The sequence below is a fragment of the Hemicordylus capensis genome, chromosome 2 (assembly GCF_027244095.1).
Source record: "Hemicordylus capensis ecotype Gifberg chromosome 2, rHemCap1.1.pri, whole genome shotgun sequence".
Taxonomy (NCBI): domain Eukaryota; kingdom Metazoa; phylum Chordata; class Lepidosauria; order Squamata; family Cordylidae; genus Hemicordylus; species Hemicordylus capensis.
The window spans coordinates 155,032,133-155,163,721 of NC_069658.1; the positions used below are offsets into that span (position 1 = coordinate 155,032,133).

At 45.8% G+C, this 131,589-nt stretch overlaps 2 protein-coding genes across 19 annotated transcripts; one reads left to right on the forward strand and one right to left on the reverse strand.

Moving 5' to 3' along the window:
* Positions 1–30,786: 30,786 nt before the first annotated feature.
* Positions 30,787–84,062, reverse strand: KEL (Kell metallo-endopeptidase (Kell blood group)). 18 transcript variants are annotated; one of them, XM_053301236.1, is made up of 21 exons: positions 83,754–84,062; positions 77,050–77,353; positions 75,380–75,472; positions 70,561–70,696; positions 68,575–68,778; positions 67,849–67,973; positions 62,543–62,689; positions 61,393–61,458; positions 60,539–60,727; positions 53,540–53,685; positions 52,225–52,354; positions 49,096–49,210; positions 45,473–45,516; positions 42,707–42,805; positions 41,810–41,887; positions 40,787–40,890; positions 39,400–39,510; positions 38,791–38,858; positions 35,074–35,243; positions 33,476–33,571; positions 30,787–31,710 (listed from the first exon to the last, which is right to left on the reverse strand). In XM_053301236.1, the coding sequence occupies exons 3-21, from the start codon at positions 75,425–75,427 to the stop codon at positions 31,534–31,536; spliced, it is 2,253 nt and encodes a 750-aa protein (XP_053157211.1). In that variant the 5' UTR covers positions 75,428–75,472; positions 77,050–77,353; positions 83,754–84,062; the 3' UTR covers positions 30,787–31,533. The 18 variants fall into 18 exon arrangements, with proteins under 18 accessions (XP_053157211.1, XP_053157205.1, XP_053157212.1 ...); XM_053301230.1 differs by having other exon boundaries at positions 75,377–75,472; XM_053301237.1 differs by lacking the exon at positions 77,050–77,353.
* A 32,676-nt stretch (positions 84,063–116,738) lies between these two features.
* LOC128343683 (olfactory receptor 6M1-like) lies at positions 116,739–117,731 on the forward strand. The gene has a single exon (XM_053293117.1). It carries the CDS (start codon positions 116,739–116,741, stop codon positions 117,729–117,731), a length of 993 nt encoding a protein of 330 aa, XP_053149092.1.
* Positions 117,732–131,589: the final 13,858 nt, after the last annotated feature.

Here is a 131,589-nt window from a genome sequence, read left to right on the forward strand (position 1 = left end):
ACAAAACGTCCCTGTTTCGGCTACAAAACCTTTTGTTGTTTCAGACCTCCATTTTGTGGTGATCTCTGAGTCAGTCTCCATTTTGTGTTTGACATCTCTCTGAATTTCCCACCCTTCCAGCCTTCTGATCAGTGACCTAAATCATGGGCTGACCTGCTGACAATTCCCTCCTTGTTCCCCATTGGCTCTTTTGCTTCTTGCCACTCTTTACTGACTCCACATTGGCCAGGGGAAGGGTTGCTAACCCATGGGGTGCTGGGTTCTGCTGTTTCTGTGGTGTTCTGAGTGTAGATTATCTGGTAGCATATGAGAGTGGATTCTTGTTTTTCATTGAAAATCTCATATGCTACCAGAGAATCTACAATGAACACCTCAGAAACAACAAAACCCAGTACCCCACAGGCTTGTGGGTGTGGGGGTGGTTGGCACCCTATGTGCACTACACAACCCCTCGCTCTGGGCAACCCCAGTGCCCTCCAAGTGGAATTATGGAGCTGCTGAAACCTCCATTATTCCCCATGGGAGAAATCTTAAAGACACATAAACTTCAACAAATCACAAAAGATCAGCCCTTTGCCCAATTCCTTTGAAATAATTCCGGAAGTTTCCTTGCCCCCATTGGGCACTACCACCCACCACACTCTGCTCTGGGTCATCCCTTTCCCCTTGATTTGAAGTGATACATTTGCTGGAATCCCCATTATTCCCTATGGGAAAATTCTTAAAGATGTGTAAACTTAAAAAAAATTCACCAAAAAAATCAGCCCTTTGCCTAATTCCTTTGACATTTGGGTGGTAGCTTCCACCCATTGGACACTACCACCACCACCCACTCTTTTTGCCCTGGGACCCTTTTTAAAAATCCAAATCGATTCGGATTTGGATCCGGAAAATTTGGCTACAAAACAAAACAGGGCTGATTTGGATTCAGAAAATTTGGGTACAAAACAAAACGGGGATGTTTCGATTCAGATACAAATCGAAACAAGAAAATTCAAAAATGCACACCCCTAATGTAAACCACTGTGATATCTTTTTTTGTTGAAAAGTGAAGGTGAAAAACATGAATACGAGGAGGAGGAGGAAGAGGAGGTGAAGAAGAAGAAGAAGAAGAAGAAGAAGAAGAAGAAGAAGAAGAAGAAGAAGAAGAAGAAGAAGAAGAAGAAGAAGAAGAAGAAGAATTAAGAGTTTCTGGGGGTACACTCTTGCTTTATAAATGTTCGGTACAACATATTGATTATACAGAGGTTTTAGTAAATGGAGGAAACGAATAGACCATGCAAGACTGAAGTCAATCTACTTCCAGCCTGGAGGAAAGGGAACAGAAAACATGAATAAATCTCATCACTGTGCACCTGCCAAGGAAGAATGCTTTTATGTCAGGGTATACAGTTTAAGAGAAGGTGAGGTATTTTGATGCTATCTGTGTTTAAAAAGATAGAGACATGCTTAGAGACTGGTGGTTGTTTTCTTGTTTTTTTTGCAGAAATACGGAGTTGTGCTTTTTATGGCAGGTACTAATTATTAAGATTGTTTATATACAACTTTTCAAAAAAAAAAAGTTCACATAGCAGTTTACATAGTATAAAGAATGAAAAATAAGAAGATGGTTCTTGTCCCAAAGGGGCTAACAGTTTAAAAAGAAACACAAGAGTGATACCAGCAATAGCCACTGGGAGGATGTGATGCCACCTCCTACAGCTGAGAAACAAAGTGCCCTACACACACAGGCCTTAGACACCCCTTCCATCAGAGGTCAGAGGCATCCATCCGCAGGGTACTTTGTTCCTAAGATGGAGGAAGAGGAGGTGGCAGCCATGGTGTCTGAGCAACCTGAGCAGGCCTACCCTACTTTAAAGCATCACAGAAGACAGAATATCTTGCTGCTGCCAACTGAGCAAAGAGGCACCTTTTAAACGTGGTGATTTTCTTTATTTAGCAAGGGGAGAGCAACTGCCCTATCCGCCCCCAGCACAGCATCCCTCTAGTGGCTGTTGCTGGTGTCAACCTTATGTTTCTTTTTTAGATTGTGAGCCCTTTGGGGACAGGGATCCATCTTACTTACTTACTGAGGAACATAGGAAGCTGCCATATACTGAGTCAGACCATTGGTCTATCTAGCTCAGTATTGTCTTCATAGACTGGCAGTGACTTCTCCAAGGTTGCAGGCAGGAATCTCTCTCAGCCCTATCTTGGAGATGCTGCCAGGGAGGGAACTTGGAACCTTCTGCTTTTCCCAGAGCAGTGCCATCCCCTGAGGAGTATATCTTGCAGTGCTCACTCTTCTGGCCTCCCATTCATATGCAACCAGGGCAGACCCTGCTTAGCTAAGGGGACAAGTCATGGTTGCTACCACAAGACCAGCTCTCCTCTCCACTTACTTATTTATTATTTCTCTATGTAAACTGTTTTGGAAACTTTTGTTGAACAGTGGTATATAAATACCACTAAATATAAAGTGGTATAAATACCACTTCTTCTTGTTGTTGTTGTAATAATATCTAATAAAGATTTTTGAAGCCCTAGTAGCCTCATGAAGGTCTAAGTGGACAGTTGTGATTAAAATCTGTAGATAAGGATCATTTTCAGGAAAGAAAGGCCTGTTCTTCAACTATAATGTCATAGAGTTTAGGCGAAGTTGCTGTGTTAAGTGATAGAAAGGTCTGCGGCCAAGAGTGCATTAGGTGCCAAGAACTGGAACTGGATAAACTCTGCCTCTTCAGCGAGCCTTCACTTCTTTGATCTTGTAATCTTTGGAATGAAGGAGCAGCAAAATAACCAGCCCAAATGATTTTACTTCTTGGGGCCAGGCTCTCAGGCAAACGAACTCCACAAGAAACTGAAGCATTGTTGTGATGAGTGCCTGAGTGACAAATAGGCCAGATCAGATGAGATAGTGGCGGTAGGCCACACATCCCAAAGCACTCAATGGTTAGCAGGCACATCACACAACAGGTCTTCCTGTGTGTATGATGAATATTTATTGCATCCCCTGGTATGTCGAACTTACCCCATTGCCACACTGGGACAGGAATGGCTAAGTTCTCTATACTTGGAGACCATTGTATTCTCTGCAGACTGATCAGGCCCGGTCAGAGGTGTTCAGGATTGAATGAAACTTAGAATCACCTACCAGGAAGGTCTTCAGGATGTGGGGGTGCTGAGGGATACGCAATGTGCTTCTTGAAAGACCCTTTCTAGCAATAGATTGGCTGCGCTCCTTTTGCCTTTCCAAAGCGTGCGTGAAATAAGAGGGCAGCACTTAAAAAAAAAAAAAAACAGAACTAAAACCAGGTTGCCATCATGGAGAAGATAAATGTTGGTGGTTGGGTGGTTCCGCTGAGATGGGCAGCTGCACCGGACCATTTCTACGAAGCGTTCAGGGCTTCTCCAAAGTGCTCTTCTTCAGCACTGAAGGCAGGCTCTCAGCCATGTTGCTGACCAAGCCATCACAGGAAAGCAGAGCTGATGGAGTCTCCATTGTCAAGCTGATGGGGGCTCCCTCACAAGACTCCCAGCTGCATTAAGGGTGTCTGTTTCCAGGGAGGAGTTGAACCTGCAAACAGGTCTCTGTTGGGATGCTGGGCTCATGAGGGTGATAGGGAATCAAGTGTCAGAACTTCCCTGCTCCCTTTATCCTATGTTGAAACACTACATCCAGAGCATTGCATGATACATCCAGAGCCTTGGATGCCTTCTCTTGAGCACAGCCATAATTTATTTATTTTATTTATTTATTAACATATTTTTATACCACCCAAAACTTTACATCAAAATAAAAACAGAAAGTAAAACATTAGTTAAAACAAAAAAGAAAAGTTTAAACATTACAACAATTTAGAATTTTTAAAAGAACATTTTAAAACTGCATTAAAACCTTTAAAACAATTTTAATTAATAAAAAATAATAATAGTAATAATTAATCGCTGATTACCTACCACATTTCTAGTGCTCAACCATAACCCCCTTCTCATCTATTATTAATTGTTATTATTATTATTACATTTATATCTCACTCTTCCTCCGAGGAGCCCAGAGCGGTGTACATGGTTATGTTTACCCTCCCAACAACCCAGTGAGTTAGGTGAGGCTGAGAGATATGTGACTGGCCCAGAGTCACCCAGTGAGTTTCATGGCCAAATAGGGATTTGAAGTCAGGTCTCCCTAGTCCTAGTCCAACACTCTAACCATTACACCACGCTGGCTCTCATCTAGTCCGAAACCATCTGGAATCAGATGCATGTAGAGGTATCCCTAGCCTAGACCTCCATGCTTTGATTGGTTCTGTGTTCACACATGCAACTTGAACAGGCAGAGATTCTGCACCTACGATTATCTGGGACCCTGCAAATGCTAGGAAGGGAGCCCATGCACATACGGTTGGGACACAAGTAGCTTCTGCACACACGGAGCTGAACAATCCATGCAGGTCAGGGAGCACGGGCACAGCAGGCCTGGTTGTAGGCCATTCCATATAGTTTCCATCCATGCAAAAAACATTATGTAGATAGTAGTCCTTGCCACTGACAAGCAGCCCTTGTTGTGGTGTTGTCCGCATATTGCAGAAGGGGATTGAGGTAGACAGAGTGGCTTGCCTAAGTGAGTCGATCAGTAGAGGTTGGATGGATGGATGGATGGATGGATGGATGGATGGATGGTTTTATAGCAATCATTGATCAGACGTACATACAAACCAATAATACTACATTCAGATAAGAATTCGGTCATACAAAGTACACCGACATAGAAACCTTTTGAGTTGGCATCTAACAAGTAGAGTCAGCAGTTAGCTGTTGATAGATCTTGACAACAGCCACACAAAATCTGGCAACATTGTGAGGGATAGAATCTTATCTGCAGGAAGAAGTGTGGCATAAAATTCAGTAATACGGCCGGGAAAGTGTGATAAGAGGGGAATAATAAGATTACACCAACTATCATTATAAAAAGAGCAAAACAAGAGCACACGGTGGACAGATTCATCCTCACGTGATAGATAGAGATAAAGTTTATTATGGTCATAGACCAGTTAATCTTTACATTTTACAAAATATTGGATTAAGTAATGCAGGCTTTACGTGAGCCACAAGGGCAATTCTGACCGGCCAAAGGGATTTTAAAAAACCTTCCAGATAAAACTGATGATGATAGGTCATCATATCTTGCTCTGAGAAACACTCTGTGATGTCTCGGAAGAGAAAGTGACAATAGCTAGCTAGCAGGTTCCCGGCTGAAGTCACCACCAAGGCACCCTCTTGTGGTCTCCAAAATGGAGCTTAAATCACTCTGGTGTGCAATGTCCAAGACCCTCTGTTTGAGGATCTCCTTGTCTTGATTGTAGCCTAATCATGACAAATATTCAATAGAAAAGTCAAGTGATGACAGTTTGCCCAACACTGCTTGTGTCCAGGTGGATTGAAACCTGCCGGCCAGTACAAGGGGGCATGGTAGAACTGGGTCAATGCGGCTCCTTGCTGTCACTCCTACTCGCTCCAGTATACCAGCATGCCAACTAAACGCTGCCCTGCGCATGCTTTGTCAGAGGCACTGAGTCCAATGGGGCTTACTCACAAGCAAGCTTGTGTAGGATTGCAGCTAGCAAGTCTGAGAGCCATGATACCCCTCACCCTTGGTTTCTTGCATGCTGTGTCCCCCAGGCACCTAATAAGCCCCAGCATTCCCTGGCCATGAATCAGCCAAGCATTTGTTAAAGCCTGCAAGGAGATTCCATCAGTGACTCACACGGGTGCTTTATCAAGCAAATCGCTGAATGCCACCCTCCCTTCTGGAAAAGGCCCCACAGAGATTGAAGGAGTCACAGGCCGAGCGGACTGTTTACTTTGGCTTTGAACATATTTGAGGAAGAAGTTGTTTGCCTGGGGTGCGATGAACAGGAGGAACTGCCTGTGCACCTGCTGACCCCCTTGAAGCCCTGCGGCCCTGACCAGCCATGATCTTTGCCCTCTCGCTGTCCACCAGTATGCGGAGGGAGAACTAACTGTGTGTTGTCTGGGTGCTGCACCCACTGCTCATCTCGTACCTTTGCATATCATCACATCTGGCGAGTTTAACCTCCCCCACCCCCCCGTACCAGTTAGCAATAGCAATAGCACTTACATTTATATACCGCTCTATAGCTGGAAGCTCTCTAAGCGGTTTACAATGGTTTAGCATATTGCCCCCAATATTCTGGGTACTCATTTTACCGACCTCGGAAGGATGGAAGGCTGAGTCAACCTTGAGCCCCTGGTCAGGATCGAACTTGTAACCTTCTGGTGACAGGGCGGCAGTTTTAGCACTGCGCCACCAGGGGCACAGTTAATCAATGCAAATTGGCTAATGGCAGCTCCGGGGTGGTGATTAGGATGGGGGCTGCAGTGCAAGAGAGGGGTTGGATCCTCTCCACCCATGCTGCATTCCTGATCCAAATCACCCCCCTCCCAGGGCTATATAACAATGACACCATGTTGTCCTTGATACCATGTTGCCCTTAGGGCTGAACTACTGTACGAGTAGCAGCAGCAGGCTGTGTTCAGACACAAATATTCCACCAATAGCCTATGAAGATGCAGAATAGGGTTCAAGTAAAAGTGTAGCATAGATAAGTGGGAACTGAACCCTCTGGTTGCATTCCACACCCACGATGACTTTTGAACCCCTTTTTCTCCCAGCAGGGTTCCAAGACCAGAAGTTGTCGCATGATTTAAAACAAGGGGCTTGTGGGTCGATAATCACAAGCAGGGGCAGGATTCACTTTCATCTCCTTGCCACCTGCCAGGCTGCATTTTAGTTCAGGGTTTCTTAACCTTGGGCCCCCAGATGTTGTTGGACTACAACTCCCATCATCCCCAGACATGGCCTTCGTGGTTGAGGATAATGGGAGATGTAGTCCAACAACATCTGGGGGCCCAAGGTTAAGAAACCCTGCTTTAGTTTGTTCTCACTCCACTCACACATTCCAGGGAATGGACAGGACTCATCCTGGGTCATGCCTACATCACACTGAAGTTGCTCCATTAGTCACTTGCCTAAGGCTCCCAGTGAGTTCATAGCTGCCTGAGGCAACATGGGACCCAGGGACTAGGGATGTGCATGGAACTGCTGGGCCTCCAAACTGGTTCGAAGGACCAACAGTTCCACCAGTTTGAAGGCAGGGTGCTGACTCTAAGGACAGGGGAGGTTGCACTTACCCCTCCCTTCACTTCCCTCCCACACCAGTGCTCAATTAGCAAAGGGTCCATTGGGGCAGCAGCGTATCTCCCTGCCACCCCATTGCCTGACTGGACCCTATGTCACCGGAAGTACCCAATGCGCATGCGCATGTCAGCATGTGCACATGCATGTCACACTCGTGAGAGTGTGCATTGGGCACGTGAGCATGACATGTGTGTGTAAGCACCGGCACACACAGGTGTGTCGGGTACCTTCGGTGATGTAGGGCCGACGAGGAAACGGTGGCAGGGAGGTACGCTGCCACCCTGACTGACCCTTTATGAATGGAGCACCGGCGGGAGAAAAGCAGAGGGAGGGGTAAGTGCACCCTCCCCAACCCTTAAAGTCAACCCCACCACCTCCAGACTTCCGCCTCCCAGTTCTGTGCACATCCCTGCCAGGGACTTTCCAACTCATAGCAGACTCCCTTAACCAACTGATACAAAGCGGTAAGAAGGGTGGGTGACATGTTCTGAGAATCCAGAAAGAAAGACCAATGGATCCCAGACATGGCTCATTTACTGGAAAGGGGGCAACAAGAAGGGAGGGCAGTTCCCACCGGGTGGCTGACATCGTTTGGACGATAAAGGGCCAGAATATGGGCCAGGATCTCAGCAGTCTGTGCAGAAAGAAAGGGCTGGTGTGCCACACACTGCAGAGGCAGTAGTACGAGTCGTAGCAGAAGGTGGCAGGAGTTGGCAGGGGCTTGGAAGAGGAAGGGGGTCCTGCCAAGGCTGAGTTGACCCACTGGCAAGCCTCCTTTAAGATTGCCCCGCTAGAGAATAAAGACAAGATGGGCTAAAAGGCATGATATAAATTAGAAAAAAGAAGAAAAGAAACAGTCTTGCAGGATAAAATTACACATCCACAGTTGGAACTGGGGTTGGGTATTGTGGCTCTGGCCATTGTGAATCCGGCTTTGAAAATTCTGACGGCCATGCCTAAGATCTGCCTTTAAAACAAAATCCAAAATCAGATCCAGGTTCATCCCAGGCCATGACATTTCCATGGCTGTGACACTTGCATTAGTGCCCATCATTATCAGGAAGGAAGCTCATTTGTTCCTCACTCCTTTGCCTCTTCTCCTGAAGAAGCTTCTCCGATTGTTAAGAACCCTTATTTGATCTCTCTTCCAACCCATGCACTGTCCTCCATCACTTACCCAGGAGAGACATCAGTTCCTCACCCAACTCAACAACTGCCTGAATTGGCATCTACATCTTCTATGACTACTTCCCTCATAAATACAAAGTCATCTTGTGTAGATTTAACTAAGAGTTTATTCAGCAGCAACTCCATTTTCTTTTTCTCCCTTCCTGCCCTTTTCCTTTCTGACTGCACTCCCCACACTCTCTACAGGATCCCCACTGGGACAAACTTCTCAACAACAAAACATAAAAGATTACTAGATAGAATACTCTCAAGTGAGGCTGGAAGTTTCACAAAATCTGGATGGCCAGCGGGCAGTCCGAAGGCCACATCTGGTCTTGAAGCAATTTCACCTGGTCCCTGGTTTCTGGGGGGCAATCGGAGGTGCTCTTACCCCTGGACTTTGGGGCCAAAGTCCAGGGCCTCTAGAGCCCCTGCCCCCACAAATCCTCTTTAGTCTGTCCCAGGTGGTGTGGTAGCCAGGTGGAGCATGATTTTATTTATTTGTTTGTTTGATTGATTTCTATACCGCCCTTCCAAAAATGGCTCAGGACGGTTTACACAGAGAAATAACATATAAATAAGATGGATCCCTGTCCTCAAAGGGCTCACAATCTAAAAAGAAACATCAGATAGACACCAGCAACAGTCACTGGAGGTACTGTGCTGGGGGTGGATAGGGCCAGTTACTCTCTCCCTGCTAAATAAAGAGAATCACCATGTTAAAAGGTGCCTCTTTGCCAAGTTAGCATGGGTTTGATGATGCTTAATATTCAGGAGAGGTGGAGGGCCTCCAAAGGTCTTTAGGTCCAGGCTCCAAAATTACCTAGGTGCACCTCTGGGGGTGATACCCAATTTTAATTAAATGTTTGTTCACATTTTAACTCATAAGGAAAACAATGTTTCTGACATGGAGAAACAGAGATATCCCCGACTTTAATGGTACACTGTTAGTTTGGATTTTATATGTGTTGCCCTACCTGAACTCATGGGCTCCATAATTGTGAAGCCCTTTACTGCTAGATGGCTCCAGCGTAATTGATGGAGTTTGGAGAACAGAGTTGTCCCTGAGAATATGGAAGCTGGATAGCCCTGGATTATAACACAAGGAAGCCTGCCAACTAAACCGCTGTTTCAACCTTCTCTCAAAAGAATATTAACGTTGTAATGGCCTGGAGGAAGCTAAGCTCTCTGCTCAAGACAGTCATTAAGAATAGATTCTGGCAATAAAATGTGTGTAACACCTTGATAATCAGCAAGATGCAGAAAGGTGAAGGAGTGCCTGCCTCAGGAGGAATGACCACAGAGACCTTACAATGCACTCCGTGACATGGGAGCAGCTGTAGTGCTGCAGGGCTGTACCTACCGTTGCTTGTAATTTGTTTGTTCGGTACTCACTTGTGACGGCTTGGTGGCCATTGCCAAGAAAGCCCCAATCCAGCTCCACCATAGGTTGACACTTTCAGCTCTCTGTGCCCGTTCCCCCTTCCCCACCCCACCTCACCCCACCCTGTTCCCACAGCCCGGTCAGACAGTGAGCCCAGACTCTGCCCTTTTTAATACCAGTGCTAATATTTTCCATATGTTTGCAGGAACTACTTTTAAAAAACAAACAAACTTGCAAACTGGCTGACTGGCTAGGAACACTCCTCTTAACATCTGCACCTTCCTTTACTATTGAGAAAGTACAACAAATCCCCTCACATCAAGGATTAGGGCCATTGCCTCTCTACAGCCAGAGGGCACAACTTCCAGGCTGTGGGGAACAACTTCCAGCCTGAGGGCACAACTTCTAGCCCATGTGTGCACAAAACATTGTCCACCATTTTGTTATTACCCTTCAGGTTGCCTCATTTCTCCTTCCATGCCATCGTTATGCCTTTATCCTTCAGTTCTGCTTGCAGTGCCATTGCTGGCTTCCCCTCTCTGCTTCTGCCAATTCCCCCATTTTGTGTTTGTTCTGGTTTATTGGAGGGAAATAACGATTAACCAACCATGTATCTACCTTATAAAAGGGGGACATTACAGGGGGATAGCTAAGCTCATTTTAGAGGTAGGCTTAACAACACCTCACTCTGCGTGGTGTAGTAGTTAGAGTGCTGGACTAGGACCGGGGAGACCTGAGTTCAAATCCCCATTCAGCCACGATACTAGCTGGGTGACTTTGGGCCAGTCACATCTCTCTCAGCCTAACCTACTTCACAGGGTTGTTGTGAGGAGAAACTCAAGTATGTAGTACACCGCTCTGGGCTCCTTGGAGGAAGAGCGAGCTATAAATGTAAGAATAAATAAATAAAAATATTTAACTCATTTATTCAAAGGCAATTATCCTGTGAGGACAAGGAGATGGCATCATTTAGACTAGGCCATGTATATTTTTGCCTTGGGTGTGTACAGAACACACATCAACAACCCTCTGCCTAAAGGCTTAACATATGTATGTGATCTACAGATTGACATTTCACAATATCTACATACATTGTGATGTTGATTGCGCATAGAAATTACTTAATGAATATTTATTGGAACTTCATTCTGGTGCTACTTACGTATGTTAATAAACATTGTTAAGAGGTTATGTGTGTGATTGTGAGAGTGAGTTTTTTCTCTCTTGGGTGCATCTTTTCGCATAACACTAGAACCAGGGGTCATCCTGTGAAAGTGATTGCCAAGAAATTTAGGATTGACAAAACAAAGTATTTTTTCACACAATGCATAATCAAGTTATGGAATTCCCTGCCACAAGATGTGGTGACAGCCAACAGCCTGGATGGCTTGGAGGGGTTTAGATAAATTATCTAAACCCCTGGAGGGGTTTAGATAAATTAATAGAAGACAGGTCTATCAATGGCTACTATTCTGAGGGCTATAGGCCACCTCCAGCCTCCGAGGCAAGATGCCTCAAAATACCAGTTGCAGCGGAGCAACAGCAAGAGGAAGGGTGTGCCCTTAGTTCTTGCCTGTGGGCTTCCCAGAGGCATCTGGTGGGCCACTGTGTGAAAGAGGATGCTGGACTAGATAGGCTTTAGGCCTGATCCAGCAGGGCTGTTCTTATGAGTCGCTCCCATGAAGGAACACCTTTGCTGCCATATTTAAAAGAATATTGTAATTCAAGCCACCATTCCCCCCCCCCACCCAGTTCCACTGTGATTGAAGGGGAATCTGGAACTGGGGACAACTGATAGAAGATGACTTGCTTCTTTAGACACCTTGGCTATTTGCCTTAGAGATTTGGGCAGAGTGGTAACATTTCTGAAACCATACAAACAGGCAGCCTCACCAAAAGATGTTCAATAGTTTTTGGCATCAGGTGAAAACTGTTACATTTACAGTGCATGTGGCGACTGTGCTGATTTTCACGGTGAATGTGGTCACGGTGTTGATTTTAATAGATCATTTTGACATTTTGCAGTGTTCATTCTGCAATTGTCTATTGCCTTGGGTACAATCAGTTGAAAGGCAATTTATAAATGTGAGGAACAAATCAATTTTTCTGAGAGTCCAATGGGAGGGATGGAGAGGGTGTATCTCCCCTGGCAGATCATTCCACAGCCTTGGAGCAACTTGCGAAAGAGATTTCTGCTCCTCTGCTCCAGCTATTCTAATTCTTTTCACTGCGGGGATTCTAAGCAGGCTCCTATCATCAGGCCTCAAGAAACAAATGAGGCGTATGTGAGGAAAGGCACTCTGTGACATGCACACTATTGTGGCTGACACCAGTTCCTTTCTGAGCTCAGCTCCCTGTATTGAGCTGAGGTGGCACAGCAAAAGCATGGTGAAGCAGTCACCAGCAATATTTATATACCACTTTTCAACAAAAGTTCCCAGAGCAGTTTACATAGATGTAAATAAGTAATTAAGATGGATCCCTGTCCCCGAAGGGCTCACAATCTAAAAAAGAAACATAAGACAGACACCAGCAACAGCCTTTGGTGGGATGCTGTGCTGGGGATGGATAGGGCCAGTTGCTCTCCCCCTGCTAAGCGAAGAGAATCACTACTTTGAAAAGATGCCTCTTTGCTCAGTTAGCAGGGGAGCATGGCAAAAGCGTGGTGAAGCAGTGATATGAGCACCACAAGAGCAAATGATCATGGGCAGGATGACTATGGGCCAATGTGGAAGATACTTTTCCTCCACCAGCCCAGCCCCACACTATGAAGAAGGGGGCGCCCATCCTGCTGTCCTTCCTGCATGACATCACGTGATGCCTTCCCAGGATTTCCCTTTATTACTTGGGGAGGAAGTTCATCCAAACCTCCACTTTGCATGTGTGACAGAAGTACCAGCAAACCACTGGAAGGCACCTGCATTTTGGAGAGGAGGGGGCTAGTGCTATTCACTCCTCCCCACCACCACCACCACCACCACACACACACTGCTGATATATCCACACAGTGGGCCCTGTTTCCTCAGGGAGGCCCATGCCTGCCTGCTTGGCAATTCCTAATGCTCCGGCCCAGCCTTTCCATAACTAGGAAAGCTTTGCTGGTGACCTTCACAATTCCTTCCATGCCAGTGCTGTCCTTCCTTTTGACCTTCGTCCTCAGCATTGCCTGTGTCCTGCTCAGCCTCTCCGAGACAGGTGGAAAAAGCCCTTTCTCGATCCATTTCTCTCCTGCTCGGTGAGAAGCCATGTCCTGAACACAGAAAGCAAGCTGATAATGATCTTTCATTCCAATTCTTCCCTTCACTGGCTCCTTCTTGCCTAGGGGTCTTCACGCCCCCTTCTTGAGAGCGAGCGTGTGCCTACCTGCCTGTCCCTCTCCACCCGCTATTAATGAGCTTGATACTAATGAGCTTATCAGCAGTATGATATGGAAGATGATAACCTCTTTTATGCTGCTGATGGCTTTGTGCTCCATTGGACCAGGGAGGCATTAACCCTTCTATCCTAGTATGAACTCCCCTCCAGTCTGATTTTATCATTCAAATAAATCGAGTCATGAAATCCAGGGTGGATGTAAGAGGGCACAAGATTTCACACAGGTTCCCTGTTGAGTACCCAGGTGTAAAGTTGGACAGGACCCCTGTATCTCTAAATGGTTTAACAGAAGAGGGAATTTCACTTGAAGCAGTTTGTCCTGCAGGAGTGGAAATTCTCTCTTCTCGACAGCTATTAAAGCTACAAGGGTCTTGCCCTCCTTTACAGCTGGTCACTCAGGTCCCCTGCGGTTCTTCGGCTTCCCTCAAAATGGCCAGATTAACATTTTGGAGATACTAATCTGGTGAGGATGCCCGTATCATCTATCTGAGATTTCTGACTTCCTGTGTGATTTAGTGACAACTATATTGTTGAATCACCAGGAGGCTTTACAGACAGGGCTTCTACCCGGAATCGCCTTCGGAAAAGAGTGTGTGCGTCCACACACTAGCCAAACGCATCCCGAAGTCCCTTTGAGATCCTCCACACACAAATTGGGCTTTGTCCTGAGAATTCTAGCTTCTCTCAAGGTCTTTCCGGGTTTTTAAAATGCTGACTTTAGGCTACTTTTTCTGAAAATGTCGGCGCAAATAGGGAGAGGCCCTGATGTAGAATCATTAGCATGATAAGGGGGGATACTCTCTTCAGAAATGCAAATGTAGCTCTTCAGTACACTCTCCCTCTCCCCCCACCATCCCACCATTGGCTAGAAGGAAAACATGAAGAAAAAAATGTGAACTTGCATCAAAAGCAAAACCCAGAGCAGAGGGGAGGGGCTGCTTCCCTCAATGCTGCGAGTGTAGTTGGAAGTGGCTTGGCTCAACATTTACCCTGCAGCATGAAGCCCTGTCCAAATCACTCCCTGGCTTAATTTATCCTATGAGTTTCAAATAAGTACGTATTGTGGTACCCATCTCCTCGCTTCCTTATCTCATGCATTACAAAAGTTCACCACTATCTCTGCCTGCCTGCCTCTCAGGTGCCTGCAAGCACAGATAATGCTTCTTCGGAATGTGTATTGGTCGTGTTTTTCTTGGCAATACATGGAAGTCTGGCAGAGCCAGCAAAGATGTTTTTCTCTTCCACTCCCCACCCCCATTTTGCTTTACGGATATAAACTGTTGGTACACTAATGTGATGTAGTAGCTAATTTTCAAATCATAGAATTTCAGAGCTGGAGAAGAGCTTGAAGGACTTCTATGCCCAACCCATTCTTGGTGCAGGAAATGGCTACAACCTCCCTGGCAGATGGCTGTTGAGACTAGAGAAGGAGAGCCCACCCCAAGAGCTGCCTTGCACCCCAAGGTTGCCAGGAAGTTTCCCACAACCAGCTTTTAGCCCGCATCTCCTCCATATCGGGCAGATTTACCCCAAAGTCCATGCGAGCTCTCAAGGAGTACTTCACATTCACACACGATTTGGGTTTTTCACTGCTTATTAGAGTGCAACTCAATTTATATCCGGGGTAAAAAAAAAAATCCACTTTTTGCATTGGGGTTTTTGGATAGCATTGAGTTTGCCGTAAAGCCTCACAGAAAATTCACGGTAAAGGCTGCTGGGTGCAGAACCAAGGCAGAGGCGCTCTTACCCCAGGACTTCCAGGATGAAGTTCAGGGCCTCCACAGCCCATGGGCCGCCCCCTCCACAAATCCTCTTTAATCTGTCCCAAGTGGTGCAGCCACCTGGCGAAGCATGATGATGCTTAATTTGCAGGGAAGGGGGGCCACCAAAGGCCTTTAGGTCCAGGCTCCAAAATGACCTGGGTGTACCTCTGCTCCCAGGCAATTCTTGTGGTGAAGTGCTCAAATCCTGGGCCACCTGACACCCCTCCTGAGGCCATGCCCCATCACAGCTGACTTAGGGAATTTGTCTAATACTGGCAACAGCAGGTTGCCATCAATTGCTCCACAGCACGGCATCCCAAGGGCCATTTCCGCCGACGCTGCAACCAACTTTTCTCATAGTAATAATATCCAGTTCGTGTCAAGGTAGATCATGGCAATCTGCCAAAAAAGAACACCCCTGTAGTATATAGCCCTTCTCACTCTGACCACGAAGCTAAGCAAGCCGGACCCAATCATACTCCGGCCTGTTTCACTGGCTCACTTTCTCATTTTACAGAACTAACCTATCTACGAATACTATGATAATAACCTATGTCAAAGCACCATCTGGAGGCCACTTTAGATAATACAGATTTATTTTAAAACAAGCGAATGGAGGCAATGGTAAACCCCTCCTATCAAAGACAACCACAGGGCTCTGTGGTTGCCAGGAGTTGACACCGACTCAACGGCATGCTTTACTCTAATGGACACAATCCACCTGACATTCCCACGACAAGTTCCATTGGAATGAATAGGTACTGCTGTCCACTCAGATACTGTGGTATTTCAAGAGCTGGCAGCTCGACAGTGGCCAGTTTAACAACTGGTGACCTGTCTCCAGTGGTGGTGGCCTGTTCCTGAACCCTTTCCCCCTGGGGTTCCTGCCCACAGAAAAGACGTAGAACAGAGTGTGAAGTCTGTCATATGTCACAAAGGCCTGGTGATGTCATGAACCTACTCCAGGAGTGAGAAATCTGGTGCAGTCCTTCATTAACTCACATGGGGCCATGAGGAGGGGTGTCTCCTGTTGAATGGTGGGGGTGGAGAAGGGGTGACCTCGTCCCAATGGTTTCCCCGGGGCACATCCTCTGCCTCCTGGGCATACTCTTCACAACCCACTTCCTTGTTTTCTCCAATGGCTTCATCAGCCACACAGTCATTACCACAATCCATGACAAAAAGCAAGAAGGAGGTAAGAGATGGGATGTACAGGGTGGGGCGGCCTAAGAAATTCAAGAGGTGAGTGATGGGGGAAATGCACACCCACCAGTGTAGGCAGGCTGGCGGCGGCCCATGGGTGGTCGGCCCCACGGCCCCCTGGCCCCACCCACCCCCGTGTCTGACATCAGACGCAGGGGCCCAACTAGCCCTCCCCCCACATCTGATGTCAGAGGCGAGGGAGTGGTCTCCCTCACAAACAGGGCCGCGTGGCCCGGTTTGGAAGGGTGATCAGCCCGTGCTGTGTTGGGCAGAGTGGGCTAAAGCATCTCTCCCTTCCTTAAAGGCAGGGAGAGCCATTCCGGCTGTGCTGCCAATGCAGTGCGGGCCAATCTCTCTCCTAAATGGAGCTGTGCGGCCCCGTTTGGGAGGGAGATTGATCGTCCCCGCTGCGTTGGCAGTGAGACCAGGAGCGGCTTCTCCCTGCCTTTAAGGCAGGGAGAGTCGCTTCGGCCACGCTGCAATTTCAGTGCAGTCCGATTTCAGCTCCAAACAGGGCCACACGGCCCCATTTTGGACCGAAATAATGCCCCCCGTGTCTGACATCTGATGTAGGGGGGGTTGTCTGGAGCTGCACCCATGGCCTCTGACTGGTGGCAGCCCAGGTTCGTTGAACCCGTTCGCCCAATAGTGGCTCCGCCCCTGTGTACCCATCAAACAGCCCATGCAGCCGGAAGAGAGCAGCAGAGAGAGGGGAGAAGCAAGCAGTACACCCTGCAGTGCTCCCCAGCTGGAGACAGGGACTCGCTGGTCCCCTTTTCTCACCCTGAGGAGCATTGCCTGAGCATTGCCCGCCCCACTGCTATTGCACATTGCTGAAGGCTCTTCTCCACCTGACATTACACTCACTTTGCAATAGCTTGTCCTGCACTGGCTTCAAGTGTTAACAGAGGTGCACCTAGGTAATTTTGGAGCCTGGACCTAAAGGCCTTTGGAGCACCACCCCCACCACCCACTGCAAGTTAAGCATCATCCCCCCCTCCACACACACACACTGTGACACATGCAGTATCTTTAACACACAGGTTCTTGAGGGCACAAACAGCAACTGAACTCACAAGAATGTAAGAATATACATTTATGCAAATATGCATTAGCAGAAACATTTCAACACACCACTTCACATATCCCCACCCCACATATTTCTTTCTCCACTCCCCGCTCTGTCTCTAAAGCAGACAGGTTCCACCGCCCAGCGTAGGTCACAGTCACACTTGGCCTCCCGGCACAGCAGAAGCCAGCGGCGTGGTGATCTGACTACCTGGGACAGAGTCAAGAGGATTTGGGGGCCCCCAGGAGGTGTGGAGGCCCTGGACCTCCCCCCAGAAGTCCAAGGGGAAGAGCACCTTGGGGGGTTCATAGGTAAAGCGGCTGATAAGTGGACCAGTTCAGACCACACAAGCGACTGGCCCCGCTCAGAAAGTGAAGTAGGAGGCACACATCCTGCTCTCCCAATGCACACCACAATTGTGTATGCACAGGGTGATGGATTGACCCAACCTGCCTGCCACACTGTTATGAGGCTGCTGCTGGGCAGCCAGTCAGGAGGGAAAGCAGGACTTGCATGCTCATATTCTGCATTGTAGGATGGGCAGGTCGGAGGTGGTGTTTGACCTGAGCCGGAAATACTTTTAAGTTTTTTTAAAAAATAATTCTTAATGGAAAGTTTAATCTCATCATGAATGGGGCTGCACTTATTCTAGAAGAGCTGCAACTCAAGCACATCCGCCACACTTGCTGCTGCTTGAGAAGGCAGTTTGGGGAGGTAGGGATGGCGGGGAACCTCAGGCACCCTACTGTGTCTCTCTGGTTTCTAAAATACAGCCCCAAATTTTCCCCAGAGGCCCCACACAGGAACAAAATGGGAGCAGGGATTTATCAGGGTCAGATGCCAGAATATAGTAGGACTGAGGCCAAATGCTCCCCATTTGCAGGCAATGGAAATGGGGGGCACCGCCGTGATACTTCAGAAGGTGGAGTGACTTTGGGGCAAATCCTGCCCCAGGCCAAACTGCCCCAGACAATAGCAACAGCAGTGGCATTCGTTCCAGCTTTTGCTAGTGGCTACTCTTCTGATCCTGGCCACCACAGAAACCCATCTGGGTGATGCTGCAACGTGACATATCATCATGCAGAGGGCGTTTCTGGGGGCGGATGGCAGTCTCCACCATTGCCTGCCAGGTTTTCCCAAGAAACCCAACCCTTGAATGAGATGGCATGATGTAACATTGCCCAGAGGGACTTCCAAGCGGAGAATGGCAGGTCTAGCCAGTGACTGCCCAAAGGAGCACAGCTGCTGCTGCTGCTGCCACCACAAGAGCAAAGCAGAAATGCACCAGTCCTTTCATCAACCCTTCCACTCCCAAGCCACCACCCTGAACTCAAGCTGAAAGCAACCATGGAAAATAGGGACTGTTGAGGGAGGTAAGTGGGGGCTGGCACCCATATGGTGAGTTTCCTACTGCTGCTGCTCCCATCCATATTATTTAATCCCATGTGAGTTTACCCGTTTCACAACTCAGGACATGATGGGATGGCCCCAAGTCACGTGGTCAATTGTACCAAGTGACATAACTAGGGGACTGAGGGGGGCAGACTGGAAACTCACTGTGAGGATGCGGGTCCCCATGGCAAGTGTGACAGATAAACTGGCTCAGAGTCATGGCTAGGCAGAAAGTATGGACTAAGGCACAGAAATTGGTTTGATCCAATACACCAGCAGCAAGGATGTAAAATCCTTTATAGAGCAACCACTATTATTATTATTATTATTATTATTATTACATTTATATCCCGCTCTTCCCCCAAGGAGCCCAGAGCAGTGTACTACATACTTAAGTTTCTCCTCACAACAACTCTGTGAAATAGGTTAGGCTGAGAGAGAAGTGACTGGCCCAGAGTCACCCAGCAAGTATCATGGCTGAATGGGGATTGGAACTCGGGTCTCCCCGGTCCTAGTCCAGCACTCTAACCACTACACCACGCTGGCTCCTCTACCACTAAGCATCAGCTTTAAACAGTCCAAAAATTATTATTGCTCGATTCAGTATACACGGTCTTCATATATTCACAGGACACAAGGATTTATTGGCACTCCTATGCACATCGGCAAAAAGAAAGGTTGTGTTGGTTGGTTAGTTTTTAAAATCAAGTCTGAGAAAAATTCCATTGCTGAAAGAATGTGGCACAGAATGTGGGAGTTCGTCTTCAAGGAGAAGCTCTCATGTCCTAAAGATTGAAGCTATTCACACGATGGGGCGAAATCGGGCTATCAGAGGCTAGCCCGATTTTGCCCCATCATGTGAATCACCAGGCTCGGCTGCGAGCCCGGTGGTTCCTAGGCGGGTAGCCCACCCAGATACCCCCGCCCTAAAACCAGGTTTGCGGAGCGAGCACTCCGCAAACCTGGTTTTGAAGATCGTAGCCCGGTGCGGCTCTGCGCTGCATCTACTCATGAGGAGACCCCCCAGAGGGGAGGAGCTTCCAGGACCGATTGGCCTCTGCTCCCCCCAGCCCCCGCCAGCTCCGTCACGGAGCCGGAAATCGTGTGGGCAGCCAATCCGGCCGCCCAGGGCTCCCTCCGTGATCGTCTGCTCCCTCCGTTAGCCTGCTCTCCCCACTTAGCTGCAAAAACTGGGTCTCATGGATCGTTAAACCCGTCTCAACTTCTTCCAACATGGAAGTCTTCTAATGTTGTCTAATCTGTGCAGGGGTTAAACAAAGCACTTATTGGCTGTACCAGACCTGCTGTTTGGAGACACCCCCCCCCCAAAAAAATGAGCCCTGGGTGGGTCCAGTCATGACCCTTCCAAAGGAGACCCAGGAATTTCCCCAGGGTTCTGGTTCCGTAGAGTTAAAGGCTTTGCCTAGTTAATGGGATGGTTGTACAATGGTGAGTTACCGAGTTGGAAAGGGGCAAAAGGCCCTCTAGCAGAAGCCCTTCATGCAGACAGGACCAGAATTCCCTGAGAACAACCAACTGAATCCAGACGTCAATGGGCTACTCTCAGTAGAACCTCAAGACCTCAGCGTCATGCTTGAAGCAGGATGCCAAATGCTGCCCCTCCCACCCCCATGCAATTTCTTTTTTGTTTCTGATGGAAACAACTGCTGCTGCTGCTACTTCCCTAGGTGTGTGCATGAACACACATGAACCCCCCCTCCTCCTCCATGACAGTGTGACCTGGCATTGCTCCATTGCCTGGCGCAGCACACACCCTTGGGTGCTACTCCCAGGCCACTAATGAAAAGGCGAAGGACATGGCAGAGGGAAGTATGAAAGGGCAGCAGAGTGCAGCAGCTGCTGTGTGGTAGAGCAGCACCAGTGTTTAAGGGGGTAGGAGAGTGTATGCAGGGGCATATCTAGGGGTAGGGCAGGCAGGGCACGTGCCCTGGGCGCCACTTGAAAGGGGGCGCCATTTTGTAAAATTAATTTTTTTTAAAAAAATGGCTGCCAAAAACAAAATGGACACCGTGCATGCTCAAATGGCCTCTGTGAGGCCCTAGGTCATGCCAGGCCTTGCAGAGGCCATTTGAGCATGCGTGGTGGTCATTTTGTTTTCAGTGGCCATTTTAAAAAAAAGATTTTGCGAGGCCCTAGAGGCCAGTGGGGGGAGGAGGAACCTTTGAAAAAACCCCAGCCTTTAGGAAGCCCCCCGAAGGGGCTACAGGTAAATATATATATATATATATATATATATATATATATATATATATATATATATATATGTCACTGTACACATATTCGGATTGGCACTATGTACAGAGAATCAGGGATTGTGAATACTGAGCTGATGCTTATGAGCTAGGATTGTATTCATTTGCTCTTACTTTGCTTCTTGTGATAAGTGAGTTAAATGTGATGTCTTGCTAATATGGCTATTAATGGTGAGTTTGTCTTTGAATCAGTGTGAAATCCTTAATATTAAGGCCCACTGGGAGTTTCTTGCTCTCTTTCTCTCATTTTAACTGTCTTTCTGAAAGACTAGAATATATTCTAAGCAGTGACACAGTTTACTCTGCATATCCTTTAATTATTTACAGAGTATCTGGGAAAAGTCAAATTCTCCATTTATTTTTAAAACTTATGTAATAGTGATGCTACAATGCATAGTAGAGAATTAGACAGGCACTTCTGTTTAGTTTTCCAAGTACACATTCACATAGTATTTGGGTATTTCATGAGCCCCAGCATACTGAAATTTGCAGTTTTCCAGCATTTTTTGATCTGGCTAAGTCCACTGCTAAAATAGTTTTTGAAATATTAAAAGATTAACGAGCCTGACTTGTATTTTTCAGCTGATATTATGGTAAAGTTATCTTAAAGATGGGTGTCAGATGCTTGGACAGGGGGCGCAATTTCAGTGTTTGCCCTAGGCGCTATTTTCCCTAGATACGCCTCTGAGTATATGCTGAGCCTGGTGGTGGCATTGCTTCTGCAAAGGAGGAGGAGGAATAGGACCGGTGGATGGGTGGGGAGTCAAGGGAGGCAGGTGAGGTAGCAGAGGGGAGGGGTGTCTCCCCACTCTGCTGATGCCCAATCATCTGCAATTTAAGACAGCCACCTTGCCTTCTGAAAAGACCGCCCCCAGTGGCCACATCAGGGCTTGTTCAAAAAGATAGCTGCAGAGCAAATAGCTTCACTTGGGAGGAGAGCTGGTCTTGTGGTAGCAAGCAGGATTTGTCCCCTTTACTAAGTAGTGTCTGCCATGGTTTACATTTGAATGGGAGACGATATGTGTGAGCACTGTAAGATATTCCCCTTAGGGGATTGGGCCACTCTAGGAAGCTTCTTGGTTTCAAGTTCCCTCCCTGGCTTCTCCAAGATAGGGCTGAGAGAGATTCCTGCCTGCAACCTTGGAGAAGACACTGCCAGTCTGTGTAGACAATACTGAGCTAGATGGATCAATGGTCTGACTCGGTATAAGGCAGCTTCCTATTATTCCAATAAACCCCAGATCTTTCTTGCTGTAGTCTCTAAACTCTTCCAGCTGTCTTATCAAGAAGCCAGATTGAATCACCCTAGCAAGCATACCAATAGGACAGTAATTCTCTAGAATTCAAAATGAGAACTGCAAGTTGCTGGCAACCTGCAGTCCTTGGACCTAGCATATATCACAGTCTTCCTTCTGGTGAAGGGGGGCCATTCTGGTGAAGGCCCCCCACCCTTCTTTCTGGTGAAGGTGTCACAGGTGCCTAGTGGCTGGTGGCAGGGACATGGGATATAAGGCCACACAAGCTTCTCTCCGGTGTACTTTTGCAAATGTTGATCACTGCATCCCTGGGGAACTTCTGCAGAGAAATGAAATCTCAAGAAAATTCAACGTAGCACTAAGAAGGGACTGTCTAAAAAAAGGCTCTGGGGAAGGGACAGAGCAGAATGGGGTGTCAGTAGGTGGGCTGGGTGGTAGTCATAGTGCAAGTTGTGGAAAAGAGTTTTTTTTTACTCCACCTTTGTGTTTAAGGCTGGGGGAAGATGGAAGAAAAATTTGTGGCTTCATCAACAGGGGAAGGCATGGAGATGATCAACATGGCCCAGAGCGGGGATTATGAACAGCTGGGGAACGCAGCAGTGAAAGACGTCTTGCTCGACTTAGCAATCTCTCTGAACACAGCCAGCGTCATGCTCTTTTTTTTATGCGTGACATAGAGCCAGAAGTCTTAGCCATGGTAATGGATGAAGACAACCTGAACATCTATTTGGGCTTCATGATTGCCTACTGAGAGAGAGCACCCCAGCTCCATCACTCCTGCCCAGGGAATCTTGGGACTTCACCAGACAACAGGGACTTCTGTACCAGCTAGACACAATTCTTGTGGCCCCCAAGAAGACCAATAAACCCCCCTGATCAAAGCTTGTGGAGTCGGTTCTAAGCTACAACCTTCCCCTTAGATCTTCATCTCCTAGACGGAATCTGGATGTTCTTGGACTTTAGACGCTTTCTAGAAAAAATTGCTCAGCATGCAGTAAAACTGTCCCTGGACTGTACCACTTCAGACAACCGATAGGGGATTTCCTCACACACAGAAAACTAGATGTCAGAGAAAAGAGTACCAGCCAGCTTAATCTTCTCACTGATATCCTTGCTTTTCATGTGTATATTCATTAAAAAAAAAAAAAGTTTGGCAAATTCAGTCATGCAATCTCCACTTATAATCAGAAATGTTACAGTTCAAGAAGGGTTTTATTGTATGGTGAAGTGGTTGTCCAAAGAGATATAATACTCATCACCACATAAAAAAGCAGCCCAGCTGTGCAGGATCCTGAAGGCTGCCTCCTAACTGTCAAGGAAAACTCACTGGGAAGGCAAAAGGTGCCCGCCTTCATGGGATGCTTGGAAAGGGCAGGCTGGCTCTCTGTATCCCTAATCCAGGCATGGCTGTGCCCTCCATGGTTCCTCCCATACCAGTCAGGGTCCATGTGAACTAGGATATTTCTAACATGCCCCACAAACACGGCTGGGTGTTACCCTGTGTGGTTTGCTCCCTAGTTGGACCCAAATCAGCAGGGGAGCAGCCATGGAGGAGGTGCCATCTGCACTGCTCCCCATATCTGCTTCGGGGTCCTTCTTCCATGCCTGGCGAAACATGAGTTCCACGTCTGGGGCCCTGGGCCAAGGGCAGATTCTCCTCTGCTGCTCCTCTGACACCCCAAACTCAGACTTGCATTCTCCTTTAAAGCCAGTCAGCACGTGTCTTTGTTTGGGTTAGGCCTGCTGTTTGCACGTCTGCCATCATAGCAAGCTGTGAAACTAGCTGATGTTATTGACACTGCTATTCGCAACATCGTAAAGGCTGTATCGATGAACTCCATCCATTACCGTCCAATAGTGTGCCCTTTCCAGGAGTCTAATCAGAGTAGAATTGTTTCTTTCGTTAAGCTGGGGAAAACCTTTCATTGCCCAAGTTAGGGTCCCGTTTGCAAAGGTATAATGGCAAGCAACATGGGATGTGTTGTGTGATCTCACTGCAGTTGTTTTATGTAATCTCATTTCAACAGGCAGGCAGGAGCTGCTTAAAAGCACAGTGGGACCCTCACACAGCTCCTGTTTGTTTCAGGAGAATTTGCACAGGAGAACTTCCTGGTGGGTTGTGCCCATAACATGTAAAAGACACATTTGGGATTGGAGAGTGATGAGGATAATTAATGTTCCACCTGGCTGTGCTTTGGGGCAAAGGGTGCATATTCCAGGGTGACCTACGTCTTGATGAACTAATGAAGGTTACAACTCATATCCCCCTTTCTCCAGAAAAGCCTCATTGGGTCATATCTCTGAGCTGTACTGAGCTGTGTTTGATGCTTAGCATTAAGATTAAGATGCAGATGCAGAACTGGAAAAAAACTGAGCTTGGTAGTTTTTGTATTTCCTAGTTAAAGCCTTTGGTCTAATAAAGATACTACTGGGCAATTTGTCTCTCCTCCCGAAACTGTAATGGAGATAATTAAATAGGGGTAGGGCAAGGGAGATGCAAGTCTAAATTGCCATAGGCTTTGGATGGAGGAGGTTATCAGAATCCCTCAGACCCTGGGCTCTCAAACTTTGAATCAGAACTCTCTGGGAAGGCATTTGTTGGAAGTCATAAATCAGGGGTATTGCTACCAATGAGATGGGGAGGCAAATATCCAGGGCCCACAGTGTTCAGAGGCCACCAGTTGCCTCCTCTACCCTACAATTACTGCTGCTGCTACTACTACTACTACTACTAAGGTACTACTACTACTACTACTAAGGTAAAGTTGTGTCGTCAAATCGATTTTGAGTCCTGGTGCCCACAGAGCCCTGTGGTTGTCTTTGGTAGAATACAGGAGGGGTTTACCATTGCCTCCTCCCGTGCAGTATGAGATGATGCTTTTCAGCATCTTCCTATATTGCTGCTGCCCGATATAGTACCAGTGGGGATTTGAACCGGTAACTTTCTGCTTGTTAGTCAAGCATTTCCCCGCTACTCCACTTAAGGGGACTCGCTACTATTACTACTACTTATATACCGTTTTTCAACAAAAATTTGCGAAGTGGTTTACATAGAAACATAAATAATAATTAAGATGATTCCCTGTCCTAAGTCTCACAATCTAAACAGGAACATAAGGTAGACACCAACAACAGCCGCTGGAGGGATGCTGTGCTGGGGCTGGAAAGGGCCAGTTGCTCCCCACCTGGAAAATAGAGTAAATTTCAAACAGAAGCTCAAGTCCAGAGTTTGAGAGAAGGCTAAAGAGATACAGACAGGAGATATAGAAGAGCTCAGAGTGTCTTGAGCCATTTTCCAGACATGCCTTCAAACCTGACCAGACCAGTGAATCAAATATCAAATATAAAGAACATTCACTGTTTGGCCCGATTCCCTGCTGTCTCCATCCATTGCTCCCACTGCCTCCACCTTGAAGATTGCAAAGCGCCTCATCACCGGAGGTGGAGAAACAATGGTAGTGAGTGAAGGAGCCGCAGGGAGAGGATTGGGAGGCTTCAGCTGCTGTTCAGTTCGCTGATACTACTGAACATTCAGATCTTTCTGAACTTTTATAAAGAGATTTTAAGTAAATCTCTTAATGTCTTTTTTTGGTTTCCCATCTAATGACCCTCTCCTCTCATCTTTGGGACTCTTCTGTTCTTTCTTCAGAAAAGGTTTGAGCCTTTCTTCTCATGATCAGATCACTCTCCCCATTTACTTACTCCAAAATGGGACATAAGTTCTTCTTATCGGTAAGAGGCCAGCCCCAAGTCTCAGGGTCTGAGCTTCAAGAGACTCAACAATCCTAAGAGACAAGAAGGCAACCACACAATCATGGCTAATACCCAGCACATTACCAAGGTAGTAATCATGGATAATGACTGGATAATCATTACTATAATGGATAATGAAGACTACCTTGGTATTCGTTCAGTGAATCATGGATAATACCCTGCACGTTACTAAGATAGGAGAAAATTCCTTTAGGACCTGTGAGCATCTCCCAGGCTCCCACACAATCACTTTTCCCTTCTCTGACCTAGCTTTTAATTCACATATGGACAAAAATCAGGAGTGTGCACAACTTCCGAAGCTGGATCGGATGCTTCTCCTACCCAGTTTGTGATCATGGGAACAGCCTGAAGCTCTCTCATAAAGCTGGCATCAGAATAACAGTAAAGCTTTTTACAGGTACAGTAAAAATTAAGCCTGAAAGGCTGCCTTGAGAAGCAGATTAGCAGTGGCCCCATCCCATCCCATTCATTTTTATTTATTATTTTTATTGTATTTTTTTTAATTTATATACCACCCTTCAAAAAATGGCACATTCTTTTGTCTAGAATGTGAATGAATTAGCAATGCAATTGCACTTACATGAAATGTATAGGGAGACTCTTTTTTCTTTTTTTTTTAAACACACTTGGATTAAAAATGGAATATGGCCTCAAGGGATCAGGTAAGGTCACTCTGGGGTAAGGATGTGTGCAGACCGTTTTTGAATGGTTCGGTCTGAATATTAAACTAATTCACAGGGATCGCAGTCTACAAACTGGTTTGGTGAACTGGCTCCAACTAGTTCATCAGTTTGGGCAGCTCTTGTAAAGTTAGGAATAGCATAACGCTTAGGGCAGGCAGGTGGTTCTGGGGCAGGGGGGGGCGGCAGCAAGAGGCACCTTTAGAAGTAAAGGAGAAGGTGCTGTTAGTGCTTACCAGCACTTACTGCAGTGGCACTCCCTCGCCCCCAGCAGGCTGCGGTGCACGGCAATGGTGCAGAGTCCCGGTTCTAGGCCAGACCATCATTCAACTCTGTGCATGCAGAGCCGGGAGCCGGGACTCCATGCTGCCACCACACCAACACCTGCCAGGGACTGCTGGGGCAAGTGCCTTCCTGGTGCCACCTGCCCGCCCTCACCATGGCCGCCCTAAGTTTTATCCTATGCCTAACTTTACAATACCTTTATCCTAACTTCATTGACTGTGGGGCAGCTAGTGGTGGGGAATAGAAGAAGAAATGTTGGCAGGTCAACAGGCCGTTCCTGGGGAAGGGAAGTCAGAAATTTAATAGCTTTCTTCCCCTCCAGCTGTCCTGCCAGCTCTTGACCTCGGGAAGCACGGCCAACACTGCACATAGCCTCGCTTTGCTCCTTTGTAATGCCAGGTCAGTCCAGAATAAACCTGAACTCACCCATGATTTGATTGTGGATGAAGGGACCAACCTGGTGTGCATCATGGGGTCTTGGCTGGGGGAGGCTAGTGGCCCAGTCTGTCTTCTACCTCCAGGGTATTCTGTAGAGGAGCAGGTGAGGGGACGTGGGCAGGGAGGTGGAGTGGCTGTGGTCTATAAGGATAACATCTCCCTTACCAGGATCCCTGTTGGGGTATCTGACCATATTGAATGTGTGTACTTAAGTTTGGGGACAAGGGATAGATTGGGACTTCTGTTGGTGTACTGATCACCCCGCTGCCCAACAGAATCCCTTACTGAGCTCATGGACTTGGTCATAGAACTCGTGTTGGAGTCTCTCAGACTTTTGGTGCTGGGGGATTTCAATGTTCATTTTGGGACCAACTTGTCTGGGGCAGCTCAGGAGTTACTAGCAGCCATGACAACTATGGGCCTATCCCAAGTGGTCTTTGAACCGACATACGTTGCAGATCGCATGCTTGATTTGGTCTTTTACTCTGATCAGGGTGGTGTTCCATGGGTGGGGACGCCTGTGATTTCCTCATTGTCATGGACGGACTACCATCTGGTTAAGGTTAGGCTTACAACCACTTCCCACCTCCGCAGGGGTGAAGGGCCTATTAGAATAATAACCTGCCTGAAGAGGTTATTGGATCCAATAGGATTCCAAAAAGCCTTAGAGGGATTTACTGTTGGCTCTGCTGGTGATCCTGTTGATTCCCTGGTGGAGAACAGGAACAAGCTCACAAGGGCAGTAGACATGATTGCTCCTAAGTGGCCCCTCTGACCCACTTCAAAATTGGCCCCTTGGTATACGGAAGATTTATGGGGGCAGAAGCAGCAAGGTAGGCGACTGGAGCACAAGTGGAGAAAGACTCAACTCGAATCCAACATATTACGACATAGAGCACATCTAAAGATCTATGCTCAGGCAATAAGTGTGGCAAAGTAGTGGTTCTTTTCTGCCCGTATTGCATCTGTGAGCTCACGTCCAGCGGAGTTGTTCAGGGTTGTGAGGGGGCTAGTATGTGCTCCCTCCTTCCTTGGATCAGAATTTGGAGCCATCAGCTACCCTCTGCGATGTTTTTAATGAGTTCTTTTCAGACAAAATATCTCGTAATTTGGGCCAACTTAAACTCCACAATTATTGCAGTGCCTGGAAGTGTCAGCAACTCCTCTTATATGGTTCAGCTGGATCAGTTTCAGTTTGTGACTCCTGAGGATGTGGAAAAGCTGCTTGGAGTGATGAGACCTACCACTTGTTCCCTTGACCCTTGTCCAACATGGCTTGTTCGATCTAGCAGGGAGGCTGTTGTAGAAGACCTGGTAGAAATAATAAATGCTTCTCCGAGGGAGGGCAGGATGCCTCCTTGTCTTAAAGAGGCAATTATTAGATCTATTCTAAAGAAGCTTGCATTAGATCCCTCACAGTTGAGCAACTATAGGCCTGTCTCCAGCCTCCCATAGCTGGGCAAGGTAATTGAGAGGCTAGTGGCCTCTCAACTCAAGACGGTCTTGGAGAAAACTGATTATCTAGACCCATTTCAAACTGGCTTTCGGCCGGGCTATGGGGTGGAGACTGCCTTGGTTGGCCTGATGGATGATCTCCAATTGGGAATTGACAGAGGAAGTGTGACTCTGTTGGTCCTTTTGGATCTCTTGGAGGCTTTCGATACTATCGACCACAGTATCCTTCTGGAACGTCTGAGAGTGTTAGGGGTGTTAGCACTGTCTTACAGTGGTTCTACTCCTAACTCTCGGACAGATTCCAGATGGTACTGATTGGAGACTGTTGCTTTTTTAAATCTGAGCTTATGCGTGGCGTCCCTCAGGGCTCCATGCTGTCTCCAATGCTCTTTAACATCTACATGAAAGCGCTGGGAGAGATCATCAGGGGATTTGGTGCAGGGTGTTATCAGTATGCTGATGACACCCAGTTCTACTTCTCCATGTCAACATCATCAGGAGATGGCATAACCTCCCTAAATGCCTGCCTGGAAGCAGTAATGGGCTAGATGAGGGAGAATAAACAGAGAGTGAATCCAGATAAGATGGAGGTACTTATTGTGTGTGGTCAGAATTCCAGAGATGATTTTGATCTGCCTGTTTTAGATGGGGTCACACTTCCCCAAAAGGAACAGGTACACAGTCTGGGAGTGCTTCTGAATACACAACTCTCCCTGGTATCTCAGGTTGAGGTGGTGGCCAGAGGGGCTTTCTATCAGCTTCGGCTGATACATCAGCTGCATCCGTTTCTTGACATGAACATCCTCAAAACAGTGGTATATATGTTGGTAACCTCCAGACTTGACTTCTGCAATGCACTCTATATGGGGCTGCCTTTGTATGTAGTCCAGAAACTCCAGTTGGTACAGAATGCAGCAGCCAGGTTGGTCTCTGGGTCACCTTGGAGAGACCACATCACCCCTTTGTTGATAGAACTACACTGGCTGCTAATAGGTTTCCGGGTTGGTTATAATCTATAAAGCCCTTTTTTTAAAAAGCCCCATAAAGCTCCACAAAGTGCTGGTTATAACCTATAAAGCCCTAAATGGTGTAGGCCTTGGGTATTTAAGAGAACGTCTTCTTCATTATGAGCCCCACCGCCCACTGAGGTCGTCTAGAGAGGTCCGTCTCCAGTTGCCGCCAGCTTGGCTCGTGGCCACATGGGGACGGGCCTCTTTAGTTGCTGCCCTGAGATTGTGGAATGTGCTCCCTACTGAAATACAATCCTCTCCATCTCTGACAATTTCTAAAAAGCACTTGAAAACCCAATTCTTCATCCAAGCTTTTCAGCTTTTAAAATTTTTAGGTTTTAATCAGTGTTTGATATTTAGATTGCCTGAATTGTTTTAAGATTTTTGTGTAGGTTTTAACTTGTTTTATGCTGTTGTTAAGCGGCAGAGACAAAAGTTTGGGGCGATGTACAAATCTGAGATTTAAATAAATAAAATAATTTTACAAACTGGTGAACTGATCTGGTTCAATCTTGGACCTGATCCAGTTCAATCTCAGACTGGCCTCTCTCTTTCCTGAAGGCCAGTCCAGTTGGTGATCAACTTGTTGAACCAGCCTGGTTCATGGCAGACCAGTTCACCATTGAACTGTTTCTGCACACCCTTACTCTGGGGGTTTGATCAGGCCCAGAAGCTGCCACTTAGCTACCCATATGTTGGTTAGGTCCCCAGGAGTTTTCCCCAAAAGCAGGCTTTACTGTGGGTTTACTGTGAGGCTTTACTGTGAGTTCAAAGTTTCCCAAAAAACGCGAAGCAAACAGTGGATTATTTTACTCCAGATATAAATCAGGCTACACTCTAATGCATGCTGAAAAACCCAAATTGTGTGTGCTCCCTGATAGCTCACAAGGACTTCAGGGTAAATTTGGCCAATATGTTAACGCACACCTCCATTCCAGAGGAGATGAGAACTAAAAGCCCTGTGTGAAAAACTTCCAGAAGAAAGAATGAGGAGGGGAATGCTCCTTTTGACTTGGAGTTTTAGAGCACACAAACCAAATTTTAGGATTATCACACAAATAGTGTGAAATAAAAAACAGCACATTTAATAAACAATGTAGATTCACTTACATGTAGCACAAATATCACACCAAACCATAGCTTAAATATAGCTGGATGTGATGTCTGAATTGGCAAATCACAGCAACAAGCCTGAATTTAGTTGTTGAACTAGCCTGTCAGAGATAAGACTAGTGAGAACTCTTCTCCATCTCATCTAGTTTCCTACTTTAAGGGCATTTTCTGTATAGAAGAGCTTTCAGCTATAAGAGCCACCCCACTTGAAGTCTGAAGTGGAAAAGTCTAGAAACAGATTTATCACCTCAATGAGAATTAGGTGATGGTTCTGGTTCTAAACTACAATTAGCACAAACCATTGTTTGGCATGATGTCTGAACAGAAGTGTCTCGTTATCTCATACGTTTATAGTAGTTGGAAAGTCTTTCACGGACATTTTCATCTTTGAATGAAAATGGTACAGAGTCCACTGGACACAGTTACCAGAGATCTTGTCAACTGATCTTCAGTTCTCAAAAACCTTAAGGCAGGTTAGAATGGAAAAAGTGGTGGAGCGTTTATAGATTGCGGGAATCTTCTGTAGCCTCTTCCCTTCGAGTACCTAGACTGGAACCTTCTTCCACCTTGACCTGGTAACTGCCCAGAGAAGAAATGGGCTATGTGCCTGCTGCAGGCAGGGCTAACATCATCAGAACTACATGATGCCACAGCTTTAGTCTCCGACTCTAGTGGTTCCACCTTCTCTTCAGGTTGTTTCACCAGATGCGGCACTTCAGAGCTGGATTCATTGGTGACTGACGTGGACAGTTGAAGCTCCTGGAGAAATCCTGGCTGTTGCTCAAGGACCCAAGGACACGGAGGGGCGGCGGGCTGTGTAGAACCCGATGCAAGAAAGTTTGCAGCCCCTCAAGGCTCTGGTGTCCACACATTGCCTGTAGGGAAGGGAAGACAAGTCTGTCAATTGTATCAAGAGAGTCAATTTCCTCACAGGCTTTCACATTCCTGGTTGCTACCCTTCCCCTCAGCCTGTAGCAGGGAGAAAGGTAGGGTAGAATCTTTGAAAACAAAATAAATCCAGTCATTTCTTAGGGGAAACGTAGCGTGGAACTCAGGGAGAGGAAAAACCGCTTGGGCTGATGGCAATGTGGAGTGGAGAAACAATTGTGAGGAAAGGGGTAAGTGCCTCCTACTCCACTTCTCTGCTCCCAAAGTAGCCTTTTAATTTTTCAACAAACAGCATGGGGGTTCAGATTTGTGTGTTTCTATATAATATGTACAGTTCGCTACTAACTGAGTCAAGAGGTACGCAGGGACCTGCAACCCTGTCCTTGAGCAGCTTCATTTGCAGTGATTTTCACAACCATAAAATACTCTACTTATTGTGCATTTTATTTAATTGTTTTAGTTGGTTGTGTGTGTTGTTGTTTTTAAGATTTGCTGTTTTTTAGGCTTCTAGACCACCTAGAGATCATTGATTTGGATGGTATGGAAATGTAGTAAACGAATGAATGATTCGTTTGATTACTACCAGAGGGATTCTAAACCATGGAATGAATTGTGGTAAATATGAGCCTCCTCTAGGGCTGCAGTAAAGTAAAGTGTGCCGTTGAGTCAGTGTCGACTCCTGGCGCCCACAGAGCCCTGTGGTTGTCTTTGGTAGAATACAGGATGGATTTACCATTGCCATCTCCCGTGCAGTAGGAGATGATGCCTTGCAGCATCTTCCTCTATCACTGCTGCCTGATATAGGTGTTTCCCATAGTCTGGAAAACATACCAGCGGGGATTTGAACTGGCAACCTTATGCTTGTTAGGCAAGTCGTTTCCCGCTGCAGAGAGATAATGAAATGTGGGCTGTTCAAAGACGGTGGCTGGCATGATGAGGAAAAGTACTCAAAGTAGTCCCACTGGATTTAAAAGGGCAAGTGAGGCAATGCTTTTTTTATTTTCTATGGGACTATGTTGGGTAATTTTCCTCATTATGTCAGCCACCAACTTCTCAGAGAACTGGAGCCAACTCAGATATTACTTTCACCATCTGTCCTGTGCTAGGGAGCTAGCAGCCCATCTGAGCCACGTAACGTCAGATGGGATGCGGGCAGCTCCACATAGCAGTTTTCATGAGGAATGCTTTCCTGTTTTGCATTGTATCCTGCTCACCAGAACTACTACTACTAATATACCGCTTTTCTGTAAAGCTCTGCAGCTTTACAAATGGGTCTGTAAAGACCACCATTTAATCTTTGAACAATGGGTGCTCTGCAGCTCCGGAAGATGCAAAAATACTTTTCAAAGGCCCTCATAGGAGCTAATTAACCAGACCAGAAGCTGCTTGTTCTGAGATCTAGTCAGTTTCAACTGACTTACATGAGTCTGCCTAGGGCAAGAGACTGCAATTTGGACACCAGAAATGGACACAAACAGGTATTCTCCCACAGCCGGGAAGAACTCCATCCTGTGTAATGTGTACAGGTATTGAACTACAGATGGTAGGTTAGAGCTAGTGCCATGGTAGTAGTAAAGGGGGAAATGACTCCTCCTAAAAAAAATGGTAGTTTGTACACAGTCCCGAGAAAACAGAAAAGGAGGGCAGTATGTAAAAAAGTGAAACCATAGAGGGCAAAGTCAGGGATGGGACTGATGCAACTGCAGGTCAGTCAGAGCAGGAGACCAGAAAAGAAACCAAAGAGTGCATTACGTGCACAAAGCCGACGAAGAAGAGCTGGTGGTGTGATAGCCCAGGCCAGGAGAGCTCCTTCACGCATCTGTGCTTTGCCAGCCAGTTCTTATAGGCCTGTGGGCAAAGGGAGAGAAGCATCACACACACATCTCCAAACGCAGTTCTCAGCTAGCTGTGACTTCCCAAAAGCCACTTCTAATGAGAAGCTTCCCTTCCACTGGGCTGCCAGCTTGATGCTTAGAGAATCCATCCGACCGTGTTACTGGCACACCAGGTGGCTCCTCCTGCCTGTTTCTTCCCTGATCCTTCCACTCGCCCTCCCTCCCCCACCTGATACAGCAACTGGGACTTGATTACTGCCCCATGGCAGGCCACGGAAGATGGGTAAGCAAGCATGATTTAACCCCCCTTGCTAAGCAGGGTCCACCCTGGTTTGCATTTGAATGGGAGACCACACATGTGAGCACTGTTAATTCTCCATAGGGGATGGGGCACCTGCTGGGAAGAGCACCTGCCTGCTTGCATGCAGAAGGGCCCAAGCTCCCTCCCTGGCTTCTCCAAGATAGGACTGAGAGAGATTCCTGCCTGCAACCTTGAAGAAGCCACTGCCAGTCTGTGAAGACAATACTGAGCTAAAGAGACCAATGGTCTGACTCGGTAGAAGGCAGTTTCCTATGTTCCTACGGCATCTGCTGAGAAAAGAAGCCATGCTGATCAGGCCAAAGGAACATGAGAAAGTACTCATCTGACCTAGACTAATATAGCACTGGGGGTGGGGAGCAATTTTTGCTGATCTCCACTATCATCTGAAGCATTCTGTGGCCCCCCAACAAACAAACACACACACACACATATACATATACACAAACACACCTGAGGGTCACACTGTCCTCAGGGACATATTTATAGGCATCACAGTTGACTTGAGAGGGAAGGGGAAATTGACAAAAAATAATCCCTTCCCCGTATGAATACCCATGCTACTTTACTCTAGAATACTGCAAATGCACATGTGCTTCCACAGGAAGCACATGTGCATTTGCTGCATTCTAGAGAAATTTAAGATGTTATTCAACAGCAGCAGCAGCAACAATTGTTAATCACCCAGAACTATTAATTTAGATTGGGTAGTAAAAAAATGTAACAAACAAATCAAGTCTCAATGTATCATTTCCCTTTTCTAACAAACTGAAGCACATTTATGAGCAGCTGTGTTTTCACAAGTACAATTCTCAAAATTCAGCAATGGAATAATTTAAACCTGAAATTCTGGCAGATAGAGGCACGTTTATACAATACATGTACAATGAAGGACTGTGCTTTTCCCTTAGAATCTTTCGCTCTGGTGAGATGTCTACTCCAGATCCTCCCTCCTTGCATATAACAACAAACAGACTGCTAACCTTCCTTCTAGAACTTCCCTTGCCCTTCAGGTCCAGTCTAAATCCTAGAATGGATTATCCTATGATTAACTGAGAGCATTCTAAAATACTGGCCTGGATCAAGAAATGGATTAGTCACAAACGTCACACGTAGTATGGCAGGAACAGCTGCAAAGTAGGACTGAGGATTGCCTGCGGTGCTATGTGGGCTCTGATGATGCTCTGCTTTTATACCTGGTAAGCAATGGTGAGTCCCCCCGTGTCAGCTGCGTTCTCCAGAAAGGTGAAGGAGCCATTGATGTGGTGGCCTTTCAGGGAGTACATCTCGTACTGCTTCACAAGACAGTCTGTACTTTGTGCCAGTGCTTTCATGTCACAAGCAGGACAGCTCTCGGGCAACACTACTGAGAAAAAAAGGACATCCAGGAAGCTAAGTCCTAAATGGTGAATTATCACTTTGGTGCACTATAGGTGACTTGCTCTGTAGTCTGCCCACACACACTCAGGCAGGCCTTAGAGAGAAAAGGAGAGGAAAGAGAAGGAAAAGATCATCGACACTTTTATAACTATCCAAGGTTGGCCTTCATTTCTCCTTGAGCTTACACAAATACCTTGATGTTCAGAGCTTCATTATTGTGACATTACAATTTGGAGAGATCAAAAGGGTTTTTTCTCTCTATTTTGTTGGTTGTAGATGCCAATATAGGCGGAGCTTTTTAATTTGGCTTAGGATGGATTTCACACTAAGGGTGTGCATGAAACGGATTTTGCGTTCCATCCTGAGCTCAGAATGGAAAGCAAAATATGTGGAATGTTCTGTCACAACAACCAGTCAAGCCAGTGGTTCTGACAGAATGATTTTGGAACACTCTAAATGTTCCGAGCCATTCCAGGCACCATTTTGGAATCCAAAATGGCATTCTTCTGGCCTCTGCGCACAGTGGCTATTTGTGTGGTGGTGCTGATCACGCAAATGGCTTCCACACATGCCCAGAGGCCAGAAGAACGGCATTTTGGATTCCATATGGCACTCGGAACAGTTGGAACATTCTGACTTGGGATGGGGTCATTCCAAGCTCGGAACACTCAAAACAGTGTGTTTCTAGTTGGAACATTCCGAATGTGGAACATTCTACACATTCCTAGTTCACGTTATAAGCGAGCAGGACATGAACTGGTAGCTGAGTTGCTTTTCTCCACGGGGAGTAGATTCATCTGTACAGTAAGAGAGACCAAGGAGTGGGATTACTGCCAGAATATCGTCTGAGAGCACATGATACAGTCATCTTGCTGAAGCTATGCAGGTCTATGTCGACTAGGTGCTAGGCCCTCAAATAATACAGGTCTTTTGTAGATACATTGGTTACCAGTCTGCGCCCATCAGGGTCAGTTTCTGAGGTCCTAAGCTAGGCTATGTGTAAGAGGCCCCATCTCATTAATCAATTTTGAGTAAACACTTCAGACACACAGTGCCAAGTGGCATGGAAGAGAGAATTTATCAGAAAAAAGAATGGGAAACTTGACAGGCATCAAGAAAAAAAAAGAAAAACTAGTGTATATTCAAGCAAATATAAAGTGTATTACAAGCTTTCATCTATTTAGATAATAATTTCATCTAAACTATCTATGCACATACTTTAAAATAACTTGCTCACCAAATATTCAGAGTCTATATATAATTCTCTAAGGCATATCCATGGCTAATGCCATGCATGGCAGCTCTCATGAGAGTTTGCAAGCAGAAGCACCGTGGTGATTAGGCAGTGGGGATTCCATATGCAGATAGGGAGGAGGAGCCTGTGATGGTTAAGGTCAGTTAGAACGCAACTGTTACTGGCCGGAAGATGTTCTGGATTGTAGAGGAGAGTAATCTGTCTGTCTATGTACCAATCTATCTATCTATATAAAATGATAGTGGGCAGGGGTCTGTGAAGAGAGGGGTTGTGAGGGAGGAAAGAGCCCCTTCAGGAGAAGGAGGCTGTCGTTGTGTGAATTAGATGAGGAAACAAGATGAACAAGCTCTCTTAACTCAGGAAGGGAGCGAGAGAGAGAGAGAGAGAGAAAGAAGGGAGGGGAAGAAAGACAGGGGAAGAGTGAGTGGAGGAGAGAGAAAGAGAGAAAAAGAAGGGAGGGAAAGAGAGAAAGAAAGAAGGGCAAGGGACATGCCTGATCCTGTCAGCGGCCTGAAGGGATCAAGTGGCTATAGCAGTGGCGGCAGCAAGGAAGGGGCCAGTCAACCACTGCTGCTGTTTGGGGTTACCGCGGCCATTGGTGGAGGGAGGGAGGCAAGCAAGGGGCAGGCCTGGGCCTGTCAGCGGCCTGAGGGGAACAAGTGGTCATGGCAGTGGTGGCAACAAGGAAGGGCCCGGTCAACCGCTGCTGTTACTTCTCCTCCAGTTCCAATTATAACATTTTAGCTCAACCTTTAACATTTTATCTGAGCACCGTGTTTCATTTTTAATTGTATTGTTTGTTTTTAAAATGTTGCTAGCTGCCTTGGGATTTTATTAAGAAAGGCGGGATATAAATCTTTTCGATCAATCAATCAATCAATCAATCAGTCAGTCAGTCAGTCGGTCTAGTTAGTGTCTGGATGGGAGACTGCCCACTGGGAATCTTAGGTATATCATATGCAATAAAATAAATCTGTTAAAATATTGCTGGGCTGTCCAGTTTAGTTCTCACCTCTGGATTTATAAACTAGCACAGTAGTTAGTCTGTGTATTACACCTTCATGTGGAACTGCACATTACCCAGCTGCCCCATATATTGAAACCGCAGCAGCTGCTTCTGCTCTGTAAAGCAGCACTGGGAGGGAGCAATCTGCAGTGGACACCTGGTGGGCAGGAGGAAGCAGCTTTATGCATCTCCACCCTTTTCCTGGCCTCACTTCTCCACCGCCAGGGTTTCAGGCCCACATTTGTGACAGGAACAGGGGCCTGAAACCCTGGATGAGGAAAAGTGTTTTGGTGGCAGGGAGCGTCGGAGGGGGAAACAGTGGGTGGAGGATGTGTTAAGCATCCTCCTGCTACCTGGCACTCCTCAACTGAAAATCGTCCTCTACTGATGCTTTGCAGATGATAGTGGTGGTGGTATTTATTTATTTATTTCAATTTTGATACCGCCCCTCCAAAAATGGCTCAGGGCAGTTTACACAGAGAAATAATAAATAAGTAAGATGGATCCCTGTCCCCAAAGGGTTCACAATCTAAAAAGAAACATAAGATAGACACCAGCCACAGTCACTGGAGGTACTGTGCTGGGGGTGGATAGGGCCAGTTACTCTCCCCCTGCTAAAAAAAGGAGAATCACCATGTTAAAAGGTGCCTCTTTGCCAAGTTAGCAGGGGTTAGCAGTAGTAATAGTCGAAGAAATAGTGCTTTGCAGATGAGAAACAGTGTCCAGGGTTTCAGTTGAAGAGACAGATGGATCATGAGTAGTTCTGGCCTTTAATGAAATAAGACCCCACAGGGGCGTAACTACAATAGGGCAAGGGGAGACAGCTGTCTGGGGGCTCACTGCCTTGGGGGGCCCCCCAGAGGCAAATCACAAGACTGACCCCCCCTGCTGCGCACCTGCCCAGACTTCCTTCAGTTCTATTCATCCTCCGAAATTGATGTGAGTGTTGAGACCTGGAGCGACCAGAACAGCATGTCTTTCTCTAGTACCATTAAATGACTTGCATCGTCCACAATTTACAAACTTAAACAAAAAAAAATTAGGATGATGTTCTATTGTGGCACATAGGGGTGTGTGTTTGTGTGTACACATGCTTTTTGTTACCACTATTCAGCCACATTTAAGATTTCTTTACTTTATGAGCTCAGCTTCAGTGAGGGGGAGCCATTTTAAAATCTTGTCTCTGGGCCCACTCCCACCTTGCTACGCCCCTGCCACAAGTTCAAGTCATAGAAGGCCTGTCAGATTACTCACATTATTCACAATACGCACCATAATCCTGGAAGGCATGTAGCAGTTCATGTGCCATGAAAAAACCCATGGCTCCAAAGTTCACAGCACTGAAAAACACATATGATAAAGGCTTAGAAATGTCAAAGGCCTACAGACTGAGGGGTGCCTGTGTACTGCCCAAAGATTGTATATTCCCAGAGGGCTGCATGATCAATCAATCAACCTTTATTATGGTCGTAGACCAGCATAAAATTACAAGTTAAAAGAAAGTGATACTAAGGGGGCTAATAAAAGGTACAAATTATAAGTTACATGTTAAAAATAAAGGTGATTGCAAATACAGTGCAAAAATATCATGCATGCTTTCTCTCCCAATGTCTTGCTTATTCCACATTCTATGTAAGGTTAGAGAGAGCTGATCATTTTTTCGGGTGTATGGTGGAGGCATCATGACTACTGCCAGGCAGTCTCTCTCTCACTTACTCTCCATCTCTCTCTCTCGCTCTCTCTCTTAGTCTCATTTGTTTTTCTGAACAAACAGGTTTGGCAGGTTTTTGAAATGCTTTTTGTAGTCTAATGCTGATAATTCTAGTGTTGATAATACAGAATTGTTGATAATTCTGTAGCCAGTTTTGCTACCTTCCTTACCTGGGAAATTCAGTATGGAAAAAGGGTCTGCGAAACATTCCGGCAGGGAAAACAACAGCATGACGCCTCAGTGAGTAGTAGGAATGGACAGACCAAGGGACAACTTCCCAGCTGGAATAGAAATTAAAAAAAAAAATGATGGCAAAGGAAGAACTTACTAAAGCCAATATTTTAGTCCACCTCTCCCTTTTCCTCATCTGCTCAGTAGATCTCACTAAGGACTGGCTCACAAATGCATGTTCATCACATGATTACTGAAATATCAAGTGATGAGTTATGTGTCTGAATTAGTTATTACTGACCGAACACCACAGATGAAGTTTGAAATCACTTGACATCATCTCCAATGCATTTTTCCCAGTGGAACCAGCTCGCACATTCAGCTGCCATTAACCAAATGTGGAGTAATCGAGTGACGCACATGCATGAGTGAAATAGGGATGGAGTGTTAGGCCTGGTTTGCTTTGCTTCAGTCTCACTTCAGTCCCCTCAAGACCTCACTTTGCTTTGAGTCAAAGTGGACTGAACCCCAAACAGGCTCCTGTAGCTTTGAATAGCTGTAGCAATCATGATGGAATAAACCACTATCTGGAAGGGCACAAGGATGCAACCTTGATGTAATTTTACAAATGTGCGTTGGTTTGCATAGATGTCAGATAACAAAAAGAAAGACGCAAATCAAAAGCCACGGCAAACTATGCATGTGCTAGTTCTGAAATTAATTTTAGAAATTCACCAGGTTAAAATGGAAGGCAGGCAGAACAGATCATCTTGCAGAGCAAACGCATGAAAAGATATCTGCATGTAATGGGGGTGATTCACTCATCCATAGCATGAAACACAGACTGCCTTGCAACATTTCCAAGCCTATTCTCATGCGCAGCCTAACCCAAGCTAGGGACACCCAGCCCTGGTTAGGCTGTGTGAGAGAACGGCTGGGATCGGGCCTGAATGAAATCTCATTCAGTGCTGCCTAGTCCCACTTTCAAACCCAGCTGTTAGCCATGGTTAAGGGAGTGAGCACTCCCTTAACCTGAACTAACTGCTTGTGTGTTTGCTGGCGCTATGTTTAGCCCCAGCAGACACAGAGACGGGCGCCTAGAGCATCCGCCTCTTGGGGGAATCCCCCAATGCCTAGCACATGTCACACAGTGCATTGTGTGGTTCACGGAGGGTGCTCTCGTTCTCCCACCCTCAGATCAGTTCCCCCTGCTCCACGCTGCACAGAGCAGGGCTGATCGTGTGGCAGCACACTTTGCATGCCTACTGAGTAACCGACAATTGTCTGGGGGGGAGACAGGTTTTGGGATGCCTTCCCCCCGCCTGCCCACCCGGTAGTTCATGTGAATGGCCCCACTGTCTCCCTCGGTCTGCTTGCAAAACATACTTGTCCTGTAGATGGGGATTGACAAGTCTCAGCAACAACCTGCTCTGCAGAGATTTCAGGCAGGCAATCACATTCTGGAAAAAGTTGTCTTCATAAATCTCCAGCTGAAGAAAGAAGCAGGCAATGAGGTTAGGAGTGGAGGGGGTGGGGGAGGAGAGAAATGACTGAGACTTCAAACAAGACACCTCGGTGAGGGCAAGGAATGTACGTCGCCTTTGGTTTCTCACAGCAAAGATCTCAGGCCTTGGTTCCGCCAAAGAATGAATCATTCTTCAGCCCTTCCTTCTTCCATACTGTCACTCCCACGAGTTTCTTAGCTTCTATGGCTCGCTTCATCAACATTTGACTCTCTAAAGCCCTCCCCCCTTTATTAATTGTTTATTAAGTTTTAAAATATATTAATATACAACAAGAGAAAGAGGAGAAATAAAAGGCAAACTGTCAGCAGGCAATGGAGGTGGGATGAAGTGGGGTTCACACTATGGAAATTGAAATCCCAGCATCTGAGGCATCCAGATGCATGATGCAGAGAAAGTCCCTGTGCATATGTCGAGGTAAATGCCGTCCATTTGATTGAATATCTGTCCATCAAACCTTGTATCTTACAAACTGCTTACTCATCTATCACAAGACCTATAACTGCATTGATCTGTTGCTCTGGTGATGGAGTGTAGCATCCTTCCAATTCAAATTCCAGTTCCTGTTTTGTGGGCTTTTGTGTCCCATTTACTGCTTTATTGTTTTAACATTGTTTGACTGGTCATGCACTACTGTCCTAGGCTGTTCTTTTGGTAAACCTTTTGAATCCAGGAGATCATGTGGGAAGAGTCAGTCAATGATCTGGTAGCCACACCCTGCATTCAAGTGTTACTGACTGGAGACCTGGATTCCTATATTAGATGAGCATAGGATGGCACCACAGGCAAGCAATGACTACACTTTATTATACCTTAAGAACCATCTCCTGGTAGATGACACAAGGATACTGTAAGTAGTAGGACAAGTGGTGCTTTGTTAACTCACCTCTTGATAATCATGATCCACTTCATTGGTTTGGAGCATGCTCTCTGGATAGCCAATCTCCACTTGGAGGCTATAAATCTAAAAAAACACACATATTTTTTAAAAGACAGGGGACAGACATTTTTGCTTTGGTATTTTGTTTTTCTTTTGTTTTTGCATCTCTGCAATACATTGAGATATAAATCTAAGCAGGATGACTGAATAAAGTATAGAAATGCTTCCCATACAAGATCCATATACATGGATATCACTCACAGTGTATGGCATACCCCAATATACACCTCTTCTATCTTTTAATGAAGGTGAATAATACAAGCAACTAATACAATTACACAGATCACAGTCAAGGCCTCTGGGGCTTGAACCAGGAACTCCAGGCTCTTGGCCTAGATTTGGCCTGGGACTGTGGCTTCAACCACAGAACCCTCTTCAGCTGCTAAAAACAACGGAGCAGCATTCCCTGGCTGATTGGCAGGCGGTATGAAACTCTTGAACTAGTGAGGCCAGCCAAATATACATACTAGGAGCCTGACCTGTCCTTGACTGGTCAATAAAGCAGTACCTTCTGCCTGGTTCACTCCAGGTTTCAGTCACCACTGTTTCCAACTAGAGTTTCCAGCCTTCCAGTACTGACTTGGAGTCTCAAGGGACTGGTACCAGTCTCCAGGTGACTACCGAAAACAGTTCTGAAGATGTTAATGGTTTGATAGTGTCAAAAATACTGGTGGGAGGGATATTGGGTGGGGAGATATCCAGGAATTGCTTAAATCAAAGCTGGCAACCCCTATTTCCAGGAACCTGACCTTAAGCTGGATAACACTTTCCAAGTTTAGATTCAAGAAAAACCACACATAATCAATCTCATCCTAGTGCTGACAGTCATGCCAACATACATACTTTTTCTTTGGCCTCCTGGCGAGAATGCTTGCTCATCCACTCCACGTGATCCAGATGGCTGTGGACGGCATCTCGGATCTCGGAGAACATCTGCTCAGCCTGGCCAGGGAAAGGAGAAACATCCCCAGAATTAAGGAGAAACAGGTGCATTTCCATGGAAATGTCATCTGGCTTGGGAAAGAAGGTGTGTGCACCATGGTTTGCTGCTCTCTAACTCACTTTATCAATTCAGTGTAGTTCAACAGCTCCAGTCCAGGCAACGTCTGTTTTTCTGGAAAATCATGGCATACTCTATCTGCAGTCTGAAGTGGTATAGCCTAGACACAGGCTTGCCACTTCAGTGGAACCATATGCTTTAGATGGAAATATATTGTTGGCTGATATTCCCCTGCTAACTTGGCAAAGAGGCACCTTTTTAACATGGTGATTCTCTTTATTTAGCAGGGGGAGAGTAACTGGCCCTATCTACCCCCAGCACAGTACCTCCAGTGACTGTTCTTGGTGTCTATCTTATGTTTCTTTTTAGAATGTGAGCCCTTTGGGACAGGGATCCATCTTATTTATTTATTTATTATGACTCTGTGTAAACTTCTTTGGAAACTTTTGTTGAAAGGTGGTATATAAGTTGTTGTTGTTGTTGTTGTTAATATCCAGACTAGCAATGCATAGGTGCAGCATGCTGAGTTCCAGACCAGGGGCATAAAAAGTTTGGAGTGGGCCCAGAGACAAGATTTTTTAATGGGCGGCTCCCTGCCTTCCTCTTCTTCTCCTGGACTCATGGCTCTGCTGCAGAAGAACATTAAGGACACATGTCATATAGTGCAGCAGATTAACAGACAACCCAAATTGTCATCTGAATCTACTCCAAGATATATGGACCAAATGATGGGGGGTTGTTCTCAAACCCAGCAAAACAATTTGCAAAATATGGGAACGGCAACTTGTAGAAATTACATGCTGTGTATTAAGTATATTGGCTTTTCACAGTAGACATCTTCCATGGTAAAATAACATGTCTTAAAGAGCAATGCAAATTAATTTAACATTTTTCTTTATTTATTGATTCAGTTTTTATACCGCCATTCCAAAATGGCTCAGGGTGGTTTACAATTAAAACATCCAAACAATCCTGCAAACCAGTGCTTGGATGTGGTTCTTTCAGAGTTTTTCCAATCTAGGGTTGTCACCAAGTGACTCAGTTTGAAAGCCTTGACCCTTATTTTAAAACACAACCACACCTTGAGACTTTGTGCTGATATACTTTTATAATAAAACTGCAATCCTGTGTACACTGACTGGGAAGTCAAGCAGAAACATTTCAACGCACAACTTAACATATTCTCACATCCTGCACAATTCTTAATCCACTCCCCTCTTAAGGATCCAATATTTAAACAACTGAATTTCCAAGAATATAAAGATTTTATTTATTTTTTAAAACCACAAGGTAATGGGGGTTTTTTGAGGGAGGACGGGGGAGACCTTGGGATTTTTGTAGCTTTAATGCAACGTGGGGGCTGGGTGGGAAAGAGACCCCCCATTCAGAAAAGCAGGAGCTGCTTAGCTGCTCCCTCATGCCGCTCTCTCTTGGCTTGCACTTTTTCCCTCCGCATAGCTGAATGGAGTGTTTGGAAGTAAGGCTTTCCCCCCCTCCTTCTCACAGCTTCCCTCCTGCTGCTTTTGCTTTTTCAGGACATTTGCAGAGTTCAGGAGTTTTGCAAGCACAGAGAGAAGACACGTACGAAAAATGAAACATACACAAGACAGACCTGATCTCCACGAGGGTGCTCCATTCTCCACACACCCCCACACATGAAACTCTTCCCCTTTCCCCTTTGAAGAGAGACAGTTTGCAAACAACTCCAAGCTCCATAATTCAACAAAACCGGGTTGGGGTGGGGATTGACTTTTTCTTGTCTTCTTTGTCGTGTCTCCCACCCTCTTCCACCTCCAGGTCCAGCCTGGGCAATAGAAGGCAGATAGAACCCTCCCCCTCCTCCCCCAACAGCAGGACAGAGCTCAGCTACCTCAGCCTGCTGGGAAGGAGGAAGCTTCGCCGAGGGGAAATTTGCTTCTCTCCCTCCTTCCATCACCTTGGGCTCCCAGCAGCTCCTTCTCTCAAGCACTCGGGGAAGCAGGGAGAGATTTGGCAGGCAGGCAGCTACCTTTGCTCTCCCTTGCAGGCATGCTGCATGGCAGAATTGAGGAAAAGGACTTGGCAGTGGGGGGCCTCAGAGGCAGTGGGCCAGGAGACATTCATCTCCCTTTGCCTCATTAGTGGTACGCCCTGTCCCAGACTATCACTGTCCTGTTGCCCAAGCAAGGCAAGGGGCAAGTTTTATGGATCTCCCTTTCCCCCTGAAGTCCATACCAAAAATATGTCCCTGGGGGCTATGGAACCCTCAAGGAATGTTTTTGTGATGCACAGCGGGCTTCAGAGGAAGAGGAGATTCTCAAAAGTCACCCTTTTCTCCACTCACATGACAACACAGCAGTAGTCTAGAACTCAGCATGCTACACCCACACAGTGCTAGTCCGGATGTCAGCCAGTTGTTTAGGAATAATGAGAAACTATATGAAAAACAGAGTTCTACTTCTGAGGCAGAGGCCTTGGCAAAGACCAAATCTTATTATGAACTAGTCTCAGTTACAAATGTAATCTGACCTTTTCCTGCAGATTTTTAATAAAATATTATCTTTGAAGTTTCTCACTTCTGCTAGAGTTTTCTTTTTAATGTAGTCATTTTTTAAAAAGAGAGTAATCACCTCTTCATCAATCGCAGCAAAAACAATAAGGAATCTTGTAGAACCTTAAAAACAAATACATGTATTGTAGCATAAGCTTCTGTAGGCTATTACAAGTCAGGTCAAGGAAGGTCAGGAGCATTATAAACCATTTAAAGGAAGAAAGCACTGAGATGGAGGCTGGACTAGAAGCCTTGTAAGCTCCCTTCCAACTCAAAAATTCTATAATTCTACAGGAGGGGGAGCAGTTAACTGCATCTTGATGTTAATGTTAATTGGTCTGAGATACATTATTATTATTATTTTCAGTTGATTGAAAATTAATGTATATGTTTGTTTTTGCATCTGGTCTGGTTATGTGAATGTACTACAATCATTTTGTCTTACAAGCTTTGACAAATATCTCATCTGACAATTCGAAGGCTCAAAATTGTGGTTACTGTCTTGACAGTTTAATCCATCTTGAAGCTAATGAACTCAAACCAGCTTATACTTGTCTCCAAGTGAAATGCATTGGGCCAGAAGGCATTACAATCTCCAAGCATCACAACAGGAACACAGAGAGGAGAGAACTCTCCCAGGTGCACTAAGATTTCAAATCTTCTCAAAGAACTTAAAATAAAACCTTAAATTTTCCCAAGAATTTTCAAAAACAATTGGAAAACTCAAGTGAATTTATTTTGATACTTAGCTTTATTATTATTTTATTTTTTAAAGCTTACAGGTCTATTTATTCATAAGTACTCAAGCATAAAAGAAACTCAGCCTTATGACAAGGCAAGGCTACAACACCTGGGGCTTTTTAGTTTACAAAAAAGAACGACTAAGGGGAGATATGATATAGGTCTATAAACCATGCATGGTTTGGAGAAAGCTGAGAGAGAGAACATTTTCTCCCTCTCTCAGAACACTAGAACCATGGCTCATCCCATCAAACTGGTTGCTAAGAAATTTAGGGATGACAAAAGGAAGTATTTTTTCACACAACACATAATTAACCAATGGAATGTTCTGCCATAAGATGTAGTGACAGCCAACAGCTTCGGTGGCTCTAAGAAGAGTTTAGATAAATACATGGAGGAGAGGTCTATCCACTGCTCCTAGTCTGAGGGCTAAAGGCCACCTCCAACCGAAGAGGCAGGATGCCTCTAAATCCCAGTTACAGGGGAGCAACAGCAGGAGAGAGGGCATGCCCTCACCTCTTGTCTGAGGGCTTCCCAGAGGCATCTGGTGGTCCATTGTGTGAAACAGGATGCTGGACTAGATAGATCTTACACCTGATCCAGCGGGGCTGTTCTGATGATCAGATTCTGCTCAAAGTAAATGAAGATTCGAAGTGCTGCCATCTGAGAAGGATGCCCAAACAGACTGACTGGAAGACAAGAACTGACTGGAATCTGGTGGGTTCTGTGAAGGGTACAAATCTCTAATGCAGCATAGACTACAACAGATACAGAGGCCTTCTTTGCCATGATGATGATGTCTCAGCAGATCAGCCTACACAAGGCCTCTGCAACTGCATACCATACAAGGTCAGAGAAGTGTTGTATTCTTCTGCCAGGACCCACTGTGCAAAAAATGAAAATAAAAAATGCCAGAACCCACTATAAATTTCACCCTGTCCTCCTTAGAAGGTATGCAGCAATGCCACATCAAGATAATATTGCAGGCAGGTCTTTTGTTTATGCAAAGATTTCCTGAAGCAATTCCACATCACAAAGGGATAGCAGACAAGGAAGGAAAACCTGAAAGGTCTTAGAACTCCAGGCAAAACCCCTAGGAGACTGAGATGTTCATTTTTCTTAATAAAACAAAATAAAAAGGTTTACCCAAAGTGATTTACATCAAGATAAAACACAAAGAGAAGAAATCCAAAATTCCAGAAGAAATCACACAACAAAAACAGCAGAATGACACTGTAAATTCAGCATCAACATTTAAAACATTATAAAACCAGCATTAAAAGAAAAGCCGTGAATTCCGAAGGCCAGTTTGAAACTTGGGAGTGTGAGGCCCTATCAGAACTTCCTGGGAGTTATTCATACATGGCTTCATGCCATGTGTATCTAAAGAGTGAATCTGCTTCACAGCAGATACACAAGATGTTTAATTCGGGGGATTAAACTGACAGCTCACATAGCCGTCGGCTCCTCTCCGCACTACCTGGCAGATCTTTTTCCTGTGTGTTCCCACCTACTTGCTCCGGGATTTTCCTCCAACCAATCACAAATCACACCACAGAGGAAGAGGCAAGAGAGTGGTTTGTTGGTTTGTTTGTTTTTACTTTGACAGCTAAGAGCGGAACGATGGTATCAAGCAGCAGCTGGATCAAACAGCAGGATGCTTAACCCTTGCCTTTGTGAGTGACTGCCTTCATCACCTCATGTTTTGCGCCCCCCTCACACACACACACATAATGGAAACAGCTCAGGCAAAAAAAGGGCTCAGCTTATATCCATTCTGCATATCTAAAGCCTGTGTAAAACATAGAAAGACACACATTTTGCAGTTTGTGCTTGTGTTTCTCAGGAACTTCTCCCTCCGCCTCCCCTTCTGGACTCCCTCAACGGAGTATCACCAGTCTGCAACAACACCTCCCCCTGCCCCAGCACTTGCAACTGCAAATCACTTAGAGCAGACCATGCTCAAAACAACTGTCAAACTCCCCTTCATTGAGTTTTGAAAAATGCCATTTTATTGGCATGACCACCCCACAGATAACAGAGAAACTGTGGGGCAAAACAGAACCCCCACCCCTCCCAACCCCCAAAAAGCCTCTAAAACTAGAGGAATTTTTAAAGCCGGACATACTTCGGGATAATCCAGAATGCGCAGCCTCCATTCAGGGGAAAAGAAAGTCCTGACTGCCCTGGTCCCTGATAGCCCATAGGGACTTCAGTGCAAATATAGCTAATATGTGGACTGGCACACTCCAATCCGGAGTGGATTCAAAATAAAAGCCCTGTCTGTAAAGCCTCATGGAAAGGGAGCTCTCTAGATGTGGTAGCACTATGCCACAAGTCAGATCTGTGTCTGTGGAAACCAGGGCCTGTGATGAGGATCTAAAGGCCCAGGCAGGTATGTGGAAGATGCAGAAGAATCTTAGTTGGAAATATAGAGCGGGATTCAGGGAAGGAGAAAACAAGAAACAAATACTATTAAAAAACAGGGACAAAGAAATAGAAGGGCTTGTAATCAGAGTGACCAAGGAGAAGCTGAGCTGAGTTAGCATCTTCTCTGTGTGGAGTGGGAGATGTCAAGAACTACTCTCTTTCTGAGGCCATCGTGTTTTATTTCTAAGGGAAATAATCGCTTAGTCTTTAGTCTGGCATCTCCCTGTCAGTTCTAGGGAAATATGTCTGGGGGGATTTGGCCACCCCATCCTCAAGCATGGGGTATGGCCCTGTGCCTTAGGGGTGGGTGATCCCGGCGGAACACAGGGCACTTACCTTAAGGGGATGCCAAGCTACACCTGGTGGTTCACTGTCTGTTGAGTGAACCATAGGGACAGGGCACCCCTCACCCAGGGCACTATTTATCTGGGCCCAGCCCTAGCCTTAGGATATATCACATTAGCTAGGACAGTAGCTGAGAAGGACAAGAAGTTAGAGACAAGTGTGTCTGTTTCTGGCATTGTTGAATACCTACGAGATCCTTGGCTTTTGGAGGGAAAATCTCCTGCACAATCATCTCTCCAAGTATGGGACCAAAGAAGGTGCTGGTCTCACTCAGGCATTTCCTCCAACGTTCAGTTCTTACCTTAAAAAGAAAGCAAAATGACACTGGGCAAAAGCCTCTGAGAAGTCCTCTTGCACACATGTGCAATAATTAATTATTTGATTTTTATACCACCCTTCCAAAGCGACTCAGTGCAGTTTACAATTACAACAAAACCATTAAAACCAGAATGTTGCTCACACCCCAATCCCAAACGGCTTATGGGTGAGGTGGGTTTTGAACCCAGGCAGCAGGGAGGCAGGGCAGACAAGGAATTGTCCACCTGGGACCACATGGTTTTCCTGGGCCAGTGGAGAAGTGAGGCATCGCCATGCTTATAAAATGTGCCCACTCATTCTTTTCCCTTCACTCCACATAGGAGTCTCAGTTCCCACTCACCCACCCTTTACCTATTGAGAGATTAGCTGGTCGCTTATGGGCCAAGTAGGATTTTTTTTATCTTCACCACAATTGGCCTGGGTGGAAATCCTCCCCCTCCCACTGCTCCCCACTGAGGTGCTTTTATAGGGTTAACGATACTACTACTACTACGAATATTTATATACTGCTTTTCAACCAACGTTCTCAAAGCAGTTTACATAGGAAAATAAATAAGTTGGTCCCCTGTCCCCAAAGGGCTCAAAATCTAAAATGAAACATTAGGTAGACACCAGCAACAGCCACTGGAGGGATGCTGTGCTGGGGTTGGAGAGGACCAGTTGCTCTCCCCCTTCTAAATATAAGAGAATTGCCACTTAAAAAGTTTTCTCTTTGCTCAGTTAGAAGGGGTAATAGTGGTGGGAGTTACTTGTTAAGTAGTTGGTCACACAAGCAGGTGAATGAGGTTAAGGGAAGGTAAGATCTTCCAGAGTAGGGTTGTGCGTTTTGTTTTGTTTTCTGTTTTGTTTTTGGCCCGAATCCGAAACACCCCCATTTTGAGGTTTGCAAAGAACCAGGCAGATTTCCAAAGGTCATGTACTTCCCCCCTCCCCCCCCGCAGAAATGCAATTGATCTACACACAACAGTGTGAAACAACAACAGTGAAATTCACACTGTCCCAATGCAGTGTGCACACTGCCCCACTGGCCAATGAGGGTAAATTTTACCCTTAAATTTCCTTAAAACGAATAACGAGCGATTTCAAAATGGAGTTCTGAAACAGCCGAAACAACAAAATGTTTTGTATCCGAAACAGGGATGTTTTGTTTTGGCTACAAAATGTTCTGTTTTGAGCTTTGGGTGTTTTGTTTTGTCTACAAAACAGCCAAAATGGCCTGTTTTGTGCACAAAACGTTTTGTATCCGAAACGAACGCACATCCCTATTCCAGAGACACCTTTATAGGTGAAAGGTGGTTCCATGGAACAGCCCCTCAGGATTTCATGGCCTGAGGTGTCTGGAAATGGACCACTTTTAGGGCACCACTCAGCTCACTCACACAGAGCTTTGGGGCTCGTATGGGGTGTGTGACTTGGCTGGCTACCTCCTTGTCATAATAAACTGTGTAGCTTGGACGATGCTATGTTGCTTGTGCTGCTGCCATCCTCCAAGTCTAGTTGTTTCACCCAACAGTGGGGGCCAGACAGTCCTCAATAGGAGGCTGAACTTCCCTTGAGAGGAGTGGAGTTGCCCACACTCACTGTAGTTAATTGTTGCCATGTTCTGTTGTAGATAGGGATTGCTAGCTGGCTAGATTCAAACCACGGTTCGAATTGAACTGGCCCAGTTTGGTCAGTCTGAATTTGAACCGGACCACACCAGGTTCTAAGAATCGGTTTGTGGGCTGGTTCAGGGGGTATACTTATAAAGGGGAATCCAGTGAGTATTCCCCTTTACAAGTAAAGGGAATTCCCTATACTAATGAGGAAGGCAGAGGGAGATAAAGGGCACTGTTACCTTTTACCTTTAATTTAGAGGTGGTGGGGATGGCGGGGGCAAATTGTGTGGTGACACAAATGGCCTCCGCGCAAGCACAGAGGTCACGGAAATAGCCTCCACGCATGTGCAGAGTCCTGAACCAGGCTGTAGCCGGCTCGGGCTGCCATTTGGAAGGCTGGCGGTGGTGGTGGTGGAAATCCCCTACCACCACCACGGCCACCGCCGTCTCTGTCATTCCCGCCAACACTAAATTAAAGGGAATAGTACCCTTTCTCTCCCCTCCTCCACATTAATATAGGGAATGACGTTTACTCATAAAAGGGAATCCTCACCAGAGTCCTCTTTACAAGTATAGCCTACAAACTGGCCCATAAACCAGTTCAGCCCAGTTCAAAAAGAGCTGCCCTACCTTGGAGTTTGATCATGTGTTGAATTTGCTTTTTAAAACTGTTCCCAGCGGCCATGTTTATCATAGAGTTCTGTGGCTAGAGGAGCCAGTCAGACAACAGTTGCTGTTATATGAGGGCTTCCTCTCTACAGGGAGTGTAATGCATCTTGAGATATTTGGAGGACCTAATTCCCTTTTACTCCTCATGACAAAGAACTTGCTGCAGTCATCTGAATGGTGAGGGACTAGAGTCAAATGGAGGCTCTGATAATCTGTGGGGATCAGATTAGAGGTTCTTTCCTCTGCTTAAAAAAACCCCAGATGGTCATGACATATGAACATAAGAACAGCCCTGCTGGATCAGGCCCAAGGAAGCCCATCTAGTCCAGCATCCTGTTTCACGCAGTGGCCCACCAGATGCCTCTGGAAGCCTACAGGCAGGAGTTGAGGGCATGCCCTCTCTCCTGCTGTTACTCCCCTGCAACTGGTACTCAGAGGCATCCTGCCTTTGAGGCTGGAGGTGGCCTTTAGCCCTCCAACTAGTAGGTGATGATAGACCTCTCCTGGCCTGGCTTGGCCTGGCCTGGCCGGTTCTGTGCACATCCCTAGTTGTAGATCCCTGATAGTTGTAGTTAATAAACTGTGGCCCTAGTTCAACACATATATGTACAGTTCAATACATATATCCTGTCTTCTTTGGGGTCTGTGTGCAATGGGAGCTCCACAAGAGCACAGTGCACCACCTTCACTGCAGTTTTAACATGAAAATGACAGGAAAATGAAAGCTCACCACTTCCGATTCTGTTATCCTGCCATATAGCGTATTTGTCAGCTCCTGACGAGCTTCCTGGAACTGCCTGCTCAAGGCTGGGGACAGATTCTCAACCAGGCAGAGTATCATGTAGATCTGTAGGACATCTCTGCAAAAAAGAGAAAACTTGGTATTCATTTAACCACATATGCATTTCTAATTAGTAATAATTATAGTAAGAAGAGTCAGGGATGTAATTTACAGACCCCTACAGTGAATAAATTTTAAGCTGCCCAAAAGTATTTAATCCAAATCCTTAAACAAAAAACAAACAAAAATCTCATCCAAGCAATCAAGACAAAGGGTCCAGTCTTTAACTAATGCCATACGACTACTGCTATGAATATGCCACTGTTCAACCAAAGTCCCCAAAGCAGTTTACATAGAAAAATAAACAATACTTAAATAAGATGGTCGCCTGTCCCCCAAGGGCTCACAATCTAAAAAGAAACACCAGGGAGATCCCAGCAACAGGCACTGGAGGGATGCTGTGCTGGGGCTGGATAGGGCCAGTTGCTCTCCCCCTGCTAAACATAAGAGAATCACCTCTTTAAAAGGCATCTTTTTGCTCAGTTAGCAGGGGCATAACCTCTTTAGTTCATGATATGTCAATAATAACAAGACTCCTTAAAGGTCAGCTGTTTGACTTTGCACTGGCTTAAAGGATATGTAACCCCACCCCCCACCCCCATCTGAGACCTCCCAGATGCACTGTCTATGCAGATCAGCATACTTTGCTCTGTGCAAGGGGCCAGGGGTCCCAAACCCAGGAAACAGAGCTCAGGCACCTTGCTCTCTGAGATAACTCATGGGGGTGGGGGGGAAGGCTGGCTTTTCTTATCTTAGCCTTGCTGCTCAGACAGTGGCACCAAGGTAAACTGCAGCCAGCCAGCCCAGGGAGTTTCAGGTGATCTGGGGAGCCAATAGGGTCCCTGTTGACTCTATATAAGAAGTATCTTGACCTTGGCTCTCCAATTTGAACCTCTTGCCTGCAGGAGAAGTTGCTACCAAACTTGCCTTATCACCTGTTTCCCCTGGACCCTAACCACCATCCCATCTTAGACCACATTATCTGTTCCTGGATCTCTGTTAGTGTGATGGAGATGCATTACCCGCCTTCAGCTATGCCATTTGTCTCTGGCACTTTGGAACAATGTCTACCTTCACTGTAACATATCATTGGCCTGCTTAGACCACCACACCACTTGTATTAGTGGGCCCTGCTGACATCCTTCTGGGCCCTGACACCCCTTCCAGGATACCACAAGCTGCAGGATCACGTATTGACTCCTACCTTTTATTCTGCCATTCGCCAATCAGTTGTGACATGCCTTCCAAATAATCCATGTCATGCACAGCAATTGGCTGAGAGACATTCAGCTGCACAGGATGGAAAGCTGCCTGGAGGCATGAGAGCCAGTCAATAGCAGGAGCCTTTACCTTATGTCAGAATCAAACAGAAGGAAAAGTTTCACTCAGAAGCAGAAAAGAAAGATCATGCTGTCGAGTTGATGTTGACTCCTGGAGGCCACAGAGCCATGTGGGTTTTTTTAGTAGAATACAGGAGAAGGGATGTGCGAAACGTTTTGGGTACAAAACGTTTTGTACTCGAAACGGGCCGTTTCGGGTGTTCTGTAGACAAAACAAAACATCAATTTTCCAAATCCGAAAGCTTTTCAGCTACAAAACGTTTTGTTGTTTCGGACCTCCATTTTGTGGTGATCTCTGAGTCAGTCTCCAATTTGTGTTTGACATCTCTTTGAATTTCCCACTCTTCCAGACTTCCAATTGGTGACCTAAAGCATGGGCTGACCTGCTGACGATTCCCTCCTTATTCCCCATTGGTTCTTTTGCCTCTTGCCACTCTTTACTGACCCCACATTGGCCAGGGGCAGGGTTGAAGAAGGGGCAAGGGTGGGGGGAGTTCAAGGAGGGGTTTTCAATTCATTCAACAAGTTAGTTACTCATTCGCCATTCTGCCTCATTGAAGAGAGAGAGAGAGAACTAGTTTGTATTGCATGGCATGCCTCAAGTTGCCATGACGATGCCATGCCATTGCCTATGCCTGCCTTGTTGCCAGCCGGAGCCCAGCCTGTAGATTCTCTGGCAGCATATGAGATTTTCAACAACAAACCATGAATCCACTCTCATATGCTACCAGAGAATCTACACTCAAAACATCTCCGAAACCACAGAACCCAGTACCCCATGGGTTAGCTCCTGGAAACACTCTCCTATTACTTAGTACACAACTGGCAGAGGCAGAATAGTTGGCATTGCTTAGAACTTGATGAAGAGATTGGAGTGTGTGTGTGTGTGTGTGTGTGTGTGTGTGTGTGTGAGAGAGAGAGAGAGAGAGAGAGAGAGAGAGAGAGAGAGAGAGAGAGAGAGAGAGAGATGAATGTACCACACAAAGCAGTAAGCAGCCACCTTTACAACCCAGTCCCATGTTGATTTGCATAGGACTGTGGTCTTTGTTGGGGAGAGACACAACAGGAGTAAATATGACAGAGGCTAGAACTAGAGTGCAATGGGGGAAAATGGGTGTGTGTGTGCTGGGAGCAGTGCTGATCATGTGGGCGCATGAGGGGCACACCCCACACGTTGACTGGAATCATCTGGGGTGAAGGTAAGCTCAGTCTTGCCTCCCCACCCCGTGCCTTCCCCGCCCACAAAAGATGGCCATGTGCATGTCCTTAATGTCTGAATAGGGCTCCTATCTTGCAATCTGTTTCCCACGGTGGCCCACAGACTTTATACACCCGCAGGTGCAGCTTCCCCAGTCATGTGCCTGAGATGCCCCTGAGTCTCATTTCTAAAGCCAACATAATATATGAGACTGTACACAATATTTACAGCTTATATGGCACGGACATTAAGATGGGCACCTTAACTTGCAATTTCCATGCTTTGTAGAACATGAGTGAAAATTTAAAGCATGCTCGGCTTAAACGAAAGGTGTCTGGATACTCAATATCCCTTTTCAGATGAGGCAATGACAACAAGTGTGTACACAGTATCCCAAACATATAGTGGACACACAGATTTTATGTTTAATTAAGAAAAACCTCCTGGGTTGAATAGATGCTATATTCAGCTATATGGTGAACATCACCAGCCAAGTGGTGTTATCTTTTCCCTTCAGACATTTTTTAAAAAAAATAAACATTCAGATTAGCAGCTGTTGCAGCATATAGAAAATTCTGTGTTAGGTCAGGGGACTGAACTTTAGAGTAGAAATGTTAATTTATTCTTTCAACCAGAAGTAATAGTAACAGTAATAGTAATAATACATCAGCCAATTACAAAAAGCAACTTTACTGGGAACAGCCTATATTCTGCGATGATATCTATAACAATTGACAATACAATTCAGCCATCCCAGGTCCTTGGGAAGGACTCGATGTCTGGATAAAACAAACCAGTCAATAACACCTGTCTGACTGTGTAAACAAGAAATAATAATAATAATAATAATAATAATAATAATAATAATAATCCCCCAGTGAGGCACTACCTTGGCGTGGTTGTGGGGCTTGTTTGCTCTGATGAGGGTGAAAGCTATGCCAGAGGTCCAACCATACTGGACAGGTCTCACCAGAGGAGCCAGACAAAGAGTGCCTCTCCCATCAACAATATGGTGAGACGTAACTTTAATAAATCTATACTGGATCGGTCGTCGCCCGGGTCAACAAGGACCGCACCAGATGCTATAGTCCCTGGACATCTGGTGGCAAGTGGGCTACAGGACTCAGGATCTTCAGTTGAGCAACCAGGGCTGGAGACAGCAAAGTTACTGGAAGAAACGTCGCTTAACCGAAAAAAATAAAAAAAAATGCCAACAAGGAAATAATGATCTGCTATTACAAGTCTAGTCCAACTAGAAGAAGTTATTTTAAAAGAATGTACCAAATTTGGAAAGAGAAGCATCCAGACACAGAAATAACAGAACAAAGGCTAGCAGACCAGAGAAGATTCATAATAAGAAATAAAGTATTCACAGGAGTTGAGCTGTGAGAACTGCAAAGAGCAACACAGGCTCAAGAGATGGAAGAAGAATTATCACCAATTGAAGAAGTTGCTCAGGCGCAGGTGGAGGAGGTGTTGGCAATAGAGGATGCCACTGTTGCTGAACTGTTTCAAAATCAAAACCAGGCAACCTCCCCTTTGCCTTCACCTCAAAAACCCGAATGCCGTTTAACAGAAAAGCAACAAGAACTAAAGCAAAAAATAACTGAGCACATGAACCAAACAACCACCAGGGTTCAACTTCCAGCTCTAAAAACAGTTGCCAAAAAACAACTTGCTCAGGCATTAAAAGATGTCAATGCTGCACTTGCAGAAATAACAACCAATAATTTGCAAGAAACAAACCAACTAATGTACAGTGCAGCAACAATAACAACACAAGAGCTCGGATATAAGATCAGTGGACCTGTCAAAAAAGAAAGCAGTACTTAACCTAAATGGAAGATTAGATTAGAAAATAAAATCTCCAGGCTTAGATCAGATGCTAGCAAACTGAAAGATATGAAAGACAAGAAGCTGAAGAATGAAAACAATATCTGATCCAAAAATACCACCTAGATTCAAGGGAAATTAGAGAAGTCCTGGAAATAATAAAGCAGCAAATAACAGCAGTGTCAAAGAAGATTAGCAGATATGAAGCCAGAATTACACAACACAGGCAGAATCTCCAATTCCAGTCAAATGAGAGACGTTTCTACCAAAGCATAGAAGGAGAAACTGCAAGAAACATAGAAACACCAAATAAAGAAGAAACAGTGCAATTCTGGGGGAAATTATGGGACAATTATGGGACAAGATTATAATAAAAAAGCAGGCTGGATGAAAGAGGTCAAAAATGTAACCAACAAATGCAAGATCTAATAATAACACCAGAATTAATAAGTGAAAGAGCAAAGAAAATTAAAAATTGGACTGCACCAGGTGATGATGAACTGCATGGCTTTTGGCTTAAACACCTAACAAGCCTCCATAAACAACTATCAAAACAGTTCAATCATGTTTTGCAAGGAGGTGATATTGAACAATGGCTAACAACTGGGAAAACTCATTTCATCATGAAGGACCCAGCAAAAGGTGCAGTTCCAAGTAATTGTAGACCGATAACCTGCCTGCCAACCATGTTCAAATTATTAACTGGAATAATAGCAGATGAAGTGATGCAACACTTATTAACTAACAAACAGCTTCCAGTTGAACAGAAAGGAAATTGCCCGAACACCAGAGGCACAAAAGACCTGCTGCTGCTTGACAAAATGATTTTAGAAAACTGCAAGAGAAGAAAAACAAATCTAAGTGTTGCATGGATTGATTACAAGAAAGCCTTTGATTAATTGCCTCACACGTGGATACTAAAATGTTTAGAAACAACTGGTGTCAGCAAAAACATTCAGATATTTATTTAAAAAGCAATGAGCATGTGGAGTACACAGTTAACTATCAATGGCGAGGCACTTGGACAGGTTAGCATTAGAAGAGGCATTTTCCAAGGGGACTCACTATCCCCTCTATTGTTTGTAATTGCCATGACCCCACTTACACAAATACTAAACAAACAGGCCTCGGATACCAAACATCTAAAACATCAAGTAAAATCAACCATCTGCTGTACATGGACGATCTGAAGTTATATGGAAAGTCCCAGTCAGAAATCGAATCACAGCTAAACACTGTCCGTATATTCAGTAGCGATATAGCAATGGAGTTTGGACTAGACAAGTGTGCTGCATTAATAATGAAAAGAGGAAAAATAACAAACACAGAAGGAATAGAACTGCCCAATGGAAGCAACATCAAGAACCTGGAAGAGAAAGAACGTTACAAATACTTGGGCATTCTCCAGGCTCATAACATCGCACACACTGAAGTTAAAAGAAAAATTGGAAGTGAATACATCAGGAGAGTTAGAAAAATCCTCAAGTCCAAACTCAATGGCGGGAACACCATACAAGCCATAAACACCTGGGCTATACCTGATATCAGATACACTGCAGGAATAATAGACTGGACCCAGGCAGAGCTAGAGACGCTAGATCGTAAGACCAGGAAAATCATGACCATCAATCATGCTCTGCACCCCCACAGTGATGTCGATAGGCTCTACCTCCCTCGCAGCTCAGGTGGAAGAGGAATGCTGCAAGTCCATCAAACAGTAGAGGAGGAGAAAAGAGGCCTTGAAGAATATATAAAGGACAGTGAAGAAGATGCACTTCAAATGGTCAAGAACAAGAAACTATTCAACACCAATGAAAGAAAGCTGGCCTACAAGAAAGAATAAGTCAAGAACCGAGCAGAAAAATGGAGAAATGAGTCAGTGCATGGTCAATATTTGCACAATATAAGTGGAAAATCAGACATCACCAAGACCTGGCAATGGCTTAAGAATGGCAACTTGAAGAAAGAAACAGAGGGTTTAATATTGGCTGCACAAGAACAGGCACTAAGAACAAATGAAGTAAGAGCAAAAGTAGAAAAATCCACAACAAACAGCAAGTGCCGCCTTTGTAAAGAAGCAGATGAAACAGTGGACCACCTGATCAGCTGTTGTAAGAAGATCGCACAGACTGACTACAAACAAAGGCATGACAAGGTAGCAGGGATGATACACTGGAACGTCTGCAAAAAATACAAGCTACCTGTAGCCAAGAATTAGTGGGACCATCAAATTGAAAAAGTTGAAGAAAATGAAGATGTAAAAATATTATGGGACTTCCGACTACAAACAGACACACATCTGCCACACAATACACCAGATATAACTGTAGTCGAGAAGAAAGAAAAACAAGTGAAAATAATCGACATAGCAATACCAGGGGATAGCAGAACAGGAAAAAAAGAAATAGAAAAAAATCACAAAATACAAAGATCTACAAATTGAAATTGAAAGGCTGTGGCAGAAAAAGACCAAAATAATCCCAGTGGTAATTGGCGCCCTGGGTGCAGTCCCAAAAGACCTTGAAGAGCACCTCAACACCATAGGGGCCACAGAAATCACCATCAGCCAATTACAAAAAGCAGCTTTACTGGGAACAGCCTATATTTTGCAACAATATCTATAATAACCAACAGTACTGATGATAAAATTCTGGCATCCCAGGTCCTTGGGAAGGACTCGATGTCTTGATAAAACAAACCAGTCAATAACACCTGTTTGACTGTGTAAACAAGAAATAATAATAATAACTATTATTATTATTATTATCATTATCATCATCATCATCATCATCATCATCATTATTTACATTGCTATCCTGCTCTTCCTCCAAGGAGCTCAATGCGATAGTTATGTTTCTCCTCACAACAGTCCTGTGAGGTAGGTGAGGCTGAGAGAGAAGTGACTGGCCCAGAGTCACCCAGCAAGTATCATGGCTGAATGGGGATTTGAACTCGGGGCTCCCCAATCCTAGTCCAGCACTACACCACGCTGGCTCTTGGAATTGATATCCTTTCTTTCCAGTTTCAAAATGGAAGCACTCCAAGCAGGCAGCTTTCATAGCATAAAAAACCAATTAAGCAATAAAAAGGTAATGAATAATTGAAAAACAAAAACAGATTTTTTTAAAAAAAGTCATTAAGTACAACTCAAATGCAGCAGGTAAAGCATACGCTCGTGGGATGAGGTGGCGGGGAGAAGTCTTCAAGCTATGGGAGAACACTGCCAATGAGGAAAACAACCATATATCCCAGAGCAGGAAGTTCAACATTCTGGATGCCACAACAGAAGGAAGTAGAAGCAGCAGCAGGGGCTTATGAAGGAAGAGGCAGGAGGCCATCTGGGACCCTTGCCTCTTCCTTTCAGAGGCCCCTGAACATAAGAACAGAAGAACAGCCCTGCTGGATCAGGCCCAAGGCCCATCTAGTTGTTACCAGTTGCAGGGGAGTAATGGCAGGAGAGAGGGCATGCCCTCAACTCCTGCCTGTGGCTTCCAGCGGCATCTGGTGGGCCACTGTGCGAAGCAGGATGCTGGACTAGATGGGCCTTGGGCCTGATCCAGCAGGGCTGTTCTTATGTTCTTAGTCCAGCATCTTGTTTCACATAGTGGCCTCCTGCTTCTTCTGCCTTAGCTTTCTTCAGCCTGACTCTGTCCACAGCAGACAGAAGCGTCTGCTGGTCCTTCCTCTATGTGAGATTCAGCAAATGCAGTCAATCACTGTCAGAGGTTTAGTCTTTAATTAAAAACAACAACAACCAAACCATTTCAGTCCGCAAACCTAAAATTCCTCTCAGCACTGAAAGGGGACTAGATCTATAGGATGAGCTCGATACCTGCAGTTCACTGATGTTGGTGGGGTAGAACAGCATCTTTTTTTCCTGCCGCTTCTTCAAAGGGGTAACTGCTTTCTGGAGGTTGGAGATAAACGACAATGCCAAGGCGATGTAGGTGGAAGTAACACTTTTGTGCCCACCCATCAGGTCTCCCAGTTTGATCAGGTACAAGTAGTATGTACGTAGCACCTGTAAAACAAAACCCTGCTATTAGGAGAGACCAAATACATACTGTTTTTGAACTTGTTCGGCGCCATCTTTCCACCAGACCAAAAAGTACTCTTCAGATGCCTCTCAGCCCTCTCTGCCATCCCTGTGTACTGCCTTTTATCTCAACTAGTCTCCTAAGGTCACCCTATTACATATATTGTAGGTTCCTCTGGTTTGAATCAATGCAGACATTGGGAGGTGAAATTGCATTACAGCAGGATTCTTGCAGTGGGACCCAGGCACTTCACTCTCTGTGTCGTGACTGTAAAAAGAGGGAGCTGCTGGCCTGGTCTCTCTTGCTCTTCAGCACTGCCACAACAGGTGGCCAGAAGTTGGTACTGCAGCTACAAGCTCAGCAAAGGTCAGGTGAAACAATGGACTAGAATGGTTCTACTTTGTCCTGTAGAGCCCCTAACTGGCCTGATTCCCCAATATGAGCTTTTTTGAGCTGCCTGCTTGTGCTCCCGACCACTAGCCCTGGCATACTAGTTTGCATATGCATGGACATCACTTGAATTCTCATCAGGTATTTGAGTAACTTGGTGCAAAGAAATGGCCAGTGGTTTCTTAGTCCTACACACCATTAAGCACAGAGTACAGGCTGGCTATGGAAATGGCCTGCTTAGAATGGCTTGTTAGCTTACCTGGGGATAATTTTCTATTTTCTTTGAGTCAGTATCTGATGGCAACTCAAACTCTGGATGGTCAATCTGGGGAAGGAAGACCAGGATGGATTAAATATCAGCAGCTTTAGAGCACAACAGAAGAAAGACGAAGCAGCAGTAATCGGACAGTGCTGCGGTTGGGTGGGGATAGTGCCAAAGCAGCCATGGAAAAGCACACAGGGAAAACGATGCTGAAGATTGAATTGCATGGAAATGCCTCCTCGGGAGCAGCAGCAGCTGTGCAAGATGGATTCAGTGTCTTACAGTGCCATTATTCTTTTTTAAAAAAAATATATTGATAGCTGTTTTGTATAATTAGCCTGATTGGGCTATTAAGCAAGACACAAATAAAATAAGTGTGAGGCTCACTGGCTAATTCTGCCCAAAATAAATTGCCTCTATGCCTAGCCTCGTGAGATGAGGTGTGCCGAGGGGCTACTTGATTCTTAAGAGCTGACCTTAGGAACATAGGAAGCTGCTTTATACAGACCATTGGTCCATGTAGCTCAGTATTGTCTACACAGACTGGCAGAGGTTTCTCCAAGGTCACAGGCAGGAACCTCTCTCGGCCCTATCTTGGGAGCTACAAGGGAGGGAACTTGGAACCTTCTGCTCTTCCCAGAGCAGCCCTCTCTTCTAAGGAGTATATCTAACAGTGCTCATACATGCAGCCTCCCATTCACATGCAAACCAGGGTGGACCCTACTTAGCAAAGGGGACAATTCATGCTTGCTTCTACAAGACCAGCTCTCCTCTCCTCTTGAAACTGCCCTCTATGCATAAACACATATGGTGGGAGCACAACTACAGTACGTGTTCATCATTCATGTTCATCATTCCTTTGTAAGTTTTCTTAGCTGCCTTTCTTAGGGGCAATGTTGTTCTCCCAGGCAATGGCATGTCTCCCCATTCTGCTCCTAATTGTACTGGAACTTGTACTTCCAGCACTTGGTCTGCTCGGATGTATATGGGCCAGCACTGACAGCTGAACTGAGTGGCCCATTGGTCTGACTCTGTATAAGGCTGTATCCATATATCTGGTGTACCATTTGAATAAAGCTTTTTGGCTGAGGTGAACATTTCTTGTGTTCCTCCAGACCCTCTCCCAGTCCTTGCCTGAGAGTCCTACCTGGATAATATTGGTGTTTGGATCAGAGGGGCTGGGTCCCACATATGCTTTAAAGAATGGGTAAGTGTTGTATCTCCCCATGAGTATCCGAAGGGTCTGGTTAAAGTCTGTCCCCTTCCAGGAGCCTGTGATGTTCCAGCCACCAACCTGCGCAAGACAAAATGAAGGAGACCTGATCACTGAGAGTATGTGTACTGTAGGGAAGATATTCCCAAATTCCTCTCTTGCCAAAAATCACAATGCAACACATGGTTCTGGGCCATTCCTGTTCCTCAACAGATCAGATGTTTAAATTGTTGATATGTTTATGGATTGCATTCCATAATGGAATGCATTGCAGAAAAATATGTATTTAAACACATAAAGCCCCCTCCCCCTGGTTCTTCAGGGGGGCCAGATAGTGAATCCATGGAAAATGGGGCATTAGGACTATGGAAATTGGGGGGTTAGGTTCCCCGACTACAAACATTCAATTAAAATCACCCCCAAATTGCCCCCAAAACCAATAAACAGGCCAAATAAAGTGCCCTACCATGCTCCACTGTCCTTTAAGAGTCCAAGGATGGATGCCCCCCCCCCCCGAGTAAAAGATTTGCTGGAAATCACAGGGTTGTTTGTTTGTTTGTTGCAGTTTTTAAAATGAGACATAAAATGGCTCCCAGATTTAAAAAACTGAGGCTGGAAATGGCCTCTGGTGTCATTTCTGGCCACCCCCGACCCACAGATACACGGGTTTAACCCTTTTTTGCCCCCCCCCATATACTGAGGTCTGGTGTCCATTACCCAACTGTGGATATGTGAAACCGTGGATGGTGAGTCCACAATTAACGATGTTCTCCTGTACATTGCAATGAATTAATATATCAACTGTTTGAGTAGTACATATGTGGACATACTTGAAAAAATACAAATTTAATACAGACTGAGGGGAGTGACAGAAATTTTTTATTGGAAGATAACAGAACAGAAATCAAAAGAAACTCCACTGATTTCCAATGGAATGGCATTGGTTACAGAGAGATCTATCCATCCTGATGCCATTGTATCTCAGATTTTGAGCTCTGAGCTCAAATCTTGCCTCAGTCATGAATTCACAAGGGCACTTAGACAAGCCACTGGCCGCATTTGCACACAACGTGGAACCAGAGTTAAATGATCCAAAGGTTTTCCTACCAGTTCCGCAACACAAGCGACCTGAGGTTTACTCCCTGGAACTCCAATCTGAACCCTCTGCTTGTAGTTGCCCCAACCCAAGGTTCCATGCAGCCTGCATTGAATCTGAATTTGGAACTGTAGGCTGCCTCCCTTCCAACCAATCTGGAACTCCAATCTGGAACTCCAATCTGAACCCTCTGCTTGTAGTTGCCCCAACCCAAGGTTCCATGCAGCCTGCATTGAATCTGAATTTGGAACTGTAGGCTGCCTCCCCTTCAACCAATCTGGAACTCCAATCTGGAACTCCAATCTGAACCCTCTGCTTGTAGTTGCCCCAACCCAAGGTTCCATGCAGCCTGCATTGCATCTGAATTTGGAACTGTAGGCTGCCTCCCCTTCAACTGGAGTTGAGGGAGGAAGCTCCCTCCCTCCAGCCATGATTGACTATGTGGGCTGTCCTTCATGCATGGGGGAAGTCTGCACAGCCAGTTCCCCCTCCTTTCTGCAGTTTCACTGACTGCAGAGAGAGTGCTCTCTGTTACGTCCAAATTCGGACGGGAGATTTGGTGGGGGGAGCAAAACTGTGGGTCCACTGGTTCCACATTACGTGTGAATGCAGCCACTGTCCCAGGACCCATCTGTGATATGGGGGCAATAATAATGAACTATCCCAGACAGGCTTGTTATAAGGATTAATAGTACCTAGACTTCATAGAGCACTTTAGATTGTTCAGAAGTAGGACAGGACCAAAATGCCTCCATTTTTTTGCTACCCCATTCACAATAAATGAAAATGAGAGGCAGGCATTTTGGTGAGGTGCAAAACATCTTCTGACAGCAAAGGAAGCATTTCTCCCAAGAGTTGCTGGCTCCCATTTCCCACCGAAAGTGAGGCTCTGCCATCAAGCAGTGCCATTCTGAATGGGCCTGTGGGGAAAAAGAGTGGCCAGAGATGAGGGCCCCAATTTCCCCTCCCCAGAATCCCCTTTGGAGCTCTGCTATTTGATGATGCAGCATTGCTATAATTCCACATTCTCTGGTGGTGAAAATGGGAAGCAATTATGGTTGTTTTTCAGCAATGGAAACATTCTGACAATTTTTCAGCCCACTAGGAGCCACTGTTCCCCCCACCCCAGAAGCCCTCTCAGAATGACACTATTGGCAAATTCAGATTATGCTGGCAGCAGTGCACATAAAGGAGGAGGGAGTGCCCTGAGAGTGAGCCCTTTAAGACATCTTCCACAGATGTCCAAACGCCCTTTTGCTGCATCCCTTTTGTATGTGGAGCAGGCCTGCTCAATTTGGGCCCCCCAGCTGTTTTTGGACTACAACTCCCATAATCTCCAGTCACAGTTTCTAACAGCCAGGGATTATGGGAATTGAAGGCCAACATCTTCAGGAGCACCAAAATTGAGCAGCCCTGGTGTAGAGACTGTTCATTTGAATGGCCTCTAAACATTTGTTTCAAGTGTTTAAACTTTATATTCATATATGTCCTAAGTTAAAAAAATTAAAAAAAAAATTGGTCCCTGCCTCCAGAGATCTTACAATCTAAATTTTAACAGTGGGAAAGGCATCAAAGATTGAGGAGGAGGTGAGAGAAGAGATGGGAGTAACAAGGGAGAAATGTGAGCAAATGCAGAAACATGTTGCAGTCTTAAGTTCAGATATAAAAGGGGAAAGATAGTCTGGGGCATGTTTTGTGAGCACATTCGTGTTTTATGGACAACTGTCAATAAGGAGTAGAAATACAACCTACCAAACTACCCCCAGCTCAGCAGTGATCTTAAATTACATTGACATTGGTTATGAATTAAATCATCACACTAAGGGTCAAACTAGAAAGGTTGTTAAAAGCATTTTTGAATCTCATGAATGGGATTTTCCTCATCTTTTTTCTTTTCTTTTAAGTGAACAGCATTCACAGGCCCCTTGATCTAGACTGGAAATATGACACGGGAGGAAGGGTTTAACCTTTCCCCCGTGACAATTTCCCACTGAAAACTGCTTTCCCTCACCCTGCCCCCAGTTACTCTTTGTTCCTGAAGCTGCTGTTTCAAGGAAATAGCTTTGAGGCAAATTGTGGCTTGTGAGCGAATTTTCAGCAAGAAAATGGCATAGGGAGAAAGAGTTAATCCCTCTCCCCCTGTACTGTGGTTGTGATCCAGACTGAGGACCCCTGATGTTAGCTAAGAAAAATAGGAGGAGAATCCCAAGCACAGGATTAAAATATGCTTTAAACAACATACCAAGGTCATAAAAACAACCAAAAATGCTGGCAGGGCAGAGGGCTGGCAGGGAGGGAGGCTCCTGCCTGCCTCCAGACGCATGATCTTTTCACCCTTCCAGGCTCTGCTGTTTGCCCAACACATGATTGGTGGCACGGCGAGTGGCAAAGGAGGGAGCTGAAGGAAGAAGTCCTCCGGCATCCCTCAATGCACCACACCAGGAGCACAGTCCATTGAGGGATCCTCCCTCAGCTGGGCGCTCTTGCCCCCCAGCTCTGTGTGTGCACAGACTGCCTGCAGCCCATCCACGCACATTTTCCCAGTGCCGGGGATAAGGACGCACTTGCGCCCTTAACACTGGCTAAAGGCCGGGTTGAAAAGTTGGGTTAGTCCTGGGAATGGCCTCAGACCCAGCATTCCACACAAGCACAGCCTAACCCAGGCTGGGCTACCCTATTCTGGGTTAGGTTGCTCATGAGAATAGCGGAGCGCATGCCCAGAACGTCCGAGAAAGATACGGCCGCAGGGACACGGGCGGCCATGTTGGGTCCCGGTAAGCGGCGAGGGGAAGCAGCAGCAGGAGGTGGCGGCGACTGCAGCCGATGCCGGCCATGGCGGGCCGCCAGGGACCGATGGCGGCGGCAGCCGCCTCGACGGGACAACGGGGCGGCAAGTGGGGCCCATGGCGGCAGCCGTGGAGGGGCGACAGTTGGTGGTTGCGGGGCCGGCCCAGCAGCGGACGGGCAACCCGCAGTGGGCCCCGATACCAGGGGCTGAAGGTGGAAATGGGGGGAGCGGTGGCTGGCGACTGGGGCCGATGCCAGCTGTGGCGGACCAGCAGGGACTGATGGCGGTGGCGGCCACCGCGATGGGACAACGGGGCGGCGAGTGGGGCCCATGGCGGCGGCGGTGGAGGGGTGACAGTTGGTGGTTGCGGGGCCGGCCCGGCAGTGGACGGGCAGCCCGCAGTGGGCCCCGATACTAGGGGCTGAAGGTGGAAATGGGGGGAGCGGTGGCTGTCCGGCAGCCGGCCGCAACAACGGACAAGCAGCGGCAGCGGCCACGGCAGGCCGCGTGGCATGGTGGGCCCGCCGCAGCCGTCATCAGACCCAGTCGCCGCCTCCTGCTGCTGCTTCCCCTCGCCGCTTCCAAAAATGTAAACTGTAAACTGTTTACCACCCAGGAGGAGGAGTGGAAGGCCGGTAAGATAAAAATTTAAAAATGCAGGGGGGGAGGGCAGGGGGAGGGGCAAGAGGGAGTGGGGCAGGGGGGAGGGGGGAGGGCAAGAGGGAGTGGGGGAGGGGAAGGGCAAGAGGGAGGGGGCAGGGGGGAGGGCAAGAGGGAGGGGGAAGTGGGGAGGGCAAGAGGGAGTGGGGCAGGGGGAGGGCAAGAGGGAGTGGGGCAGGGGAGGGGCAAGGGCAAGAGGGAGTGGGGTATGGGGGAGGGGCAAGGGCAAGGGAGTGGGCGAGGGGAAAGGGCAAGAGGGAGTGGGGCAGGGGCGAGGGGGAAGGGCAAGAGGGAGTGGGGCAGGGGGAAGGGCAAGAGGGAGTGGGGCAGGGGGAAGGGCAAGAGGGAGTGGGGCAGGGGCGAGGGGGAAGGGGGAAGCGCAAGAGGGAGTGGGGCAGGGGGAAGGGCAAGAGGGAGTGGGGCAGGGGAGAGGGGAAAGGGCAAGAGGGAGTGGGGCAGGGGGGAGAGGCAAGAGGGAGTGGGGCACTCTTGGCAGCGGCGGCAAAACTCTCCCCTACTAGCGCCCGTTATTTTAACGGGCTTGAAAACACTAGTTTATTTTATAAATATCTATAAAACAGGATTGCACTGCATATTGTTGTCCTGCTGCTGCTATGTCGATGCTGGTCCTAGACAGAATAAGGTATTTCTGTCCATGCCTGTTGGCACAGATGCACATTTGCACACAGTGTTCACCTCGTTTATGAGCTTCTTCAAGGGCTGAGCCCCTTGAGCTTCAATCCGTGCAGTATCCATGCAAGAGTTGTAAAACCGCACAGCTTTCTCCTTGGAAGAGTTGGCAATCCTAAATTGTGGCTCCTCTAAGGAAGAGAAGAGAAGGCACATGACATACACGATAGTTGGAGGTTACGAAACTCTCCACATAATAAAAGCTTTTTAAAAATTAACATAAAAACCATATAAAAACCATTAAAATACATAAATATTATTAAAAGCCAAGCTTTTTCTTCCCTGTTTGCAATCTCATTAAAAAAAAAATTCTGTTACATCTATTTAATTTCTTGACATTTCCTAGAAGTGTAATCTACGCAAAATGTCTTTGCCCAGTCAATGACGGGCCTCACCTGCTAGTAGCTTATAAATACCAGCTCACATACTTAGAAGGAAGGTTCACCACATCAAAACAGCAGAGAAAAGTTACCTAATAATGATACCACATCAGACAGTCATATCAGAATTGAATTTGCAATGGTTCTGTTGGAGGTTTTAGATCTTGCCACTGTGGGATGTGCAGATCTTCTTACAATGGGATGGTGCCAAGAGATTAGGATACTTGTGGAATATGTGCATGTTCTATTGATAAATTATAAACTGTGCCTTGACAAAGGCATAGCACATTGGAATGATTTTTCTGATGTATGTTAGTAATTATCTGCAGAACATTCCATCTCTTCTCCCTACCTAAGAGCCTCTTCATGATCAGTTGGTTTTCTTCCAAGAGTACATCAAAGACATTCAACAACACCATGTTCATTCCCTGGGTGTGGTTAGCTTTCCAGTTGCCACAAGTATAACTGAAGAAATCTTCACAAGGATCTATGGTGTCATTCTGGGCCAACATCAACCTCTCCAAGAGCACAAGACACTCTGCAGTATTGCAGGTTTCTGGGCAAACATAGAAACAATAATTGACAGAAAACAGAACAGTTGCAGTTAGAAAAGAAGAGACCATTTTGAAAAAAGACAAAATCCCAGAGATATGGAGCAACTTAGTTTTGCTGGAGTGCTGGTTGTTTTTGAATGATTACAATTGAGCATGGGCGAAAAAATGGGACTTTTGTGTAACTTTATGCAACCTTCGACATTAGAAACAATTAAGGGAAATTCCTTCAAGCAAATATGGGTGGATATTTGACTCAGCCTAGCCCCCAACATCTACAAAACAGATTAGCAATGCATCCACCACCCGCCCCAGGTTCTCACTTCCATTCCCTTGATGAATTTGTTGAACACTAGTGATGCCATTTGGTCAATGAAGCACCAGAGATATAACCACCAAAAAGTACAGGAAGAGTGTGGATGTAGAACACACGTTTAGAACTAGTGGCAAAAGAGAAAGATAGATCGAGGAGGAAACAATTATGCCAAATATCTGGGGAAATGTTTCATGAATATTATAATTTTAAGGATGAATCCATGTTATGTATATTGCGATGTACTGTATAATATTACAATCGTTATATTCAAATTTTCTGCCTTCACAGAACATTTTCCAAATTGCCTTGTAATTCATGAGGGGTACTGGCCAGATCTATTGTTCTCTGTTGTCATCGTATATGAACTGTGTTTATGTCCTAGAGAACACAAGCAATCATATAGTTTCACATTGCACTTGCAGGGAAAGAACACTAATGGAGGTGTCTTTCAGAAAAAAAATTCTGCTATTACAGATTGTCTCACTGAGAAACTCCTGATGAGCTCCCAAGGAACCACACAGTTGCCCAGAATGCAGTCTGAAAACCATTGCCAAAGAGCATAGTTTTCTTTCTACACACACATTTTGTTTAATTGAACCTGTCAAGATTTTTCTACAGAAGGAAATTGTTCAGCTTTACATGATCCTATGATTATATTCTTGCAGAAATATGAACCCCAACTCTGTGGTTACCACTGAGTGAGTGTACAAATATTCTCACACATAGCATCATGCTTTTCACTGCTGTGTATGGGAATCTGTGGATCAGGTGGAGGGAATTGATATTAAATATTACTTGGAGCATGACTGCAACGCTCATCCCAACACCTGTTCATCCCCACTCTCACGCCTGGCAATTCGGCCTGCCTGATGGCTCTGAGCATTGGGCAAAAGGCATGGAGCTTAGCAACCTTCCACCTGATGGCAGATTCTTATCCAAAGTCTCTGACAGACAAGGATAAGCAGAGAGCACATATACACTTCTGAGAGAATGACTCCCAGTCATTTCTTGTCTTTCAGAAATAGCAGATCATTCCCAGAGTCCCACAACAGATATCCCCCTCCCTCCCTGATAGACAGTTTGAAAACCCTAAAGCATTGCTTGTCTGCTTATCTGCTTATTTGCAGCTTTCTCAAGACTTTTCTGATGCCTTCTTTTGGATTTTATCTTTGTGTTTTAGTTGTACAACGTTGCATGAGCATCGCAAAAAAAAATAAAAAAAAAATAGCTGTACTCTCCCATTGTAGGAGGGTTGTGCAAGCTATTGACGTTTTCAAAATGATCCTGCCAAGCCGAAGCATTTTACTGCTGAACAGCATGTAATCTGGAAAGCGCCCTGAAGAATTCCCAACAACTGTGGAATGTACAAAGGGTCCACTTGATCCCAGGAACTGTCTATATTACTTTGTGCCCCTGTTTGAAAGCAGGGGAAGCAAGCAGCAGGGGACATGGAAAAGGAGTGTTCTAGTACCCAGGTCACATGTAACGATGGTAAAGACAACAAGTAGCACCAGGCCAAGGAGAGCGCTGAGCAGCACTGCACAAAGGAGCAGGACTTTTCCTCGCCGACATCTTCGTTTCACAACCCCTCCTGAGTCCTCACAGGTCTGGAATTGGAGAAAAGAGAGCACATGAAAACACTACAGGAGCATCAGTTTTCCTCTGCTGTAAGTTGGTTCCTTGTGGACGTCCTTTGCGCCCAAAGCCCCAGTTGGGGCCGAGACTTTGCAGAGAGAGGAGCTCTGTTTGCGAGCTCCTCTCTTATTTGAACAACCCTGATCTTGTGGTGAGGACTCGGGCAGGCGGCTGGGAGGGAGGGAGGGAGGGCGGGCGGGCAGCTGGGAGGGAAGGCGGGCGGGCGGGCGGCTGCAGCGGCTGTAGTTTGGGCCGATTCGGCCCGTCATCGGAGTGTGGGGGGTGGCTTTCTTGTGTTGGGCGGCAAGGTGGGTGGTTGGCGGTGGCGGCCGCGGCAGTAGTTTGGGCCGATTCGGCCCGTCATCGGAGTGTGGGGGGTAGCTTTCTTGTGTTGGGCGGCTGGGTGGGTGGTCGGCGGCGGCGGCAGTAGTTTGGGCCGATTCGGCCCGTCATCGGAGTGTGGGGGGTGGCTTTCTTGTGTTGGGCGGCTGGGTGGGTGGGTGGTCGGTGGTGGCAGCAGCGGCGGCAGTAGTTTGGGCCGATTCGGCCTGTCATCGGTGTGTGGGGGGTGGCTTTCTTGTGTTGGGCGGTTGGGTGGGTGGTCGGCGGCGGCGGCAGTAGTTTGGGCCGATTCGGCCCATCATCGGAGTGTGGGGGGTGGCTTTCTTCGCCCAAAATCCGGCCTTGTGTTGGGTGTTCTTAAAAACGTTCTTAAAAACTGGGTGCATCTTATGGTCAGGTCGTCTTATGGTCCGAAAAATACGGTACTTGTCCCCTTATCCCATGAGTGCTAAGTTTTCTCAGGAGTCTTTGATGAGGAGTTTTGTCCTCATCATGTGAAAGCCCTTAGCATTTGTAGAACAAAAGGGAGATAATTCCTGCCTTGCAGTACTATGGATGTATTGACTGTCCTTAAATGCTTAGGAAGAAATTGCCTGGCTCTCAAACAGGAGTATTCCTCTCTGCTATGGCATGTATTTTGTCAAAAGCTGTTAAACACTGATATAATTTTTGTGGGAAGTCAAAAGGCTTGGATAAGATAAGAGTGGGGGTGAAGATTATTTAAAAAATAATGCAACAGTCCAAACTGGATCTAGAATAAGCATGCTTAGCTGAAATCAGGTGGTCCAATGAACTCTTAAATGGATTTACACCACTGGAGATCTGGGTACATTCATGGGGATGTGTCTGCCTATGGTAATACCATCCCATTGCCTTTCACTGTCTCTCACATACTCCCCTATTCACATCTATTTACATATTACTCTCTCTCTCACACACACACACACACACACACACACACATCACACACACAGTTCATGCAGTCTGACAGTTTAGCAGCATTGTGTAATGCTGCCTCCTCCCTTCTCAGTTGAATCCCTTTCCACTACCGACACACAGACCCATCTCTCTCTCTCTCAAGACGTTGTGTGCTGACAGTTCTTTAAACCAGTGGAAGTTTAAAACATGGTTGGAATGTTCACAAACATTCCACAACACATTGGCAGCTGAACCAATAGCCATAGGAGACTCATTTCAAACAATTTCAGCAGAGGCGGTTACAGCCAATAACTACAGAGATGTCAAAGACTGCCACCTCCACTTACTATTGCAGTTTTCTCCATTCTTGTGTTAACTTCATCTGATGGGGTGAGGAATAAATTAGCAAAATTTGTATTTGTATTTTCAAATGTACACATTCGGTGCTTTACTTTCACACCCTGTCCATCTCTCTGTGAGCATCGAACGTGTCCTAAGAGTTCATCCAAAACTGACTTTAACCTTCGAAATAGGAATATAAATAACGGATAACAAAATGGCTATGACACACATTCTCACGACACGAGCTGCTTGGGTAGGAGAGAGTTAACTCAAGCAGCTCATGTTGTCTGGTCTGGGACACCGGGAGGCCTCCTGAACCAATTAACACAATCATGTTGTATAAGTAAGCCACACAGGAAAATGTTAGCAGGCTTGCACAATAGTTAATTGTCAGTATTTATATTTCATATTGAAAATAGACACCATTTGGGACTGAGCTTCATCCCACATCTCTATTTTGAAACTCAGAAATGTGCAAAAGACATTTAGGAAAATCAAGCAAATATATGTGGAAATGCTTTATAGCCTATCAGTGGCTGACTTCCAACATGAAGAACAGTATCTTTTCTATTCTTCCAGTGGGGGCCCCTTTGGCAAACAAAACAAAACCGCTTCAATGTGAGAGCCAATTCCCACTGTGTGGACCTCCACAATTTACTGGAAGGGCCCTTTAACAGAGATGGAGCCCTCTTTTAAGGGCTCTGCGGGGAAAGTACTCGGAACACCCCCCAAGATGGTGCAGGGGCTCAAGAAGGCTCTTTTCCCCTTAAAGGAGTCCCCCTACCCCAGATCTGGGCAAAGGGCAGCATTGTACAGTGAGAGTGATTGTTTCCACATGGTGCCAAAGGGACAATGCAGAGAAATCAGCTTGGGCCAAAGCTTCACGCTGGTCCAATAAACGACGAGAGGGGCTCACTTAGGGTTGATGCAGGGTCACTACTGGCCTCCAGGTCTTACAATGAAGAAATTGTATATGTTCCGTTGTTTTAGGAAACGTATAACTGCAAATTGTCAGTGAGGCCTGACTCAGAGGTTCCCAGATTTGAGCCCCCAAACGCTCTTGATCTTTGCTCACTGTGACTAGAGAACATAGGAAGCCGCCTTGTACTGAATCAGACCCTTGGTCCATCTAGCTTAGTATTGTCTACACAGACTGGCAGCGGCTTCTCCAAGGCTGCAGGCGGAAGTCCCTCTGAGCCCTACCTTGGAGATGCCAGGGAAGGAACTTGGAACCTTCTGCATGCAAAAATGCATGCAAGTGCCCTTCCCAGAGCAGCCCTATCCCCTAAGGGGAATATCTTACAGTACCTATACATGTAGTCTCCCATTCAAATGTAACCAGGGTGGACCCTGCTTAGCAAAGGGGGCAATTCATGCTTGCTACCACAAGACCAGCTCTCCTGGGAGTGGTAGTCCAACAACATCTGGGGACCCATGTTTGAGAACTTCTGCCCTAATGCATTGCTGTCATGCCCAGCATTGTCTTCAACAACTAGCAGATTTTCAGGAGCTGTTAACGGTGGCATTAAAACATGTTGCAATGTTATCATATCCTCCAACATTTCACAGCAGAATATAGAGTCACCCTGATGTTCCTGTAGCACCCCTATTTTTGCACCAGGGATCACAGCCAGAACTGCTGGAGGCTCTTTTCTCTTTTCTTTTCAGAACTGCTGGAGGCTCTTTCATGTTGTTTGTTGCATTCATTGACTCTGTAACAGTCTGTCCTGCCCTATATTCCGAAGATCATTTTAAAAAAATTTGGAATATGTAATAGAATCCACAGTAAAGTTGGCTGAACTCGGAGTACAGCAAAGATTTACTATCTGGATAAGCCATTACAACTGGGGGCTGGGTCAAAGTGGTAGAGAGGCATGCTGCATCCATGTGCATGAAATTATATCTGCCACTGATTCCTTCCTCTGCCCCCTGTTTAATGCCTAGAAAATGGGGCAGTGGTCTGAAATCTGCAAACTCTAGTGCATAAGTGTGCACATTAAGAAAAGGTTAGAGTGCACATCTCCCCAAAAGGCAAAACAATGACAATGAACCAGTTTGGATGATACCTTACCAGTCCATACTATTAGAAAGGGGACACACGGAGAGGGCATCCTTCATGCCCTCCATGGACATCCTGATGCCATTCCAGCAAATGCATTTATCAGGTGGAGTAGGCTGTTCATCCAAATGGCCCCAGAGTGCAGATGAATAGCCCACCCATAAGTGATAAAGAGATGGGCCGGGAGGGCATCAGGACATCCACTGAGGACTTCAGATAGGTGCACTTTCCACGTATCCACTTTCTAATAGTGTGTATTGTCTGAACTGTCCCACAATTCTACCTGGGACTAGTACCAGAAAACAAGGAAGTTCCCTGGTCATTATAATTTGAATGTACGTTTTATGCAAATAGTATCAGCAGAAAACTAACCCCCAAAGGAAACGGAATGCTCTGTAATGCTTGCATCGTGGGTGTATCAATTTATGGGAAATTCAAAGGGCACAGAGAAACAGAAAACCTTGAAATACACAATAATCACAATAATCATCTCTCTTTTGCAGCCAATTAAACCATAACTAATGTTTTATGTTCTAAAAATCCTAAAAGTCACAGACTCTAAGCTGGACATTCTGGCTATATGAGATCTGGCTGCAAGTGCTCAAGGGTGAGGAAATGGCATCCTGTAGCTCCTCAAAGGCACTCTCATCTTAATTATTAATTGATCTGTTCCAGAGCTGACCCTGGCATTGACAATCAAAAATCACGCAATATTAAGTCCTGGTTCTAGCCATCAGGAGGCTTCTTTTTCTTTTTTGAAAATCGGAATTTACCTTCTGAGACTCACAACATGAAAACCTTCATGTCAGAAGCCTCGCAAGGGCCCTTCTAAACCCTTCTAAACTGCCCTTCTTGGAGCACACAGATGAGAAAGCTGGGAACATATGCATTTAAAGAGAAGGAAATACAATTGGGTGAAATTATATGAGGAAAGAGGGAAAAGTGGGTGAAATTATATGAGGAAAGAGGGAAAAGTGGGATTTGCACTCACAACCTGCGAAGCAGTCCTCATGTTCTCACTGTGGCGGTCGTTGCAAAACATCTGCTACTGCCGAGTTCTTCCTTCCCTCCACCTTCTCTTCGAGGGCTAGCAAAGAATATCATTTCAGATTAGAGACAAAGCCTTCCCTGCCTATCCTGGCAGAAGGCACTAAGCAACAGGAGGTGGAGGAGGAGAGGCTGACCAAAACAACATCCATTAAGAAAGCAGAACTTGGTTGCTTCTTCACCTACCCACCCTCTCTTGTGACATCCTGTCTTCCTGGAATATACAGTTCATACCCACTTTCTGGCCCCTGCAATGACTTTTCACCCACACTTTTCAGTCTCTTGCTGCAGAATAACTCCATTGCCTGCCTGCTAATGATTTGGAGACTGCAGCCTCAGACTCTCTCTCTCTCTCATGCACAATGATCGCACACATTTTCCCCCACCCTCTCCAAAAACAAGGGCCACAAATGTTTGGCATTTATGCCCTGACAACCCATTGCTTACACTGCCGTCCTTCTGCACTGTCCCGCTCCTGCTTCCCACCCACCCCACCCCACCCCAACTTCACACGCCTGTTTCGGTCTGATATACTTGTTTCACGCTGCCTGTTTCAACCTGCTACAAGTGGGGCCCTCAAGCTTCTGCTAATATTCAAGGTAGAAAGAGCATGAGCTCTGGATTCCTCCAAAAGTAATGATGAGTCAAACATGCTGCTTCTGCTGACATTCCTGCAATATATCCAAATGATTTGAGCATCATTGTTTGGCTAACACAGGGGTTTTGTTCCAGGTTTTCTTTTGCATCTGGGAGCCAAACTACATATTACATTGGAATTGCACATAGTATGGATCCAATGACTCCTCTGTTACACAACACCCTTGGGTGAGGAGCTTTGCAGGAGAGAAAGTGGATGCTTAACTCTTCCCTTACCAGGTGCTTTTCCCCCAGAGGCACTCCTTAGCTGCTTTTGCTCATGCTCTTTGTGTTCTGTGAAGACCCACAATTCCAGAGTAGAAATTTTCCAATGACTATCTCGTTTGACCTCAAGCAGAGTCATATTATTGGCCCCAACAGCATATTCCACATTAAGCATCAGCTTTAAGTAGATGTGCCTTTTTAATTATTCTTTAAATAGCAGCTGGGGTATGATACAGATTGTGGCCATGGCACAATCCCACCATGGTCCTGATGTCCACCATGGTCCTCCCTCCCCACACACAGAGCTGCTATTTGCTGTAGAATAGAAAGCAAATGGACGCTCCCACCCACCCCCTCCAAAAAAAAAAAATTGCGGCCATGTGAGAGTTATTTTGATCTGGATTAGGACTGTGGTGGTGGTGAAGAGCTGAAGCCTTCCTCCATCCACACTGCAGTTTCAATCTCTCTCTCTCTCATACACACACACATACACAGAGCTGCTATTTAAAGAATAACAAACAAGCATATCTGCTCCAGTTCAAGCACATGTTCAAGGTAACGTTAAGGCTGGCCCCTACTGAGTTTTGGAAATATGCTTCCATTATACAATATAAAACAGTGTGGGGGGGGTGTGTATGTGTACATGTGCATGCACTATATCATGCTGCTGAAGGCTGACGACAAGATGGCAGTGTGCGAAGAGATCAATGAGTGCAACAGCCAGTTGTCAAGCTATTGAGCAAATCAGGTTCCTACCCAGAATCCCTCCATACATTTAGGCAGGAGGTACTCAGAGAAAAGTGGCCACAGGTTTATCTCAGCTTTTCTACTCTCTGTGGAAGCAAGTGAGATAAATCAGGCAAAAACTGAGCTGAAGACAGAGTCGTCCATATGCAAGCCACGCTCAGGACAGTCAGGAGGAATGCAGGAGCTCTTCTTCAGAGAGGCTCAACTTCAGCTCTCCCACTTCCAGCTGGAGATACTGCTGGGAGAATGCTTCTATTCTGAAAGGCAACCTCCCATAGGCCTCCATCCAGCTAAAGTCCACCATGACCAAGCCCTGCCAAAACCAATGGGAAACATTAGTGGCAGGAGTGTACCATTAATAAGACAAAGGGAGACAAATGTCTCCCGACCCACAGCCTCTGAGGGGCCCCCAAGGCAAGTCCTTGCCCTCTCTCCACTCCCGTAGCCAGGAGTGTGGGCAATGGCAGGCCCTGCTGCCACCTCAAACATTTCTCCCCCGCCGCAGCTGAGCTGCAGTCCCCCAAGCCAGTTATCTGTAACTTCCAATTTCTCTTTTGTCAGTTGGGAGGAGAGCAGAAAAGGGAAAAGCTGTCTTTCCCCAGCAGCAGCAGCAATAATCATCTCTGATTGGTCCTCCTCATCTTGAGTACCTCCCCCGCTGGGCAACTGAGTGTAGGGCAGAGCTCAGCTGGGAGCTAGCTGTTGAAGTGGAAAGGGAAGTCAAACAATCCTTATCTGTGTGTTTTTGTGTGTGGTTTTCCCATCTGCTTCCCATATTTATGGAGTGGGGGGGAGGGAGAGAGAGTCTATACCCATTTGAAAGCCTTCCCATATGTGCCGCCCCTCACCCCCAAGCCCTTGTTTGTGCCTGAGCTATTTTTAACTTTTAAAAAATGCTTTTAAATGATTGGGTTCTTCCCTCTAAGTCCAGATGAGCTTCCTCGCAGAACTTGCAATGAGTCGTTTTACTCTCTGTGGAAAGGAAAGAGGGGAGTGTGGCAGGGGGTTTCCTGGTTGTTTGTTGGATGGTGTTTGTTGAAAATATATGCAGTTGCTTTTCTCAAAATAAATGTTTCTTGCTCCCAGAATGGCTCACAATACTTGAGGGTTGGGGAAGAGTGGAGCTAGCCTAGCATCCTGGATTGTTTGCTAATTTTAAACTGTAGTTTGCCTGGATATCCCTTCACCTGCCTTTTCCAAATAAAAAATATTGGGTTGTTGTTGTTTTACATCCTGACATGCTACAGCCCTGACAAGAATTGTTAAGCTTGGAACAGAAGCTTCCTTTGGAACCCACAGAAGAGGAGGAGAGCTGGTCTTGTAGTCGCAAGCATGAATTATGTTATATGATTAGGTTCTGCTGTTGTTTACACCTTGTAACGGTGGTGATGCTACACCAGGGGTGGAGCCACCACGGGGCGAATGGGTTCAAAGAACCCGGGCCGCTGCCCCCAGGAGCCGTGCCTCACGGCCCCAGACATGCCCCGCAAGTCTGACATCAGACGTGGAAGGCATTATTTTGCTTCCAAACAGGGCTGCGCGGCCCCGTTTGGGACCGAAATCAGCCCACACTGCATTGGCAGCGCAGACGGAGTTACTCTCCTTGCCTTTTAAAGGCAGGTCTCGGCCTCCAGGTCTCCTGGTCTCGGTGCCAATGCAGTGGGGCTGATCTCCCTCCCAAACGGGGTTACACAGCCCTGTTTGGAGGGAGACCACGCCCCACACCTGACATCAGATGTGGGGGCGTGGCTAGCCAGCCGCCCACGCCCAACATCAGATATGGGGGGTGGGACCAGGAGGCCGCAGTGGCAGCCGAACACAGGCTGCTGCCAGCCTCCCTCCGCTCCTGTGCTACACTATATTACACGTGTCTTTAATGTTCTTCTGCAGCAGAGACATGGGCCCAGGAGAAGGAGAGGAAGGCGGCGAGGGGCCCATTTTAAAATCTCGTCTCCGGGCCCACTCCAACCTTGGTACGCCCCTATTAGTAGTGACTAACTCGTGTGCCATTGCTTTCATGTGGAGTTAATTATGACCCATGTTAGCCAAGCTAGGGTCTTTAAATGACTGCTTTTTTAGTCTGCCAGTGTTGGCTCCTGGATAACGCACATCAAAAGAAAAATAGTCTAAATGTAGCACTTTGACTTGCTGCCAGGCCCATTTAGTGTTATCCGTTGTGTGATCATTTCCTCTCTTGCAGGCTTGCCAAATGAGTCTAGCTGTAAAGGCACATCCCCACTGGTATCATTATGTCGCGTAACCCATTTCTCTTATTATGGTGTTTTCTTGTACAGACATTAGGAGGTGTTGGTCCACATTGGTATAACCTGTTGCTTTGACAGTCCTCTGTATATAGAATCTTGCTCACATGATACAGACAGAGATCATTCACACAATCAAAACTGTGTTCTACCCTGGCTTGGGAGCTGTGAATGCTCCCAGTTTTCAGTTGTGTGGAATCAAATTAGGAGGAAAACCTTGGTAGAAGTGATTCTGTAGAAGCAAGGGAGGAGGAAAAGCTACCCAGGTTTTCCTCTTACCTTGCTTTCACACAACCGAAAATTGGAAGCACACACAGCTCCCAAACCTGGTAGAACACAGTGAAGCTATTCAGACGAGCAGAAAACAGGGTTACCTCCTGAAAGCAGATAGAACTCTATTTTTACCTCATAGCAAACAGACGGGCACATGCTGCAAACCCGGCAGGGAGTGTGAGTGACAGACGATTAACTTTTTAAGGTTCTCTCCAGCCCCAGATAGCACTGTTGGTCCTCCAGCCCCGCCCATGGCAACAGCAGTCCGTGAGTGGACAGAGCAAGCACGTGACCCAAAGAGACCACTCAGAGGGCTCCAAGCTGCAGTCCCTCTTTGCTGCTCCCTGATGGGTAGCCTCAGTTAACCCTTTCCTGGCAACTGCAGCACTGTCAAAGGAAATGAACTCCACCCTGGTGCCCAAAAGGAGAGAGAAGACTTGAGCAGCTGCAGCTGCCAACCAGCCCCAAAGGAAGAGTCACACACACACCCCCAACGCACTCCTCAGATCCAGGAGGGACACAGCAGATGCCCCCTGGAGCAATTGCCAGATGCCAATGAGAGCACAACATGCCCCCATAAGTAGCCCAGGCACAAGGCACACTCCGTACACCGCAGCATGGTTTGGGAAGGCAGAAGGGGGAACCTTCCCCTCGCCCGCAAACCCTCCCCGCAGCTGTGGCTGTGGCCTCCTTGGCACACACCCCCACCCCACTGTATAGTGTGTGTAGAAGGTAAAAGGGAGAACCCCCCCAACTGCCGCCGTAGCCAAGTGGCGACTCTGCCTCCCCATCAATCCGTCACTACCACCCCTTGCTAGCCTCTCTGGGCATAGGAGGGTGGGCATGTGGGGGAGGGTGTCCCCATCACCCACCTGCCCTGATGCTGCCACTTGCCACTCTTGCAGTGCCAGCAGGGTGGGAGAGTGAGTGGCAAAGTTTCGCCCACACCTGCCCACCCTCATTGGCACTGCTACCCTCTGCATCTTGATGATGGTGCAAGGGTGGGCAGGTTGGTGCAATGTCACACCCAGGCAAATTGGGCACCTGGACTGCTCCCGCCGTGAGGCCCTATGCCGCTGCTGTGAGCCCCCTGCTGCCACTGCGAGCCTCCCCCCACTGCCATTGCCTCCATGAGGCCGAACCAGTGACCCTTGCACGGACAGTCATTCCAGCGGTCGCTCCCACTCCACCAGCAGATGGAAGGAGGAAACGGTGGAGCCCAGAGTGGTGAACTACATACTCAAGCTCCTCCTCACAACAACCCTGTGAAGTAGGCTAGGCTGCAAGAGAAGTGACTGGCCCAGAGTCACCCAGCAAGTCTCATGGCTGAATGGGGATTTGAACTTGAGTCTCCCCGGTCCTAGTCCAGCACTTTAACCACTACACCACGCTGCAGGCAAGGGCAGCTGCAGGCAATGGCAGGGACACTCCTGCTCTTGTCCAGTGACTTGCAGGGGGCAGGAAGGAGCACAAAAATCCCCATTCAGCCATGATACTTGCTGGGTGACTCTGAGCCAGTCACTTCACTCTCAGCCTGACCTACTCCACAGGGTTGTTGTGAGGAGGAACTTGAGTATGTAGTACACTGCTCTGGGCTCCTTGGAGGAAGAGTGAGATATTCTATATTATTAATTCTTCTAGACGAGCCATGCGCCCTGCGGGGTGGCTGGAAAGCAGTTTGACAGTTGGATTGGGGGCGCTGTGAAGCGGCAGGGAGCTTAGAGGCTGTCAGGCAAGCAGGTGACAGTCCCTAGCAGTGGCAGGGGGAAGCAAGGACTGCGAGACAGAGATAGAAAGACGGAGGACAGAGAGCAGGAGCATGAGACTTGCGGGTGGGGGAGACTTGCGGGGGGTGAGCGGGGGTGGCGAGAGCGAGCAAGAGCGTTGCGGGAGTGGCGAGAGACTTGCGGGGGGCGAGCGGGGGTGGCGAGAGCGAGTGAGAACGTTGTGGGGGTGCAATGCCACAGGCTCAGTGCAAGACCACACAGATGCTCTGTGCAGGGTCAGCTAGTAAAATGTAAAATGAATGAATAGTATGACATGTGTCTGTGCAACTATTCCCTTTAGGGGATAGGGCTGCTTTAGAAAGAAGGATTTGAGCTCCCTGCCTGGCATCTCCAGGTCAGGCTGAGCGGGAATCCCACCTGAGAGCCTCGGGAAGCCACTGCCAGTCTGTGTCGACAGGACTAAGACAGTACTAAGCTGGATGGACTAATGGTCTGACTCAGTGGAAGGCAGCTTCCTATGTTCATATTCTCCCTTGGGCTCATTTGCAAGGTGCCTGACACTTTAAGGAAGCTCAGTGCTATTTGCTGGACAGGCTTGCCCCAAGCAAACTTCTGCTTGCTTTGCAGCCCACGCTGGTATCCAGGCTCTATGGTATCCCCGGGGAGGGAGCCTCAAGCAGCATTCCGCAGCGTTCCATGGCTCCACACGGGCACTGGGAGGGGGTAGGCAACCTCCCCTGCTTGCTGAACCTGGTTTTAGAGGAGGGGCTGGGAACTGGGTGACCCTCTTTTGACAGAGCCCTGTTTGGGAGTTTGCCGAGGTTCCACACGGAAGTGCTAACCCCACCTTCAGACCTCAAGCCCTGTTTTTGCTGGTCATGAGAATAGCTTCAGTTTTTGATTGTGTGAGTGATCTCACAATGTATCCTATCTCTTTGTGCCCCAAAGTTTGTTATTTTTCATAGCCCATCGTCCCTTAAAAAATAAATAAAGGATTCAAAGGTACAATCTGCCCCACAGTTCCTCCCCTATTTTGTCTCAGGTCAGTGTGTGACCCCTCGAACACCTTTCCTCCATCCCACCACCCTTCTATTCCACCTTCCTTCTAAACTGGGTTAGCACATCCAGGTTTTCTTCTTAAATACATATTTCCAGGATTGTTTTTGTGCAAAGACAAGATGACGCCACAGCACCCGGAGAACATATTTTCACCCAGATGTTTTAGTATCTTTGCAGAAATGCAGAGAGAATTGTTCTTGAGGCAAACAAAATGTGAAGCGATGCAAAATAAGATCACAGGACAATACTGAATGAAAAGCAGGAACATGAACAGGATGAATGGTTAGATAGAATGTAGTCAACCAACTTGTTTCCCAGTGTATATGCTTGGTACAGCTAGTGCTGATTGCATGAAATCTTGGTGGAGTCACTGCTAAGAGTGCTCTATATTCCGACACCCTCATTAAACGCAAATTCATAGGAACATAGGAAGCTGCCATATACTGAGTAGACCATTCGTCTATCTAGTTCAGTATTGTCTTCACAGACTAGCAGCAGCTTCTCCAAGGTTGCAGGCAGGAATCTCTCAGCACTATCTTGGAGAAGCCAGAGATTGAACTTGAAACCTTCTGCTCTTCTCAGAGCAGCTCCATCCCCTGAGGGGAATATCTTACAGTGCTGACACTTCTAGCCTCCCATTCATAAGCAACCAGAGTGGACCCTGCTTAGCTAAGGGGACAAGTCATGCTTGCTACCACAAGACCAGCTCTCCTCTCCATTCACTTTCCATTCATATAGTAGAGACAAAAATTAAATGAAAACAGTTCCAACTGAAAAGAGTTGTGCAAGAAAAATGCCCTGCAGAACTAGGTGGCCAGATTTGGCTTTTTTAAAGCCAAATTCTGGCTTACGGCCCATTTGACCCACGAGTCACCCTTAGGTTCTGGCCACCCTGCTGCAGAACAGAACGAAAAAGCTCATAATGCATTGATTGGGCCAATTTCTAAAAATAGGGCCAATTTGGATATTTTATTTTTCTCTTATTTTTGCCTCAGTCTGTTTCTGATCAGACAGTGGCTGGATTGATGAGGAAAATTATTCAAAGTTATAATAAAACTAGTATTTTTAAGCCTGTTTAAATAACGGGCTCTAGTGGGGGGGGGGGGTTGCTGCTCTTGTGTGTGCCTTTATTCCTTTTATTATTGTTTTTGTTGGCTCAGTGGGCTCAGTCTCCGCGCTGCAGCCGCTGCCGCCAGCTGGCTCAGTCTTCTTGCCGCGGCCGTCGCCGCCAGTGGGGCCAGTCCTCCGGGCGCGGCTGCTGCCGCCAGTGGGGCCAGTCCTCCCGTCGCGGCTGCTACCGCCAGTGGGGACAGTCCCCCCGCCCCGCCTGCTGCCGCCAGTGGGGCCTGTCCCCCCGCCCTGCCCACCGCCGCGAGCGGGCCCAGTCCCGTACCTTGTCCTCTGGCCGCACCACGTCCTCTGGCCGAGGCTGCGGCTCCGCCGCCGCCGAGGCCAGCTTCCCCTGCTGGCTTCTTCCCCCGGGCGGCTTTTGCGGCGGCCGCTTCTTCTCAGCCCGCCGCTCTCCTGTGGCCTCGGCGGCTGGGCCGGGCCCGCCGCCGCCTCTGTTTCCCCGCCCCAGTCTCCAGCCGGGCCACCTCTGTCCCCCCGTGACTTCCCCTCCTGGCCCTGTCAGCCCTTGTCCGCTTCTCCTCCTCCCGGACCAGGAGCCAACATGGCCGCCTGGTGCCTGTGGCCGTTTCTCCCTCGGCCGTTCTGGGCATGCAGAGCGCATGCCCAGAACGGCCGAGGGATACACGGGCGCAGACACAGACATGGGCGCACACCGAGGGATCTTATTATAGAGGACTACTTTGAGTAATTTCCCTCATAATGTAAGCCATTGTTGTTAGATATGGTTGGCTACTAATTTCTGTGAATTTGTCCCGAGTGCACGTGTGGTGTAAACGGCTCCATTTTGTTCTCCAAATATTTTGGGAACAGAAAAAGACCCAAGTTTGGGTTTATTTTATTTATTGCATTTATATTTTTGTTTTATCATGCTGCCTTTGGCTCAAGGAGGCTTACAGCAATAATTAAAAGCATGTGCAATGCCTTCAGCTCCCGACCAGTCATTAATTAGAGACCTATTTTTTCTCTGGAAACTTTTACTATCCTGCCGGAGAGGACCAAGGTTGTCAGTTGAGGAGTGTCACAAGAACTTTTATCAGCTGATTTCCTCCTTATCACTGAGCTGCAGATGACAGCTGTGTTGCCTGGAGGCCTTTCAAGATCCCTGCAACAGCAGAGGCCTGTTCTTTACTCTCCCTGTGTAAACCACTGCCAGCAATCCAAAGGCCTATTAGCATATGACAGCCCTAAATAATAAAGGTAAAATACAACCTGGGACCTTTCTCAAATGACAGGTCCATCCACATGCTGCCTGGCAAACCACTTTTGAAAATTATTATTATTAGGAAGGTCAATTGCTCGATACAAAAACAATCAAAAATTCCATTAAGCAGGCACAGAAGGCATGTCTGAAGTATAGCCCTTTGGATCCTGACCTTTGATTCTTGTGATTCTCTGGGCTACCAGCACTGGATGGAGAAGGCATTCAGCTATCCTCCGCATATTTCCGCACTGGCTTTGTATTGCCCTCCAGGTGCTGCTCATGAGCTTTTGATTTGATTAAGTGCCGTCAAGTCAGTATCTACTCTTAGCGACCACATAGATAGATTCTCTCCAGGATGATCTGTCTTCAACTTGGTCTTTAAGGTCTCTCAGTGGTGCATTCATTGTTGTCATAATTGAGTCCATCCAACTTGCTGCTGGTCGTCCGTCTTCTTCTTTTTCCTTCAACATTATAGACTTCTCAAGGAAGATGGATCTTCGCATAATATGTTCAAAGTATGATCATTTGAGCCTGGCCATTTATGCCTCGAGTGAAAATTCTGGATTGATTTGTTCTATGATCCATTTGTTTGTTTTCCTGGCTATCCATGGTATCCTCAAAAGTCTTCTCCAGCACCAAAGTTCAAAAGTGTCAATGCTTTTTCTATCTTGCTTCTTCAAAGTCCAGCTTTCGCATCCATAGAGTATCACGGGGAAATCCATTGTCCAAATGATTCAAATCTTTGTAGCTGTAGACACGTCACGGCATCTAAATATCCCTTCCAAGGCCTTCATTGCAACCCTACTAAGTGCTAGTCTGCGGTATATTTCTTGACTGCTCATGACCTACAAAGTCGCAAATGGCCTAGACCAGTGTTCCCTCTAAGGCATGCGCACACTTACGTGTTTTTTAATGTCTGCTCAGTCCTTTTAAATCCTGCTCAGATTGAATCAGTCCCACTCTGAATATATGTGTGCACACACTGCCTTGTTACTGCCCCCCAGAACAAAACTCATTCCACACACAGATGAAAAAAACATAAAATAAAGAAAACACTGGCCTGCACATGGCATACTTAAGAGACCATCTTCATTCCTACTTTCCATCTTGTCTGTGAATACTGCAAAGCAAATAAATGTGGACTGCAGCAGGTGGGGGAGAGTCTTCAGTCATGTATAATAGTGTGTGTTCTTGGTGTGAGAATTGGGGTGTTACCAGTTTACAGAGGTATCCCTATTAATTTCATCTTCAGGGGAGTGAGGAGCTGGCATGCATAATGGGAGAACTCTGACAGAATTCCTCTTGTAAGTCTTGTTTTTGGACTACAACTCCCATCATCCCTGAACTTTGGCCCTTGCGGAAAAGGATGATGGGAGTGGGTGCAAAAACGAGTTACCCAGGACTGCCTCTTGCTGTGCATACTGAGGGAGAGGGAGTCTTTTGCCTGTGCTGCCCTCAGTTTGAGACAAAGTGGCTGAGATGCTTAGTAGTGTGTGTGTGTGCAAAGAAAGATCACTGGGATCAGAGACTATGCTGGGGGCCTGTTGTGAACTCTTTGCAGAGCTGATTGACGTCCCCCGCCCCCGGACTTCCAAATGCCTACACAGACTTATACAATGAAACACTGGGAAAAGGGGTGTAGCTAGGGGAGAGGGGGCCTGTGTTCACCCCTCTCCCCAGCAGCCCTTCGGAGTGAGGAAGATAATAGGGAGGGGTGGAGCTGGGGGCCCCTCAGGAGCTTGGGGGCCTGGGTTCTTTGAACCCGTCCACTCAATTATAGCTACACACCTGACTGGAAAACATTTCTTTACAACATGAATTATTTTTATCCTTCCCACCGCCCTGTCCTCATGCTATAGCTTGTGTTCTTTCCCTGCGGCAAAAATGTCAGGAATTCCCATTTAATTAATTTATCTCTTTCTCCAAAATGCAAAGTCCTCAGCTTAAGAGAGATTAATGTATAAACAAGGAAGGGGAAAATATTACACGTATAAAAGAAATCTATTGGGAGGGAGGTGCATTTGTTGATCTCAGTTTTCATTCACCTGCCCAAATAGTTTATTTTAGATTAAAAGTGACATAATCGCATGTTTCATGCGATCAGTGGATATTATTTCCCCAGGCAATGAATTTTGAAGCCTGCCATGAGGGCTGATGTTGCTCACTCCCAGCAGAACGTGTGCCAGAAAAGCAATATCAAAGATGTATGGCAGTAATTATGAGTCTTGCACTTCAGGGGAAAAAAAGGAACACAATCCAGTGGACACTTTTCTCATTGAAATGAATGGGAGCTGCTCATAAATAGGCTGCTTTCACTGGCTCACACAAAGTTTGTTTCTGTTTTGCTGGCAATTACTCACCACACAGAGAGAAACATTGAGCAAAGGCAAAGGTGTCCCAGCAAGTTCTTTGACCACACTGTGAGCCCAGCTTCCTCCTAGCTTTGCAATCTGAATGACAGGAAATACACAAGTGTTTTTAAAGAACCATGGTGTTTATTCATTTCTGTATTCATCCTTTTTGCCTTTTCTTTTTTAAAATACTTTTTAAGAGTTGCAAAACTGCTCTGAAGATTGTGAGGAAGTGGACTCATGCTGTCAAATGCACCAGTGAATAGCTATTTTACACAGGTGGTTCTTTCTCATTCAGGTTCCACCACATTCAAAATCAGCATATGTGTGTGTTTAGGAAGAGCTCAGAATATCTCAGAACAGAAATACTACATATGTTTACAAACCAGCAAAACTGTCTTCACCATTTCCACAGCAATACATTTGTTACATCATGTATATCTTCTCTCTAGCAGTCAGTGAGCATAGCAGTTTTACAGGAGCTGTGGAGACAATGCTGGCCATAATCTCTCTCTCTCTGTCACACACACACACACACACACGCACCTGCACTTGAGAGTCGAAATATTATTAGACAAGTTCACACAATCAGTAACTGGGTTGGACAAGCATCCTATCCAAGTTTGGGAGCTGTGCAAGCTCCCATTTTGTGACCGTGTACAAATGTCCCCTGCTAACATGGCAAAGAGACACCTTTTTAATGTGGTGATTCTCTTTATTTAGCAGGGGGAGAGTAACTGGCCCTATCCACCCCCAGCACAGTACTTCCAGTGACTGTTGCTGGTGTGTATCTCATGTTTCTTTTTAGATAGTGAGCCCTTTGGGGACAGGGTTCCATCTTATTTGTTTGTTATTTCTCTGTGTAATAATGAGCCATTTTTGGAAGGGCGGTATAGAAATTGAATTATTATTATTATTATTATTATTATTAATAAAATAAAAAGCAAGATAGGAGGCAGAGGAAGTGATCATCTGTGAGGCTTCTGCTGGGTCGGAGGGCTTTTCCTCCTCTCTTTCAAACAGCTGGGAACAGCAGCTGAGTAGGACAGAGCCCTCCTACAGTTAGGGGTGTGCACGGAACCGCAGAGCTGCGGTCCGGCACTGGGGTGGGGGGTTCCCAAAAGAATAGGGGGGGCTTTACTTAACCCTCCCAACAACCGCGCCGTATTTCCCCGAGTAATCGGGCGGCAGGATAGCTCCCTGCCGCCCCCTTCAAAGTCCTGCTCGGCTGGCGGCCGCCCACAAGAAGACCCGTGGCGTTCAAACAGACCCATCGTGACATAGATCCATCGTTAAGAAGATCCATCGTTAAGAAGATCCGCTCCGTGTAGTTCCCCGCTTGCAAGAAGTCAAGACCCCCTCCCATTCCGAGTCACAAGAGAGGGCGGCGGGAGAACTCCCCTGCCGTGCCCTTCCCCTTTGCCGGTCTGGCTGCAAATGGCTTCTTAGAAGCCATTTGCAGCCAGACCGGCAAAGGAAACGGCAGCCTTCAGGGAGTTCTCCGCCGCCCGTTTTAAAGGAGCAGGCAGCGGAGAACTCCCTGAAGGCTGCCGTTTCCTTTGCTGGTCTGGCTGCAAATGGCTTCTAAGAAGCCTTTCGCGCGTGTGCGCGAAAGGCTTCTTAGAAGCCATTTGCAGCCAGACCGGCAAAGGGGAAGGGCACGGCAGGGGAGTTCTCCCGCCGCCCTCTCTTGTGACTTGGAATGGGAGGGGGTCTTGACTTCTTGCAAGCGGGGAACTACACGGAGCGGATCTTCTTAATGATGGATCTTCTTAACGCTGGATCTACGTCACGATGGGTCTGTTTGAACGGCACGGGTCTTCTTGTGGGCGGTCGCCAGCCGAGCAGGACTTTGAAGGGGGTGGCAGGGAGCTATCCTGCTGCCCAATTACTCGGGGAAATACGGCGCGGTTGTTGGGAGGGTTAAGTAAAGCCCCCCCCCCATTCTTTTTGGAACCCCCCAGCCATTCTTCCCGAACCAAAACCACCCCGTGTCCGGACTGGTCTGGAGACCTTTAGAATGGCCTCCGAACCGGTCCGTGCACATGACTACCTACAGTGCGAGCAGGGGCGTAGCTAGGGGAGAGGGCGCCCGTGTTCATCCCTCTCTTGGGTGGCCCCCCAGAGTGAGGGAGACAATGAAGAAAATAGGGAGGGATGGAGCTGGAGGGCCCTCAGGAGCTGGGGGCCCGTGTTCTTTGAACCCTTTCGTTCAATTATAGCTACGCCTGAGTTCGAGCCTTGCACACAAGCACTTTCCCTGTATGATCGCAAAACAGGAGCGCACACAGCTCCCAAATTTGCTGCTCACAAGAACCAACTTATTGTTTTCCTAAATAAAAAGTAGACATTGGAAATGTGTGTGTTGAGTTTCTTACAATAAATATTTGGATAATGACTGCACTCGTGGATTTTTATCCCCCCCCCCTTTTTAGGCCTTTTAGTTTCCAGTAGGTTTATGAGATCACCCGGCAGCCATGTGTGTGTCCATGTGTGTGTGGGTGGGTGTGGGTGGGTGTGAGATAGGGACACCTCAACGGTGTGGTTTGTGATGATGTCATCCACCCCAATTCAAGATGGCAGACACATGAACATTTGAGACACAATTGGGCTACCTTGTGAACTGCCTAGTAGGGACACATAGGGATGGCTCAAGGGCATAGTTTGTAATGAGGTCATCCATGCTGATTCAAGATCACGGACACATGAACATTTAAGGTGCAAGTGGAAACCGATTTGTACCAAATATGGTACAGTTATAGGGACACCTCAAATGCATAGTGTGTGATGATGTCATCCACCCCAGTTCAAGATGGCGGATGCATGAACATTTGAGGTGCAAGTGGGCTAACTTGTGAACTAGGGATGTGCACAAAGAAGAGAAGCATTCTCTTCTTAGAACGCCAAACAGGTTCGGAACCCCATGTTTGAACTGGTTCGAACATGGGGGCGGGGGGGTGGGCTTTAAGGATGGGGAAGTATGGTTCACGAGTGTCATGGGTGCAGGTGTGCATGTTGTGTGCATGTGACATGCACGCACATGCATCCAGTCACTTCAGATCAGTGAAACAACAGGGCGGCAAGGAGGTACACTGCCCCCCCTTGGACTATTTATACACAAAGCACCACAGAGGCAAGCGTGGTGGGGAGCTGTGTGTATGTGCACCCTTCCCCATCCTTAAAGCCACTCCTGCCCCACCATCAGCTCAAAGGGAGCCGATGTTCCATGCACATCCCTATTGTGAACTGCGTAACCAATTTGAACCAAATTTAGTCCAGTTGTAGGGTAATGAAAGAAAAGTCAGTAAATTAGTTCTTACTAGCACTTGTTTTGTTTTTTGGTAATCACATCTTTGGTAAACATATAAGGCTTAAACTGGCTTTGTGTTAACCTTACATTGAAATATGGAGCTACCTTATATTGAGTCTTAGACGAGTATTGTCTGCTCTCTGGCTGCTCAGGGTTTCAGATATGTTTCCATCCCTACTAGAAATACTAAGACTGATAAGGTTTGCCCAAGAGAACTTCCTAATAGATCACACCCAGGAAGAAAATAGCAATTTTCAGCTTATTTTGAAGTACATGTTAAATTCCTCATGCATTTGTTCACACTCTACAAAAAGGAACGTTAACTGAGCTGTTGTGCTGCAGGCAACACAGTTGCAAATGCTTGCCAATCACTCCTAACTTAATCATGTGCCTTCCTGTTGAATATTTGCATGCAAGCACAGTGGTAGGAGAGGTTACTGTCCCCGAGGCACCTTCTGACATAGATTAAACTTCAGGGTTTCTCCTGAATCATCTTTTCCCAAAAACAGAACTTATCTAATCACTTGTTGAATTATGTTTTGCTTTTAGCCATAGTTTGTTCCAACTCTATGCATCCTCCTTGTTAAGCACCTCAAGCGAGATGAAATTGCTTAAGAGCCTCAGATGCATACAGATAGGAGGTACTGATTATAGTTTCTATTTAGAGTAGCTTACATCCTGACTAAATTACTTAATAGTGCTACTCAGGAGGTACTCTAAAGGACTACTACATTTCAATAAGTCTTCCTCCAATAAATTCATTCAGGATATCAGCCATGTCCATGGCATTTGTTTGTGTTGGAGCTAGGACCCTGGCAGCATCAGCTCTCTGCTGCAATGTCTCATAGTGACCACTGGGGTTTTTTAGGGTCATGGATAGAAGTGCTGGACTCCTCCCCTCAGGGTTAGTGCTAGAGGTTCTAGTGCCCCCCTGCAACCTATAAATCGGCGCCCCTCTATTTTAAAAAACTGAGGAGAATGAGTTTTGTTCTGGATGGTAGTATCAAGGCAGTGTGTGCCCATGTCCATTATTATGTGCCACTATAGATAATAAAACACATATGTGCACACGAATACACACACACACCTGAGATATGAAAGGAAATATATATATTTTACAATTCTATTATGTTTATAAAATCAGATTTTAACTTTCTCTCACTTTACATTTAAGTATAATGAAAACCAAGGCAGAATCTAAAGCAAGGCAGAAGCAAAGCTGAAAGATTTAAACCGAAAAAGGAGCATATACATTGCAAAGAATAAAGATATTGTAAAAACCAATAAAATTTTAAAAAGCAAATAATAATAATAATAATTATTATTATTATTATTATGAATCTGGAAGAGAAAGAACATTACAAATACTTGGGCATTCTCCAGGCTGATAACATTGCACACACTGAAATTAAAAGAAAAATTGGAAGTGAATACATCAGGAGAGTTTGAAAAATCCTCAAGTCCAAACTCAATGGCGGGAACACCATACAAGCCATAAACACCTGGGCTATACCTATTATTAGATGTACTGCAGGAATAATAGACTGGACCCAGGCAGAGCCAGAGATGCTAGATCATAAGACCAGGGAAATAATGACCATCAATCATGCTCTGCACCCCCACAGTGATGTAGATAGGCTATAGCTCCCTTTCAGCTAAGGTGGAAGAAGAATGCTGCAAGTCTATCAAACAGCAAGAGGAGGAGAAAAGAGGCCTTGAAGAATATATAAAGGACAGTGAAGAAGATGCACTTAAAATGGTCAATAACAAGAAACTATTCAACACCAATGACACAAAGCAGGCCTACAAGAAAGAACAAGTCAAGAACCGAGCAGAAAAATGGAAAAAGAAGCCACTGCATGGTCAATATTTGCACAATATAAGTGGAAAATCAAACATCACCAAGACCTGGCAATGGCTTAAGAGAGGCAACTTGAAGAAAGAAACAGGTTTTAATATTGGCTGCACAAGAACAGGCACTAAGAACAAATGCAATAAGAGCAAAAGTAGAAAAATCAACAACAAACAGCAAGTGCAAGTGCCACTTTGTAAAGAAGCAGATAAAACAGTGGACCACCTAATCAGCTGTTGTAAAAAGATTGCACACAAACAAATGTATATCACATGACTACCAACAAAGGCATGACAAGGTGGCAGGAATGATACACTGGAACAGCTGCAAAAAATACAAGCTACCTCTAGCCAAAAATTGGTGAGACCATAAAAATGAAAAAAGTTATCAAAAATGAAGATGCAAAAATATGGGACTTTCGACTACAAACAGACAAACATCTGCCACACAATACACCAGATAGAACTGTAGTCGAGATGAAAGAAAAACAAGTCAAAATAACTAACATAGCAATACCAGGTGATAGCCGAATAGAAGAAAATGAAACAGAAAAAATAACAGAATATAAAGTTCTACAGAAAGGCTGTGGCAGAAGAAGACCAAAATAATCCCAATAGTAACTGATGCCCTAGGTGCAATTACAAAACAACTTGAAGAGCACCTCAACACCATAGGTGCCACAGAAATCACCATCAGCCAATTACAAAAAAACAACTTTACTGGTAACAGCCTATATTTTGCGACAATATCTATAACAACAACAACACTATTGATAATAAAATTCAGCCATCCTAGGTCATTGGGAAGGACTCAATGTCTGGATATAACAAACCAGTCAATAACACCTGTCTGGCGAAGCTGGGTGTGTGTGTGTGTGTTCCAACAACCAGATCTCCGTTAGTAGTGGGGCCATGAGCAGGGCCTCAGATGCTGAGCAGAGGGCCCAGGCAGGTTCTTATATGCAAATGTGGTCTGACGAGTACCTCGGCCCCAAGCCTGCAGCAGTTTAATGGTCAAGACCAGCATCTTGAATCTAGCCTGGAAGCAGACTGGTAATCAGTGCAGGTGCTGCAGGATGGGTGGAACACTCATGAAATGACTTGCACCCACGAGCATTCTTGCAGCAGCATTCTGGACCTCTGTGGCATCCCCACGTAGAGCATATTGCAGGAATCCAATCTGGATGTTATCAGAGCATGAGTGACTGAGGTCAGGTCTGACTTCGTCAAAGTAGGGTCGCAGCTGGTGTACCAGCCATAGCTGGTGAAAGGCACTTCTGTACACCACCGCCGCCTGTGCCTCCAAGGACAGCGTCGAGTCCAGAAACAACCCCAAGCTGCAGACTTCATCTTTCAGAGGGAGTGTGACCTCGTCCAAAGACCAGATTTACCTCCCTTCTTGGATGATCAGTTTTACCAACCCAGAGCATTTCCATTTTAACAGGATTAAGTTTTAGTTTGTTTGCTCTCATCCAGTGCAGAAAAGCCTCCAAACCCCAGTTCAGAGCACCCACTGTATCCCTGGTGTTTGCTGACTTAAAAGATAGATAGAGCTGGGTGTCATCAGCTTATAGATGGCACCATAGCCCACATCCATGGATGATCTCTCCCAGAGTTTTCATGTAGATGTTAAACAACATAGTGGTCATGTCCCCCATGGTCATCGTGGAGGACATGAAGTCCTGAGCTGCACTAGACAAGGTGGCCTCAGCATGGACATTAAAGTCCCCAAGACTAACACTAATGCACCACTGAGAGACCTTAAAGGCCAAGTTGAAGACAGATCATCCTGGAGAGAATCTATCTATGTGGTCACTAAGTGTTGACACCAATTTGACAGCAATTAATCAATCAATCAATGAAGACTAACAGCCTCGGAGTCCTCAATGCCACATCCGAGATCACCTTTAGTAGACCAGGGTTTTGTGTGAGATTACCAATTAATAATCTGGCAGGAGTCCTATGCTAAAATAAGTCTTAGATGCAGATTCCAGGGGGGCACAGCCATTCCCAAGCTCTTGAGCCCTCTTAAGTTGTGATTCCTCCATTTGTTCTATGCTCTCTTCAAAGGTCATTTTCACAACTGTTGCTTTAAAAACACCTTATGTGTCATCTGTGAATATTGTTAATGAAGGTCAGACAATAGAAAAAAGGGCAGAAAAATAAGAGGGAAATCAGTGTTAAGCCAGGTATATATTTTAGCCACAAAAGGCTTTACATCTGAGTTGCAGACATGGAAAATGCAAGAGAAGAAAAAGGGTCACTTGTGAAAATAGCCCCAGTTTGATTCCATCCCACTCCACTAATTTTTCTTAATAGGATAGACAGGCAGTAACTTTCATAAAACTCTGGAGGGAAATTTGTGCTCAGAAAAGGACATTGTTGTCTGTGAAGGGAAATCGGGGGTGGGTGGGGGGTGTCAGCACTCTTTCTTCTGGTTCTCTGCTACCACCCACTGGATATTCCCTGTCATATCATCATGAATACATCTATCTAATACTGAATTTGATGTTCCCATATCTACCAGTAGGGCAGCCAGATCTAGAGACAAATATGGGGTTTGTGGGGACAAAAACTTTGCTTCTAAATTAGAACAAAAAACAGCCTAGTGAAGACTGAACATGATCATTGCCCTCCAGGAGCAACAGAAGGCTGGGGGGATTTGAACGTCATTTAGAAGTGGGATGGGGCAGATGTGAGTGGATCGGCCCCTAACAGCTTATAGTATCACTAGTAACTTTAAGCCCGTTAAATTAACGGGCGCTAGTAGACTTTTGGGGCCAGCTAACTCCGCCTCCTCTGGCTGAGGCCGCGGCTCCGCCGCCGCCTCGGCCACACCACGTCCTCCTCCACCCAGCTGGGCCCACCGCCTCCTCTGGCCGAGAGTGGGGGCCCTTTTCTGAGAGTACTGCCCCACTCTTCCTCCCTCCCTTCTGCCCCACACTCTTGCCTCTCTTCCCCTCCCTCCCACCCCACTCTCTTGCCCTTCCCCCTCCCTCCTGCCCACTCCCTCTTGCCTTTCCCCCTCCCCCCTGACCCACTCCCTCTTGCCCTTCCCCTCCCCCTTCCTCTTGCCCCTCCTCCTCCCCCACTCCCTCTTGCCCCTCCCCCTCCCCCTGCCCCACTCTCTCTTGCCCCTCCACCTCCCCCTGCCCCACTCCTCTTAAGGCCGTTATATTAACGGGCTCGCTCTTTGGGGCTGGCTGTTCCCTTCTCTCTCCTGCCCCACTCTCCCTCCCTCCCTTCTGCCCCACACTCTTGCCTCTCTTCCCCTCCCTCCCACCCCACTCTCTTGCTCTCCCTCCCCTTCCACCCCTCTCTCACACCCTCCCCTCCCTGTCAGCCTCCAGCCCCAGTTCCTCCTACCCTCCCCTGCCCCACTCCCTCTTGCCCTTCCCTTCCCCCTCCCCCTGCCCCACTCCCGCTTGCCCTTCCCCCTCCCCCCTGCCCCACTCCCTCTTGCCCTTCCCTCTCCCCCTGCCCCACTCCCTCTTGCCTTTCCCCCTCCCCCCTGACCCACTCCCTCTTGCCCTTCCACCTCCCCCCTGACCCACTCCCTCTTTTCCTTTCCCCTCCCCTACTCCCACTTGCCCCTCCCCCTCTTGCCCCTCCCCTCCCCCTGCCCCACTCCCTCTTGCCCCTCCCCCTGCCCCACTCTCTCTTGCCCTTCCCCCTCCCCCAGCCCCACTCCCTCTTGCCCTTCCCCCTCCCCCTCTCACCCTTTCCCCTCCCCCTGCCCCACTCCCTCTCACCCTTTCCCCTCCCCCTGCCCCACTCCCTCTTGCCCTTCCCCCTCCCCCCTGCCCAGAAGAGTCATGCGCTCCACCCCCCCCCACCCGGTTACTTCACTCACTTGTCCCCGTCGTCTCTCCCCTCCCCGTGGCCGGGCCGGACCCGCCGCTGCCGTCTCTGTTCTTCCCTCAGCTTGGCCGGACCCGCTGCCACCGCCTCTGCCCTCCCTGCGGCCGGGCCGGTCCGGTCCTGCCACCACCGCCTCTGTTCTCCCCGCAGCCGGGCTGGACCCACCACCGCCGCCTCTGGCCTTCCCACGGCCAGGCCGACCAACCAGCCAACATGGCAGCCGGCAGCGGCGGCCGTGTCTCCCTCGGCTCTTCTGCACACGCGCACCACGCATGCCCAGAACGGCCGAGGGAGACACGGACGCAGACACCAGAGACACGGACGCACACGCCAGGGTTTTATTATATAGGATAGAGGGATGTGAGGAATTAGAGTTGGGGTGTGTGTGCCTAAAAGGATGCTGAAAGCTTTGAAGGGATCTGTCCACTTTTTTAAAGCTAGGAGAGACTTGGATGGTGCCATGGTCCTGATCCTACCACCACACCTTTCGAGATTGGACGAGAGCTCTGAGGTCAAGGCACCTGAATGGACACCAGGTCCCTTCAAAGGGCCATCACACTTGTCCTGAGGGGTCAATCATGGACTCACACTTGGAACCATCTGTGTCAAGGATGAAGGGAGCTCAGAGGTGGGAGCACCTGGACACCTGTCCCTGAATAGTCACTGCCACCAACATGTCTGAAGGACACACCTCTGCCCTCATCCTCAGATGAGGATGAGGATCAGATAAGGATGAGGATGAGGATCAGATGAGATCACAGAATCCTATGATTCTGTAGCCCCTCAACCTGCAGGGGTAATAAAGGTGGTACTTTTGTTAGGATAAAATAAAGAGTCACAAAGCGTTAAATTGCATTAAATAGTGAACTTTTGAATTCTACACAACTCTTCATCATCTTGCAGGGGCATGAACATTCTGAAATTTATGGAATCTACAGATAGAGCATAAGAGACTTTACACAGTCTTGGGTCAGCTTTTGAAAAGTGTGAGTTGGTTTCAACACACACCAAGGGCTACTGGGGCAAAGGGAGCAGAAAACAACTATGCCCTCATATTCTGGAAATAAAAAATCTGGACGTTACTTAGTCCAAACAAAATTACAGCTTTTTAGTAGATATTTATTAACCAACATCTTACGACAGGGGAACAGTGAAGAAAAACAACAACAAAAGTGAGAATCCTCCAGTTGGGGTGGGGTGAAGTGGAGAGATGAAGACTCTGGCAATTGCACTGAAAAGATTCCAGAACATGAAGACCACATTCAATCTTCTTTTCAGCTTGATGTGGGTGGGAATGTTCATTTGATGGGGAGAGTTACTTTATGCTCTGGGCCTTTATGTGAGACGTATGTAACTTGAAACAGAGGTCAGGGATTACCAATGCTTCCTTTCAGCCAGAGATGATGCATGCTAGGTCCTAATACAGAGGCCAAGTTTGGATGTACTGGGAAACAGGAGGTCCCTTCACCTCCAGTTTCCAAAGCCACACATCCGAACTCGGCAAACTGGAGTTCGGAAAAGGGACCTGCAGTTTCCTTCACCAAACTCCACTCTGTACTTTCAGTCAGAATGGAATTTTGCCACCCTTAACTCCATTTCTGCAATGCCAGTCCTATGTTTGAACGCTGGCCCCGCAGTTTGGGCCCCACAGAACCATGGTTGAGGGAGGGGTTGAGAGAGGAAGCTCCTCCCTCACTCTGGCCCGACTGGCTATGTGGGCTGTCCTACTTTCAAGAAGGAAGCCTGTACAGTCCACTCGCCCGCCTCTCTGCATTCTCGCTGGCTGCAGACAGGCCCCTCTCCCCAACGTCTGAACGCAGGTGGGAAAGTGGGGGGAGGGGCATGGAACTGCGGGTCCATTGGACCGACAGTTCGTTGTTACCTCTGAACCCATCAGAAAAAATTATGCTGGCGGTACAAGTTAGGCTCCATGTACTTACATATTGCCTTGGTCTCTCAATTCAACAGTGGGCTGGGGAGGGCTAGATACAGACAGAAATTCAACAGGTGCAGCTTTCCCAAATCACTTGCAAGAGATTAATCTAATGAATTTCTGCCTGATGAAGAAAATGGGCTTTTTATGTTTTATTTTCCACGAGCAGCATCCTACTTAATTGCAGTAGGACTACTGAGGAGAAATTTAGGCTAGGTGTTGAATTTGATGTATACACTCTCTTTGTGCAGCTGTGGAAGTGGTGTTAATTTTTATATACACTCTCTTTGTGGAGCTGTGGAAGTGGTGTTAAATTTTTATATCGGCATTCTTACAATTTACACAGCACTTTAGAGTATTTCAATGATGTAATCTCTATTATCTTGTTACACATCCACAAGAGTGTGCTGTACTTCTTAAGAAAATGATAGCAAGTCAAGATGTGCACAAACCCAAAATTAGTTTGGATTGAATTTGAACCGAACTAACTGACCCCAGAGCGGTTTGGTCCGTTTGACCAAAGTGGTCCGGCGGTCCAAGGGACTATACTTGTAAAGGGGAATATGGAGATGATTCTTTAGTGTTCTAAAGGGCGACTGGGAGGAGTGGCAAGAAAAGTAGTTTAATGTTTTTACCAGCCTTGCGGAGGCCGCCGGAGCCACTGCTTGCCCCCCTGCCACAGCCCAAGCATGTGGCACCCCCACTGCAGTAAGCTGCTCATGCAGTGACACAGTTCCGGCCTCCGTGCATCCACAGAGGCCGAAACTATGCCGCTGCTGCGCTCCTGGCTTGCTGCAGAGGGAGTGCCACATGCTTGAGCTGCACCGGGGGGCAAGCAGTGGCCCCAGCGGCCACTGCCACCCCCTCAGTTGCCCTTTGATCCAGAACCGGACCGCCCAAATGGGGCTTGGTTCAGTTTGATCACGGACCAAACCACCTCCAGTTCAGTTCACAATTGAGCCAACACACAGGCCCAGTTTGAGGCGAACTGGTTCGGGATCGAATGGCTCAGCAGTAGATACTAGCAAGAGACTGTAAAAATCAAATAACTGAAATAAGGAGGCCAGTCCCACAAATACTTTGCAGAATAAACTAATTCTTTGTAAAAATTCATGGATCACACTTTCCAGTGCCAAATTATGGGAACAGACAATCCAGAAAGTGTTACAATAATCCTGCAATGTACTCCACTCTACTATCACACCTTTGCAAATGTGCTTTGATTGTATTTTCTTTTCACTTCTTTCCCGTTTATTCAGTGTCAGTTCTCAAACATCTGCATATTGGTCATTCAATCAATCAATCAATCAATCAATCAATCAATCAATCAATCAATCTTTATTACAGTCTAAGACCAGCACAGGTTATAATATAGTAATACAATATAATAGATTGTCTCTTGTCAATGGATCTGCCCCAAACTTAGAAAGATGGTGCTGCTTGTGTCACCTAGTTACTCTGTGCCAAATGTCCAAGAGGACTAGACAAATTTAGTCTTGTGACCAAAATGTTGATCAGGGTTTAACACGGGAGCAGTGGCGGTTGGTGAGGGTGCTGCTGGGGTGGCAGCAAGAGACACCTTTAAGCATAGATTAGTAGATACTTACCACCCTGCTCAGAGCAGCCGCACACTTCCCAGCACCCCAGGAGCAGCGGACTGGCTCCACCACTCACCCCAGCACTCCATTTTTAGGGTAATCCATGGGGTGGCAGCATACCTCCCTGTTCTTGGCAGGAAGTGAATGGAAGAAGCACCTGTTGTGCGGGCATGCGCGGGTGTGTGCGACATGCGTGGCGGGTGCGTGTGTGGCAGGCGCACGTGCAGGCGCTACTTCCGGCCACTTCCAGCCAAGAATGGAGGAAGGGGAGGCAGGGAGGTACGCTGCCGCCCCATGGATTACCCTAAAAATGGAGCGCTGGCAGGGTAAAAGCTGTAGGAGAGGTACGTGCACCCTCCCCCATCCTTAAAGAACCACCACCCTGGCATCGAGCCATACCTCTGTGGTTCCGTGCACACCACTAGCCTCTATGTATGCGTGGAGGCCAAGTGAGTGGCAGAACCAATCCCCCAACACAGGGGGTTCTGGGTGGCGCAGCACTGCTTGGAGTAGCTGTCAAGTGCAGTGGTACCAGACCTACTAATTTACCCTTAAAGGTGTATCTCACACACACACGGTGGCACCCTCACCGGCTGCCACTACATGGGAGAATGTTTTTATTCTTTTAACTATGAAGATATTTCTGAAGCAAGACAAAATGGGCAGGTTCAGATGACCAGCTGCAAGTAACTAAGAAGGAAATAGAGGTTCCCAGTGAACACATGCTCTCAACACAGGCTGGTATTTCTGACTATTTTCATGCCATCTGTATTGAGGGGTGTGAGGAGTGAAAGTCCCCACACAGCAGAGAATGCTCTGGTGGTAAAGATGTTTAGTCAAAAAATTATCTGGAGACTGTAGGTTGAATTCAAAAAACAAATAAAGATCTATTTACAAACTAAAACACCATTTACTGACAAAGAGAGTCAATAATTTATAGTTTCAAAGCCTCAATTTTAGTTTTTATTGTATTTCAAATTGTTTTAATTATGTTAATGTTTTAATGGGTTTATATTGTGAACTGCTCAGGTACTTTTTTGAATGGGGCGTTATATAAATGTACTAGATTGATAGTTAGATACATACATGCAGTTAGATGCATACATGCATGCATGCATGCATAAATTGAACATACACAAACAGGTACTAGCCTTCAACACCTACTGAAAAATTCTAACTGACTCTAACTGACCAAGACAGACCTATTATCTTCTCATCATGCCTCTAGTGGCCAAAAGAGGTTACTGCGGTGCTAAGAGCAATGCTTTGGAATTCTTACTCCTAATAATCTGAACCCAGAAATGTTGGGTGGAGAATGTCAGGTTCCCTCTGACACCCAACATTCTTCACCCAACTTCACCCAATTCTTGGCTACAGGTGTCGGGCAAATGTTGGGTGGCAGAGGGAACCTGATATTCTTCACCCAACATTTCCAGTCCAGACCGCTGGTTCCCTCCTACTTACTTGCAGTGGGTCATCTGAACCTGCCTGATATTTCAACATGCTTGTTTAGTGAATTTAAAGCAATAAACACAGGGCTCAGCTTTGCTTCTTTCTCCCCAGCACAGAAGATACACAGACTATGTCCAGTGAAGATCAGGAGCAAAAATTGCCCCTCTTGAAGGAACCAGAAGTACAAAGTAGAAGACAACAGCAGTTAGCTAAGAACAAAAGAAAAATGGGGGGGGGTGTCCGGTGACGCCGGCTGTCCTTACCTCTGAGGACGGAGTGGGGAAAGGGCCCAAGGCAACAGGGATGGGTGGCAGCCAGGGTGAGACGGAGGAACGACTGCCAACGGGCAGAGACTCAGCTCCAGTGGAGGAGGAGCTGAGCCCTGATAAGACCAAAGGGGAGGCACACAAGGATAACATCAGTAGCATGCCTCCCGGAGGGAGGGGATCTGAGCAGGAGGAAGGAGAAGGGGGAGAGACATTGGCAACAGCTGTAAGGGGTAATCAATTACAGGTAATAAAGAAGGGTGTTGGCCTCGTAATTGGGGGTGGGCGATGCATAGCATGTGAGGAGGCAAATAAGGAGCCGGCCGGGGATGAGAGGCTGGCTGGTGGAGAGTATCAGGGGTCCCCGGAGAGGGGCAGACACAATGAACAAGCATCCTGGGATAGAGGAGGCAAAGGGTAATGCTCAATCCCCTCCCTGTCCCTGCTCTGAGGCCGGTCCCAATAAGCCTAGCCAGGCTGGGTAGAGGAGACAGGGATGTGTAGCCAGATAGAAGGAAAGAGGGATTGCTCCCTATTCACTATGAAAAAGGAGGATCAGAGAAAATTTCCTGCTGGTAAGGCGGTGATCAGAAGAAAACTGAATGAGAAGGCACTCACCTGTCTTTGAGAGATACACAGTTGGTAAAGATGTTGCCCCTGGAAGCTGAGGAGGAGGAGGATTTAGAGATCACCTTTCAACAACAAAAAAGTTCTCAAAGCGGTTTACGTAGGAAAAGAAACACCTGATCCAATTTTTTAGCTCTCGGAGGTTCTTAGATGTGGCTGTGCAAGGGCACAGGATCCCATGTGTGGGTTTACACAGAAGCTAGTTACCCTCCCTCAGCCTCAGCCAGCCTTCTAAGTTTCTATTTCTTTTAAAGCAGCAGATCCCTTCATTAGCGTTACAGTTTCTTTTTAAAAACAATTAAAATTATAATTATAACATAGTTTATTGGTAGAGAAACACAGGCAACAACACCAGTGTAAATAAACATAATAAACGATACATATTTATGAATAACATGCCATTAATCTTTCTGTAGGCACTCTAATGAACTTTCTGCCAAAATGTATCCTTGGAATTCTTTTCTGCAAAGGCAGATGTTGAAACTTCTCAGCGATGAGAGGATTAGTTAAAAGGAAGTCAAAGGGAGAGTCAAGAGTGTAAGTGTCCTCAGGGTCTTGGATGTTACTCCAAACCATAATAATATAAGCTCAAGTAGAATGTATATCTTTGCTTGGGAAAAGCATGGACAGTTCTAAGAGCCTGCTGGTGTGGTTAATGAGGAGTAAGAAGGAAGGTATAGAAGTCAAGAACGCTTTATTCTGAGAGTGGATGTCTTGCTCAAACAGGGGAAATGTGAAAGGGCATACATTCTGACAAAATAAATGGAAACTGATGATACGGCAAGTGGGGAGAAGAGTGTTGATGAGTGTATTACTACAAACAGTAAGGCAAATTATAAACACCTCTAATTATATTTGAAGCAGGAAAGCACCCAGGAAGACTCTTGGACTATTAGGCGACTGGAGACATATAGGGAGATTGTAGCAAAGCTGAATAAGCTGTTTTCAGATATTGGACAGATGCTCACTCCAGGGGCATGACTACCATTAGGCAAGGGGAGGCGGCTGCCTGGGCGCCACCACGCCTCGAGGCCCCCCCCCAGAGGCAAGTCACATGACTCCCCAACACCCACAGAGCTTCGGTGCCATGGAAAAGCCAACCCCAAGTTCGGAGCAAAGGCGGCATGCATGCAGCAAAGTCCTTGTCTGCAGAAGCAACTCTGAGCAGGGAGCGCTCTTCCCCATGGGAGGGTGGAGAGGGTGGAGGGACAGGGTTAAAGCGAGGGAGTGGAGTTTTCTAGAGAAGCTGGCATAATGGGGATGTGAGCGTGAGTGCACTATATATTGTGAAATGTGTGTGTATCAGCGAGGGGCCCGTTTTAAAATTTTGTCTCTGGGCCCACCCCAGCCTTGTTACGCCCCTGGCTCACGCCACATTTTTTTGTTTGTTTTGCTGGGAGGGCATTCTATTACATCAAACAGAAGGGATAATAGATGAAGTTCTAGGGTAAATTGACAAATTCAAGGCACTGGGTGCAGATAGCAAATACCTGAGAGTTCTGAAAGAACTCACATGTGAAATCATTAAATTTCTAACAGAAATATGCAACTTCTCACTAAAATAAACTTCTGTACCAGAGTACTAGGAAGTCACTAAATTAATATCAATTTTTAAAAAAATATATTTTAAAAAGTTTCTTAAACAAATATCAGATAGGGAGGCTGGAAAACTAAACTTTTTTAAAAAATCTTGATGGCTTCATTACAGCCCTTTATTTAAAGAATTCTGGCACACATTAAGCTAGAATTACTTGTTCAGCAATCATGTATTTGAATAAATCAGGACTCGAAGATATTAGCAACCATTTTAATATAGGAGTTGGATGAAATCATGCATCAATATATAGCTCTAGGTCAAACTGACTTCATATTTTGCAATTGTTTTAGGGAGCATGTTTTCCATATGACTTCCATCACCACATTGGCCACATTCACATGTAATGTGGAACCACAGTTGAATGGGACAGTGGTTCTGCAGATGTTATGTCTGAATGCGGGCAATTGGTGTTTAGTCCGGCAATGAAACCGAGGGTTCAGATTTGGAACTTGAATCTGAACCCTCATGTTGTAGTGAGTCTTGTCACTACAACCCAAGGCTCCACGCAGCCTGTGGTACATCCAAATTCAGAACCACAGGCTGTGTCCCCTCGAACTGGAGTTGAGAGAGGAAACTCCTCCCTCAACTCCAGCATGATTGGCTGTGTGGGGTGTCCTTCAGTCAAGAAGGAAGCCTGCACAGCCAGCTCCACCGCCTCTCTGCAGTCTCACTGACAGTAGAGAGGTTACTCTCCAGTACATCTGAATTCGGACAGGAGAGTGGGGAGAGGGGCGAGTTCAAGTTGGTGATGTAACCAGCCACACTTCATTGTGCTCTGGAGCCTCCTGCCCACTTTTCTTATCCTGAACTGCTTCATCTCTTCTCAGCAGTGGAGACTTGCCCATTAAACAGGCGATTATTTGTCCTTTTCTATTGGGGGAGTCACACTGGTGAGTTTTATAATGGCTTCTAAGGGAGGGAGAAAGAAAGTTCAGCCTCCTGCCCGCCCACCCACCCCCTTCATCTCCGCAAGAAAGGTTCCCAGAGTAAGTAGGAAGTATTATGAAGTTTCTTAAAACTATGTCTGCTGACTTAAAATCTGACTTTAAAAACATCACAGCTTTGATTACTTCACTTCAAGCTTCTGTTGACACAATTACTGCCAGATTGGGGGTGTTGGAGGGCAAAATCTCTCAATTAGAAGATTAAAGGCTCCTCTATTGATTCCGTTTTCGGCACATTACAGATGTGCTACAAGCCAAGGTGTGCACCCTGGAATTAGAATCTCGCCATTTCAATTTGCATATGTTGGGAATCCCAGAACATCTGGGAAAGACTGATTCTATTAATTTCACTAAAGAGTTCCTTTGCAAAATATTTTCTCTGCCAGAGGAGTATGAGCTGGAAATTGAAAGAGCTGATCATATAACTACTGCTCCCTCATGTGCCCCTAACAAGCCTCAACCATTTATTGTAAAGTTTCTTAAATCTACAGTTAAAGAAGATCTTTTTAGGTGTGCTCGAGAAGGAAAGGAGTAACTCTTGAATCATGTTTTCCCCAGATTTCCCTAAAGAGGAGGCTGATAAACATCGTTCTTTTCAAAAGGCACGCCAGATGGCTAGAGAGAAAAACCTGCAATATCATGTTTGCTATCCAGCAATGTTTTGCATTTATTATGAGAATAAATTGAGATCCTTCCAAAGGTTTCTTTCTGCATTGAATCATGTCAGAGCAGAATAACTGTTTTGACTATCTCCTATTCATATTTGAACATCTGTCAGTAGTTTATTAACTTCATTTCAAGGTCCCTGCATTAAATCCTGTTTTGCAGTTTTTATCCTGACTTTAATTATTTCACAGGTGGTCCACTGCAGTGCGCTGTGAGCCAGGATTACCTACCACACTAGACTTGGGAGTGCAAATGGATTTTTGTTTGTTTCCATCTTCTTCTGGTCTGACATTATATTTCTTTCTTTTATGCTTATTGGGTTAATTGGTATTGGTATTATGTTAAGTTTTGCCTATTAATAATCATGTGCTGGAGCATAATTGTTATCATGTTTATTAATAATCATGTACTAGTACATGGAACCTTAACTGGCACAGCAGGGAAATGCTTGACTAACAAGCAGAAGGTTGCCGGTTCAAATCCCCGCTGGTACTATATCGGGCAGCAGCAAAATAGGAGGAAGATGCTGAAAGGCATCATCTCATACTGCGTGGGAGGTGGCAATGGTAAACCTCTTCTGTATTCTACCAAAGAAAACCACAGGGCTCTGTGGGCGCCAGGAGTCGAAATTGACTTGATGGCACACTTTACTTTACTGGAACATTAGTACCCTACTAATTTCTATTGGAACATTCTGCATTACATGAAAATGCAGCCACTCTTAAGATATCTGATGAGGCCACATTCTGAATACCCTGACCAACCGAGGTTTGGCTAATGGCAACAGTGAACTCTGTCATGGTTCCAGCCCTGTGGAGAGGAGAGGGTGGCACACAGCCTTTTCATAAGTTCAGACAGAGGCATGTGGGAAGGTTGTGAAGACCATCATCTTTCAGAGGTGCCTTTTAACATTTGTCTCCCTCAGCAAACAAAGAAGCAGATCCCCTGGGATATATGTTTCTTAAAAGGGTTGCATAATCTGGGTTACCATCCTCCACTGTTATTGGTACTCCACTGAAACATTGGTTAAAAACAACAACATGCTGTTTTTGTATAACATTACCAACACTGCCATGCCCAGCTTTGGATATATTATTTAATTTCAGCAATGTTAAGTGTCATTGTATGGCCACTGTAATACAGTTTTCTCTTAAATTTTAATTTACAGTAAATTGAATTCCTGTCTTGAATAAGGAGGTCCACATCTAGGAGGAAATTCCCCACTGAACATCTTTTATCCATTTGTAATGGAATTAATTTCCTTTGGTGTTAATACTACATAATAGATATCAGAAAACATTTTTGCTTCTGAGTTAATTAGCTTTTAAAAATCTGTTAGCTCTTCATAGATCAAGCTGTCTAGATTGTAGTTGAAGGAAGTCTCAGATCTCTCAGTTACTGGGGTGGGGAAATACTGTTTGAAACAAATAAAAGGGGAAACACACTAGGGGAGTAAAAAGAAGTGGATCACTTTGGTTTAAAGAAGTGGATCATTAGACGGGGTGTAGCTATAATCGAGCGAAAGGGTTCAAAGAACATGGGCCCCCAGCTCCTGAGGGCCCTCCAGCTTCAACAATCTCTATTTTCTTCATTATCTCCCTCACTCTGGGGGGCCACCAGAGAGAGGGATGCACACGGGCTCCCTCTCCCCTAGCTACACCCCTGTGGGGAGTAAAAAGAAGTGGATCACTGGTAAAAAGAAGTGGATCACTAGGCGAGTAAAAAGAAGTGGATCACTAGGGGAGTAAAAAGAAGTGGATCACTTTGGTTTTGAGCTTGAGTAGGAAAGTGTGAGGCTGCTGCTGCTACATGCAGCTGTTCTCACCTCTTTCTCAATGCTTTAGCCATAGGCTTGAATGGGAAATCACAAACATCCTTATAATTGGCTTGCTTCTTATCAGAACAGGATGAAAATAGCATGTATGGTAGACCGTTGTGATGTCATTATACCATACAAATTATATGTAGATATATTCTGGAGTTTGTAAGCATGCACACTTTAAAGTTTCGAGGCTCAGCTTTTGCCATTTAAATACTCGCATGATTGCAGCAAGACAAGTACAATTAAAGAATGGCTAATGCCAAAGGAGAGGAAGAGGGAAGAGGCTGAGGAGGGGAAGCCTTTAGCCTGTCCCTAGAGGCTAAAGAAAAGTGTAATTGTGAGGAAAATCAACAACAATTTAAAAATAAATAAAAGGTGGGGGGACAAAACATCTGATTGATCAACTAGCCCCCACCCACCGCCTCTATTTAAAGGACCAGACTGGGAGGCACAGATTGAGAAAGCTTTTCGCCTAAATTCGGATTTTGCCACAAAAAATAAATTAATTAAAGATTGCCTGGTGGAATTTACCTCTAAATCAATTACTGAGCGAATTTTTCAGGCTCACTTTACTACAGCCCTCACAATCAACACCCATCAGATAAAAATTTTGAAAGAAATTCCAGCTAGAATTTTAAGGAAACGTAAGGATTAAAAAATTTTGACTGAGGCATTAAATGCCAATGGAATACGTTTCAGGTGGGAATTACCAGAGGGAGTGTCTTTCTTCTACAAGGGTAAGAAGAATAGACTTACGGAGCTTCTTAAAGTGCAAGAATTTTGGCGGAAATACAAAAAAGACTTATCTCCTGAGCACTCTGCTTCCTCAACACATAAATAGAACCTGACAATATGGATTACAAACAAAATTACAGATTTTTTTTCTTGGAACATTAATGGGTTAAATTCTAAAGTTAAAAGAAACAGAGTCTTTCATTTTCTTAAAAAACAAAATTTGGATATTGTGTGTTTACAAGAGACCCACATTAGAAAGCAAGATAGAAAATTTTTGGTTAATAAGGCTTTAGGACAAGAATTTGTTTCTTCAGACAAGGAAAAAAAAAAAGAGGGGTAGTATTTTATGTCAAACAACAATTTGAACCTAAACTGATTTTTAAAGACGAAGAAGGCAGGATATTAGCATTGGAAATTCTAATTTCTGGAATTAAAGCAGTGATAATTGGAATCTATGCCCCAAATGAAAAGAAAGTTGAATTTTATAATTATTTGGATCAAAAGATGGCGGAGCTATCGAATGTCAATTTGATTATATTGGGAGATTTTAATGGAGTTGTCTCGACATCTTTGGATAGAAAATCCGACATTTCAGATAGGAATTTACACTTCCAAAAGTATTTTTTGACTTAGTAGAACACATGGATCTTTATGATTTGTGGAGAATTAAAAATTCTACTGCAAAAGAATATACTTATTTCTCTGAAAGATATCAATCACATTCAAGGATAGATATGGTTTGGACATCTAAAGCTATTACACCATGTATGGAAAGGATGGATATTTTACCTAGGACTTTTTCAGACCATAACCCAATTTGCTTTACATGGAAGATGAAAAGAACGACCTCATTTCATTGGAGATTGAATGAATACCTCTTGAAAAAACCAGACGTCATGGAGAAAGCTAAAAAGAAATTAAAGGACTATTTTGAACTGAATTTGAATCAGGGAATGGACAATAAAATTGTTTGGGATGCAAGTAAAGCGGTTATGAGAGGTTTTTTTATACAGCAAAATTCATATTTTAAAAAGCAAAGAGGACTGAAAAAAGAGACATTATTGATGCAGATCTCCAAAAAGGAAAGGGAATTATTATGGGCTAAAGATAAGAAGATGGTCATACAAGCTATCAAAATGTTGCAACAACAACTTTTTATGTTAATAGCAAATGAACTAGAACGGAATTTGAAATACGTTTAGCAAAGGACATTCGAGTTCGCAAACAAACCAGGCAAGTTGTTAGCTTGGAAAATTAGATCTGAGAAGAAGAAAAATTATATATCCAAAATACTTACAAAAAACAGGCTCTCTTATAATGGAAAGGAAATAAGAGCGGAATTTTTAAAATATTATTCAAAATTATATAAAGGCAAAATAGTTGAAGACAAAAAAATTGAGCAGTTTCTCAGGACTAAAAATATTCCAAAACTTACTAAGGAGCAAATAGAAACTATGAATGCTCCGATAACAGTTGTGGAAGTAATAGAAGTAATAAATCAAGCCAAGCCCAGTAAGGCCCCCGGGCCTGATGGACTGTCAGCTTTATACTATAAGTCACTTTAAAGATCAAATTTTACAACCTCTTCAATGGACTATGAATGATATTTTACAAAAAGGGTCTATGCCGGATTCGTGGAAGTACGCAAATATTGTAGTAATCCCCAAATCAGACCAAGACTTAACGTTAGTTAAAAACTATAGACCAATTTCACTTTTAAATAATGATTATAAGCTTTTTGCTGCTATTTTGGCAAGAAGAATGAAGGTTATACTGAGGCATTTTATTCATGAAGATCAAGCTGGATTTTTGCCAAAGAGACAACTGAGAGATAATGTCAGAACAGTCTTGAATGTACTGGAGTACTATGAAAAACATAATGATAAACAGATGGCAATGATTTTTTTGGATGCAGAGAAAGCTTTTGACAATATTTCGTGGCAGTTTTTGCGGAGATTACTAGAGGTAATGACTGCTGGCAATAATTTTATTAGGGCAATTAAGACGATTTATTCGGAGCAATATGCTAAGATTATTGTAAATGGGGAATTATCAGACAATTGTGTAATACAAAAAGGGACTAGACAAGAATGTCCACTTTCCCCATTGCTTTTTATATTGGTTCTAGAAGTGCTTTGTAGAACTATTAGAGAAGATGATAAATTACATGGTCCCAAAATTGGGAAACAGGATTATAAGCTGAAAGCCTTTGCAGATGATGTTGTGCTGTTTTTAGAGAATCCAATGGATAAGATTGAAAGACTTTTGAATAAAATACAACAATTTGGTCAGCTGGCTGGATTTCATATAAACAAGACTAAGACTAAGGTGTTAACTAAAAATATGGATCAGAAAACCAAAGACAGATTCTCTGAAATAAGTGAGCTGAAAGTGGAGAAGAAAGTTAAATATTTGGGGGTTTGGTTATCAAATAATAACTCCCTGTTGTTTACAAATAATTATGTCAAAATATGGAATTCAGTGAAAATTGATTTACAAAGATGGTCTAAAATGAATCTGTCTTTAATGGGAAGAATTTTTACCACTAATTAATAATTATTTACCAATAATTAACACTTTAACTTGTTTTAAGCAATGGCAGAAGGACATAACTAAGTTTGTTTGGCAGGGGAAAAGACCAAGAATTAATTTTAAGAATCTAACAGATGCAAAGGAAAGAGGTGGTCTTAACTTGCCAGACTTAAGGTTGTAGTTTGATGCTGTTTGTTTGACATGGTTAAAAGAATGGATAACGCTAAGAAATCCTAGAATTCTTGATTTAGAAGGATTTGACAGAAGGTTTGGTTGGCATGCGTATTTGTGGTATGAAAAAAGTAAAATACATAAAGATTTTTTGAACCACTATGTGAGAAGGAGTTTAATGAGGGTGTGGTTAAAATACAAAAATTGGTTTGAACCTAAAACTCCGTTATGGGTATCTCCGATTGAAGCCTTATCATGTAAAGAAGTAAATATGCAAATGTGTTGGGGTACCTATAGGGATTTGTTACATTTTCAGGAAAAGAATTGTAAGTTAAAAAGCTTAACTGAAATACAAGATTTGGTTAGAGATTGGTTTCAGTATCATCAGTTAAACGAGATGTATAAGAAGGACCTTAAAGTCAGATTTGAGGACCAGACTTCAAATTTTGAGAAGGAATTATGTCAAAATGATGAAAAATTAGTTTCTAAAATGTATAAACTGTTGCTTTTGGAGGAAACAAGAGACGAAGTGGTTAAAATGACTATGATAAAATGGGCTCAAGATGCGGGGCGTAATATAGAAATGGCAGCCTGGGAAAAGTTATGGAAAAATGATTTAAAATTTACTGCATGTTATGCTATTAAAGAAAATTATTATAAAATGATGTATAGATGGTATCTGACACCAAAAAAATTGGCATTAATGTATAAAAATGTTTCAAACAAATGTTGGAAGTGTGGACATTTTGAAGGCACATTTTTTCACATGTGGTGGACCTGTGGGAAAGCTAAAGCCTATTGGGACATGATATATAATGAATTAAAGAAAATATTTAAAATGACATTTCCTAAGAAGCCTGAATCCTTCCTGCTGGGAATAACACAAGGTGTAATATCTACAACCAGTTTAACATTTTTTATGTATGCCTCCACGGCGGCTAGAATTATATATGCACAGAAATGGAAGTCTAGTGAACTGCCTTCAAAAGAAGACTGGCTGTTAAAAATTTTGGAATATGCGGAGATGGCAAAATTTACAGCACTATTAAGAGATCAAAACTTGGAATGTTTTAAAGAAGATTGGAAACCATTTTGGTTGTATCTAAAGAATTACTTTCCTACTATGGACTTGACAGCAGGGTTTGAAATTTAGCAAAAAACTGCAGGTTGGGTAGATTAATTATGTTTGTAAGGGTTTGAACTTACGTTTTGAATTATTATCATAGCAAGGGTAAATTTTATAGTTGTTGATTCACGAAGAAATGTGAGTGGGAAGTCCACCTTCTCTGTGTGTATTTTTAATGAATGATAATATTGCTATTGTTAAAATCAATAAAAATTGAATTTGGGGGGGGCGGGGAAGGACCAGACTGGAAGAAAAATGTGCTCAGGTGTGGAAGTGAGGAGCCACATAGGGGTGCACCCTTGGCATCCAGCTCTCCTATACGTCATCACCCCTGTAACAACCACAACAAATATTTATATATTGCTTTTCAACAAAGTTTCCAAAGCAGTTTACATAGAGAAGTAAAAAATAAATAAATAAGAGGGATCTCTGTCCCCAAAGGGCTCATAATCTAAAAAAACAAACAAACCCATAAGATCGACACCAGCAACAATCACAGGCAGTACTGTGCGGCGGGTGGATAGGGCAGATAACACTATGTGGATAACACTTCTCTGTAAGTTCCGCTAAGGTCTATCTGCACCCTTTCCTTCTTGCACAAGTTTTTCCCTTCCATGTCAATGTTAGGCAATGAAAAGACACCTGGTGTTTCATGGCCTGGCATGGAAATAGTGCAACCAAGTGACAGGATGTGCAAAAGGTCATCTGAGCTGTATGCAAAATCACCTGTAAGAATAAGCAGTCATGTTTGAATAAACCACCATCTAGAAAGACCCTGAGCCCTTTCTCATGAGCAGTGAGAAAGGGCTACCCGGTTTGTGGGGAGGAAGCCCTAAAGAGCTTACCTCTCCGCAGACTATCAATCCGAGTCCCTGCGAGGGCAGATCTCCCACTCACACAAGTACTGGCTGCTGCCAGTAGCGTTGAGGGTTGGGGTGCCAAGATGCATCACTGTGTGTCACCCTACTCAATAATGCTCCAATAATGCACCACGCGAATGCGCGGTGCATTATGGAGATCCCCCCCTCCCTTCCCCGAGTCTGGCAGTCGCGGCTGACACACAATAAAAAAAGCGGGGTTAAGAGAATACTTTTTCTCCTAAACCCATTTTGAAGGGTGGCTTCGTAGGTGGGTTTGCTGCTGTGGTGCTGTTGGGATCGGGTGTGGCTGGGCTGGGCTCCCTTAGCCTGGTTTTGCATGTGTGTGTGAATAGCCTCACTGAGATAGCAGAAAGAACTGCACTCAGATTTAAAGTACTGTTTTTGACCCTTGAAGCTCTACAGGGCTTGGGGCTGGGGCACCTTTTGGACCGCTCTTGCCCAAACAGATCTGCAGGGGCCCTCTGTTCTCTGTCACAGGCCCTACTGTTAGCCCTGGCTCTGATTCAGATTTGGTCGTCAGGGACTAGGAACAGGGACATGTTTGTTTTTAAATATACCTCTCTAGAGAAATGTTATAAAGGTTATAAATTTGTGTGTGTGTGTGTGTGTGTGTGTGTGAGTGTGTGATACAAAGGTTAGTTTACAAAGGTACGTCTCTAGAGAACCCAAGAAATTGGAATTCAGAGGGAAACAGTCTAAGATACTTTATGTTACAATATGCCAGTTCAGTATATGCCAATATACCAGTTCAAAATTGATTCACACTAAGGAAGAACCAAAAGTACTAAGTGGTAAAACTGCACAATAACTGAAAATACAGAAAATACAGGGTGTGGCTTCTACATGCAGCAGTTGTTTGGGAAAACTCATGCCCACAGGAAGAAATTTTATTTATTTTTATTTATTAAAACATTTTTATACCGCCCCAAACTTACGTCTCTGGGTGATTTACAACAGAATAAAAACAAAGTAAAACATTCGTTAAGACAAAAATGGGCGGCGGGGGGAGGGGGACACACACACGCACATTACAATTTAAAAATTTTAAAATAATATTTTAAAACAGCATTAAAACCATTAAAACAACATTAATTAAAAGCCTAGGTGAAGAGATGTGCTTTTAAAGACTTTTAAAAAGCTGTCAGAGATGGGGAGGCTCTTATTTCACTAGGGAGCGCATTCCAAAGCCTCGGGGCAGCAGCAGAGAAGGCCCGTCCCTGAGTGGCCACCAGACGAGCCAGTGGCAGCTGCAGACAGACCTCTCCATCAGATCTCAGTGGGCGGTGGGGTTCATGCCGAAGAAGGCGTTCCCTTAAATACCCAGGGCCCAAACTGTTTAGGGTTTTATACAGTAGGTTATAACCAGCACCTTGTATTTTGCCCGGAAACATATCGGCAGCCAGTGTAGCTCCTTCAATACAGGAGTTATATGGTCTCTCTGAGATGACCCAGAGACCAGCCTGGCTGCCGCATTCTGGACCAGCTGTAGTTTCCGGACTACGTACAAGGGCAGCCCCACATAGAGCGCATTACAGTAATCCAATCTGGAGGTTACCAGCAGATGTACCACTGTTTTGAGGACATTCACCTCAAGAAACGGACGCAGCTGGCATATCAGCCAAAGCTAATTATGAGATCTCCACATATAGATATTATTGGGTGTGATGACTAATTACAGTCTTTCCACAACAAGGTCCATAATATTCACTTTTTAAACTTCCTTTGAGGAAGCTCCACTGAGATAAGCTCCCTACAGAGGTAGATGTATTAAAGACTGAACTTCTTAATTTCAAAACTCAGAAGCACAGATCCTGTTCTAAAGATCAAAGACATTTGCAAGACGAGTGAAGGTGAGAAAACCTTATCTTAGCCAACCCACACTAGAAAAATGGGGGGAGAAAAGATTGGGAACAATTTGCATGGGAACAGTTATTCCAAATGAAATGAAATAATGTGATCAAATGTGGAGATGAAATAATGTGATCAAATATTACTAGGTGAACAGGGCTGGCTCTTGGTTTCAGGGGTCTCTTGTGGTGAGCCACTGAGAGTTGCTTTATCACCACTGCATGGAAGCTATGGGTACAAAGGTCAGCAAAAGCCAGGGGTGTAGCTAGGGGAGAGGGGGCCTATGTTTGCCCCTCTCCCTCATGACCCTTCACAGTGAGGGAGATAATGAAGAAGAAAGAGAGGGGTGGATCTGGGGAGCCCTCAGTAGCTGGGGGGGCTCGGGTTCTTTTAACCCATCCACTCAATTAAAGCTACATCCTTGGCAATAGCCCTGCTGAGGCCCTAGAAAGGCTGACCCGTGATATGTGTGAATAATCCTTTTGGAAGGTACTAGATAGCTGGCCTTGTTTGGGGAATGATTCCAAAACTCAGGTTTCCACAAATCTCTTGTTGTGAAACTTATAGGGGCTTGCAAGACATTCAGCCATGATACTAGCTGGGTGACTCTGGGCCAGTCACTTCTCTCTCAGCCTAACCTACTTCACAGGGTTGTTGTGAAAGAGAAACTCAAGTATGTAGTACACCACTCTGGGCTCCTTGGAGGAAAAGCGGGATATAAATGTAAAATAATAAAATAATAATAATAATAATTGAATGTAAAGTATCTTGAATAAAAGGCTGTCTGTATATCCTCCGCAGAAATGATTATTCCAAATGTGCTTATCTAATTGGTTGAGTCTGAATACATTATATAGAAGTGAAGTCCCACTGACCAATGGGAATTACTTGATGTTACTGCCTACGCTCCAGAGAAATGCAGATGTAGCTCCACTTGCCCAGTCCTGTGCTTCTCAAACAGCAGCAGTGCACACCACATGGCAGTGACAGAGCATGAAAGGCTCAAAGAAAAATACAATATCAAAGTTGTGACTGGGCTCATGAGAGTTAATTCTCTGGATCATGGCTATAATGGTGGCATTGGCCAGCTGTGAGTGTAAGAAGAAATAGCAGTCCAGCAACTGTGGAATTAAAGCATACGATACATTGTGGCTGGGCCAACAACTCTTCCAAAAACTGTCAGAGAGCACATCGATTTTTATAGTATCACATTATCCTCGTCAGGCCATTGACATTGCACACAGAGAGACAAGTAGATAAGGCAGTACTTGTTCTTGGGGCAGTCAGACAGTGTCAAAGACTGAGGCCCCCAATGGGAAAATTGTCATATGCAACATTGGGCTTCAGCCACGTCCATTCTGCTACATCCAAAAATCTCTCCACCAAACAGGTTGTAGGGATGTTACCTTTGATCTCACTAATTACCCACTCGATAGGGAGCAGGACAGGAGGAGAATTGAACCAAACTCCTCAGACAGATGATCAGCACTGTCAGAACTGACAGCATTCACTTGGATGTGGTTGCAGACTCAGCCCGGTAAGAAGCAATTCATGTGCACTTCTAGATGCTAAATATCCATTTTTCCCTGCAGAGCATCCATTTCCATATAGAATCATAGAAGGTTTTGGGGGAGCAGATCGGGAAGGGTGATCTGTGTGCAGAAGCCTAATTACTAATACTCATACTATGAACATTTATATACTCATAGTTTATACTCTTTGATTGATGGATTAGGGTACAAATGTGTGAGCTTCCCAGAAATTTCTTCTAAGGAAATAGAAAAGTCATTCTGGCTTTGTGGCCAGGAACCACATAATAAGCCTCAGTCTACAGACTATACAATTTCAAGAGCACTTCAGTCTATAAAGTGCTTTTACTATTCCTATCACATGTTATATCATTACTACTACTACTACAATGATCCTCTGAGATAGATTACAGTGAGAGCAATTTGCCCAAGACTATCCAGTAAGGATGACTGAACAACTTGAACCTAAGTCTTCACTAGCTGACTTTCAAGATACCTTCTGTGATGCCACAAGGACTTCAGTATTGGCAGCAGAGTAATCCATGTAGGTCACAGAGAGAGGAGCATCTTCAGAAGCAGGAGTCTTTCTGTTCAAGCCATATTTTGCAGAGCATAGTAAACGAGTATGTTTATGCATGCATGCCTCTGATGAGGTAGAGCCTTCCTTGTGGATGTTCATGCAACAATAAACATGCAAACACTAGAGAGGGACCACTTTAGGACCGAAACCAAGAGCTCAGTCATGGCAACGCTCGCTTGCATTGGGAGCAGTACTCATGTCACAATGGGAGCTTGTTTTCTATCAGTTACTGATATAACCCATGTGATCACGCCCTCCGTAGACTTCTTGTCTTTATTTTAATAAGTACATTCTGCATATTAAACAGCAGTCTGCATCATCTTCCATTCTCCTGGACCCCCCCCCTTTTTTTCTTCATTCCAGTAGATGAAATCCAGGCTGGATGCAGTGGTGGTGAATGACAACCGTAGCCTTGGTCGGGCGGTAACAGAATTTGTTCTGCTGGGCTTTCCTCAGGTCTATGTGTTGGAGATCTTCCTTTTCGTGGCCTTCTCTGCAGTCTTCACTCTCACTGTCTTGGGGAACATTACTATAATCACAGTTGTGGCAACAGACTCCCGTCTTCACACCCCCATGTACTTTTTCCTGGGGAATCTCTCTTTCCTGGAGATCTGCTTCACCTCAGTCATTGTTCCCAAGATGCTGGCCAATCTGCTGACTAGGAAGAAGACGATCTCATTCACTGGCTGCATTGCCCAGTGCCACTTGTATTTTTTCCTGGGCTCCACAGAGTTGATCCTCCTGGCTGTCATGTCAATTGACCGCTATGTGGCCATTTGTAACCCACTGCGGTATGTGGCCATCATGAACAGTCGTGTCTGCATCTCCCTGGTGCTTGGCTGCTGGGTGGGTGGGTTTTTACACATCTTGTGGCCCACGGTGGTGATATCCCAGCTTCCTTACTGTGGCCCAAATGTCATCAATCATTTTTTTTGTGACAGCACCCCTCTCCTGAAGCTTTCCTGCTCTGACACACGCCTTATTGAATTAGTAGATGTGCTTCTCGCCTCCATCATGCTCCTGGGCACTCTGTTGCTCATCATGGTTTCCTACATTTTCATCATCTCCACAGTGCTCAAGATCCGATCATCTACTGGCAGGCACAAGGCCTTCTCTACCTGTGCCTCACATGTCATTGTGGTGACAATCTACTATGGCAGCTCCATTTTTATGTATGCCCAGCCAGCACAGAGCTCTTCCTTGGAATTCAACAAAGTAGTGGCTGTTTTGACGGCTGTGGTAACCCCACTTCTTAACCCCCTTATCTATAGCCTGAGGAATGAAAAGGTGAGAGATGCCCTGAAAGAAATGGTGAACCGGAAAAGTGGTTTCCAGAGAAACAGGGAGCCTTTGGTGTGACTCTTAAGACCTATGTGCATAACTCCTTTGAGAACAATGCAAAGGCCTCCGTCCTTCCTCCTGCAGAACCAGTTGGAGAAGAAGCAAAACATTAACAACTAAAAAAAAACAAAAACCTGTGCTGCCCATTTAATTATGGTCACAGTGCTCCTAAGTTATGTTGTATTCTAAACAGATTTCATTTTTTGACTACCCAGCTACATCAAGCATACCTGAACTCTCTTAATTTTGAGGAACACCTGAAAACACCTGAGAGTTGAGCCTAAACAGGGCAATTGCTGCTGCTTGTACATGGGATAGTGATGTGCAGCTTTCATATTTCATACAGGCTTCATGTTTGTTTCTACAAAGGTGTGCCTTAGATTAGTCCTGCTCCTGAAGACAGTGACAAATGTGTGGGTCCACCTGAAATACTTCTAGAGAGTCATTGTAGTAGATAACAGAGTGCTGGACTTGGACCAAACATACCTGAGTTAATCCTCTCGCCTTTATGAAATTCACTGAGTGGACCTTGGGCCAATCACTGTTTATCAGCCTAACCTCCAGACAAAGCTGTTGTGATATTAAAATAGGGAAGATCCATGTAAGTTGCCCTTTATTTCTTTGAGGAGGGATGGCACATGCATGTCACAATGATTTATTGTTCTGAGTCTGGACTTCCTTGCTTACTGTGAGTAAGTCCATGATTGGGGTTTTATCTAAACTGTCACCAGTTGGGGGTCAGGGATTTGGAAAAAGAACTTTAATGTTCCTTGATGACTTTATCCATTGGAATATGAAACCCATTAGAATTTTGCAGGAGGAACAGATGAACAGGTCTGAATTCAGGATCAGAGAAAGCAAGAAGCAGCTGAGAGCTGGCTAAAGATAAAGCCATATGGCTTTATCTAGCTAAAGATAAAGCCATGTGGATTGCAGGAGTTTTCCCTAGGGATCTGACGCAAGAGTCACAGATTTGCTGCTACTTGTAGAAATTTCTGTTTGCTTCCATCATGCCATGATTGTATATTTGAAAAGAAAGCAACTATGACAAAGACATTATAAGTCTCCAGTGCTCTCTTATTCAAATGAAACTAAACCCGGTAGCGTTGCTGTGAGCCTGCCCAGGACGAGTTTGGGGGCCATTGGCAGGAAAGAGCAACTGAGGGAAGACCTTCTATGCCACCATCTCCCCTCCTCCAGGTTAGTTGAGTCAAGCAGCCCACAGAGACACAAGCCCCATCTGGGCCATTACACTGCACCTGGGGCCAGTGGGTAGAGTTCAGTCCAGGCCACTTCCCTTCCCCCTTTTAAGATGACACATGGAGCAGACCTGACCACAGGTGGAAGAGGACCGCCCTGGGCATTTCCTCCACTCCAAGATAGCCAAACAGTGCCAAGGAGGAGGAAAGGGGGACAGTGCAGAGGTCGCTTCACATGTTATGTGGGCATTTTGCTGCTGTTATGGGACATCTTTGCATGTGGTAATGCAAACATCCATGTTTGTTTTTCAAGATTACATGTTTTCAGGGCAACTTGTTGATCAAAGACATTTTGCAACATATTTCTCCTGTGAAGTTTGTACAAAACATCCATATTTTCAATGATCTTTCCAGTGATATCAGGGAGTATATAGAGGTTCCTTTCACTCTTTTCCAAAGATGTTTCTTTAACCTCCCTAATGCTCCCTTGATCGTATCCCAAAATTTCTGTCACTATTTCACCAATGGCAGCCCTATCAAGTAGTCATCTCAGGATTCAGGGTTCCATTAAGGCAGGGGCACCGCACTCACATGGGTCGGAGGATCAAATTACCTACCGAACAGGTACCCAGAGGTCTTCTCTCTCACCATAGATGCTCACCTGGCAATTATCTTACTGTCTTTTCACTGCCAAGCAAATACTGCTCTCCTTTCCCAGGCAATTCCCAACCGCTGAGAAGTTTTCAAATCTGGGTCTTTTAGTGCTGCATCTTTTCTGCTACTTTATTGTTTTCATGTATGGTTTTTAATTGCACCAAAGAGGCACCTTTTACTACCCCTGCTAACTTGGCAAAAAGGCACCTTTTAATGTGGTGATTCTCTTTATTTAGCAGGGGGAAAGTAACTGGCCCTATCCACCCCCAGCACAGTACTTCCAGTGACTGTTGCTGGTGTGTGTCTTATGTTTCTTTTTAGATTGTGAGCCCTTCGGGGACAGGGTTCCATCTTATTTGTTTGTTATTTCTCCGTGTAAACCACCCTGAGCCATTTTTGGAAGGGCAGTATAGAAATCGAATGAATGAATGAATGTGGGGGGGGGGTGTATGATTTTACTGTGTTTGGTTTTGTGCACTGTCTTGGACATTTGCTTAATTGGAAGGTGGTATTTAAACCAATAAAAATAAACATCCATAATTTCCCACCAAATAAAGTGGGGCAGTAGTAGAAACACTGGTTAAGGCTAAAAATATCCCTTGCCATCCAGTCCCAACATGTCATCTTTTTGTCCCCTTGCCTGACAGAATCCCTTCATTGGGACCATCACCCTTGGCATTAATTGCCAGTCCCAGCTACTGCTGCCACTTAGAGCTAGGGATGTGCACGAACCCTTCGAAGCTGAACTGGTTCACCTCAAACCAGGCCAGATTGGCAGCTCAATTGTGAATGGACTAGGGCGGTTTGGTACGCAATTGAATTGAACCAAGCCCAGTTCGGGCAGACCAGTTCGGCATCAAATGGGCAGCCATGGAAGGGGTGGCAAGAGAAGTATTTAAATGGTCTTACTTGGCCGGCTGGCACAGCCCATAGCCCAAATGAACTCCACAATATCCTTTTTAGCACACTGCCTCTGTAGTGGCGGCACAGATCCAGCCTCTATGATTGCATGGAGGCTATTTGCGTGGCATGCGTGGACACCATGCAAATGGTCTATGTGCATCTGCAGAGGCCAGAACGGCACCACCGCCACACAGGCGGCATGCCAAAAGGGGTGTTGCATTGCAGTGTGCACTTGGGCTATGGGCTGCACCAGGGGGGTGAGTGGCGGCACCAGCAGACACACCGGCCAGGTAAGGCTCTTTAAATACCTCTCTTACTACCCCTTACAGGACCCCCACCATTTACTTGGGACCCCCACCCCTTCACCACTTCTTAGTACCCCCACACCTTTACTTTTAAAGGGGATTAAAGTATTAGCCACTCGAACCACCAAACTGGTTTGGTCAAATGGACCAGACCAGCCGGTCGGTTCAATTGAACCCATTGAACCCATTCGGAAACATGCTGTTCGGTTCAAATTCTATTCAAATTCAAACCATACTGTGATTTTTGGTTCATGCACACTCCTGGTCGGAACCTTCTCCTGCAGCTCCCAACTCCCCATCAGCTGTACCCTCCAATCTCTCTTGCATGTCAACCCCTCCTCCATCCTACCAGCTCAACCACCTCTACCATCCGCTTTCTCATCTGGCAAGAGGTCACCGCCACACCTTTATTCTATGCCTTTCCTCATTGGCTGAAATGTGGGCAAATTGTAAACTTACTGTTGTCACCTGCTGCGAACATTCTGCAAATGGGCAAATGGGGAGGCTGATGCTGGAGAATCCGGTGGCAACCCTTGGTAGATCAGCCCAGTCGACCCTCCCCACTCCCGCCCATTGCTTTCAGTATTTTGTTTGGACTACAATAGGGGTGCTGTGGGCCACTTTGAGTACTTGAGAAGTCTCCCCATGCCTTATGCTTGTCAGCCCTGCCTTGGGGGGAAATGAATGGAAGATAGGCAGATCTGTCCATGAGGTACAACCCGTTAGGAACTCCTCCTAAGTAAGCAACTAGGCACCTTTTATCCTCCTATATTTAGCAGGAGGAGAGTAGAGGTATTCATGGAACTGGTTTTCCTGGTTTGGCTCAAATCTGGACGTGATTCGAGCCACGCTGGGTAACTTGGGCTCGAATGAGCCGGGCCCTGGTCTGGTCCAGCTGTTGAGCCAGGAGCGCTCGCTCCCTTAACCTCATTGAAGAGCCCAGCTTCTTAGCCGGGTTTGCCACCGAGGTGCTGCTGGAGCTGCTTGGCTCCAAGAAGTTCCCACGGGCAGCCAAGCCCGGGCTTAGCTGCCCTCGCCTGGTCTTGGCTGCTCGTGAGAACAGCCTCATAGCCAGTCCCAACAAGATTCCTGCCCATGACCTTGGCTCCTTCAGTTCCACTGCCCTCTCTCTGAAGGCCTTTGGCTCGCTGACCTAGCCATTCTCCCTCACTGTCCCTATGCAGGCAGATCCCTCCCTGGACCTTTCTCCCTTCCTTCAAATCCCTTCTCAACGTTCAGTTTCCCTCACGGCCTCTGGCTTCACTCAGGGTTTCTCAAGTGTTTTGCACTTGGGCCCCTCTTCTAAACGTCTTCCAATTCAGAAGCTCCCAAGCCCAGTCCTAACCATTTGTCACTTTTAGATGATAAGCTTCATGTGAGCAGAGACCTGATATTTGGCCATGAAACTACACACCACCATGTACACTGATGGGGCTATGCCAACTGATTGTGGTTCTTATGTCGTCTGCTGGCTGTGAGGCTGAACTCCATCAAAAGAGCCTGGCAGATTGATTGAAGAAACATGCAGCTAAGCCAAGTACTTAGAAGGCAGGACCCAGCAGAGCCCTAATACTGCAACCAGCTACAGGTGTGGGAAGAGGCTTAGGAGGAATTCACCTGGAGCGTTTTCACACAGGGCTGTTACCACAAATCTCCTTCGGAAGAGAGTGCGTGAGTTCACACACTGGCAAAACTTACCCCAAAGTCCATTCAGGATCCTTGAAAGCATTTCACACACATATCCGGCTTTGTCTTCCAAATTCTGGCTTATCGCAAAATATTTCCGGGTTTTTAAAATGCTGGTTTTAAGCGAGTTTTTCTGAAAACACTGGAGCAAATAAGGAGAGGCACTGATATAGAAGAATCATTCATATGATAAGAGGAAAATACTCTTTAGGAATGCAGACATCGCTCTTTAGAAACGCAAATCGAGCTGGCCTGCCTGGCTGCAGGAAGAAAACACTTTAAGTTCTAGTTACAAACACCTCTGTATTTACTCAGGTTGACTTTTTTGAACAATATTAGTGTGCTTGCTTAAGGTTTTCTCTAGTTAAAACACCGTGCATGTGTTGGGAAAAAGGGAAGAAATCTGTTAGTGTATACAAATGCCCCCAGTCTAGGACACAACGTTGTGTTCCTACCCAAGGAGCACGCTCTCTCTCTCTCCCTCCCCATTGGCTAGAAGGAAACCACGGAGGCATGCAATGTGAACCTGCACCAAAAGAAAACCCAAGAGCAGAGGGGAGGGGCTGCTTCCCTCATGCCACGAGTGTAATTCAAAGTGGCTTCACTCAACATTTACCCTGGAGCTTTACCTGCTGTGCGTAAAAGCCCCCGGAAAGCAGTGTTCCCTCTAAGGCAGGCGCATATGTGTGCACAAACAAGTTTTTAAAAAATGTCCACTCAGTTAATTTTAGATCCTACTCTGGTTGAGACCCCACTCTGAATGTATGTGTGCACACACACTGCCTTGATTCTCCCACCCAGAACAAAATTCATTCTGCACACAGATGGCGGGGGGAGGGTTAGAAGGATCACTGCTGGAGAGGAGAGGAGCAAATGAAGAAAGGGTGTGGCTAGAGAAGGAAGAAAGGTCCTATAAAAGAGGAGAGGAAGGTGGGAGAAGAGAGAGGGAAGGACAAGCTGCTCCTTCCGCAAGAATACATTAAGAGAGACTTGCACTCCAACCAAAAACATTTGCCAAGGAGACATATCTAGGATCTACACACAGGCAGTTGTGCTGAGAGCCTGGATGAAACCTAGACTAGAGGAAGAGTGTGACTTTGCAACATCCCTGGCAAAAGTGTCTGGAGAAGCCCTTATCTGGGTTTTCCTCTGAAGATGGGGTCCAGATTCTGTGAACAAAACAAAGTGGCTTTAAATACTGTGAAATGAAGGATTTGTAAAACCTCTGATTAATAAAGAGCCCTGCTCCCCACATGAGCAGCATATCACAGACCACCTCAGGAGGCTATTCTTCTGAGTCTTCTCTGCTGTCGCACCCATCAGTATGGCATTCTGGTTGCAAAGAGGCCAGCTTGCCTGCGCCTATTTATGATAGGTCGAATAGGAGAGCACTCAGCTCTTTATCTTTGAAGGAAGGTTATTACAAGGCTGCTGTTCAGGGAGTTTTCTGTTAAACCACAGCACATAATACATTATTGTCTTCCTTTTGTTCTGCTCATTCAGCACCTCAGGTAGCCCTTGTGATGAAACAGCAGTATAACATTTTGCAAAGAAATGCAAGGAAAAGGAGCTGCTACCAATCATTAGGGAGTGAGCTGAAGGGCATACTGACTACTCCTTGCTGCAAAGTAGCATCTCGTAGGTAATTTTAATCCCTCCCGTTCTGATTTCTGCCCACACTAGATTAATCTACCACCACACAACATATTTTTGTTTCCTTCTTAACCATATCCTTTCTACTTCTGTCCATGCAACCAGCCTTGGTACCATATTAAGCATTGCTGCCGTGTTCCAGCCTCAAATTGCCATCTTAATGGTCAATAAGAACAGCACATGGTATTCCAGGTATCAACCACTAATTTCTGTAGGGATGGCCTTTTTGCTCTTCTCTCCCACATTCCTAGGAATCTCATTCCTTTGAGGGCTACTTTGCACTGAGCTAGTGTCTTCAGGGTACTAAATACAGAGGCTGATAGCCAGACTAAATTACTCCTGAGTACTCCTGTTGAGATTAAGTGGTCCTTTAGAGCAGGGATTCTCAATTTTGGGTCCCCAGGTGCTATTGGACTTCAGATCCCATAATCCCCCACCCCAGTGGCCTTTGGTTGGGGATTATGGGAGTTGAAGTCCAATAACATCTGGAGACCCAGCGTTGAGAACCTCTGCTTTAGAGTATCTCCTGAGTAGTAGTGTTGAGTAACTCTGTCTGTCTGTCAGCCACAGCCAGTTGCTTCTTGAAAATCAGAGACTCTCTTAGGAAGAAGTATGATGCGAGCTCCTGGAGCAGCTGGTGGTTAAATGCACCACTTGAAGAATTCATAGCTGTAAACAAGGCTCTGGAGTCCTCGGGGCCTCATCCTGGAAGTGGGAGGACTGAGCTGATGCTTGGATCTTGCAAAATCAGAAAGAGCTAGAGAAACTCAGCACCTATCTAAATCAGGCCCACAAGTGCGTTACAGTTTTATTTTCAAAATACAAACTTTTTAATTAGCTCCACGGAGGATTCTAGAGAGTTTTTCTAATTACTCTCAGCTTGTCCAATTTCAAAAACTTTCTCATGTTGATTAAATATATATATACATAAACCAAAAAATGTTTTCAGAAATAGTGGCAACACCCTATGGACTAATCAGTTTGTTGTTGTGAAATAAAACTTTGTTCATTTTAACATACTCCCTCAAATTATATTCAGTTTAGTGATATTTGTCTCAGGGTTGTGGGGGAGGGCTATTTTATTATTAGGAACATAGGAACATAGGAAGCTGCCATATGCTGAGTCAGACCACTGGTCTATCTAGCTCAATATTGTCTTCACAAACTAGCAGCGGCTTCTCCAAGGTTGCAGGCAGGAATCTCTCTCAGCCCTATTTTGGAGATGCCAGAGAAGGAACTTGAAACCTGATCTTCCCAGAGCAGATCCATCTCCTGAGGGGACTATCTTACAGTGCTGGACTAGGACCGGGGAGACCCGAGTGCAAAATCCCCATTCAGCCATGAGACTAGCTGGGTGACTCTGGGCCAGTCACTTCTCTCTCAGCCTAACCTACTTCACAAGGTTGTTGTGAGGAGAAACTAAAGTATGTAGTACACCGCTCTGGGCTCCTTGGAGGAAGAGCGGGATATAAAATGTAAATAAATAAAATAAAATAAAATAAATATGCAACCAGGGTGGACCCTGCTTAGCTAATGGGACAAGTCATGCTTGCTACCACAAGATCAGCACTTCTCTTAGTTCTGTTTCACTTGAATACTCACTATGTATTCACATATATGCAAATCTCTCTTGCTCTCGTTCATTCATTATTGCGGCTAGTTGACCATCCCTTCTATCAGGGCGATGGCTAGACCAGAATGGTCAACACATATTCTATTAATGTGAGCAAATGACAAGAAGAGGTCTCTTGATAACTAGGGATCACTTGACTTGGAATGAGATATCCATCACAGTTTGGAGAAAGTTATACCCCTTCAGCGGATGGGAGGAGTTGGTAGTCTGAAGACACAAGTTCTGTTCAGGCATTCTGCAGATGGGCCCAGTGCTCTGTAGCTCTGTTTCATGTATAAGCCCTGGCATGGGAAAAGATGCTGAGACTGAGCCCTAGTGTACCCCGCTACAAACTAAGCCCTCGCTGGCAGAGCTACTGTCTTATTCCTGTCTTTACTGTCTAAAGGGCAGGAATAAGTCAGGAGGTGTCAATTTTCCTCCCATCAGTCTGATATGGATCACACAGAGCAATGAATAGTCATGCTGCTTGTCCTTGTTCCCTCCATATTTAGCGCCCCTTTGTGTAGCAGGGACTTAATGCATCTACACTAGAGCCATGTAGCAATGTGGAGCTACACATTGTAATTTTCTGCAATTAGCTGGAAGTGGGATTAAAACAGAGGCCACATTGGCATGTAACATGAAACCAGAGGTGAAGGGACCTCTAATTTCAAAAACTACAAATACGTCAGAATGCGGGCAACTGCAGTTTCTCCATAAAATGGACCCTTGGTTTCCCTCCCCAGACAGAAATTTGTACCTTCGGTCTGTAATGAGGTCCACCACCTGGACCTCCAGTTCTGTGGTGCCAGCGTTATGTCCGAACGCTGGCACCACAGTCTGGTTGCTTTGCAACTGGTGTTGAAGCAGGCAGCTCTTCCCTCGCTCCAGCTGCAATTGGCTGCCAGGGCTGTCCTTCAGTAAAGAAGGAAGCTCAGGCAGCTAGTTCTCCCTCCTCTCTGCAGTCAGCAAGGCTGCATAGAGTGAGCTCTCCTGAACATCTGGATTCGGATGGGGGAGGAGCACAACTGTGGGTCCACTGAACCTGTGGTCCCACATTATGTCCGAAGGCGGCCAGAGGTTCCACCCAGCCTTTCATATAACACTGTGGAGCTATTCTCATGAGCGAGCAAAACCAGGCTAAGGGAGCCCAGCCCGATTTTGCTCGCTTATGAGAATCACCGGGAGCCACGCAGCTCCCTGCGGCAGCATGGTGGCAAGCCCTCTTCTGTAGCCCACTGCTTAACCCAGGTTTTGGGCGTTAGCACGCCCAAACACCAGGTTAACTTATTGTCTGTCTGCTGCGGCTGCTTGCTGCTGCAGTGGACACACTTGAGGGGGGGCTTCCAATAATGCACTGTGTACTCGCACAGTGCATTATTGGGGCTCGGGGTGGGGATGGGGCACTGCATGGCAACTCTTCCCTTAGCTCGACCCCCAGAGCGGCCGGGCAAGGCACAGCCAGGCACAGGTGGCCCACAGGAATGCTGCCGCTCTGAGCGTCTGCAGGGAGGTAAGCGCTTTTGGGCTTCCTCCCCATAAAAGAGGGTAGCCCTTCTCACCAAACATGAGAAGGGCTTCTATATTAACCAGCAAGGCCCTTTGTCATGACCAAGATTCTCTTTTTATGTTTGCTCACAAGTAATTCTCACTCAACAGAGGTCCCTGGATACTTCAATTACTGTAAATACTCCCTTTTTGCAAGTCCTGCCCTTTTTATCGCTTGTTGAGTGCAGGTGGGGGATTTGTGATGAACTGCCTCCCTTAATAGCCCCAATATCAGTTTTTTATCCTACAGCTGGAGGCTTTAACAAATTGTTTTCCTTGCATTATTTTTTACATTAAAAAGCTGAGTGGTTTCACTATAAAAAATGAAAAGAAAATATAATGCGAGGAAACCAGCAACTAAAGCCTTCAATTCCACAAAAGAACAGAAATGGGCTTTGAGGCAACTCAAATAAGCTATTCAAGGGGCAATTAAGGGGCAGTTCATCATGTATCCTGCACACATGATAAATAGGAAGCAATAAAGAGGCAAGACCTGAAATGAGCAAATGTTTTATTATTAAAGAAAAAGGAACATTTCAAAGCCTAAACAGTGCTTTGTTCCCACTGCAATTGCATTTTTAATCAAAAAATGGCCATGAATCTGAAAAAATGCAGGAAAACACAATGAAAAGCACTGGAATGCAAAGGGCTGAGAACAACATGGTCTGGATCGTCCATAGGGCAGGCGTGGATGGCAATTCAAGGGGAAAGAGCTAATGTTGAAGGAACCAGAGAATCTATAATTAAGAATCCAAGGTGAGGAGAGCATTGGAGAGTACTTTCTTCCCCATAGGTAACGCTTGAGGTCTTTTGTCAAAAATAGACTCAATAGGGCAAGCATCCAAAGTTAGCTCTCCTATGAATCACCAAGGTCTCCCCCACTCCTGTCTGTAGCTCTTCAGTCTCCTGGGTGTATAAGGTAGACTGCAAAGAAAACTTTTATTATAGTAGTGCCTGATCACATATGTTACTTGGATCCCGAAGGAGTACATCTGGTACAGAGAGTCTCTTGAAGTGAAGGATCTGGAAAATAACAGGAACACTTTCTGCACGATTTTCCTTTTTACCATTGTACATCTAGCATGAAGGGAGACAGCATGCCTTTGTTCATTATATATATATAAATGGTAAATAGAAATAAAAGTTGAAGAGATGAAAATGGGCAGAAGTCAAAGTTCTTTCTTTGTTTGGATCCTCTTCTAAACTGCACACCTCATTTTGCTAACAATGGAGAAATGCCTCAGTTTCATATCTTGAGTGTATTCTGAGGACTCACAGCACAGTAAGTAATTTTATAAAGTTTTCCTCTCATAGACTGATGGCACAGGAAGTTATACTCTGGGCCTTCTACTCCTCTTGCCTGCTTGAGATGAGATTAGGAAGTAAGTGGGGTTGTGCAAAGCAAAAAAAACCCAAACCCCACAATTCACACAGTCAATTAGAAGAAGAAATTAACATGTATTTTTATGCTGGTCTATGACTGTAATAAAAGAAAAGAAGAAGAAGAAGAAGAAGAAGAAATAGAAATAGAAATAGAAATAGAAATAGAAATAATAATTAGGGAGTTATATATATGCTAAAGGAGTATGGTTATTTTTAAACCCCAGTCCATTTTCTTAAGTTTGGAAAACTACTTTGAGGAGGTGGGGTCAGAGATCCTCCTTATGACATCATGAAATGATGTCATCCATCCCTTCCACCAATCTCACCAGAGCAGTTTTTCAAGGAAAATTTTCATCACATTCAGATTTCAGAGGTAGAATGGTGTGGTGTTTGAGGAGTGAAGGGGCGTGTGTGTGTGAGAGAGAGAGATTGCTCACGGAATAGATGTGTGCACAGAACTGTTCTCGGCAGTTCGGTTCAAATTTGAATCAGACCAGTTCATTGGAATCTGCTGGCAGCTGTACAGTCGGACTACTTCAACCCAGTTTGGGTGGCTAAGCTTGTTAAGGGGAATCCGGCACACTCCTAGCACGGAAAGGGCAAACCAAGTTCCCCTTGCAATAGAAATAACACACCACCAACTTCTGTGGATGAGCATCCATATATGCATTTACATCTATGCTAAGTACTTTCTTAGGGGATTGCACATTCAGCCAAGGATATTCTATCTGAATGATGGTTTTATTAGTAAATGGTTTTCAGTACATGTTCCTTTGAGCTTTTTTGGTTAGATTGCAGGCAAGAGTAAATTACACTGAGGAGGCATAGGCAAGGCAGGTCATCCAATAAACTGCCTCTATCAAAGTCCCTGTGTTCTGGAGCCAAAGTGCACCACACCAATCGCAGTGGGGGCCCATTTTATGTTTTTATTAACTCAGGAAGGCCACATTGCTATTTTAACCATGGAAGATAACCCTCAAGGGCGGCTGCAGAGGGGAGGGGCAGCATCCCCCAGAAAAATGGCTCGCCCCCTCACCACCACCCATTTCTGTTTCAGAAATCTAATATGTGGGACACAGCTTGCTCACCCCTAAATACACTAAGCCCCCCAAGTCTGTTTGTAACAACTTCAAGATGGACTAGAGATTTTATGCAGGGTTAATTAGATGAGCTTCTTTTAGGTGCAAGACAGATTTCATTTTGCTACTTGCTCACCAGCCTCAGTTTCAGCTCGTTTATGGAAAACAAGGCGAGCTGTACTTGTTTACTCAGAAGTCAGTCCTATTGTGTGCAGTGGGACTTACTCCCTAGGAGGAAGTGCTTAGGATTTCAGTCTAAGGTCACAATCCTATGCATAGCTACATAGGAGCAAGCCTTGTTATGCTTAATGAGACTGGGTTATGTGCATAAACACGCATAGGGTTGGGCTCATCTTTTCCTATCTTTTTCCTGTTTGTGCTCTGTGTTTATATCCTTCTCTTTACACTCCCGTTTGTTACCCTTTCTTTCACTCACTCAGTTTCTGTGGCTGAGTGGGGGCTTTCTTTTTCTGCTCCTCTAGGTGAAAGTCAAACTGGGCACAACCCATGTGTCTCTCCATGCAGGTCAGCCCAAATAACAAAGAAAGCAGAGGATGGGTCCAGTTTTAAGTGGTAACACTGTGTGCAGGTGAGTGAGGTTTGCAGGATCATCCCTCTTGGCTCTCTGCAGTCTATCCCCTGGCTATCACTCCCCACCCCCACCCCAGCTTAAGGAAAGAGACTTTGGGGAGGTGGTGCATGAGCGAGGGCTCTGCATTTCTCCCCATGCTCCCTTTGCTCTTAAAACTTTGCTCTATTTATGTGTGTGTTTGTGTGTACACACACACACACGCACACACACTGCCTGTTAACTCGGTCTCAAGCTGGTTTACAACATCCCTAAACACTAAAATCAACAGTCAAAACTAATAATTAAAATTTAAATCAGATTTTCAAAATCAGCCTGACTGAACAGTTATGTCTTCAACGCCTTTCTGCAGGCCATCTGAGAAGGGGCAGCTCTAACTTTGACAGGGAGTGCACATGTTGTAGGGAAGCGGTTTCAATGATCCCAAATATAACAAAAAGGAGCGTAAGGGCTGGCACTGGCCCGTGTGCAGCCACTGCCACAGCCCCCTGGGCCCACCCCCGGCATCTGATGCGGGGGACGTGGTCTCCCTCACAAATGGGGCCACACGGCCCCATTTTGAAGGGAGATTGCCCACGCTGCCTTGAGCAGCATGGACCGGAATAACTCTCCCTGCCTTAAAGGCAGGCAGAGCCATTCCAGCCGCATTGCCAACGCAGTGCACGGCCCCGTTTGGGAGGAAGATCAATCAGCCCGCTGCGTTGGCATCAAGACCAGGAACAGCTCTCCCTGATTTCAGCTCCAAACGGGGCTGCGTCACCCCGTTTGGAACCAAAATAATGCCCCCGCGGGGGCAATAATGTCAGACACGGGGTGCGTGTCTGGGGCCATGCTCATGGCCCCTGATTGGTGGCAGCTCGGGTTCTTTGAACCCGTCTGCTCAATGGTGGCTCCGCTCCTGATAACAGAGCAAGTGGGTGCAAGAAGAACCAAGCTCATTAAGAGTACTGTGAGGCAGACATTTAAGGTCCCAAAACTAATAAAGATTCATTAAAGAAGTTACATAATGGATAGAACCACTGTGTCCCTGAGCTTTCTATGTCTTCATAGTGCGAGAGCAGATAGAAGAAGGTAAAAGCAGGTAAGAAGAGGATGGGGAGACCTGAGAGTATCAGTCTACCAATTGAAAGCCAGAACAAAGAGAGAGGAGACCCTTGAAAGACCAAAGACAACAAGAGAGGGAACAAAAAGAGAGACCCTTGCTTACTATTTCTATTTCTAATGCCCCTAGTAGTCAATAGGACAGAAGGTGTAAAGAGTCTATG

Bases quoted from the DNA above. Each gene is read 5' to 3' on its own strand.
- KEL (XM_053301227.1), bottom strand. From the start codon at position 71,936: ATGGGATGGTATTACCATAGGCAGACACATCCCCATGAATGTACCCAG. The intron at 68,779-70,560 runs GTACTAGAACAC...ATGTTTGCCCAG, and splicing joins CATCGTTACATGTGACCTGG to AAACCTGCAATACTGCAGAG. The intron at 67,974-68,574 runs GTAGGGAGAAGA...TCTCTTCCTTAG, and splicing joins GATCATGAAGAGGCTCTTAG to AGGAGCCACAATTTAGGATT.
- LOC128343683 (XM_053293117.1), top strand. From the start codon at position 116,739: ATGAAATCCAGGCTGGATGCAGTGGTGGTGAATGACAACCGTAGCCTT.